Source organism: Vigna angularis, chromosome 3, assembly GCF_016808095.1.
Source record: "Vigna angularis cultivar LongXiaoDou No.4 chromosome 3, ASM1680809v1, whole genome shotgun sequence".
In the NCBI taxonomy this organism is placed as follows: domain Eukaryota; kingdom Viridiplantae; phylum Streptophyta; class Magnoliopsida; order Fabales; family Fabaceae; genus Vigna; species Vigna angularis.
This window is the reverse complement of record NC_068972.1, coordinates 6,391,087-6,512,982: the sequence shown is the minus strand read 5'-3', so window position 1 is coordinate 6,512,982 and position 121,896 is coordinate 6,391,087. Positions and strand designations below refer to the sequence as shown.

The following is a 121,896-nucleotide window of genomic DNA, read 5'->3' as shown; positions in this document are numbered from 1 at the left end:
CACTTATCCCAACGATATTCCATAGGCACTTATCCCAACGATATGTTGATGAGCGATACAACGGAAGGTTTTTCACTTGTGATGTCATTCTTAGTCCCCTCACTATGTCCAAAACCGGCACATAGACCAGGACATTCTGCCCTCCATACCATTCATAATGTTAGTCCCCTCACTATGTCCTAAACCGGCACATAGACCAGGACATTCTGCCCTCCATACCATTCACAAGGTTAGTCCCCTCACTATGTCCTAAACCGACACATAGACCAGGACCTCCTGCCCCTCTCACCACAAAATTCATCATTCTCTACTTGAGACTGATTGATTATTAGAGTATCAGGATAACCTCCAACTTCATGACCCTCAACATCAACATATACGCACATACCATGTCATTACAGAATCTCTCCACGAAACTCATACAATGCTCACATTCCTTAACTCATATTATACCATTACGAAATCTACCCATAATCCTCATACACATACCATGACATTACAGAATCTCTCCGCGAGACTCATACCATACTCACATTCCTCGACTCATATTATACCCTTACGACATTTCCCCATAATACTCATACATGTTCAGATGCATAAATTCAAATCAAATAAACTTCAATCATTTCAGAAATCATACAAACTGAATATATTCCAACAAGATATATTACATGATAATTTAACAGTACATAATCTGTACACAAGATTTAAGTTAAAAACTTGTCGAGGAGACTTCCAGGAAAGAGAGGTGCGTCACAATGGACAACTTAAGTACCAAGTCTTTCCTTAGCCAAAGTGTTCCTCAACTAGTTTTTAACAAATTTCTTATTAACAGATTCAAAACAACAGCATATAATATTTACACCGAATATCAATATAGATAAACATACAGTAAGCATTAACAATATTCATACATAATTTCAAGACATGAATAGTAATAAAACAGTACTAAATCATAATATAAAAGCTTAGAAAGATTAGCTCCCCTACCTCTATTCCAGATTCCTCTTGATCTGAATTTATTTCCCCGAAACCCTTCAGAACCTCTACTCTTCTTGCAACTAAAAATTTCTCCCTAGCTCTTTCTTCTCTATTTCTCAAGCTCTCACTTGATTCCTCTTTTCTTGGTGCAAAATACCCTTCCCTCCCATGGCTATTTATAGTTAAAAAAATTTACTATTCATTAATATTTTAATATTATTTATTATTTTAATATTATTTAAAAATAATATTTCAATCATTTTCTCACCAAATCTGATCCTAATTTCTACCTACTACTTTCTTCCATGCTAAGGAATCTTAATGCTGGAAATTTATTTTACTATTTACTTTTTACTATTTACTATTCACTTTTTACTATTTACTACTCACTTTTTACTATTCACTATTCATTTTTTACTATTCGATTTTCTTAAAAAAAAAAAATACTAAATAAGTTATCAAAAATTTTAACCTCTCCTTCTAAAATTACTATAATTTTATATTCAAAATATATATTTTTCTATCCATTAAAATTATTATTACTAATAAAATGCTAAAATTTACTATTATAAATATTTTTTTTTATGGGTCTTACAACTTGTACGACTCATTTAAAAGTATATTGAAAATAGAAGAATTAAGTATTTTGGTTTTTGGTTTTTGAAAGGAACATTTAACAACTCTATGAACAAATGGAGATAGTGTTAATGAATTGGAATGAAGTTGTGTGTGGTGTAGAAAAATATGAGTGGGGGAAGGAAAGCAACAAAAAGTGAACTATAGCTTGAAGACTCAATTACACCAAATACTAAACCCCACGGCAGCAACAAAAACAAACATAGTTTGGTTGCCATATTGGTTCATTTCTGTTATTGGTGGGTCCATATTGCGCACAATTTCAACCTCAAGCCTTCCGTCCATTCCCTTCCTTCTCATCCATTTTCCAATACTAATTCCCTTCATCTCCACCCCACCTTCTCCTTCTCTCTTTCCACCACTCAACAACAACACTCACCAAAACGACGCCGTTTCCCAAAGCGTCCAAAAACCGCAACTTCTAACTCCACAGACACACATTCTCCACCTTCTAATCTTTTCCTTTATGTTATCTTTTCTCCTCGCATGCGCCATGTTATTATTATTATTATTATTATTGTAACGCTTCGATGGCGACGCGAGTTTTAATCTATATCCGTTTCGTTTAAGCAATTAATGAGGCGTCAATTTCACTTACGTGGATTTCCAATCCCGCTTCGTTCCTCACACTGCATCGTGAAAACCCTATTAATCTCAACGAATGTTGATTATTGTTAATTTTCCTTCAATTCCAGACAAAGAGCAAAGGTACGCACTGTTTTTTAGATCCTGCTTTCTCACCTATCGTTTTCCCAGGTAAACAACGCCATTCCTTTCTACTCTATCTAGATGAATATCCTCGTGGCGCTCGCATTCTTGTGCCTGGCAACATTGGCGCCATGGCGCGTTCGCTCGCAACAACAGAGGCTTCTCGTGAACATGACGCTCGTTACCAAGGCCAAAGCTAGCGGCGCTCGTAAGTTCGTTTTAATTTTCATTTTCGTAGATTCACTATTAATTAATTTTGCATTGTTATTCGTTGAAATTTGGAGGGAAAAAAATGTTTGTAGTGTGTTTGGACGGAAGTTTACCGGCGTATCACTTGGACAGAGGATTCGGTGCTGGTGAAAACAACTGGCTTCTTCAATTTGAGGTACTGTGCACTCAACTTTCTCTAAATTATTTAAGACAAGCGCACTTGTATGGTAAAGATGTAGTGATATATACTGCTATGTTTTTTATGCTTACGAGTTGTTTGAGTCTCGCGAGTTTTATCTATTTTCTTGAAAAATGGGAAGAGTATGCTGGTTTTGTGGTTTGAAAAAGTGGCGATGGTGTCTTTGTTGTTTTGGGGAGGTGAAGGGGTCGATGATTGCGTGATTCATTGGTGGTTTCAAAATGCCACATGACGATGGCTTTTTTTTGTCGTGCACCTAGAATTTTGCGCGCGCAGCTTTAGGGAACTGGAATTCACTGTTTTACCACTCAAAGCAAATTCCAAAATGAGCCCATCCACGAGATTTTTTATCGAAACCATCCCCTCGCCGGAGTATTTACATTACGAGTTCAATTCAGCGGCTCAGCCGAATTCTAAATGTGATTCATGGTGACGGAGATGGGGATGGAGACGGTGGCTGGTCAAGAGATCAAAATTCGGCTCTGATATCTGACCTGTTTTTTGTTTTTTTTTTCAAACCGTTTTTTAGAAATATTAAAATATTTTAAAAAGTATAAATATAAATTACTACGTAAATTAATTAATATTATTTAAAAAACTGCATTTAATTTAAAATTATATTATTTTTATCAGCTGAAATAAAAAGTTAATTCAAATGACGTTACCAAAATTAATAAATTTATACATTAATATTAGTTTTTTATTTTAATAACTTATATGACTAATTAATGATTTACTGTTAATGTCGGATAATAAATAATAAATGAATGATTAATTGTATAAATATAAAATAAATAATAAATGAATGACTTAAAAGTATAAATATAAATTACTAACGTAAATTAATTAATGTTATTTTAAAAACTGCATTTAATTTAAAGTTAAATTATTTTTATCCACTTAAATAAACTTTAAAAGTTAATCCAAATGACCTTACACAAATTAATAAATTTATGCATTAATATTATTTTTTGATTTAATAACTTATATGACTAACATTAATGATTTACTGTTAATGTCAGATTATAAATAATAAATGAATGATTTAATTGATATTCATTGAAATAAGTGTGTTGACTATTATTATTAGTTTATATTTAATAAATTTAGTATTATTGAATGTCTTTATCTATTATATATAAATAAAATCAATATATAATACAAAAGTATAAATTTTTGTTATTAATTTAAATTAACTACTATTAATATTTCTGCAAAATAATTTATCTTACAGATTATATTTATGATTCTTAATTTGAACTTTTTTTATTAATAATGATTAATTATATTTTTTATAACCTTTTTAAAAGATTTTTTCATTTAAGTTATATTAAATTAATTGATTAAAAAATGACTATTTAATTTATAGGTAACTTTTTTCTCCTTACCTTTGATATTTTAAATTTATGCGCCAAAAAAGTTAGTATTCAATAAACTTTCAGATTCATTGATCTTTTAACACAATATGATAAGAAAAATAAATAATGGAGAAGGTAAAAAGGTTATAAAATTAGAACATTGTATTTATTCGAAATTTCAAACTCGTCTGAATATCTGTTAAAATAAAGATGGATGACGTTTTAATAAATTTGAAAATAAATATATTAATATATTTTCAAAATGGTTTATTTGAGTGTAAAGAATTCACTTTTCTCCAGCTTGAATGGGTGGCCTGACCACCCTTCAACCCGTTATAAAGAAAAAACATACAGGGCGAATTGAATATATAAATCAGTTAACCTGGATAGAGTTTGGATTGTACTACTTACATATATATTTTTTAAATTATATTGTCATATAGAATTATTTATATATTGAAAGTAATTAAATATTTTATTCATCATTTCCTTAATTACGTTCTATTTTATATTCTTCTGTAATGTATTTATTTATAAGAAATAACAATTTGAGATATTTAAATCTAAAATTAAAAAGATTTCTATAGTTGATTTTATTCTAATCTTTTGAAAGTTATATGAGATTCTCATTATCTCAAATCCGCTTATTTTATTAATGAGATCTTAGGTTAAAGTAATAATAACATAATTATTAATTTTATTTATTATAAAAGGTTATTTAAATATTTTATATTTTACTTTTTTTCAGTGATTTATTTTCATTGAAGTTTCTTAATTAATTGTCCTGAATATTTTCTATAACATTTAAAAATTTCTTATTATCTAGAATGGTATCTCCTTAATTACTAATACTCCAAATTACTAGTATTTCGTTTCAAATTATGATTTAAATTTCAGAGAAAAAAAAACATTAATTAATTTTCTCAATGAAATTTAAGTGCTCTATTTTATGCAGACACGTATTGCAATAACTCAAATTCACATATTTTTTATAGATGACAAAAAATTATAGGAAACAAAGTAGAAAAAAAATCATAATTATTCTGAAATCTGAAAATGATCAATAAAATAAAAAGGATTTTATTTTTAAATGTGATACTTATCTAATGACGGAGAGTTCTTATTTCTTAACATTTTTTTATTAATTCGTATAAAATATTTTACTAACTGTTGATTAAATATGATATCTTTTTTAATTTTTTTTTTCTTGTTAGCAACGTTTAAATCCAATTTTATCCTTACATTTAGTCCTACTTTAATTTGAAATATTAAATGAAGTCATAATAAAAACCATAACATAATTGTTTAATTAAATGATATATTTCATAATGACATATTTAGTGATATTTGTTTGTTAAATTTCTTTATCTATTTTTAAGCATAAATATAAAGATGGGAAATTAAGTTGTTTTAGTAGGTAGTATGTTGAATTTGTCTATGTTTATGACATAATTTCTTTAATGATTAAGTATGAATATGAATAAAATTTCTAGAATAATTAAGTTTAAATATGAGTAAAACTTGTATAATGATTAAATATAGGCATAAATAATATTTAAATTATTAATTGAATATGAATACAGAAATCAATATTTGTATGTTTATATATATTATTTTTGTAACTTTTTTTTCTTTTGCACTTTTTTTTTATTTGTATGTTTAATAATTTTTATAATTATTTTTTTTTCGAACCTGAAAGTTTATTATTTACTATAATATAAAAAAATTAATGTCATTATCATTAAATTATAAAATCAAAATATTATTTTTAAATTTAAATTATTATTAATTTATATTTGTATATGTAATTTAATTTAAATAACATGTTATAATATTTATTAATGTATAAAAAAAATCATTATAATATAGAAAAATAATAAAGGTAGGCATTTGAAATATTTATTTTTAAACTTTAATATCTGTTCTTTTCATAATTTTAAGTATACGTGCAAGTTAATAATATTTTATATAATTTATTTACTTTTATTTAATTATTATTTGATTTTTTATTTAAATTTTATAAAACTATCTTTTTTTAAAAATATTTGACATTAAATATCTTATTTTGATATTAAATATTTGATAATATTATATTTATTTTTTTATAAAATTAATTAATTAATATTAAAACAATAAAAGAAATAAATATAAAAAGGTATATCCATGATTCAGCTGTTGCCAACTTGTCATCCTTACATAAGTATTCGTTTATTTTATATACATGATTTGATCATTATCTAGTATTTATGTGGGTTTTAATAAATATTTAAATCATTGGTGATTTTTAATTTTATTTATATTAAAAAGTTCTTTTATATTTTAACCTTTTAGTTTTGGTATCAACATTAATTATTTTTAAAATTACTTTGTATTTCAAATCTTCAATTTTTGTATTTTCTTAAAATATTTTTCTGATTTAAAATTTACTATTTATTCTACTTATATTTTCAATTACGTTAACATGAGTTTAAAAATAGTTTCCAGTTCAAAGATATATCTTATCATGAAATATATAAAAAAAAACTATGTTTTTTATGTTATAAATTTGATTCATCAATTTGAAGATATATTTATACTTTTTCTTTATTAATGTGTATATATATATATATATATATATATATATATATATATATATATATATATATATATATATATATATATATATATGAATAAAATCTTAAAACATTTTTTAAAGTTAGTTAAATTATCTATAATAGTTTTATGTTTTTTGGTATTAAATTATGTTCAAATTGTAGTATTAAAAATTCTTATATTTTCATATAATATATTCTTTACTTAAACTTGTATTATTAATATTTTTCTTTAACTTCTGTACAATGTCTTTCGTGTGTATATAGGTTAGATGATGAAAGTTTCAAAATTAGATAAAAGTATATTAGAATAACAGTGTATTTTATTCATCTTAATAACTTATTTTACTTTTAATTCGTTATTCAATAATATAAAATATTGGGTAGCATTTTGAAAAAGAAAAAATAGAAAGAAAAAGACAATGGACATTCCCCGGTAACACTTTTATAACCAGTGTCGGAAGTGTGGAGTTATTGTCGGAATAAAGTTTTGTATATATAAACTTTGAATCTAAGCAAAAGCAATGAAAACATGAAATGATTGAATGAAATGACAAAGTATTAAGTTCAGTTAGTTTGGTGGAGCCTAAATTAAATTCCAGTTAAAGAAACCCCTTTTGATCTACCTTCATAAATCATCAATGATGATCATTATCTATTTATTAATTATGGTTCTTTCCAGGGAGGTGGATGGTGCAATGACTTAAAATCATGCTTGGAGAGAGCCAAAACTCGGAGGGGTTCATCAAGTTATATGGTCAAATTGGAGGTGTTTTCTGGTATTTTAAGCAACAATGCCACCCTTAATCCTGGTAACTTAACCAACTTTTTCTCTGTTTTATTTTACTTGAGAAATATCAAAATTTATCTCTGTTTTATTTTACTTGAGAAATATCAAAATTTAACTAAATATATTTTTAAGATACTCAATACAAATCAAATTTATTTTGATTATAATGTCTACTGTGAGAGAAAATTGTCCTTATCAAATTTCTAAATTTATTTGTGTTTGATGACATCTAAACAAATAAAGAAAAAACAAATATGAAAACAAATATTTCCTTTGATAGACACTGTTGATGGTAAATAATAATAATAGTTTGGGTCATAACTTTTGAATCCACATCTGGCTGGGTTCTGCTATACCAAGTAAGGGAGGTTCCGTGATGTGCAACTATTGGTGCATTAGAAGCCCGTAACAACTGCATTTATATGAAATAATGCAGAGCAATTAAGTCAGATTAGGTGAATATAACTGTGTTTGGTACGTCATACAGAAGTTGTTTTTTACATGTTAGGTTGGGTCTGGGAGCACAGTTTTAAGCTTTTCCACATTTTTACATAAATCTGACATCTAAATGAATATCCAAACACATAATATGACAAAATTCTTAAAAGTCAAGTACACAATGAACGCGGTGTGCCTCAAGGCAGTGTTGAGGGTACTTAAAACCAGCATTATCATGGATTTTAATTTATATATATATATATATATATATATATATATATATATATTTTGAAATATTTATTCTTTTGTCCTATTTTTGTTGTAATTTATTTTTAATTTCTATTCTCTCTCATTTTTAATCATTTCATATTTTACAAATTGCTGTGAAAAAAAATAATCATTGTCTCGATTTAATAGTTTATAAAAAATTTATAAAAAAAGTCATTATTTAATATAATTTTTTAATCTGTAAATTTTTCTTAGACTTGAATAAATACAACATATATTCGTAATATGAATTTTATCATTAATCGTATTGCTTTAACTGTTTTATAATTTACTTAATGCTAATAAAGATTTTGTGCATTGTAGAAATGTTTTTGGTATTGAATAAATTTTAGAAATATAATAAAAATAGTCTATGAAACCAAAATAAAAGCAAAAACGCGTAATGAAATTATCTAGAATATTGGAAATGTGTGGTAGAAGAGAAAAAATGTTTAGGATTATAAAATGCTTAATCAATAATGAATCATTTAGAAATATAGTATTCTTATGCAAGTCATTTTAAAATGCATTCAATACATTATAATTTAATATATAAACATAGATGGTTGTTGATGAGTATTCATATATTTTTATTTTTTAATCTATTTCAATTGTTTAACAGTACACAACACCTGATTGTTCTAGAGAAAAACACACCACATACTTCATTTAAAAAAATTGAAATCCACACAATGATAAACGATTAATTGTTATAATATCATCAAAGAAAGTTGTCACAAATGATTTTTTGCCAACATATTTTTGTGAGAAGTGTTCCTACTTTTTTCATCTCTTGCTTTTAAAATAAGAGTATATGAGAGCCAATTTAAATTTTGGTGACTGTTACACTGATGTCAGTTTTTTATACTCTAAAATTTCTATTTAGAAATTTAAAGTAAATATTTACTTTATAGCATACTAGCTTCAACTTTCCTTGAACTTTAAAAAACATTTTATTTATATATTATATTGCATCATATGTAACCTTCTTACTCTTATTCCTATGCTATATCCCTTTTTAATTACCTCCAGATCCATTATTTTTCTCGTAGTTCTTTTGGTTTATTACATAAAATAATATAATGATTGGTGATTAATATAAAGTAGTTACTATTATTATAATTGTCACTATCATATTTTTATGATCTCTTTTAATATACCAGTATTGACACTGTCGTGCAAGGACTACTAGCAGTTTTGTAATTGGTAACATCTTAATATAGGTATTGAATTTGGGAATATCAATTTAGTTCATCCTTCACTTTACAGTCGGAGTGGTCCTTAAAACACAGCTGTCATCTGAGTTTAAAAACGATAGTCATACAAATAGGCAATCCAGTTGTGTATACTGTAGACTGTAAACTATAGCTCCTGGGTCATGATTCCCTTTCACGGACTCCTGTCTCCTATCGATCCATTTTTACTTCGGAGTGTTTATTATGAAATATATTCACTATTTTTTTTAAAGAATTCTTTTAATAAATTATACATTAACTATATAAATATATCAAAGCCATTATAAAGAACATTCTAGAAGTCAAATAGGATTGGTGGAAAGAGCTTATGACAAAATAATAAATATGAAGTTTTATGTACATGCATTTTAATTTTAATACATGTTTTTTAAATATTAAAACTATTTTGTTTTATTTTATAATAATAAATAAAAATTCTCTATATGATTTTAATGTAAATATAATAAAAAGATTTTCATTTAAAATAACACAACCAACAATTATGTTACACCCTTTCCAGACAAATACCAAGACACTTTACCTTTCTCTCAGAACCGGTGAAGGTTGGCTTCATCCTTTGGTATTATAACTTAGAGTTGGTGTTGTTCCATCGGTCCGTTTCACATTACTTTAATTAACTCATTTTCTAGTAAGTTTCAATTCAATTTCCCCCTCGTATTTGCAACCATATATTACTAGACTACTTGGTTGGCCTTCGGAGGAGGAGGGTATAGTCTTCTCCAGAAGTTCCTTGATAGACTTAACCAACCGATGAAAGTGTTGGTACGCAAAGATGAAAATGCAGAATGTGTTCTGTCTCTTGTTAAAAATAAAATAAACTTGACTACTTTATAGCCTTACATACTAGAAACAAAAAAAAAACTGCTGCGCGCATAAAGCGCATAACTCCTATATTTACGTTTGACTTATTTAAAAGTAACTGAACTTTTTAAAACACTAACAAATCCTCTCTTAAACTGAATACTAGCAATCAGTTTATATCAGATTCAGCATATTCTCCTAGTGAATTTCGTAATGTACATAAAGTATAATTTGAGAGCTTCACAATGAATTACAATATACTAACTTTGCATTCCACACGGTTTTTCCAACACCCTATTCAGCCAAATGTCTTGACAAACACATGATATTGCACCTATAAATCTAATTGGTTATTTATTTGTATTAAAAAATGGGTTTAAGCCTAACTCAACCCCACAAAACCGGCTTGTAAGGTGAGGTTTGCACCTCACTTATATATTATATTTTGGCCTTATCTCTAGTTGATGTGTGACTTCCAACACTTCCATGACTAAGAAACAATATTTTACCAAGGTTTGTCATAGCAAATTCATGTTTCATGGAGTTTTTGAAATTTGCAAACATCAACTCATCATTGCTAGTAAAGATAAGGCCATCAACATACAAACTAACCATTAATATTGTATCCTTTTTTTCTTTCTTTACAAATAGAGTATACTCGTTGACACACTTCTTAAAACCATCCTTCAAGAAATATGCTTCTATGCGACTATACTAAGCACGTGGTGCTTGCTTAAGTCCATAAAGAACTTTCTTCAATTTGTACACCAACTTTCCTGGCACCATCAAGTAATTCCACCAATTCCCATGTGTCATTTCTGTTTATTGCTTCCATCTCCACATCCATGGCTTTCCTCCATTTTGGAATCTGTTCGGCAACAACAAAGTGTGTGGGATCATTGTCATCTGCTGCAGATAGAGCCATATTTGCTTCTGGACTATCTTCAAAAAATTCTGCACCAGTTTCGTAGCCTGTCATCTAGAGAGGTTGATAGGTTTCCGAAAGAGAAACTTAATCAAGAACCTCCAACACCACACGTAACAGGCACACAATAGAGACAAAGGAATTAAACTGAGTATTATTCATATAAAAGAATGGTCTGTGCAACTACAGATACAAAGGGCTTAACCCCCTCCACAGGACAAAGCCTGTCAACAATCTAACTGCTAAAAGTTTCCTCTCCACCAGACTTAGCCCCTATTTATACAATACTATCCTAACTATCTTGACAGCAGTTAGGCTAACTAACTTCTAACGTTTCCTCCTCCTTTCATATACAATTAGCCTCCTATCATTACCCCCTTCTCCTTCAACAACTTTGTCCCTAAGGTTGAATTCAGGATATTGCTCCTGCATAGTTGCCACATCTTCCCAAGTGGCCCCATCTCTACCACCCTCCTGCCACTCTACTAACACCTGTGGAACTCTCTCTTCCCCTGCTGCTTGTGCCTCCTTTCTAGAATTTGCATTGGCCAATATGTGGGCCCTTTGGCCTACAACTCAGCTGGCAGGTCTCCCTCAATTCTCTTCTCCCCCACCGCCTTCTTTAATTGGGATATGTGAAAAACTGGATGTATCCTGGATGTTTCTGGCAATTGTAATCTATAAGCAACCCTTCCCACCTGTTGTACCAGCTGAAATGGCCCGAAATAACGAGCCGATAATTTGGAATGCAGACGCACAAGCATTGAAGCTTGCCGATGGGGTCTAATATTCAAATATACCCATTCTCCCACCTTGATCTCCACTTCTCTCCTCTTTTTGTTAGCTTGTTGAACCATTAAGTCCTGGGCACGACTTAAATGGAATTTTAATTGCTTCAGCGCCTCATCCCTCGTCATCAGATCTTGTGCCACCGTTTCCACCGCAGTTTCCCCAGGTACAAATCTACTCAGTGAAGGTGGAGCTCGACCATAAATAATTTCGAAGGGAGAACACCTTGCCGCCCCTTGATAACTGGTATTGTACCAGTATTCGGCCCATGACAACATCATCTTCCAGCTGTTGGGTTGCTCAGAGCAGAAACATCTCAAGTACCCCTCCACTCGATTCAGAACTTCTGTCTGGCCATCGGTTTTAGGGTGGTAGGCCGTGCTCATCCTGAGCTGCGTTCCCTGCATCCTAAAGAGCTCTTTCCAAAAGAGACTAAGAAACAGAGGATCTCTATCGCTCACAATTGACATAAGAATACCATGCAACCGTACAATTTCCCTAGTGAAGACCTCCGCCACAGTTCTCGCTGAATAGGGGTGCTTTGACGCTATAAAGTGAGCGTATTTACTTGGTCTATCGACCACCACTAATATCGCGTCGTAGCCTTGGGACTTGGGTAATTTCACAATGAAATTCATGCTCACCTCCTCCCAAACAGCTTAGGGAATAGGCAGGGGCTGTAATAAACCTTGGGGCGACGCGGCCATATACTTATGCTGCTGACAGTTCACACACCCCACCACAAACTCCGTGATCGTTCTCTTCATGCCTATCCAGTAGAAGGATTGAACTATCCTTCTGTAAGTGCGGAACACCCCTGAATGCCCTCCTGTACTGGTCATATGAAATTTCGCTAATAACTTTGGAATCCAAATCGATTTTGCCGCTAGCACCATCCGCCCCTTGTAATGGAGTCTGTCGTTCTCCAGAGTGTATGCGGCATGGCTGTTTGGGTCCCTCTTGATATCATCAATGACCTTCCTCAGCGATTCATCCTCTTCCACCTCTTTCAGCACTTCCTGAAAATCGTGCTAGTAAGGCTGAGAAATTGCCTGTAGTTCCACGTCCTCCACGCCCATTTCTCTCTTTCTTGAAAGCGCGTCTGCCACCTTATTCGAGATTCCAATTTTGTACACAATATCGAAATCATAGCCCATGAGTTTGACTATCTAGTTTTGCTGGCTGTAAGTCGTGATCCTCTGTTCTAGCAGATACTTCAGACTGCGTTGATCTGTGTACACGACAAACCGTTTCTCCAACAAATATGGTCTCCAATGCTGGATGGCCATCACCAGAGCCATCATCTCCTTTTTGTAAATCGATTTGCTTAAGGAGCCCTTCGACAGGGCCTTGCTGTACAAGGCGATGGGCCTCCTGTTTTGCATCAGCACTGCTCCCACACCGCCTCCCGACGCATCACATTCCACGTGGAATTCCTGGTTGAAGTCGGGTAGGGCCAAGACTGGTGCGGACGTAATGGCTGTCTTGAGCGCTACCATAGCCTTTCCCGCTGCTTCCGTCCACACAAACCTCCCCTTTTTAAGGGGCTCAGTTAAAGGCTTAGCCAATTTCCCTTATCCCCTCACAAACCGCTTGTAGTATCCCCATAACCCCAAGAACCCCCTTAAAGCTTTCACACTCTTCGGTTCATCCCAGTCCAGCACTGCTTGGATTTTATCTGTATCCATCTCAACACCCCTTGCTGAAATTATGTGGCCTAGATAGCGGATCTGTTGCTTCCCAAACTCGCACTTGCTACGGTTGGCCACCCAGCTCTGTTGCTCCAATAACTGCAATACTATTTTTAGCTGTGCCATATGAGCGTCCTACGTAAAACGAGCACACACTTCCTGAGGTAGGGCTGCATCAAGTTATTCATAGCACTTTGAAAGGTGGCCGGCGCATTGGTGAGGCCAAAGGGCATCACAAAAAATTCAAAGTGACCCTGATGCGTTCTGAATGCCGTCTTAGGGACATCGTCTTCACCCATCCTTATCTGGTGATATCCCGCCTTTAAATCAATTTTTGAGAAGTATTTAGCTCCACTTAGTTCGTCCAATAGTTCCTCTATTACGGGTATGGGATACTTGTCCGGGATTGTTGCCTTGTTCAAAGCCCGATAGTCAACACAGAAGCGCCAGTTGCCATCCTTCTTCTTCACCAAAATCACCGGACTGGAGTAGGGGCTTTTACTTGGTCGGATGATCCCCGCTTTTAACATGTCTGATACTTGTTTTTCAATTTCTCCCTTCAAAAGATGGGGGTACTTATAAGGCCGAACGTTTATAGGATTTCACTCCTTCCTTCAGCACAATGTGATGCTCCATATCTCGAGGTGGAGGTAAGTTTTCTCTCTCCCGGAATACAAGATGGTGCGCCTGCAACACTGAACCCAGTTCAGATTTCTGCTCCGCTATCAAATCACCCATCCACTCATCGTTTCCCTCCTACTCCACTCGGCCCAAGTCCCAAACAAGCACCCATGACTCAGCGTCCACCAACTTCAGCAGCGCCTTGGGTTCCACCAACTGTTTGGACAATGCCGGGTCCCCTTGCACGCAGACCTTCTTACCCCCAACACGTAAGCCATGGACATTTCCCTCCAATTTATTACCACTTCGCCCAGTGTCGCCAGCCACGCAATCACCAATATAATATCCACTCCTCCCAGCTCGAAAACGTACAAATCTTCCTCCACCGTAGCTTCCCCCAAGCTTATTCGCACCTTCTCGCAACGTCCCCTCGACATTCTCCTGTGCCCATCGCCAAGGCTCACCGCGTACGGTGGTGTATCGGTTATCAGCAACTGCAATTCATCCGCCACCCTTCGACTGACAAAGTTATGGCTGACCCCACTATCTATAAGAACCACCACTCTTCGATCTCCAATCTGCCCAGTCAGTTTCATGGTTTTGGGAAGGGTCAACCCCTCCGCCGAACAAGCCAATAGCTCCATGGGCTTCTCCTCCTGGTTCATGCCTTCAGTCATTTCATCCTCCTCGTCTTCCGTCAGGAGCAACACCCTCAAACTATTCTCCGAACACTTGTGATCGGGAGCAAAAGGGCCTCCGCACCGAAAGCACCGCCCTTCTTCTCGCCTTTTAAGAAATTCGGGATAAGGCAAATTCCTTACCATTCTCCCTCGATTGTCGCCTCATCCGCCGACTTCTCCTCGTACGCTGTTCGCTGGCAATGGAACTTCTCTTCTGTTCGACCTGCTCGCCTCTGCCCTGCCTCCCAAACGGTTCGTGGGTTGTCGTTCCATCTCTCCCCGAACTACTATGGTCGAGGCTCGCGAACCCCCTGGAGTTCCACTTTACGCCATTCCAACCTCCTCCCCGCGCTCTGGATATAACATCTTCTACGTCCCGCGCTATCCTTATGGCAACCTCCAATTCTTTTGGGTCCTGAATGCGGACTTGCCCTTTGATTTCTTCCCTTAACCCAGCCAAGAAAAATCCCAGTGCCAGTTCTTTCGACAAGCCCTACGTTTGTCCCAATAACATCTCGAAGTTTCGGGTAAACTCCTCCACCGGCCCCTGTTGTCGCAGCATCGCTAACTGCTCGTACACCGTCCCCCGAAATCCCCCTCCAAAACGGTTTATCAGTGCTTCTTTTAATCTTGGCCAAGAACGGTTCTTGGTTTTATCTTTCCAAATCTTGAACCAATAGCTCGCACTACCTTCCATACTCATCTAAGTGAGCTCTATCTTATCTTCCTCCGCTACCTTCTGTATGTCGAAGAAGCGATCCGTCCTGTTAATCCAAATGTGTGGTTCTTGGCCTTCAAACCCGGGTAAGTCAACGCTTTTCCTCCAATTCTGTTGTATTCCCCCATTATCGCGCCTCTCATGGTTATCATTCACTAAGCTATTACCCCCTTCGGAGCCTCCCTCTTGATTATTCGTGCCTCCGCCCATCAACCTCATCATTTGCTGCAGGTCGCGTCTTATCGCTGGCGTCTCCCCCTTAATTCCCTCTACCGTGATCTCCAGATTATCTATTCTCCCCTCCGTGTTCCTCTCCATTGCCGATTATCTCCCCTCTTGATCCGGCAGGTCAGACCAATTGATAGGTTTCCGAAAGAGAAACCTAATCAAGAACCTCCAACACCACACGTAATAGGCACACAATAGAGACAAAGGAATTAAACTGAGTATTATTCATAAAAGAATGGTCTGTGCAACTACGGATACAAAGGGCTTAAGCCCCTCCACAGGACAAAGCCTGTCAACAATCTAACTGCCAAAAGTCCCCTCTCCACCAGACTCAACCCCTATTTATATAATACTATCCTAATTGTCTTGGCAACAATTAGGCTAACTAACTTCTAACGTTTCCTCCTCCTCTCATATACAATTAGCCTCTTATATGAGGTGGTCTTTGAGATCGTTGCAGAAAAGGACTATGTTCTGTTGTCAAAGGATCAGAGGAAATATTATGTTCATCTTCTCCTATATCAAGATCATGACATACCTATTGTTGCACTATATCTGTTGTTGTGTTTCATCTGGCGTTGTGTTTTCAACCTCATGTTCTTCATCTTTAATAGCATCTTCTTTATCTCCCCATTCTAAATCACATGCGATGGCTGCAACATGTTGCTTATCCCAATCCCAACTTTTATTTTCATCAAGGACAACATCTCTGCTGATGATAATTTTTTAAAATTGGATGATACAGTTTATAAGCTTTTGAGACTTTACTGACTCCCCAAAAAAACACAATTTTGACTTTTATCATCTAACTTGGTTCGCGTAGCATCTGACACATGAAAATGTGAAAGGCAACCAAAACTGCGAAAATACTTAACTGAAGGTTTGACTCCACTCCAGGCTTCTTCCGGAGTTTGATTTTTCACGACTAATGTGGGACTTCGATTTAAAATATGCACTGACCAAGTGGCAGCTTCAACCCAAAAGGTTTTGGGCATCTTCTTCTCTGAGAGCATGCTTCGAACATAATGGTCTGATTCTTGCGTTCTGCAATCCTATTTTGTTGTGGAATATATGCGGTTGTCAGTTGTCTACGAATACCATTGTCAGAACAAAATTTGGTGAAGTCTTGAGAGGTAAATTCTCCCCCACAATTAGTGTGCAGTCCTTTGATAGAGGACTCAACTTCTTTTTCAACATGAACTTTAAAATTCTTGAAGACAGAAAAAACTTCTGACTATTCAGTTAAGTAGATCCAAGTTTTCCTAGTAAAGTCATCAATAAAAGTGAGCAAATACGTCTTTTTACTATTGAAGTTAAGTGTAATTGGTTTGCAAATATCTATGTAAATTAGTTGTAGAATTTGTGTAGCCCGCCAAGAAGATGCTTTTGGAAATGAATCACGTGACTGCTTCCCAATTAAACAGTGCTTGCATAGTTTGGTAGAGGTCTTGATGAATGGTATATGTTGGGTGCAAAGAGTGGGTACAAACAAAGTCCCACATCAGATAAAATAATACATAATATATCTCCATTGGTAAGAGGTCTTTTGGAGTGGTACCAAAAGCAAATCCGTAAGAGCTTGACCCAAAGCGGACAATATTTTTGGCCCAAACCATGCCAAAGATGCATGTTGTCCTCTACAAGCAAGTGGGTTTGGTAGGTGAAGAAATGACATGCAATAGGAACATTCGATTGGAAGACATGTGGGTTTCCATGAGTAAACCATTTTGTGGATGATACACTTTGCACTTGCCATGTTGGAAGAGAATGCTAAGGCCCTTTTCTTGTATTTGCCCGATACTATGTAGGTTGTTTCTTAAGTCTGGCACGAAAAAGACGCCAATAACTATATAGGTGTTGCCATGCCTGTGAAGTCGAATGCTGCCTTTTCCTTGACAGCCATATTGGAGTTATTGCCCAGTTTTACTGTGTCTTTGTAATCTTCATCAAGATCTGAGAAGTACTCTTTCCTCTCGCACATGTGATTGCTACATCCAGAATCAAGGAACCACACAATATCTTCATTTGTCTTGGTTATCTCTGTGTGAGCCATCAACAACATTTCTTCATCATTCTCAACATAGTTAGCTTCTCTTTGCTCGGATGGACATTCCGAGCTGAAATGTCCAAGGTGATGACAGGTGTAACATTCCACATGAGATTTGTCAAAACTTTGTCGACCTCGTCCACGGCTGCGTCCTCTTCCGCGCCATCCAAAGCTTCCCCTACGCCTTCCATGTCCTCGGCCCTGGGCTGTGTTGTAACCTACATGGGAAACTTGCAGGGCTTGTTCTTGTTCCACATGAGATGACAATCGAAGCTCATGTTAAAGGAGACTACTTCGTAGTTTATCAACCGTCAGTGTCTCGATATCCTTAGACTCCTCAATGGAACACACAATATAATCAAATTTTGGAGTCATGGATCTTAGAATTTTTTCAACAACCGCAACATCACCTTTGTTTTCGCCATTAGCTTTCATCTTGTTGGTGATGGTGAGTGTCCGAGCAAAATAATCATTAACGGATTCCCCCTGCTTCATGTGGATAATTTCAAATTCTCTTCGGAGAGTTTGTAATTGTGCTCGCTTAACCTTTGAAGTGCCGTGGTACTTTTGCTTTAATGAGTCCTTTAACTTCTGGGATGCCATGTTGCACCAGTCCCAATACTCCTTGGATCTTAAGAAGTTCTCCATAAGCATAGCTCACTCATCATAATGACCATCAAATTTTGGTATAGTAGGCTGGACAAATGAATTTTCTGATCCCATTGCATATGATAATTAGAAGACTACTACTTCTATATTTGGATCAGGCCCCGGGATGATGTTGCTACGCAAAGATGAAAATGCAGAATGTGCTCTGTCTCTTATTAAAAATGAAATAAACTTGACTACTTTATAGCCTTACATACCAAAAACAATAAAACTGATGTGAGGCATAAGACGCATAACTCCTATATTTACGTTTGACTTATTCAAAAGTAACTGAAATTTTTAAAACACTAACCCGAAGAATGAACGAAATTCTTGTTTTTTTTTTTTGGAATTGAAAGGTCACTTCCGTACTCTTCAATTGGGGTTCTCATAGAACATATTTTTATTTACGATTTCATTTTCTTCATCCTGCATCACCATTTTCTAATCACCATCTCCAGCTGAGCTGTCGGTGGACATACTAATCTAAATTATTTGGGATGATGTGTATGAGCATCATGTGTTGCGCTTAGATCCGCTACACCCACCTGTTAATTTCTTTTCATTTCTTGCATGAAAAAGAAAAATGTATTTCCCTTTCTGTATGATGAAAAGGAACATCATTTTTGTTAAAAGTTGATTGTCTTAAATTGAAGAATAAAAATAAGGTCAATTATCCAACTCAAAGTTAATAACTTAAAGTAAAAATAGTTTTATCCTTTATTCATAAAAATTAATTTTTTTTTTATAAATGAAACAGTCAAAATCGTAACAATAAAAAAATATTTCACCTACAAAATATAATAATAATAAAATATTATTTTTTTCTTTACAATAATATTTTTAATAAAATCTTAACTGGTCACAATATCAATTTAGACTTAATTTCGGATTCATAAACGTTGACCGGTAAATAAACAAATAGGTTAATTATGTTTATACAAGTTATTTAATTTAATACTAGCATTTTAGTAGTATATAATTGGTTAAATTTTATTAAACTAATTTAGTTTCGAAATCGCTGTTGCGATAGTAAAATCTAACTAACTATAATAACTTTTTTGTCGAATTATGTATAAAGGAAGTATTTTTCTTTTAAATCTTTTTTTTACCTCTTAGACTTTGTCTATGAATGTTTACAAATTATTAAATCATTGCGTTTGTCCGTGAATGTACTGTATCAGATTTTTACAACTGGAACCGTGTAAAGCTGAGATACTGTGATGGAGCCTCGTTTACAGGAGACGCTGTGTTCTCTAACAAGGTAAGCGACTCCTCGTTTACGTGAGTCTTGCATTCATTCCTCTATCATAAATAATATCTTTCACATTGGCTAAACCATTTCTCTAACCCAAAATTACTGTAAAACAATGAAGGTAGTTCACCGGTTCAGGCTAAATCAGAAAGAAAGCCGAATATAAAAAGGGAAAACAAGAGCAATGTTTCTTTTGAATTTTTAATAACTGATATTACATTTAACACTGTACCTAATTATTATTTTTATTCATTTACTCTTTATTTTACACACTAAACTTGTATCTTGAAAATAGTCTTCTACTGTTAGAAGGTCTAACTTTTAAGTCATTTAAAAAACAGTTTCCAAGGAAAGTTACACTAGATCAGGAGGATATTGGGTCAATTAACTTTACGGGCATTAAGTTTCATCAGCATATGAAACATGTCTAAACCAATTTTGTTGCATTGAGTAACTCTTGGTGTTTGTGAGATGAATACCAGACAACAACTCTTCATTTCAAAGGGCAAAAGATTTGGGAAGCCATTATTGACGACCTTCTACCACAAGGTTTGGGAAAGGCACGGAAGGTATACTTCAATTCTGTAGAGTTCGCTTTTGTTCATTCTCGCAACTCTGAACTGAACATGAGTGTAAGTCAACAAATTTTGTTATAAGATGAACGGAATTTATAATACACACTATCTTGTGTGTAGGCTTTGCTTTCAGGTTGCTCAGCAGGAGGTTTAGCAACCTTTCACCATTGTGACGACTTCGCCAAGCGTTTGCCAACGGATGCTAGTGTTAAATGCTTGAGTGATGCCGGTTTTTTTCTTGACGAGTATGTTTAGTCTATCTTGAGCCATTCCAACATAATTTTCGCCTGTATTTCTTCAAAATCTAAGTATTGGAGTTACTTTCCCCCTTTACAGAAGAGACATCAGTTTGAACCACACCATGAGGTTTCTCGTTAAAAGTCTAGTTCGGTTACAGGTAACATTCCATAAATGCGACACATGTACGGTACTTGTCTTTTATAAATAATATCAAAAGAGAATTGAAGGCCCAAATGGTTTGTGGGTATGTGCAGTTGGTTTATATGTTATACGATTTTCATCTTCTTAGCTGAAAGAGATTTTTAGACAGTACAACTGCTATATTGCTTCACTTTTACAATTTCTCACATCTGATGACATTTCGTTCTCCATATGTTCATTTTTCATATATTGAAGTTGAAACTTAACAAACCGCTTTTAGGATTTCTACACATTGCTGAATGGTTCAATTTCGTAGTAGATATCACATGGCATAACACGCTTTGGTTACTTTTGTCATTAAAATTGAGCTTAGGTAGAGGGAATTGTTTATATCCCGTATTTTATAGGCAGGATAGCGGAGCAATCGGTCGTGTAAATAAGTCTTAATGAAAAGAAAATTTTAGTGCTCAAGCATACCAAAGAAGACGAAGATATTTCTTATTCATTGCTTGTAATCCATCACAGCAATATCTTACAAAATAGACAAAAGAGCCCGCATGTTTTTACTCTCTACATTCAGTTTTGAAATTGCATAACAGGAAGCATAGCATTCAACAGTTATAACATGCCAAAGTCTTGTGCAACAGGGGATAGAGCAGAACCTGAATAGAAATTGCACCAGAGAACAGTACTTTCCAGCCTTGGTATGATTTCCCATGAACTTGCATCGTTAGCTCAGGCAAATTATATACAATTTTGACGTTTTTCGTGTTTATATGCAGTGCTTCTTTCCACAATATGCGTTGAAATACATATCAACACCATATTTTATTTTGAACTCTGCCTATGATGTATTCCAAGTAATATTTTTTTATGACATATTTTGTTTTTTTAACATCCTATATGGCACAATTGTCCAATTATGAGATAATTACAACTTTAAATGTTAACAGTTCCATCATATATTGGCGCCACCCTCTGCGGATTTGCACGGACACTGGAACAAGTGCAGGCTGAACCCGGCTGCATGTACAGCAGACCAAATTGCTATATTGCAAGGTTCCTATTTCAAACTTTTATTGCTCAGCAGTTTATGAAATTCTATGTATTGAGAAGTCTCCAGTGTTTACAATACAAAAATGTTTTTATTTTGTGAATGATTATATATATAGTTCGCACTTGTTGAAAACTCTCCCATCATGATGTAAATAGAACTAATTTTCCTTAATCCACGTCTATTCAGGTTTTAGGCTCGACATGCTTGGAGCTTTGAAACCATTCTATATGAATTCAAGAAGAGGGGGGGTGTTCATAAATTCATGTTTTGCTCATTGCCAAAGTGAACAACAGGATACATGGTTTAGAGATGATTCTCCTAGAATAAACAACAAGGTATGGATCTTACTCATTGACAGTGATATGATGATAATAAACCTCTATATAGTGTGTGGAATTTCAAGTTTGTCCGGAGAAAATTTATATTGCATGAAAATAATTAACTGACTTTTAATCATCAATTATATCTAACGTATATGGAGAAGTTTGCTAAATAAAAGATAACAATATAAGATCTTTGAACTGTGTCACTATTGTAGTATTTCGTTATTTGATGTTTCCTCCTTTGAACTTTTGGCACTACGAATTTTAGTCTGCGATATGGTTAAGGTAAACTATCTTTTACAGACTATTGCAGAAGCGGTTGGTGATTGGTATTTTAGTAGAAACATAAGCAAGGAAATAGACTGTCCATATCCATGCGATGGAACTTGTCATAATACTATACCCGAACCTAAGCTCAGGTAAATGACTTGCATAAGATTATGTATTTGTTCTCTTGCGTATCTGGGTGGCTTTTAAGTTCCATTGTCTGACTCGATTTGAAATGTTGCAGGTGAGATGGAAGATCAAACTGAACATTTTTCCTCAAGATTCTCTATTTTTCACATACAAGTCCCGATGGTCCACTAAAACAGAATTAAAAGGCAGTTTTTGTAGAAGAGTAGAAAACCATACACATATAGTGAATGCTAGGCAGATAGAAAATTCCTTGATAGGAAGTGATAAAGAAACCAATAAAGAAAATGTCGTTTGAATGATTTCAGTTATTTTCCATTCATTATAAAATATTTTTACTCAATAAAATTAATTTGAATTTTTATTTTCATTTTTTTCTTACGTCTCATCATATCATATGCAGTTGAAACAGTGAATAATTTGTAACTATAAGAACATAATGTCCCGGTAAATGAATCAAACAGATAAAAGGCGACTATATATAACACCAGGAACTTCATGATTCTTCGGTAGCAACCGGTAGAACAAGAAGCTTCAGATCAGTAGCTAAGAGTTCCCGGGAGATAGCATAAGTCTATCTTTTCATTGTTCTTACTCCTTCAATTTGATGCTTCTCTCTCATATCGAACTTTTCAACATTTTTCGTGTCGCATTTTGATTTAATTCTTCTCCCTCTAAGGTTCTTTCTTTACAGCATGTTACAATACCCTTATATAAAAAAGTCACCTAGTCTTCTAGGTTGAAATGAGGGTAAGAGTTGGGAATATCCTCCTAGTCTTCCCAGATGGCTTCTTAATGACAATATGCCATTGCATGAGAACCTGTGGTACATTGCAGATAATAGTACAAGTTAAAGTATTAAATTGCTGAGCAATGGGAACCAACTCTTGTAGTAAGAGGCAATGGACCTTAAGGCTGAGAGGGAGTTCTTTTAACCTTCTTCAGCAAATAAATATGAAATACAGATGAATCCTGACATTATCAGGTAGCTGAAGCTTATGCTACTATCCCAACGCCTGCCAAGACTGGAATAGGACCACCAAAAATAGCTTACAAGTGTTGTAACAACTTATTTCTTGTATGCAAAATTTCTTGGACAACAAGATCCCTATATTGAACTTCACAGCGTACCAAAACTACACAAAGAAGAACTGTAGTAAAACTGAATCCAGGAAACACAGAATACCAAGCCTTCCAATTACCATAAACAAAACAATGAGGTTCATTTCAATTGTCTTATTCAATGCTTTAGTTCATCTATTCCATGCTTTTAAACTATGAAGCACTTGGGTTACGTATAATATTTTAGTTATTAATGAAGTATCAAATAGTGTTATTTTTATAATGATAATAATTTAACATTTTTTTATATTGACAACTTTAATATATATTATTTATTATATTATTATAATTTAAATTTACACGATAATAATCATATATTTATTATGTTTTTAAGAATTATTATATATATTTTAATATATATATATATATATATATATATATATATCATGTATAATATTTTTTTATTTTTAAAATAAATATATTGTTAGATAAAATAAATATATTGTATTCGTGCATCATAACTTTGAAGAGGTGTTGGAAAAAAAAATTAGAAAAATGTACTTTATTTGTAAAACTCATTGGTTAGATATTTTGCCATCTATTTTAGGAGTATTAAAATATGTTAAGATGTTGAAAGAGATAAAGAATAATATCATAATCTTATACAAAAATAAATAAATTTTAAAGATGTTTTTTAGAGAAATAAAGATTTTAATAAAATGAAACTTATTTTAATATAACTCTATAACTTAATTTTTTAATAATAAAATATTTGAGTATCATTTAAAAAATTTCTTTATATTCTTAAATATTTTCTAAATTTCAACTTAAGTTGTATGTCTGAATTTCCATTATGAGTTCAAGAATCCTTTGGTTGGAATGTTATATTTGTTTAATTTTAGAAGATTCAAGAACATGAATGCTTTATTGTGTACATGTTTGAAAAAACATTATTTTGTTGGAAAATTTGTGAAAGCTATAATTGGTATTTAATGAATGTGAGAAATCACATTTTAAATGCTCAGAGTAAAGACACTAACCAATCCACCTTAAAGCAACTGAGTAATGTTCACCTTAATACTATGTAATTTTAAAAGAGACTGATGTGAAAAAAAAATAAAATTAAAACACAATCTTGTTTGGAGTTGAAAAGCTCATTTCCCCTTTTTTAAAAGCAGTTTATTTTGCATAATTTTTTTTAAAAATATCATTTTTATAAATTATATTTAAAAAAAATATTTTAAAACCAATTTATTTTTTATAATTTTTAAAATATATTTTAATTATATTTTGAATAAAACAATAATAAGCAAGATGAGTCATAGAAATAAAAAATTTAAAAAAATTCAATTATATGGTTCATAATTTGTTTAATTTAAAATTTAGTAATAAATAGCCTTTATAGTTTAAATTATTTAGTTACTATAATTAATGTACTTTAAATGATCTAGTTAAATATACTCTTAATTCTGTTAAACGAGGAAAATGATAGTGTAAAATTAATGCTAAGATAATCTGTAACCGCCCTAGGAATGGATATAAATATAACACTCCACCCAAAGTTATTTCTCCATTCTCACAACACAAGTGATTATTTCTGTCCACATATTCTTCTACGAAGCACTGACTTTCTTGTCAAGAAAAATGGGCAATGGTTTCATTCAGTTAACTTTGTAATAACAGTATTTTTTATATTAGAATTTTAGAAAGTCTTAGTTTTTTGCGGATGTTTTCAAAGACACGTTCATTCTTTGATTGACTGTAGGCTTCTCTGATCATGCTTACCTCAATGTGCAAGTTAAATTTTTATTCTTTCTGGTGCCCTATAAGTTCTAAAGACAAGAAAGATTGTAGAAAGATCGAAGAAGGAGCAGGGGAGTGAAGAAAGAAAATCAAGAAGCAGTCAGGGTTTGTTAAAGTGGTTAATGCACTGTGGCGTTCTTGATTTAATGTGTGTTTTGACAGTTTTGGAAAGGTTAAAGCTTTCTACACAGTGCTTGTGGCTCTGTGTTCTTGACCTTGTCAGAAAGATGCTGAATTACATATATTGATGCTGATATCGAGTTATGTTTTTGTATTTGTAGTTAATTGCATTCTTTATAAGACTTTTCTGGTATCTGAACTCTAAGAAGTAAGAGATCTGTTTGAATATTTTCTTTCAGTCAAGGACTGTCTTTAATTGGAAAATTATTCATACCCAGCAAAAGATGACACAAATTTTTACAGTAAGAAAGAAAGGCAGATAGAGAGAAAAGAGGAGAAAGATAAATAAATTAATGACATGTTTGTCATACAAAGAAGACTATAATATTGTCGTTGGAATAACTCTGAGCAAGAACTGGGTGAAAAGAAATCAGGTAAAGGTTTTCTACACCCTAACTCTAACTAGTCTCCTTGAAAAATGTGGCGAAAAGCCTACTCATCATGATCCATTTGATTCAACCAATACGACTTATTGGAACTATAAGTAAATGTAAACCTAATTTAACACGTAAAGCACTAAAGAAGTGACTAGATAACAGAAGTCTTACCATTAACAGCAGTAGTAATAATTCAAAGAAAATTATGGAATGATAATATCATGTTCGATAACACTTGATAAAGAAACAGAAGTATAGGTAGAAAGATAAAATGAAGTATGATGAGTGTTAAAACTTAGGACAGTGTTTATCATATTTTGATATCATATATGAATACTTAAAACTTGAATATCATTTTCAAAAGAATTTAATATTATTCTCAAATTAAAATTGAAATTTTGCTACAATAATTATGATGATATCCAATGTAAATGTTGTGAAATTATAAATTTAATTGAAAATAATAGAAAAGTTATTGAAATCTTGTCCTAATTATACCATGTAGCCAAGTTATGCAAGGAGTTGATTGTTACTGTGACAAAGGTTTGGAATGTTATGCTTTTTTCACTGGTGGATTTGTCAAACAGAAGAGTCATGCAATGCCCCATGTAGCTGCTGCTGCGGTTTCATTGAGGATTTTTGCATCGAGTTGCACACTTAGTATGGATATAAAATGTGCTTGGCTCAACAAAAACATAGTACTCAGCGAAGGGAGTTAAGGTATTTCTTATGCCATTTGTGAATTGTAAAACAGTAGTTATAAACATTAATCAAGAGACAAAGCTGTGTAATTTTCCAAAAACATATAAAATGGTACCAATCAAACACATCTACCAATCCTATCTAAGATGAGTCCGTAAATACCACAGCCCCAACGTCATCACCATTCAATTCATTCACTGCCACCCTTTCTCCACTATCACGTTATGCATAACCAACGCACACTCTTACTCAGACTCCCCTCGTTGCCCTCTCACTCTCTCACCACCACTCATCACCCCACAACAAACACAAAGGTAAGCAGAACGATAAGGAAACGCAATCGCAGTTCCTCCTTCAGAAGAAGCAATTGGGTTGTCCCCAATGCATTGACAATGCATTGTACTTCTCGCTCTGGCAGCGATGATAACAACAACCACAACGGTGCCACTTTCCGCAACGCCAAGCTGAACGAGTCAACCTTCCTGGCTTCTCTCATGCCCAAGACGGAGATTGGCGCTGATCGTTTCCTTAATGCTCACCCACATTACGACGGGCGCGGTGCTCTCATTGCTATCTTCGGTGGGTACCCATTTTTCAAAAAGGTCCTCCTTTTTTGTTCATGTTGTGGGTTTTGGACATGAGTTGATGTTGGTGTTCTGATTTGAGTACTGGGTGTCTGTGTATTTGGTTGAAGAACGTTTTAGAACTTTGAGGGGACAGTTTTGTTGGGAGACAGAAATACGAGTTTTAGGCATTATTTTCAGGCTGAATTGAGAGGAGTCACAATGCGTCTGTTTGATGACTAAATTATTTATAAAATTTGGTGTGGTATATCGGGTCCGGAGGGGAAGTATTGCAGTTCTTTAGGGTCTTCAATAGAATCGACCTTGCATGATTATAATTTTTCATAGATGCAATTTTCACCACGTAGTACTGTCACTGGCATAGTGCTGATCTAATTTTTTTCTTTTATAAAATTTGATCGACTAATATCTATTATGTTTGTATTTTGATGATCAAATGATGTACTTGTTTATATGATAAATTAGTTTAATCATAATAACTGCTTGTTTGCAGATTCTGGTGTAGACCCGGCTGCAGCTGGATTACAGGTGACCTCAGATGGGAAACCAAAAATCGTCGATATTCTTGATTGGTAGGAATTAGCTAATAGATGTTGAAGTTTTATCTGCTTTGTATTACTTTACCATTAAGCAATGATATACTTATTTCCCCCTCCAGCACTGGGAGCGGAGACGTTGATACCTCAAAGGTGGTCAAGGCTGATGCGGATGGTTGTATTTTGGGGGCTTCTGGTTAGTGCTAGCTAAGGAAAAATATGGGAAAATTCTTCAATATATTGTTCTATTTCAACTGTCTAGTGCCTTCATTTTTACATGAATCGCTTGTGATAGCTGCTTATCAGTTTTAAATTCTATTGAATTTGAAGTGACAATCGTGGGTTTTTCACACTTCTCATTTTTAATGACTAATATAAAATTGAAGTAGTTGATTGAAGTCAAATCATAAATACATGTGCACAGTGAGCGACTACTTGATTTCTAATACTTAAATGAAGTGGCGAAGTTACGAGTTTAATCCTACTTCAACTATTCTATTTTATTTTTTAACTTTGTTTTGTGCTCCGTTACTAAGAAAGTATCTATAATATTTAATCATTCTTTTCTGTTTCTTTCTTCCTGGTCAACGAATATGAACCACATTAAGTTCTTGTCTGTGTTTAAACCTTCATGCAAAATCTGTACAGGGGCATCTTTGGTCATCAATACTGCCTGGAAAAATCCCTCTGGTGACTGGCATGTGGGTTATAAATTGGTTTATGAGCTTTTTACAGAAAATTTGACTTCTCGTTTGAAGGTAGCATTGGACATTTTCAGAATATTATTATAGTTGCAATTTGTACTTAATACCTATGTCTAATTGATTTGATTTTCCCATTTCTTCTCCTAATTTAATAATTGGCAGAAAGAAAGAAAGAAAAAATGGGATGAGAAAAACCAGGAGGAAATTGCAAAGGCTATAAAGCAGCTTACTGATTTTGATCAGGTTTTTGTAAAATTTGCTTCATTCGTCTTATATATGCCATTATTTTTGTTCTACATATGATCTACTCATAACAGTTGAACATTTTATTTAGTAGGCACTAGCCTTAAATATTTCAAGAAGCAAGCTGTTGCAAGCGCTGAGTTAATTTTTTAACGTGCATTTATTTTTTTCTTGTTTCTCTTTTATATGCATGCATATAACATGAATAAGGTTTCTGGAAAGACAAAAGGTACTCTCCTTCCTTTTAGTGACAGATGTACATTTTCTATTATATTTCAGTTTGTTACATTTTTTCTAGTTTCTTCTCTCTATGATTGATAGAGAAATTGCTTCATAGCCTTAAAAGGAGAAGTGAATAAAAGGTGGAAAGAAATTATTGCATTTATATTAGCATTGTAGGAAGCGTGATTATTTCTATGATTATCACTTTATATTTCTAATAACGTTGCGAATAGATAAAAGCATTCTCTTGTTATAATATTCCTCTTTGCATTCCATTATATATTTCTATTCCATGTAACTCAAAATCTGATGTATCTTTTTTTTCTAGGAAAACGTGAAGGTGGAGGAAGCTAATCTTAAAAGGGTTCGTGAAGACATTCAGAATAAACTTGATCTTCTGAGGAAGCAGTCTGAGGTCGGCTGAACTTGTTATTAACTTCTGTTGTTCTGTATATTGCTGCCTTTTAGACTCCTTGAAAGCAGTATTTTATTCCAATATCCATTTAATTATATGACATTCTGAATTTCTGTATTGCTGAACATACTTTTGATGTGGGAAATATGGTGTCATTTTCGTGGTGAATGATGTATTATTGTACCCTGAACTTTTGATTGGATGCAGTTGTTTTGTTTCCTTTACTTTGGGCATTGGTCTATATCTTCTTCATGAGGGCATCTATAATGGTTATGGAAAGGAATTGAGGAGTTGTGAAGAAGTTTATATGAGATTCTGTGTTATGCTGTGAACAGTGATATCTTTTTATAGTGAGATTATAACCAAGTAAATTATAAAGTAATACATTATTAACATGGACTCTAAATTTAACAGAACTAATGTTTTCTTTTTTTTCTCTTCGATTTGATGATTTTGGGTTGTTTAAGAGAAATATCATCTGCTCCTGCTATTTCTACATTTGATACTATTGTCACAATGATTTTGAAGTCTGTGTTGTCACACTGTCGGGTTTTGCAATGCTAGTCACGTAGTTGGGATGCAAATATCTGGGGGTTTTATTGTTAAATACTGCTTTAACAAAAAGAAAATGGGGTTTTTATAGTGGAATACTCTTTCCTTCATAGAATGAACTTGAATAACTCAATTCCAAAAACAACATAAATCAATACGAACACATAAAGGAACTAGAAACAACTAGAAATTGTAATAAGAACACATGACTGAATGTATTAGAAGAGATGGCGTGATAGGAATAAGAACTGGAGCTAGAACATGAATATAAGGTCAAAATAAAAAATATAAAGGTGGAGAAGACTTAGATGGTGGAAATAAGGTCTCTCCACTTGCAAATATGCCACATCTTTATCTCCAACATAAGTATTTGAGAAAGAATCACCACTTCTCCTAGGAAATCAAGGATAAGATTCAAAGAAGATCACTTTCACAAGTGCTTTAAACTGTCTAAAATTTTCATATATGTCAAAAGTGATTTATAATGAGAAGGAATGACTATATATAGCCATTCAAGTTTTCTTTGGTTGAACCATGTTGCAAAAAAAAAAGGAGGTAAATTCAAAAATCGAAAATAAATTTCCTAGTTCTAGATCAATGACCAAGATTTACCACATGCTTTCCATGTTTATGTCACACCTTCCATGCTTATGTCACACATGTCATGCTTTTCCTACTTGGTCAAACTTGAAGCTCTTCATTTGGGCTTCATTGAATTTCCAATAAATCCCAATTATTACCTAAATTACAATTACTACTTGTACCTAAAATTACTGAGAAATTAAAGGAAATAAATCCTACAATTTAGAAGTCCAAGAAATAGAAATTAAAGAACTATTTTTTTGAGCAAACATATTTTTACTTTATGTATTGCTCTTTTTCATTCACGCACTTGTCAATACTGCTTCCAATAAACCGAGGATGGAAATTGCTATGATGGTTGTGATAGTACTAATGGTCTTGCCTGTGATATTTGTAGTGTGAATTGGTGATTTTGTATAAACATTAGTGATTATGCCAGGGGGTAAGGTTGTTATGTGGTTACTTAGTAAGGACTATGGTTCATTTAGGTTTCGATATTGTATGCCAAATGTTGACCTCACCCACATATTTGTATTTACTGCAGTAGGTGAGCAAAGATACCCCTAATAAATGCAATTCTTAATCAAATTAGAAAGATATTAACATATGCTAAAACAAATATTCACATGAGCTGCATGTGCTATATTTAAAAGGCTCTTTCAAGTTTACATCCTCGGGGAACCATGAACCACTGTATCCTTTGTAAGAACCATAAATTTATGATGGTTTATAGGGTTGAAGGTTTCTAACACATGGTTTGTAAAGTGAGGACTGTCCAAGCCATATAAGAACTGGAGTACATTGTTCATACTTCTAGTTGTTTGTGAGACTAAAAGCGCTCCCCGAGTTGCAATTAAGGTAGCCCTCAAAGGTGTTGCATTAAAGATGGTTGGCGGAGATTGCAATTAAGGTGGTTTTCCAGCACACTCCCTTGTGTTTAGAGCTATGGGCCTAACACATGGCATCTTACATTTGGACTTTGGACTTGGCTTTACTCCACAAAATGGCTTGTAAGGTGAGGATTTCTCAAGCCTTATCAGGATTACATTGATCATATTTTAGTCAATGTGAGACTACTCTCCCACTCTCTCGAGGCTGCAACCATGGTGGATCAATGAGACCATAGTTAAGATGACTTTTCAATAGTAGCTCTACTGCTGTTAGTGATGCTCATAACTAGCTAGTAGCAATGATAATATTTTTATAAAGCATTTGTTCCTATGTTAGACAATGTTGAAAGAGCTGCATTCTTCACATATTTCTGCTTCTTCTCTATCTTTTGTAAAATAATTCTTCTATACTTGTGTTTTTTGTGCTTTTACTTACCTTCTGATCTCATTCATGTTTTAGTCAGTTTAGTTTTCTTACCAAAATGGCAATGCTGTTATGTGTTTTAGAGTTATGATGATAAAGGGCCTGCCATAGATGCTGTTGTCTGGTTTGATGGAGAGGTTTGGAGGGTTGCAATTGACACACAGAGTCTTGAGGAAGATCCAGACTGTGGGAAACTTGCTAATTTTGTACCCTTAACTAATTATAGGTACATTTGGTTGCTTATGTTATTTACCTAAAGTTTTAATCTCAGTTGATTGTTTTCGTGGAAATTGGTAGATACTCATTTTTGGCTGAATGAATTTATTGCTTAAGGCCCCATGCCCTATATAATTACACATTACAAGTTAATTAAATCTCGTTCTGTTTGTCACGAACTCATGATGTGACTCTTTGTTCCCCTGCCCCCTTTCTACTCTTTTTCTTTACATTGAAAATAAAGTGTGTTGTCCTTTGAATTATTTATGAATTTTGTTTTCTTGTCTTGTTGCTTTGGCTTCAAAACAACTTTTCAGGATTTAAAGGGTATATTTGTTGCATAATGATGTACATGTTTTAAAAGGAAAATGTAAGATGATTGTCATGTCATCCATTGATTTATAGTTTTTAAAGGACTAAAAGCATCTTCTGAAGCTCAATACATGTTGAGCACGACTTGCATGCTATACATGGAATTCTTATGTTATTTTCAAATCATATCTTGCTTTTAAGACAATTGAACCTTTTTTTTTTAATGTGAACATTACATAATATTTTGAACTGTTTTTAATGATATTCTGGCACATCAGCTCTGTTTATTTATTTATTTTTTAAATGGATTCTAAGGTGTCTTGCAAATTTATGTATCAGTGAAGAAAAATTTAACAAGAATAACAACCACGCCATGATATACTATACAACTACTTGAACAATGTGCTATTGGTTTCTATCAAAAATAATTTTTAACTTAGTTTTATTATTTTTTTGGTAACTTTTTCTAGAATGGTTTATTAATACTTTCTCCTAATGTTTTATGAGATCTTCCTTTAGTCTCATATATACTCTCAATTTTATTAATATTTCTGAGTTTTCTCACTGGAGCAGAGCTATTGGTCTTCTCACATTACTAAACCTATTCAATCCCGAATTTCTTATTTCCATCAATTGCCTCTTCAATAGGCGCTGTTCTAAAGCACCTCACACTTTCATCTCTACATCACAAATAATTCTGGGAAAATTTAAAGAAAGGAAATATTATTTTCCAGAAGTAAGTAACATGACAGTTAAAAAGGAAAAATGCAGTGGTTTCTCCCATCTTTAATGTTGTAGTTAATACTTGATAGATGTTTCTGAAGTAAGTAGTCAATTGTCACTGTACAAAGGAATGCAGTTTAGCTATTCGAGCAATCAACATTTTAGTTCTAATCAGCTTGGTGGGTATTAAAAGTTAAAATGATTTGAATAATAACTGTTACTGCCTACTTTTCAGGACTGAGAAGAAGTATGGTATCTTCAGCAAATTAGATGCTTGTACATATGTTGTGAATGTCTATAATGATGGAAATGTCTTAAGCATGGTAACAGATAGCTCCCCTCATGGCACCCATGTTGCTGGTATAGCTGCTGCATTCCACCCAGAGGTACGGATATAGTTTTATCCATATATTGCAATTCCTATGGAAAGTATTATACATTATGATATAAAGTATTGTTGGCAGGAACCTTTATTGAATGGAGTTGCACCTGGAGCACAATTAATATCTTGTAAAATTGGGGACTCTCGCTTAGGTTCAATGGAAACTGGAACTGGTCTGACTAGGGCTCTGATAGCTGCTGTTGAGGTGGTTCAATTATTTTTTTTCTTCATTGCATAACTAGCATTCAGATTTCAATAATTGAGTGTTTTATAAAACTAATTTTGTTTTATAATTTTTCAATGCTTGACATGGATTATTACGTTGTAGTGATGTGCCTTGTCTCATTTATGTTGTAGCATAAATGTGATCTTATCAATATGAGTTATGGTGAGCCTACTTCACTGCCAGACTATGGACGGTTCGTTGACCTTGTGAATGAAGTATCTTCTAAGACTTCCTTTTTAACTGGGCCAGTTATATCTTTCCTTTGTTATTTACTATTCTCTAAGCTATGGGTATCGTGTATCATTTATATCTAGGCAGTAAACAAGCATCGACTGATATTTGTGAGCAGTGCTGGTAATAGTGGGCCGGCATTGAGCACTGTTGGAGCACCTGGTGGTACATCTTCAAATATTATAGGTGTTGGAGCTTATGTTTCTCCTGCAATGGCAGCTGGTGCTCATTCTGTTGTTGCACCTCCTTCCGATGGGCTTGAATACACATGGTATATTTTATTCTATGTGAATTTAAAATTGGATTGCTTCTTATATCCTTTTAACTTTTACTTGGTTCTTCTGGATTTGCATGATTTTTCATTTCATGATTTATGGAAATATTTACAGGTCTAGCCGTGGACCAACAACTGATGGAGATCTTGGTGTCTCTGTAAGTGCTCCTGGTTGTGCAGTTGCACCTGTTCCTACATGGACTCTTCAAAGGCGTATGCTCATGAATGGGACATCAATGGCATCACCATCAGCCTGTGGTGGAATTGCATTGCTCATAAGTGCAATGAAGGTTCTTGGACATTATTCTTATTTAGACTGTATGTTTCAGTTGGTTTTATTATGCAGTTTTATCGGTAATCTGTGATGTGAATTTCCACATGCAGGCTGAGGGGATTCCTGTGAGTCCATATAGTGTGAGGAAGGCCCTTGAAAATACATCTCTTCCCATAGGTGGTTCACCTGAGGATAAGTTGTCCACTGGGCAAGGGCTTATGCAAGTTGACAAGTATGATATTTTTAGAAGTCTTTGCTTTCATGGAAGTTTTAGTAAATAGTATTTATTAAGATTTGTTTTTGACTTAAATCAAATAATCGATGACAGGTGTTATGAATATATAAAGCAGTCTCAAAATATTCCAAATGTTCGGTATCAAATAATGGTCAAGAATTCTGGAAAAACAAGTGAGTTTTACATTGTCGTGGACTTTCCATTATGCGTTTAGTCATGTACAACTATGATGGTTGCTAACATTCTGATATTTTTTATTGCTGTAACGTGTGTAAAATATGAAGCATGTGCAGTATTTGTAAGTTCTGAAACTTTTTTCGTTTCAATGGGGCACATGGGGAAAAATATTGGAAAGTATCTTACTGTGCTAAAAGGGCTGTTAATATAGTAGGAGATCATCTTCCTACACCTCTTACTATCGTCATCACACCCATAAAGTTTAAATTTGTTTGGGTGCAGTGGGGACATTGCTGTCCATATACTGGTGTGATTGGTGTCACTGCAAGCTTTATCTTAAGAATAATTTCTCATAATAAAAAGACCCAACTATTGTTTTAATTTATGGATATTTCATAAAACAATATAGATGTAAATATATTGATTATATGATGGCTCATATGTCTATTTCAGCTTTTGGGCATGTGTACATTATCCACTTGACTGTTTGGTTGATTAGTTTCTTTAATCCCCTACTTATTTGATGCATGATCAAAACTTTTTCTTAATCCATATATTACCTGCAGTTCTTTATAGATCACAGTAAGGTCTAGTTTGCTTCTATATTGCTAACAAATTAAAATTCATATTATAACTCAGGGGCAGAACTCATGTCAATCTAACTTATAATTCAGAGGAATAGAATAATAGGCCAAAAAGAAACTGGTGTAACCAAGCACCCTCAATAAATGCTACATGGCTACATATTTCTAGCAGTGACTTGTAAATAGAACAGGACGTCTTTCACCTTTTTGCAAGTGCTGTATTAATCATGCTTTAGTAATCCAATAAAACTGATAAGTTACAGTGTCAGTAGTGCTTAATTACTGTTGGAGTGAGAAAAGTAAAGTGAAGATGATTTACTCGGAAGAGCATATACTTTAAATGTCCAAATTATATCCCTTTATATGATTGCTGATGGCAGATGCTTGGTCACGGGGCATCTACTTGAGGGAGGCTAATGATTGCAGACAACCTATGGAGGTAAGATCATTCTTACATTTAGTGTGCATTGATAATTGTAGCATGTTTCAAGTCTTATAAAATGGAATAAAGATAGGATTGTGATAAAACAAATAATGAATGACTGATAGTTGGATGTACCTAATTTTTATGCTGCTGAAGAACTATAAGAATTTGTTGATTTGACAAACACTATTTACCTTGCTTTATATAGAGTACAATAAAAGTAAAAAAGTAGTGTTTGCTGATATTTTGTTAAGAAATTGTTGGAGGAGTGTTACAAAAGTGATGAGTCTTGAATTTTTTTCTTATGCTGGTAATTGTGCTTTGATATTTCTGCTTACATATTTCATGTTTATCAAATCTATGTGTATCTGAATCTCCTCATCAAGTGGGGTAAGACTTTTTCTGTTGTTGCATTTGTTATCAATTAACGGAAAAGTGATTTATAATATAGTTGTTTTGTGCTTTGAAGGGGTAGTTTTTTCTATAATGTGTTGCACTTATTGACAGTGGACGGTGCAAGTTGATCCAAAATTTCATGAAGATGCCAAGAAGCTTGAGGAATTGGCTATGTTTGAGGAGTTCATTGAATTGCGCTCATCAGATCAGACAGTTGTGAAAGCCCCCGAGTATCTTCTTCTCACTCATAATGGCCGTACCTTCAAGTTAGTAAGCTATCTTTTATCATATCCTTTCATTATATCCTTTCATTCTGAGTGTACGTTTAGTTTTTTAATTAGGTCATAATGTTATATTTATCGAACATTTCTGATTTATGGATAGAAATACATTAATGTTTGACTGATAGATATCTGAGAATGAATAAACAATTGAATTTTTAAGACACATCCATTATTAGGCCATTTCTTTCGTCACCTCCATACTTTTCATGTGCACCCCACCATCTGGGTGATTAAAAGACCAAACTGCCCCCGTACTGCAGTCACCCTTTGCCACCACCACCTCTTTGTCGTCGCTGTTGTGCCCCCTTGCCATTGCTGCCCTTGCCTCACTGTACCCTGGTCTATGTGTGGTGTCATAGATGGACTTAAGGAAGAAAGTGTTTTGGATTACATAATCTGGAAGTCATTTTTCATAAAAGCTTCCGGATTGTGTAATGGAAGCTTTTCTTATGAAAAAATGACTTTCGGATTGTGCAATTTGGAGGTTTTTCTTCATGCGAAAGGTGACTTTTGGATTGCACAATTCAAAAGTAAAAAAAAAAAAAGCTTCTAGATTACATAATCCAAAAGTAAAAAATGACTTATGAATTGTGCAATTTGGAAGTTGTTTTTCATTCAGAAAATGAATTCTGAATTGTGCAATCTAGAATTTGGATTGCACAATTGGAAAATAAAAAATAACTTAGATTACACAATCCGGAAGTTTTTTCTTATGAAAAAAATGATTTCTGGATTATACAATCTATAAGTCATTTTTTTAAGGACAGAGTGGGGATTTTTGTGCTGTGGAAGGACATTATGGCAGTACAAAATGAAATCCCCGTATTTGTATCTTCCCAGATAGCAAGGCTCAATGACCTAGTTATCAGGACCAATTAACACATGTGAACTAAGACTAATTAACTAACAACTGTAAACGAAATTTTAATTATGTATTTATAACTTAGTCATACTGTTTGTAGGAATTATCTTAGATCTCTAGAGTCAAATTAACCTAAGTTATGATAAAAAAGTAGAAAATTTGGGAATATAGTTGGATAATTTGGAATCAGTTACATATACATATTGTGTATGTGTAATATACACTCTTCTCTATGGAAGAGAGGAAGTAAACCAAAAGGAGAAGATAGGATAAAATACCAAATTTCCATTGTTTGTTTGAGAGGAGAAGTAAGGAGGGAATATTTTATGGGATCCACATGAAGAAACTCAACCCAAATGTGGACCTGAAAAGAAGAGGAAATGATCAGCAAAAATTAAATATTTTCTTATAACAAATTTTAAAATAATAAATAGTTTTATGTTAGCAAAAATAATGGGGTATTTTTAGCTGACATAAAAACATATTTCTCACAAGAAATTTCTCCACTTTCCTTATTTTGTATCCATCCAACCAAACACACCCCCGCACATCTTTTCTATTATAATCTCCACACTGGAGAGAGATATACCATTGGGTCAATCGAGGAGGAGGTTTCCTGTGGTTTACACAATCACCAATAACATCTGAGCCAACTATATAAGGGATCAACACCATTATTTACCCACCACCTTAAAGCAATGGGTTAATGGGTCTTTCATCTTTATATACTGCTCTACTTTCTCATTTCTATCGAATGTGGGACTTAGACTCACACTTGGATTCCCAACATTTGGATGGTCGAAATTTGTTTTTTACATTCTAATGCATATGTTTTAAGTAATTTAAAAGTGAATTCTTCCTTTGCTACCACATTTTTTAATAAACAAAGTTGTAGATAGGGTTAATATTCTTAATGTTTAGGGTTAAAGATGTTAAGTATATGGCATTGGCATTTTATTTTCCATAAAAGCATTGTTCATGAACATATCTCTTTGTCTGAAATATTTGTGTTTTGTTTATTACAAGCTATTGTAACTTTTGTTTTAAATGACTATTAGGGGTATGTTTAGTTGAGCTTTTTCGAAAGGGCTTTCAAAGGAGAAAAATATGAATCCGTAAGTTTAAATTAAATTAACATCAACTAATTTGTTAAAATTCTCTCATGTAGTTTCTCCAATGCTTTTTTTTTTTAACTTTGTATATGAGCTAATTTTAATTTATAGACAAGTCAGTTTCATTTTTTTCTTCATATATTTTTCTCTCCTAATAGTGCTTTTAAGGAAGCTCGTCCAAACAGGTTCTAGGTAACATGAACTTCCCGTGTACAGTAACAAAACTGGGTAGTTATGTGAGAAAAAAGTCTTCTACGGTTAATATACATAATCCCAACTTATTTTCCTTGAAATTGTTATACTGTAATCCCTAATCTTTTATATGCATTATTTTTAAGCTTTTATGCTAAAATATACTTTTCCTATTAAATAGTCTTCTTTCTTTTCTTCATTTATTTCAAGTAAGAGAAAGAAAACTGATAATGTGTTATGAGATTTGGAGGTTTCTGATTCTTATTTGTTAAGGATAAGCTTTTTCAGCTAGCTTCTAATTATCTTACAGCTGCAGCACTACTAACAGGTATTCTAGCAAAACCTAGGAACATTCTAAATTACAATGAAGTGAATGAACAACAACTTGTAACAGAAACATGAACATAAGCCGAGACATGTACTATATAGCAAAGTTGCTAATTTTTTTGGTTTTGTTTTCTTAGTGACAGATGAATTATACTCTTGTTTCAGCATAATTGTGGATCCTACCAATTTAAATGATGGTCTGCATTACTATGAGCTTTATGGTATTGACTACAAAGCACCATGGCGTGGTCCTATTTTCAGAATTCCAATTACTGTAACCAAGCCCATGGCTGTAACTGACAGAAATCCTCTAGTTTCATTTTCAAATATGTTATTCCTGCCAGGTGCCCTTTTAAAAATGTTTCCAGAAATCTCAGTGCATTTAAATAATTTTTCACAGTGCTTTTGCAATTTTTGTCTAGTTTACATTCTTTAGTCCTAAAACCAATTCTTCATGTCTTAATTTTCTGCTTCACTAGGCCATGTCGAGAGGAAGTATATAGAAGTGCCAAATGGTGCATCTTGGATTGAAGCAACTATGAATGCATCAAGTTTTGATACAGTTCGAAGATTTTTTGTGCACACAGTTCAGGTACAAGCTGCAGTTTGAAACTATTGTAGATTAAGTATGGAACTTCTTTTGACATGCTCTCTATGTGTAGATATGTCCATTGCGAAGACCTATTGCACGGAGGAATGTGATAACTTTTTCCTCTCCTGCTGCCAAAAGCTTTACCTTTAGCGTAGTAGGTGGTCAGACATTGGAACTAGTCATAGCTCAGTTTTGGTCAAGTGGCATTGGCAGTCATGAGACCACCAGGGTGGATCTTGAGGTAACAGGATTCATGTCTATATCTCATTCTTTTCGAATTGGTCAAACTAAGTTATGATTGTTTCCCATTCATTCGGTTGGTGGTCTTGAGAATTTATCTAAACTCCTTTGTTACGCCATCTTATTAATTTGATAACAGCTACCAAGAGCTTTTGGCTATGTGTGGCACTAATGTGGAGGAGATTTTATCTTTTTTTTTTCTGTTGTATAATAAGAAGAAATTTAATTCCACCATAAACAATAGAAGATGCTAAAAATAATGCTTCTAAAAACATTATTAGAAGAGAGCTCTTCAATCCCTTTGTGCATAATAACAAGGAGATTCTTGAAGTACCTGTGTGCTCAGAACACTGAAAGTTTGAAGAGATGCCAACAAAACAACCACCTTGCAAAGCATTCCTCTTCAATCAGGTAGTAACCAACTATTTGTAATCCACATTAATAACCCTGAAGAAATCTTTCATGGTAACAGATGGGATCAAGATGTCTGGGATTTGATTGGCATTGTCAACTGAAATTGAATCTCGATTGAAATCCAAGATTGTTAGTTATGTCCCTTAGATTAATAATTGAAGAAAATAACACGGCCCAGGACAGACAATAAATGCCTAAGTTAATTATAAATGTTTTCCTTTGTCCAAAGGGAGTTTTGATATGATGGTATGAAAAGAACCGATGACCTAATACATTAATTAATTTTCAAGCAGGGCATGATTTTCCATCATTTTGAACCCAATGATGTTTATGGTTTTCAAATTTTCCCCATTTTCTTTGGCTTGTGCAGTTTAAGTAGAATTTTATTAATTAGTGGAAAAATCAAGCATGTTTTTATACAGCATACAAATGAACTTTCTTTGTAATTCACATTTAAAGAAATTGTGTGTTGGAATTTAGATGGGCAAATATATGTGTTTATGTATGTATACAGTCATATCCTTCAAGTTCAGCACCTTTTGTAACTAGGCCTTGCATATTGTTGGATGCTTTGAAGAGAAAGGTGCCTTGTTTTCTTCTGTGACTGTAACTTTTCTCATAACTTCTGGTCAAAGAATTGAATGGGAAATTACATTGATTTTTCATTGAGATACAATGTTGTTTAGTTATATAAAATTCCAGGTTATGTTTCATGGTATAAAAGTCAATCAAGAGGAAATTGTACTTGATGGGAGTGAAGCACCAATCAGAATTGATGCTGAAGCGCTATTGGCAGCTGAGAAACTTGCACCAGTAGGAATTCTGAATAAGGTTATCTTGTAAAATTAAACTTCTTTTTGTGCTATTCCATTGTGCATCTGATGTGGGACAGTAATGAGCTTTAACTTATTGTCCTAATTTATGTTAAAAAATTGCAGATAAGGGTGCCCTATCGACCAATAGATGCTACAATTAGCTCACTTTCAAGTGATCGTGACAAACTCTCCTCTGGAAAGCAGATACTAGCATTGACGTTAACGTGTGTAGTTATAAATTTCTTTGTGTGCTTAATTTATCTTTGCAATGTTTAGCCGACCTGTTCTCATTATTCTGATTTCAGATACAAGATCAAATTGGAAGATGGAGCTGAAATAAAACCTCAAATACCGTTTCTAAATGATCGGATATATGATACTAAATTTGAATCTCAATTTTATATCATTTCCGATTCAAACAAGGTATATTCATTCTGATATTTAATTTCGTTTTTCTTTTGAAGATTGAAGTTTGAGGGATGGTGGAATGATTTATCATTTATGAAACTTTTCTGAAGCATGTGGATAGCAAGATTTGAAAAGAAGACTGAAATTGTATATTTTTTTCTTAAGATATACTAGTCTGGACCTAGTGATCACCGGGAATAATCTTGTTATCATAATTACTGGAAATAAAATTGGAAACAAAAATTGCTTTAAAATATCCTCTGTACACATGATACACAAATAACACTTTAGAACTTGCAATTTAATTTTAAACAATTGACTCATTTAAAGATGGGTCAAACTAATCCAAATCCAGGAAAAATAGTGGTTTGAACTAATGTTTATTCTTTTTACCTTTTAATTTTAGTCTAGAACATTTTAAAGATAAATTGGGTGGGAGCTGTAAACAAATTTGAAAATGGACTAAAAAACTTAGTTATTTTTTATCCGTTGTGTACAAAATTACATTATACTAGTTCTAAACTAGTATTTACCGGAAATGACCTTGCCATTATTAACAGGGAAATACAAATGACACATGTTGAATGTCCTATGCATATTTAGAATATGCTAAATATGTTCGAACAGAAACCTCCTCGTAATTTATTTTCATATTTATCAATTCTGATTGTAGAAAGTATATTCAATTGGAGATGCCTATCCGAACTCTACAAAACTTCCCAAGGGAGAATACAATTTACAACTGTATTTAAGGTACAACTCTTTCTTAGCCATGTACTGGGATAACCAATTATGTTTGTTTCTTATGGTGTTTGATCTTTAGTTGGCCATAAATAAACTTTGAATAGTCCAGTTGTGTTGTTTTCTAAGGACCTGAAGGTTTAGTTGTTAATGCTTACAAAAAAGAGATGGCGTATTTATTACAAGTGTAATAGCTTTAGGGTTTAAAAATTTGAGATACATCAAAAATGGTCCTTAGACTTGTTGCGAAATCGCCTTATCGAGGAAATCTCTATCCTGCTTTTGTTGTGTGGTCTCTTTGTGGGTTGTCTTAGTTACAGCCTCAAGGATAGTAGTTTAGTCTTACATTCACTAGAGACACTTAAAGAGAACTTCCGAAGTTTGGATTCACCTTATAATTTGGTTTTATGGGTTAGTTTACATTCTAAGTCCATATTTTAAGAATACTCAATATAATTTATTGTTTCAGGCATGACAATGTGCAGATTTTGGAAAAGATGAAGCAGCTGGTGTTATTCATCCAGCGGAATTTAGAAGAGAAGGTAGTACATGAAATTTTGAGCGACTTTGTGCATCCCATGTATCTTTTGCTTTAACAACAGTCTCATTTTCTTTACATGATTGTAAGTTTTTCCAATGGTTTTCCAAAAGCACCCCCTAAAAGCTGACCGAAAACAAGAAAAAGTATTTTCTCACCATAAGCTAATACAAACTTGCAGTAGAAGAATTACTATACAAATTCTATTCCGATGAGAGGTATCCATGAACCCCCCACTATAACTTTCGAGTATCACTCATTTCTTATAAAAATTCAAAGTATATTTATATTCTTCCTGCATGGTAAGATTGTTATTTCCTTGAACAAATCAACTTCCTCAAAACCTAAATTGTTCATTCAATTCTATAGATGAGTTTGCTATTTCCTTGAATAAATCAACCTCAACAAAACCTAAACATTTCATCAATTCTACTTTCTTCGCAACAACACATACACTCATACCCAGGAACCCCAAATTCACATCACCCGTTGTCCTCTTTGTTGAAGATCCCACATTTAGAATAAGAATAAGGCTGAACTCAACTAATCTTTCCAGGAGATCATTCGCTTATGCTTTTTCTCTGAACCTGATGGTCCAGTGATGGGAGATAGCTCCTTTAAGTCCTCAACGTTAGTTCCAGGGTATGTAACTGGTTTATAGTCCCTACCTTGCTCTTAAGGTTTAAATGTTAAATTGTGCTGTGGTACTGATGTTTGCTCATTGATAGTATAAAAGAAGGATTTTATCTTGGTCCTCCACCAAAAGACAAACTTCCGAAGGTATATTGTCCTCCTTGCTTTGTGTATCGCCGTTGGAGTATTGTTAAAATTTAGTAACTTTTGTTATATTATTTTGACAGAACTGTCTACAAGGATCTGTGTTGGTGGGATCAATATCATATGGTAAACTATCATTTGCTGGTCTACAGGATGGTAAAAGTCCAGAAAAGCATCCTGTGTCACATCGGGTTTCTTATATCATTCCCCCAAATAAGGTTATCATTTACCTATGCAGTTACCCACCTTAAGGTCTTCCTTTGTGCTCTGTAATTGTACATACCAACGCGTTCTGATTTGGACAAGCACGAAGCTTGCTGATGTATCAGTTGTTATAAGCGTATGCTATACATTAATGTCTAATCATATTTTCCTATTACCTTCTGCTGAAAGGTTGACGAAGACACGGGAAAAAGTTCTTCCTTATCTTCCAAAAAGACAGTTTCTGAACGCTTAGAACAAGAGGTATTCAAATATTTGGCAGAACAGCTTCCTTGTTTTATATCCCATCAGATATTTCACTTATACGAGTCTTAGCTTTTTTGGCCTGACTGAGAATGCGATCTTTTATATTTATTTTTGTTCAATAATGTTATATAAAAACATGGGTGAGCCTAAGCATTTGTATTGTTATAAAACAGTTAATGCCTTGTGAAACACAGAGCTCCTAGTATTTTCCTTCATTAAATTCTAGTAATTTTATAAAAATATATTTATAATTTAATTGAAGAGTGATAGACAAGCCTTGACTTTAGCTATATTAAGTAGAAGATGCGAACTTTTGTTTTTATCTGTAACAGTTTAAAAATATATGTAAACTAAATATAATAAGTTATTGTAAGAATATCTTGTGCGGGAAGGTCATAATTGTTTTTACTTTTCTATCTTTCCAAATCCAGAAAACATTCTTACAGTTCTGATTTATCACCAAGTAGATATGAAAGATTTCAGATCATATGTCTTTTGCCTTAATTGGTAAAACTCCAAGGGTAAGTTTGAGTCACATATTAAGTAAAAATAATAAAGCTGAGCAATATATGATGAAGAAAACTAAAACCCATATCTTAAGGTTTTGGGTGGAAGGTAGTGTTGTAGTCTCTTATATGGGTTGACTCATTGGTGTCAAATCTCCCTATTGAATTTCCCTTCATAAGACTCAGCAATGGTATTATTAAGTTGGCCTTGACTTGTCCTTCAGGTACGAGATGCAAAAATGAAAGTGTTTGGTGGTCTAAAACAAGGAAGCAATGAAGAGTGCCTTGAATGGAAGGAGTTGTCTGCCTCACTCAAAGTCAGTATACAATTCTTCCTCTCTCCCTTTATATATATATATATATATATATAGATATAGATATAGATATATATTGTTTTACTGTTATTTTCTAGGTTGAAATTAAATCATTGCAAAATTTATGTTTCCTTCAAGACTGAATATCCAAAGCACACACCGTTGCTTGCAAAGATTTTAGAAGGTTTAGTTTCCAGAAGTTATATCAAAGACAAAGTTCTTCATCATGAAGAGGTACATATTGTTCGAGTCAATGTTTTACTATTATTTCCCCCTTTCCCTCTCTCTCCGATTTTGATGAAATTTTGTGTTGATAAAAGTATTGTTCAATTTAGTAATGCGTGAACGATATGAAAAGGCTAGTTCTTTTACAATTTTGAGTACACTTTGCAGATAATTGATGCAGCAAATGAGGTTATTGACAGTGTTGATAAACAAGAGTTAGCAAAATTTTTAGCACTAAAACATGATCCAGGAGATGAGGAAGTAGAGGTGCTTATCCATGTTCCCTATCCTTTTAGTTATCCCTGCCACTGACATGGCATGCGAGTGTTATTTGTTCAGAGCATTTTTCAATATTACATGATTAGTTGTATTTTGGCACTTGGATTTTTATAATTATAGAAGTTGGCTGTGCGGTTGTTTGTCTGAAAATGATAGGAAATTGAAAACTAACATTTATACCCTGTAATGTATAAAATGTTAGAACAATCATTGTCAGCTAAAATTACTTCTTCGGAAGTTCCTTCCACTAGACAATGAATTTTGGCACTACATTAATATCACGATGGACTTTCACTTTTCGATTTGTTGGCACTCAATGATATTTAATCCCACTGTAGAAAACCAAGAAAGAGATGGACTTAGCCCGTGATCAGTTGGCAGAAGCACTTTACCAAAAGGGGCTTGCACTGGCAGAGATTGCGTCTTTAAAGGTTAGAGCTTTTATGTTCTTGAAAGCAATGAGCGTACACTATTAACAGTTACAGTATTCACATATGCAAAACGAGGAAATACCATGTAGATGACATTGAAAAAGGCCAAAAAACATAGATCAATTTCTTTATATCCTTACCATCACTGGTCTAATGAAGTAAGGACACGTGGATGTTGTTTTTAAAATCTCAAGCACATTTTAATGCAGGTTTTTTAATATTAGAAAGATCATCCACATATTATTTTTTTATTGGAGGACTTGATGAAAAGATGCAAGGAACTTGATCTAAGTTTTGTCCATTGACAAATATGTTCTGCCTGCTTCATTTTCCATGTTAGTTTATCTTGAAAACTTGTTTAACCTAGTAGCTGTTTAGGTCTGTTATAGTCTCTCATTGGCTAGGTATATAGCCAATAGTATCTCTTAATTATTGTTTATCAAATAAAAGTTGACTTACTTGTATATTGTCAAAGGAGGTAGATGAGCAATCAAAGGATGATGACGTTCATCCAGACTTGTTCAAAGAGAACTTCAATGAACTGAAGAAATTGGTTGATGTCAAGTGCAGAAAATATGGAATCCTGTTGGTCACAAACGAGAGGCGTAATCAAAGGCTTGGGACAGCATTAAAGGTATTTTCCTTTTCCTAAGATATTGTGTAAGTTTCTGCCATTTATCACCCTCTCTTTAAGTTCTAATGCCACAAAAGTCCTCTTGTTGGCACAAGTTGTCTCAACTTGTTTTTTTACGACTATTAATGGTCTGTTTGACGGGTTAGTTCGGACTAACTTGTTTTTTTACGAGCCATTAATGGTCTGATTAAAACGGGTCAGATTAGTCTGTTTTGTCACCCTTACAATAAACTTTACTAATCATGTATGTGAAACTTATTCAGGTAGTGAATGACATCATTGAAGATGATGCCGAGCCTGCTCCGAAGAAATTCTATGATCTAAAGCTCTCTTTGCTTGAGGAAATTGGATGGACTCATTTTTGTTCATATGAGAGGGAATGGATGCTTGTGCGTTTCCCCCCAAGCTTGCCCCTTTTCTAGGCTCTTCCCGTTTGAAGTTTTTAAAGGAAATATCCTTTTACTTAGTTATTTATTGCCATAGCAATCATTCATGCAACATAAGATTGACCATTTTACTCCAACCTACCTTTATCCCATCATTGTCCAGGTGTTTCTATGTCAAAATAAAAGAAAACAAAATATTACTATTTTTGTTTTATTCATCTTGTAATTCCATTCAAGTGCCTTACAATCCTTGGGTGTGGATCATCCCTTTTGACATTAGCAATGTTTATAGTTCTTTCTTGATACGTTTGTTTTGGTTGGATACCTCCGAATTCAAATATTACATTGAATAATCCTAGCCTAACTGCGTGGACATATATTTTAGTGTAAGCAACTATTGAGATCTTACTATTAAGCTCTTTATTGTTTGGAATATTTAATGTTGGATTTAGTGGTATCTATTGAGTGAAAAATGTTAAGGAAATAAAAGTAAAAAAATTTACTAAAACTGTGTTATTACTGAAAGTTATTAATGGCAAAAAGTTCACCCTTTCTTATTTTCTTGCTGCTTGGTCAAGAAAGTTTGGATTAAAATGACGAATTTTACATTTTCACAAGTGTAACACAAAAAGTGAACACAGATACTTGGGCACATGTATCTTTTATACCCTTGAGCTTATCAAAATGTCTACTCTACCCCTTTTTATTTCTATAATAGCAATAACCTTTGGTGATAGGATACTAGTAAAGAGTGTTAATAAAAAGGTGAAAGTTAGTTGTGTGGTAACTCTTAGAATATATTTTAAAAGGCATTAATAATGAAGATCTCTCTACATTAGTTTTCGTTTTTTTTTTTTTAAATTGGATCATTCAAGATACAAAGCCACGATTTAGTATTTTTTTTTAAATGAAAATCACATGCTAGACATTATTATGATTAAGATTTATTCTTAAGAATTCTATCATAAGCATCAAACATCAAAATTAAAGGTTGACCTTAATAAAAAAATCATATTTTCACAACTTGTGGGAATCGAATACCTCTCTATAAGGCCTTGTTCTTTTGAGTGGATTTGAGGAAGTGAATTTGAGAGAATTTGAAGATAAATTTTTTTGTCGTTTATTTGAGTGAATTTAGAGGTAAATGAGAGTGAATTTGGAAATAAATTTTTTTAATTTGTCACGTCAATACAATTCTATACTAATTCTCACAAATTTTATTTCCAAATTCACTCTCATTTGACTCCAAATTCACTCAAATAAACGACAAAAAAAATTTATTTTCAAATCCTCTCAAATCTTCTCAAATCCACTCCCTCAAATCCACTCAAAAGAACAAGGCCTAAAAGCCTACAAAAGAAAACCTAAAACTTAGTCATTGTTTGGTATGGGTTATTTACTATTTGTAAATATTTGTGATGATTGATTTGAGATAATTAGTAATCATTGTGTATATTTGTTTTATGTGATTTGTGATGATTTGTAGTGAAAGTTTAGAAAGAGGAAATAAAGTGTGAAATGAGAATAGAATAATTGATTCGTAGGAATGATTTGGTAAATTATCAATTTGCCCTTATATTTATTTATTTTTCTAAATAATTCTATTTGTTGGACTTTTCTTTTTTGTAATTATTATTGAAAATTAATGAATAATATTTTTAAATCATTTATATTTTAAAAAATATTTTATTTTCATTTTTTCAACCAATATTTTTTTTAACTAAAAATGTTTATATATGAAAATATGCATTTAGAAAAATGTTGACATTAGCTACTACAAAATATTTAACTGAATTTGTCACCACGAATTATATTGAAAGACATACATTGTCTTTTATATTTTGTTTTCTTTCTCTACTATCATCATATTTCTTAGTGGAAAAATGGAGACCCTTTCCAACTTAGAATTTTGTAAATATAAATATTTTCAATTTTTTTATCACATTAACATAAATTATATTTAGTCAATATGTATTTTATATATTTTTACCGTTTAATTAATGTTAATGCCAATTAATTTTAATCCTATCATTATAGGTTTGTTTTTGTTTGTTATCGTACAATATCTTTAAGCTAAATAATACAATTGTCTAGTTAATATAAACTTTTATTAATAAATTATATCAACTAATATAGACACCTTTTTTTTAAAAAAAATAAAAAATTTTAGGACTATTATTATTTTATATGTTCTTTCAAATAAAATTAATGTAATATCTTCATAAAACCATATTAGAAGTAATCATGAGTTAGTAAAAATCCTTTTGTTCTTCTTTTATATCTTTTCCTCCAACGACACAATCTCACCACTCATCCCAACGAGTCATAAACATTTTATATATAAAAAAATCAATATATTATATTCAATCAAAAATATGAAAATAATAAATATATAAGTTTTTTTTATATATTATTTTTTGAACTTATTCCCAGCAAACCTCAAGAAAATCTCATCCTAAAACCTAGAAGGAAGATTATATTCTGAAAGCATGCACTAAATTTTTCTTTATCTTATCTCTACGTGTTTGTTTTCACTCCTATAAACCTAAAGTAGGACTAAGTTTATTTTTTTTTTTCCATTCTACAACTCGACGTGAAGCGAATCTGATGACCCTTCTCTCAAAAACAACATCTGAGTGCTCCTTAGCCAAACTAGGTATCCAATATCCCTTTCTTTTCATTCATACGAAACAAAAAACTAGTGGACGTCCATTTTATTGAAAATGACATTTGTTTTTTTCAAAGGTTTTATCGAAGTCCAAGATACAATAAAATAAACCAAACCCTAAACGACGTAAGCGTATCAGAATGTACGAAATCACTTCACAACTATACAGTAACAATTATTGCACACTTTAACGTTAGCCTATCAAAACGTGGCTTCTAGTTCATTCCCATACTTTTGTCTTCATTTTTCACTCTCTATATCAATACTCGTTGACAAGGACTAAAACACACCCACACACACCACGCATATACACATTATTTTACACATTTCATTATTTGAATTTTTACAACATTTTATTTTTTGTGGATTGGATAACATTCCACTTAAGAATACATGTAGATGATCATCAACTTTCAACACGGATATCAGAACACTCTGTGTGACCTTTTTCACTAACATTATATTGCATGCGTGAATCTTGTTTTAAATTTTTCACGATTCCTTCTTTATTTTATGCGCACTCTTTTTTTCTTCTTTTTCTGTGTACGGGGGACAGAGTTTGTTCTTTAATAAAGTGTTTGCTATTTTTTAAATAAATCATTCATAGTTTCTCTTTAATATGATGAGTTCAATCTTTGCTGCTAATATTTCTTTCTTAATTCATAGTTTAATTAAATTAGTAAGACGTAAAACGACCTATCCTACTTCAAAGTCAAAAAACTTCAAAAGAAAAATAAAAAAGCTGTAATTAAATATAAAATAATTTTTAAACCTCCAATCAGAACGATAACAAAGCTAATTCTAAAAGTGACTGTGGGAAGATAGTCTCTGTTCAAACAGTTGAAATTAGGTCCACAAGGATGGGCTTTAGTCAACCACACGGTTTATTAGAAACTATGAAAATAACAAGTGTGAAGCATAAGGTGATAAGCTGCTGCGTAAACAATAACTCTACCTTTCACAGCAGATAATCTCTTACTTCTTTCATGTTCCAGCTCTCTAATCAAAATTGTTCAAAGGATCAAAGGGAATTAAAAAGAAACATAATTATTAATTGCTTATGCGATATTTGTTACTAATATAAGTATAAGTCGAAAATTTTATATTAAATGAAAATGAAAACGTTTAATGTTATATAATAAAACACAAATTAACTCTTATGAAAGTGAATTTTAAATCTAATTTAATTTCACAAAACTAACTTGTAAGGTGAAGTTTGCACCACTTATGTATTCTAAAGTGACATTATCTCTAATGGATGTAGGACTTCCAACATATATTTCATGTCAAGATATATATATCTCGAACGTGAGATTAGACATTAATGGATAATATACGGTCCATAGCGAGTGAAACAATAAGTTCAACCAACAATAAATATCGTTATGGATAGGTTGTAACTCATAATTCTTATATCATATATTAAGAGGTGACTTTTAAGTCTAACTCAACTCTACAAAACCAACTTGTAAGATGAAGTTTGTACACAAATTAGAAATAGTACTATATCTCATATATGGATAATCCATATCTCAAAAGTGATCAATCTCCTAACCTATACTACTAAAAAAATTCTAACAATTTTATATTTTGATTTTATTTTGCTTATTGTTAAATACTTTTTTTCTAATTCATTTTACAATATTTACATGTAACATATACATATAAATATTAAATATTATATATAATTTAGCTTTATATGTTCAATTATTTGAATTTTCAACCCTTTAAAAAAGTTTTTATGACTCCATTAGCACTAAATTAATTATTATTGGATTGAATGAATTTTAGGAGTCTAGGCACATTTCCGGGCCTAATTTAACTTGCACCAATATTTTTTTCAGATAATGTAGAGAAGGCAACTTATTTTTAGCATAAGGTTCTAAATTCAAATATTAAGAATATAAATATTTTTATTTTCTTATCAGCAGGAAAATATATATATATATATATATATATATATATATATATATATATATATATATATATATATATATATAAATAAGTGACGGGGTGATGGGTTCTTAGGGCATTATTTAGAGCCTCTACTTTTTTACAAAAAAACAAAAAAATGGGCACTGAACAGATATGTAACATCCCAAAATACAGTGTAAAACTATATAATAGAATAATCACGTCGATTAATATTACAAATCAGTTTTACAAAATAAAGAACGTACGCTTGTGGTCGAACGGCCTTACAGAAAGACAAGAAAGTTAAAACCGTACAAAATAAGCAAACCCCGACCGAACGGTTTATAAAAAGTCTATACCGGACGGTCAGACCAAAGAAAAGGGAAAAGATGATCGAACGATCATCTTACAACTAAACTAATACACTGACTGAACGGTTCTACTGTTCGGTCTTAACTTCTACCTCAACTAAATTTTCTTCTTCCAACACTTCTTCCAGCAGCTCGTCTCCTTCTGCTCACATCCGCATGGATGATTATTGCAACAGAAAGACAAACGAACTTACAAAACAGACAAGACAGGAAACATAGGTAAGCTTATGTAATTCAATTCAAGTATCAACATAGATTTCACACAATTCAAAATAAACCTCATTCACTTATACATGCAAAGCCTAAGACTAGACTCTGACTGTCCGGACTGTATGAACTCTGTGTAGCTACGACGTCCGTGCACCCGGGTGATGTAGTAACTGGGATACCCTCAACAGCTGCCACCTGAGGTTAGTCCTACCTGTCCAAATTAACCATAAGAACTAGGACCTCCTGCCATTCTCACGCATGATTTACCCTTCTCTAAGTGAGAACGAGTAATCATGGAATATCAGGATGAACCGCCAGCTTAGCATGCCCACATTCATACTTTAACAATTCCAATATTCATTCATGAGTTATTCCTCCACGGAACGCTCGTTCATAATCCAATTCATTTCGTTTATATCATATTTCATCATCTTTCATTAACAAGACCTCAATGAGATCAATTTGGAATAAACATCTCTCAAGATACCAAATGTCGAACGTTAACTTCGACTCTGAACAAGATCGAACGGATCAAAACCGAGAGATGGAATCATTGGTTTTAAGAAAGGGAGTAATTAACATAATAGTTCTCAAGAACGATTAGGAATCAAACGTTTATTTACTAGGTGAGCCAATTGAATGAACTAACTCCCGAGTTAGACCGAACGCTAATAGGCCTAGGCCGAATACTAAGACTCTAGGCTGAAACCAATTTAAGACAAACACCGTGAAAACCTCAAATACAGGTAAAGAATTGAATCAGGTGAATAAACCGAACGTCAATAAATATACTTAGCTTTTGAATGAGTTAAACATCAAGAACAATCAGAATGTCAGTCGAAGACCGAGCACCGAAAAGGACGAACTAAACCGAACGTCAATAAATATACATAGCTTTTGAATGAGTTAAACATCAAGAACAATCAGAATGTCAGTCGAAGACCGAGCACCGAAAATGGCGAACCCTATTGAGTTTGAACGAACGTTCTTATGTATATATATACATATATATATATATACATATACATATACATATATATATATATACATATATACATATATACATATATACATATATATATATATATATATATATATATATATATATATATTTTTCAGAAAGGAGAATGAGTACCTGGTGTAAGACCGAGCACTTACTCAGCACGAGCGCTTGGTGGAATACCGAGCACTACTCAGTACGAGCGTTTGGTGTAAGACCGAGCACTACTAAACTTATAAGAGAAAGGCTTGATAAATATAATAAGATACCATTTTGAGTAGTGTTTAAGAACAAACGAAAATATACAAATACTTGTATATACTTAAGTTTATAACTGAATACCAAGGAACAACTACGTTTGGCCGAACGCTCATGCACCGTATTACAAAACGAAGACGCTCGTCCTCAACTAGGATTCTTCCCAAATGAAAGAATCCAATTCCAACCAAGTTCACTAGAAAAATCGAACAGTGAAGGACCGTTCAGTGACGAACGTACACTTTCATAGGGAAATTTCATACTAGAATTCTTTATATCAATTCATCTTTCAACATCCATTTTCATAAAGTCAAACATCCATATCATAGTAAATAATCATATTTCATATAGTCAAAACATATCAACAATCATACTTCATATACATTCAGCCACTCAACAAACATGCATTCATTAGCAACGAACGTAAAAACAAACATACAATTAAATTATATAAGTTCCCCTTACCTCTAAGCGTGACCGAACGTTCATAGAGACAGAGTACAGTTTCACCACTACAAGTCCTTCTACCTCAACGCTCGACAATTTTTCCAACTAAACCAAGTAAAACCAAAACACTATCAGAACCTCTCATTTTAGAGGAGCGATCAACACATGAAACCAGAACTTGGTTTGCATGTAAAAGAAAACGCAGGACTAAGTGAAAAGAAGAACTTACTAGTCCAGAACCCAAAACCGATCGGCTCAAACTGAAGCTCTTGACACCGGAGGAGTAGAAACGGTGCCTGAATGGTGATCGGAGGAATAAAAGGTGAGAATTTCTTATAGAGAAGTAAGAGCTTTTTAGAGAGAAGGAGGAGAGAATGAAATTTTTCAGAATCTGGAGAAGAAGGGTGCATGCAGAGAGTGGCGTGAAACTTTAAAACTTAGAGTTTTTCTTCCAACGTCAAAATCGAACGTCCACTCAGCTACTCACACCTGTCTTCCACCCTCTGATTTGTCGGGCTTTCTTCTTGACACGTGAAATCCACCTTGAGTGGATTTTAATTGAGTGGATTTTAATGGCTTTCACAATATATAGCATTGGATGTTTGATACGAGGTTGGTATGAGTTTGTAATGATGATCGATCCTACTCATGCATTCATTGCTTTGCTGGTTAAGTTGTCCAATCACTTCATCAAATTTATTCCTTGATTTTCATTTTTTATATAAAATTATATAATTTAGATTTTGTTTATTCTTTATACAATTTATTTTACTTTATATATATATATATATATATATATATATATATATATATATATATTTCATATATGTATATTTATCTATTTATATTTTAATACATTTTCGATATATATCTTACTCAATTTTCTTAATTGAAATTCCCTGACAAGTTATATAATCAATATATTGAGATTATTTATTATAATTTTTATTAATATATTTTAAAGTAATGATAGAAATTTTTTTAGAAACACTTACTAGTAACATTTTTTAAAATTTCAGCATATTAAAAAGTTAGATTTTAAATAATTAAATAAATTTGTATTTTCATATCTAGCTAATAGTTTGTTTTATACATTATTAGTAATTTTTATTTTTATTTTCTTCTATGGTGTATCAATTATGTTCTTAAAAAATATTGATTAAGTAAATAGTCTTAGAACAAGGTTATAACTTAATGGTTTGGATAAAAATGTTATTTTTGTCAATATGATTATATTAAAAAATAATGATCATAATATTTGTTCTAATAATAAATTTGGTTCTTTTTAACTTATAAATTGCTTTTAAAATTTTACAAAACACAATTTACAAAATATCTACGTTTTATCACGAGAGTCGAGATCAATCTCTTTCGAAAGTTAGATGGTACCTTTCACAACTACATGGTGTTATTTATAGAATGAAAATTAAAAAATTGAAAACAATTATCTGGGATAAAAAGGAAAATGTAAACAATACTATACTTAGAAAAGTGTTGTAAATTTGTTTTTGAAAATCTTAAAAAAAAAAGAACCTATAACATTCAACATATATCAGGTGTATAATTCAACTTATATCAGGTGTAAATGTTATTCTACTTGTAAAATATTTATTTGTTATTTATCTCTTTCTCAAATCTAACTTTTTTATTGTTTATTGAATAAAATGTTATAATTGATAAATTTCATGAATATTTACAAACTATTCGTAAGCGCTTTCAATACCAATTATGCAATAATAAGTGTCAATAAAATAGTTTAATATTTAAACTTTACTACTCATTACATTTATTTTTATATTTATTTTTATTTGTTCCTATCGGTTGAATTTATTTAAAAATATTGAGTTATTTCATCACATTATGTTATGTGAAATCATTATGAAAAAATTCCAATATAATATTTTTAGTGATTTTTCATTATTTATTACTTTAATGATTGTCGTTATAATTATTATTATTCTAATTTAAAATATAATATAAAAAAACTAATCAATTTTTTGTATACCATAAAATTATAATATGAAACTTTTTTTTCTCAGAAGAACTAACAATAGCTGAATGGTGACTAATGCTTCTTAATTGTAATATTTTTGTAACATAAATAATGTTTATTTAGTTCATTTTTAAATTATTAATCATGATTAACAAATCATCAAACACAAATTCATAATTATGTATGAATTATTGACACGGGTACCCGAAAAAATATAAGTACAGTACATTAACAAATATATTAAAGAAATTGTTCTTTTTAATAGATTCATTAAACCTATTGCAAGATTAACCCTGTATGGAAAATTTTCTACAAATTGGACATTTGTCAGTTTATTATCCTATAATATACATTTACATTTTAAATAGTAATTACTTCAGTGTAATGAATCAACAACTAACCTTTTATTTTGGACGTTACAAGAACATTAAGTAATAGTTTATTTGATTAATTTTATACTTTATATAACTTTTGATGCCGTAAGCGTAAAAGTTTGGCATTTGGTATCAACTATAATATAGAAAGTGACGGACGGGAAATGATGAAATTACTCAAAAATTTCCTCAGTATTTCTTAATTTAATAGTTTTAAAATTATTTTAAGGTTAAATGCTTGACATTAAATTTTTTACACATTAATTTTTATATGCACATTTTAAAATTATTTTACAAACTATAATGCAAATATTCACTTTTGTAAGACAGGTCGCAGTTCTGAACCAATGCTACATGGATAATTATCAAAATATGAAATTTATTTTATGGTGAACGTGATTATTAATATAGGACCGAATCCACCGGTTCAATTGAGTACTATTACTCCAATCATTAGCTTGAAAGTGAAACATCATCCGTACCAATTAGGAACCAGAAATTCATATATTTAACTATTCATTATAATTTTTGTCGTGTGAGATATAAACTTTGATATTTTTAATCAAATCAAAAGTATATTTAAGCTTTTCATAATTTACATTAATTTATTATCAATATATAAATTAATATTAAAAACAGATTTATCATATATTACGGATTTATAAAAGGTTATAAAGTTTGGTTTATTGGTAAAGTTAGAAAGTGAGAGAGAGAGAGAGTGAGTTAAACTCATCATCTAGAAAGTTACTATAATGAATAAGTTAGAAATAAGATTAAAAGATATGAGAAGTTGAATTCTCCCACTAATACAAATATGATTCTTTTTAAAAACATTCATGTTACATCGGAAGTGCTTACAATGACTGGAAGAATTTAAAAACAAGTTTGAGCACGTGCTGGATAAACGTAGCTAGGGATGTATATCTAATGAGCTAGATTCCATGCATACAAATATATATTGATAGAGAAATGAGGAGTGCAAAGGAGCAACAGTATAGAGATCTTATGAGAGATATTTGAGGTTGTAAAATAAAAATCGTGAATACACTTAGATGGATGATAGGAAGCATAGCTGGGCGGTGGTGAGGGAATTAATCCAGATTCCTGGAAACAATGATGGTAGAATTGGGTTAAAATATGTAAAATGAGTTGAAATATTTAAAGTGGATGAACAATGAGTGGAAGACCATAGCTAGGCCTTAGGGAGAGCATAATAGATGGTGAGTGATTGTAAGCAGGTGAAGTCTTGAAAGTGAACCTAGAGAGAAGAAGGGTTAAAACGATCTTGTACTCCATAAAGGTAAGATTTCTACCAACACACATTCTCCCTCCAAACCCAAAAGGCAAATAACCCATCTTGTGCTTGCATCCACCATTCACATCATTCATGAACCTCTCTGGCCTGAACTCATTCGCATCCTCTCCCCATAGTTCAGGGTCATGGTGCATGGCCACCACATCTATCCACATGTTCGTTCCATCAGCCACCGTTACATCATCCACTTTTATGTCTTCTCTTGCTTGCCTCTGCACGTTTGGTGCTGGTGGGTACAGTCTTAGAACTTCATTCATAACCCATTTCATCTGCATGCAACATTTTTCAATTAATTCATCAGAAAAGTCATCCTTGTAAAATCAAAACACGTGTTGCGTCAACATAGATATTCTGTTCATTCTCTAATGACCACGTGCTGAATTTAATTAATTGCTTATATATTAAATATGAAAAGGAAAGAGACCCTACGTATATGTAAAGTCAATGTTGTAATCAAGTGCCAATTATAAAGACAAACCACGTCAGAATTGGAAAGGCTTCCACTTCACTCTATAAACCAAATAAAGTTATAAAGAAAGTGACACTTTGTTGTGTGTGTGAAGCTAAGTCGTGTTTTGTGGCATCTAAATTCTCACGAGTTAATAGTGCGATTATGACCCAGGGATGGATAAGGAGGTACACATGATACCTGCATCCCAATTATTCAAACAATAAATAATAAATGGAAACTATTTTTTTTTTTTATAATACAAGACAAAATTTATATGTATGTCAGCAATTAATTTACCTTTTTTAAACCAGAGAGCATAGAAATATCAAGTTCTTCAGAGTTCCCCACCACCTCTCGTATCTCATCTCTCAACTGGTTTTGCCAATCTGGGTGCATGGCTAGAAGCAGCAAGGTCCACGTGATGGCAAGTGCTGTGGTTTCATGCCCTCCGAAGAAGAAGGTCTTGCATTCGTCAACAACTTCTCGCGATGTTAACGTCTTACCCGACCTTCCATCCACCTCGTGATTTTCTTGCAGCAACAGACCTAACAGATCTTGCTGACCATTTTTCGTCCCCGACTTCTTCCGAGATTCTATGATCGACAACAAGAGTTCGTCGATTTCTTTCCCGAGTTTCTTCGCCTCTAATGTTTTCTTTACGTTGAAATACTTCCCAAAGGGAACACCTACGTATCGATTGGTCTTAAAAAGGGTCATTTGCAAGGCTCTTAGTTTGTCAAAAACATCTCTTGCATTGTCATCTTTCATGCCAAAACTTGTTCTTGCTATGATCTCTCCAGCCGTTGCTATAATCTCTCTCTCCACGTCGATTTCGGGGTTCCCAGAGTTTATTCGGGTAAACCATCTGTCTATCATTTGATTCGTGGAATCAACCATCATGTTCGCCATGTCCTGTGGATAAAATGCAACAACGAGTCAGAATATATGCTTTTTTTCCAAAGCAGACATCAAACGTTTGACGTCAAAGGAACAATAGAATATTGATTGAACAACAGTCATTGATTTCGGAGTAGTTTCCTGTAGGATAATGTATCCCTACATGGTTATATTTTATGTTTCAAACGTGAAAAACATATTAACTGTATCTAGCAAAAGAGAAAAACTGAACATTGAGTAGAATTGAATGAGTAGTCTCGAAATTTTACGGTACCTTCAAGTTAATGGGATTGAAGGCAGGGGCAACAATGTGCCTGTGACGAACCCATTCGTTGCCCTCAACCATGACCAAACCACTCCCAAACATGGGGTCTCTGTCAGTTCTAAACACACTTGGTTTTCCCCATCGCTTGGCCACCACCACTGTCGACATTTTCTTCAAGAACTCTGGCTCTGCAACGTACAGGAATGGCTCCGTGCCCAACCAGTACACAAAAACTTTACCTACACAAACAAAACCTAAGAGGGGTGTTTGCGGGAAAACAAAAGAATTAAACAAAAAAAATTGCAATGATATTGACACAGTAGGCTTACCATGTGATTTCTGCCAGCTAGAAAAGTAGGGGAAAACGTTAGAGTGTATATCATGAGTGAGATTTGAGGATGCAACTGAAGATTGAATGTTATTCTTTGTTTTCATCTCTTTAATGTTTCCAAGAGGAAAACTTGGGATTGGACCTCCCAACCCACATTTCTTAAGCTTCTTAAGTGTTTGGTTAGGGAAAACCCACCAAGAAAAAGTTAGTATGAAGAGCAAGAAGAGGCAAAGTGCAGCCGAGAAGGCAACAAGAACCCCAGCTAGCCCTAGAGACTCCATCTCTTCCTATCTCTCTCTTGTATGTATTTCTGTATTTTGTAGCACTATATCTCTTATTTCTGTGTATCAGATCTATCTGGTTCAATGTAGTGTTTGGTTGTGTTGTTCGTATTTATAGGAGGCTCATTGAGTAGTAGAATTCGTGGGTTGACTTCTTAAACGAGTAGAGTAGGACATTTGTGATTACTATCCTTTGAGACACTTTGAACATTTTGACCCTTTCATTATATTTGAATATTTTGTTCCCGTTTCGGTCCAACTTTCGTTTTCGTGTCAAACGCATATGTATTGGTCGCATTTTTTGTTTTTGAACATTTTTCGGCTGGACCTCTAAGACTGGACCACATTGGAATTGAGATAAAAACTGAAAAACAAAGTTCTTGCCACAGCTTTTTTTTTTCTTTTTTTCTTCAAACATGAAATATGTTAGCTCATCAATCCTTCGAATTATAAAAAATGTCATTTTAATATTTAAAGTCAGTCCTTTTGAGTCTTTATTTTATCATGAATAATAATTTTCATACCAGTCCGTTGAACAGTAATATGTGAACATTTTTCATTACAGCATTTCATAACACGGTATTCTTTTAAAAAAATATTAATAACCAAAAAGGTTTACAACACCTAATATGCACTGAGAGGGAAAATAAATATAATAACTTTATATGATATATGATATAAAAAAAGAAAAAAAAAACGTGTAATGCATGTAAAATCAAAGCTTAAACATCACTTTTGTTCAGTTTTTAATATGGTCTTGATTTTTTTTAATCAAGTCTTAATCTTTTTTAATGTTGTTCAATTAAGTAATTTTTTATAATGAATAGTTAACAAAGTGACAATAATATATGTCACTTATCCATTCCTATTTTTTGTTACTTTTATAGTTTTTTATATTTTTATTATTTTAAAAAAATTGTTTACGTGGTAAGGTAATATCATGTGATAATGTAATTGTCGATATCATACTTTATACACAATTCAGTTTCTATATTTATTATTTTTATTCAATTTCATTTTAATTTTTTTAAACAATTTTACTCTTCTTTTTGAATTAATACTAAGTTTGATTTTTATATAAATGTTATATTGATATTATTGTTAAAATTCACATTTTTATTAACTAATATTTATGGAATTATTTTTAAATCAATTCTAAAAATTATATTATAAGAATATAGTTAGAATTAATTTAAAAATAATTTAATAAATATTTAAAATCAAGTGAGAATATTAAATTTATCTTTTATTTTTAAATGTTCATCCAACTTATGTGTGAAGTTTGGAAGAAAAAAAAAGTGAAGCATTGTGTTTCACTTATTACAGTTTTGTTTTTAAGTTGAATTTGTTCTATTTCTTAAATTTGAATGTGTATATTAAAAAAAGTTTAACCGCGATTTATTTTTTAAAATTTAGTTATATTATCACTCCATTATTTTTGTCATTTTAAATTTTCTATTATTTTAGTTTATTTTTATCATATTTTAAATTAATTCTAACTATATTTTGGAATATACTAATGAAAATGTTAATTTTAATAAAAAATTTAATATAAAATTTTCATAAAAATTAAATTTGATCTTGAGACAAAATTACTTAATTTAAAAAGAAAAAATGAATAAAATAAAAATAACAAATATAGAAATTAAATAGAATATAAAATATGACATGGCACTGAAATACATAAAATCAAAAAATTATTTTTAAATAAAAATTAAAAATAATTTAAAAAATTAAAATAATTATAAAAAATAAAAAAATAGAAAAACAATTACAAAATGAGATGTAGTTATTATTAACTATTTAACAATATTACCAGAAATAAAATAATTGAGAAAAATTAATAAAAATTAAAACTGAATTTAAAAAGACTGTGGTGAAATTGAAAATACTGAAATAAATATATAGCCTAAAATTAAAATACATTAATCACTACTATATTTTATTTATATATTTTTAACACATATGGACGTGTACAGTGCACACCCACAGACACATACGCGTACCCCACACACACGTGTTATATACTATTTTAGTCTAGCCTCTTTCTCAATCCAATTTCTTTTAAATATGGATTGAATTATTTAGAATTCTTTCTTTTAATAAAGCTAAGAAACATACACCACGAACTTGAAAATTATAAGTGAGTTTAATTTAAGCTTTTTAGATACAATTTAGTTTAAAATTCTGCTAATAAAAAATATATAACGCCTATTTTATATATTAAAATTTTTATTTTTTTTATTTCAACTTTTACTACGAGAAAATTAAATAAAAACTAAATTTAAAAATTAAAAATAATTAATAATGATATTAATTAAATTAAAGAATATTTTATAAACTAAAAGATATTGGTATCTAAATTAGTTTATAATTAATTTATAAATTAGAGTCTAAATTAATCATTATTATTATTAATAAAAATTTTAACTACTTATAATTATTATATTATATTAGTTTTATTTGAACTAATTAGAGTATCTCTTCTTTTCCTTATGTCTTTATCTCCGTGTTCATCAAAACTAATGATGTAGTCTTGGTATATCATATGAGAAATTAATATACTTCAGAAGATTCAGACAATATTGAAAAAATAATATTTAAATAAAAGTACATAATATGCATGTTATTAGTGATAAATATTTATTTTTGTAACTTTAGGAATTAAAGTAAGATTTATAGTTTCAGGACTTATATTACTTTAAAAAAAGTTGATTACATATTTCCTAAAATGGAAAAAATGTTTACATATACGCGGTATGTTTTTGTACGGAAGTTGAGGAAACAAAAAGAATATAGAAAAGTTAGATGAGGTGTGAAGTATGGGCGGTGGAGGAGCCACCACCTTTTGCATCACTGTCATACACTTTATGTATAAATTAAAGATATGTATGAAAAAATAAACAAGTTAGTTATATTATTCTACAAAAATATCGAAGTTGAATTATGTTGTGTAGGATGAAATTATTGTTTTGGAGTGGTCCTGCTAATAATGTGTATGTGGTTCTTTAAGGTTAAGTTTACAATAGAAACAACATTAAACTGTCTTTTAAGTTTTCCTCACATGTGAATAAAATTTCATTGTGGATAAAATATATTTAAGTAAATTATATGTATAATTGATAAATAAAAATGAATGTTTTTAGTAGGTATGGTGATAGAATAGTAACTTAAGGTCATAATGTGGTCGGCCAAATCACCTATTTTACCGGAGTGGAGTGGAAACGTTTTAATTTGGGAACTACTTCTCATCTTTTACAAAACATTACAAACGTGATTCTTCTTCCTCTTCACACGCTTTATATATATATATATATATATCTTAGACAAAATCAAAAGCTGCATCCTCAATAATATATATTCTTTTTTAATATTATTTTTCTCCCTCACCACCATATTTCAAATATTATATTCGCATCATTCGGTTTTCTAATTGGTATATTTCAAAACATAAATCAATTTGTATTTTCTATTTACCAAATAAGACATAAACTAATTTAGCTGATAATAATTAAGTTCCTTTACTTTGTTGTTATTATCATTTAGAGAGCACTTTTATATTTGGCAACAGATAAATTTGTTGAAGCAAAAACTTACGTACTACAATAAACTTTTTGCCGAGTTTTCTTAGGAGCAATTATTCGAAAATCTGATACCAATGAATCATAGTATAAGAAAGTTAAAACATTGCTTTCAATTTCAAATTTTAAAATAAAAAATATGTAAATTTTCTTTCTTATATACGAGTCTTAGGACTCATATTCTTACTTCTAATAAAGTAAACTCACATTTAAAATCATAACATTTTCGTTCTTCATCAAGCTAATTATATTTCTTCATACACTCACTCTAATTGAATCTTCTAGTGAAAAACATCAAACCAAAATTAAAATCAATCATAATGAAAACATGATAATTTAATATTAAATATAAGGGTGTCTATGATTTATGAATTCCAACATTTAAGTGAAATTTAATTTAATTTTGAAATAAAGTTTTAAATTCAAATTTTGTGAATGGAAAAATATAAGGAAGAAAAATTTAACAGATAATCCGTCAAATTTTTAGAAACATTAATTGTATTGAAAAACTAATTAATAGATATTTCACACTAATAATCCAATGATAAAAAAAAGTCTATTTATGAATCAATATTTGATTAAACAGATCAAACCGCGACTAAAACGTGTGCGTATATAGTTTTCTAAAAACTTGCTGCCAAAACTACAGTTAATTTGGTTGGTTTTTTTCCATTTTAGGTGACTTTGATTTATATTTTTTAACTAGAGAGAAATTTTGGTTAATTAGTTCCGATCACTTTCTATTTTGTTGAAATAAATGTGTGGTACATATTAAAAAAATTAAATTAATTCAAAAACCAGTAGATACTATTACCATTTTTAGTAATACTTTCTTATCAGAATCTAAATAGGATGGATGACACTACAAATTATTGTTATTCTGTATTAATCTATACAATTAGTTTTTAACCACCCACCAATTTAAAAAATAGGTTTAAAAAATAATTATTCTTCATAAATTTGAAGATTTTATGTGATGATCGATTTGCAAGATGTAAGATTCATGAAAAAAAAAAAAAAAAGATATATATATATATATATATATATATATATATATATATATATATATATATATATATATATATATATATATTAGTAAATTTTAGTATTTTATTATTAATAATAATTTTAATGGATAGAAAATTGTAAATTTTGGATATAAAATTATAGTAATTTTAGAAGGAGAGGTTCAAATTTTTGGTAACTTATTTAGTAAATTTTTTTAAATTGAATAGTAAAAAGTAAATAGTAAATAGTAAAAAGTAAATAGTAAAAATAAATTTTCAGCATTAAGATTTCTTAGCATGGAAGAAAGTAGTAGGTAGAAATTAGGATCAGATTTGGTGAGAAAATGATTGAAATATTATTTTTAAATAATATTAAAATAATAAATAATATTAAAATATTAATGAATAGTAAATTTTTTTTACTATAAATAGCCATGGGAGGGAAGGGTATTCTGCACCAAGAGAAGAGAAATCAAGTGAGAGAAAGTTAGAGAGAAATTTTTAGTTGCAAGAAGGGTAGAGGTTCTAAAAGGTTTCGGAGAAATAAATTCAGAGCAAGAGACGCCTGGAATAGAGGTAGGGGAGCTAACCTTTCTATGTTTTTTTTTTATGATTTAATAGTTCTATGCTTTTATATTATGATTTAGTATTATTTTATTACTATTCATATATTGAAATTCTGTGTGAATATTGTTAATGTTTACTGTATGTTTATCTATGTTGAAATTCGGTATAAATATTATATGCTGTTGTTTTGAATCTGTAAATAAGAAATTTGTTAAAAACTAGTTGAGGAACACTTTGGCTAAGGAAAGACTTGGTACTTAAGTTGTCCATTGTGACGCACCTCTCTTTCCTGGAAGTCTACTCGATAAGTTTTTAACTTAAATCCTATTGAACAGATTGAGTACTGTTAAATTATTATGCAATATATTGAGTTTGTGTGATTATGTGATGATTGTATTTTATTATATTGCATTTGAATTTATGCATCTGAACATGTTATGAGTATTATGGGGAGATTTTGTAGGGGTATAATGTGAGTTGAGGAATATGAGTATGGCATGAGTCTCGTGGAGAGATTCAGTAATATTATGGTATTTGTGTATATGTTGATGTTGAGGGTCCCGTAGTTGGAGGTTATCCTGATACTCTAATAATCATCTAGTCTCAAGTAGAGAGGGATGAATTATGTGGTGAGAGGAGCAGGAGGTCCTGGTCTATGTGCCGGTTTTGGACATAGTGAGGGGACTAACCTTGTGAATGGTATGAAGTATTTTGGAAGTGTATTTGTAAGAAGAAGTAGAAGTCATTCCAAGTGCATAACCTCCCGTGACCGCTCATCAACGTATCATCCGGATGAGTGTCTATTGGGTATTGTGGCGTCTATTGGGTATTGTGAGACGAGTGTCTAATAGGAATTGTGGTATGAGGGTGTCGAACATAATTATTATATGATGTTTATATCAAGGTAATTATGCATGTTTTAAATGATTTGTTGCATGTTAACTCACCCTACTTGTTTGTGGTTGTTTTGTGTTTGGGTATGTGCGATGATCGTATAATTCGTTATACGGGAGCAGATGAAGGATTGTCGTCTGATCCAATGCCAATGAAGAGAGAGACAGAAGAATAAGTTAGAAGAATTCGAATTATATTTATGAGTTTATAGTTGAAATCTGAGTTTAAAACATGTGTAGATATATATTAACTATGAATTTATAAGTGTGAGATTACGGGATATTACCGTAAATGTAATGTTACAATATATAAATTATGAATTATCCAGCGTGAGATATTGGGATGTTACATTAATGGTATCAGAACCTAGCCTCTCCCAGTACGGTGTGGTTCGAGGACGAACCAGACGGAAGCTGGTGGGCATGTGACACCCGGGCACGGAGACGAGGGCGGGGAGTGACGCCGGTGCAAGAAGCATGGTGCAGGGGCACAGACAAGGAGCGGCTCCTGGCAGCTTCGGGTGGAAGGGGTACATGGACGAATCGAACATACACCGGAATGAGAGGGATCTGGAGACTGTGTAGGTATGGGACTATACAGTTGAAGGATAGCTTAAAGGAATTGATTTGACTACTCATATCACCAAAATGCATTTGCTTTTCGGTAGCCTGACTCATAAGAACTCCATAGTTAAGCGTGCTTAGCTTGGAGTAATTCTGGGATGGGTGACCTTCTGGGAAGTTTTCCCGGAAAGTGTGCGAGTGAGGACAAAGCACACTGGAAAGCCTGGTGGTGATCTGTGGGGGCAGTCGATGGTCCCTGTGAGTTGCCGGGGCGTTACAAATGGTATCAGAGCGGTTCGTCCTTAAGACGACCTAAGAGTTGTGGATTAATCCTACAAACTCATATTATAAATTATAATAACAATAATTCTCTGTATGAACAGAGAGAAATGGCTCGTAGACAACCCAATCGTGAAACCCCTGAGGTACCTAGCCTTGCAAGGGCTTTAGAATCTATCGCATCCGCTCTTCAACAACAGGGAGCTGCTTTAATGCAACAGCACACAACGGCCCTACAACAGTTAGAAGCGGCCAGACTAAATTCTGAAGCGAGCCAAAGACAACATGCGGAAACCTTAAGACAACTAGCCGAGAATGGCACCCATGTGGAAGCTCAACCTCAGAGAGTTCAGGAATGGACCTTAGAAAATTTTCTGCAACATCGTCCAGCTATTTTTAATGGGAAAACGAGTCCGGATGAAGCTGATCTCTGGATAAGGAACTTGGAAAAGATTTTTGAAGCAAAGAGGTGTCCACCCGAAACTAGGTTGGCATACTCTGAGTATCAGCTATCTGGGGAAGCAGCACACTGGTGGAACAACACAAAGCTGGTATTAGAGGAAAGTGGTGAGATTATAACTTGGGAAATTTTTAAGAGTAAATTTTATGCTGAGTACTTTCCGGACAGTGTGAGACATTTGAAAGAGGTGGAGTTCTTGCAGTTGGTGCAAGGCAACAAATCCGTAGCTGAATATGCAGACAGGTTCAAACACTTGGTTCGTTTCTACACCCAACCGTCAAATGAAGAATGGAGGTGCAGGAAATTCAAAAATGGATTGAGAGCAAACATTCAACTAGCTGTGAATCCTTTAGCTATTAAGGAGTTTGCTGCTTTAGTAGAACATGCCAAAGCTGTAGAAAGGTTAATAAGTGAGATTGAAGTTCAGAAGTTACCAAGGGTAGGAGGACCATCTGGATCACGAGTTGAACGACATGTAAAGAATCGACCTTATGACAGACCACAACCTCAGAGGAATCCTCATCAGCAACAACACCAACAGAGAATAATCCAATGTTTCGTCTGCGGAGGACCTCATCTGAAAAGCGTCTGTCCACAAGTTAATCTGCGCAACAAGTGTTTTCTTTGCGGAGCTGAAGGACATTTTGCTAGAGATTGTCTCTCTAACAGAAGAGGAACAACTCAACCTCAACAACCGCCTCAACAGGGAAGGACTGACAATAAACCACAAGCGACTGGGAGAGTCTATGCCTTAACGGGAGCAGAAGCTGCCAAATCAGGTACTCTCATCATTGGATGTTGTAATATAGCTGGTAGAGACTTGAATGTATTGTTTGATTCTGGAGCGACACACTCCTTTTTGTCTGAAACTCTTATTCAAGAGTTGAACCTACCTGTAAAAGAGCTGCAGTATGATCTTATAGTATCTACACCGGCCTCTAAATTGATAAAAACATCAAGGATGTGTCCTCAATGTCCAATCATTGTAGAAGGACGTAGGTTCAAAGTACATCTTATATCTTTACCTCTACAAGGTTTAGATGTAATCCTAGGAATGGATTGGTTATCTACCAATCGTATCCTTATAGACTGTAACAAGAAGGAGTTAATTTTCCCTGATCCTGAAGAAGCGGAGTTGTTGTCATTACAACAAGTGTTGAAGGAAGTAAAAGATGGATCTCTGTGTTTCATTATCTTGACTCATGTGGAAATTGAGAAAGATAAGCAAAATCTTGATATTCCCATAGTTAATGAGTTTAGTGATGTATTCCCAGAAGAAATACCAGGATTGCCACCTCAACGAGAAGTAGAATTTTCCATCGATTTAATACCTGGAGCTGCACCCGTATCGATATCTCCATATCGAATGGCCCCAGCAGAGTTGGCAGAGCTGAAGAAGTAAATTGAAGAGCTATTGGAAAAACAATTCATCCGACCAAGCGTATCACCATGGGGAGCACCGGTACTGCTAGTGAAGAAGAAAGATGGTAGCTTTAGATTGTGTGTTGACTACAGGCAGTTGAACAAGCTAACCATTAAGAACAAGTATCCTTTGCCTAGGATTGACGATTTGATGGATCAGTTGCATGAAGCTCAAGTATTTTCAAAGATAGATCTAAGGTCTGGATATCATCAAATTTTGGTTAAAGCTGAAGATGTACAAAAGACTGCTTTTAGATCAAGATACGGGCATTACGAGTATGTAGTTATGCCATTCAGGGTAACTAATGCTCCAGCTTTGTTCATGGATTACATGAACAGAATCTTTCAACCCTTTTTAGATAAGTTTGTCGTAGTCTTTATAGATGACATACTTATTTATTCCAAAAGTCGAGAAGAACATGAGAGGCACCTAAGAATTGTGCTTGAGATCTTGAGAGAAAAGAAACTATATGCAAAGTTGTCAAAGTGTGAATTCTGGATACACGAGGTACAATTCTTGGGACATGTTATATCAGCTCAAGGCATAGCAGTGGATCCAACCAAGGTGGAAGCAGTGCTACGGTGGGAGAAACCAAAGACTACGACGGAAATACGAAGCTTTGTGGGTTTAGCTGGATACTATAGAAAATTTATAGAAGGTTTTTCTAAAATAGTAGCGCCTTTAACACAGCTAACTCGCAAAGATCAACCGTTTGTTTGGACGGATAAGTGTGAGAAAAGCTTCCTGGAATTAAAGCATAGGTTGACAAGTGCACCAATATTGATTATCCCAAATCCAAGTAAGTCTTTTGAGATTTATTGTGATGCTTCATGTGACACCCGGGCACGGAGACGAGGGCGGGGAGTGACGCCGGTGCAAGAAGCATGGTGCAGGGGGCACAGACAAGGAGCGGCTCCTGGCAGCTTCGTGTGGAAGGGGTACATGGACGAATCGAACATACACCGGAATGAGAAGGATCTGGAGACTGTGTAGGTATGGGACTATACAGTTGAAGGATAGCTTAAAGGAATTGATTTGACTACTCATATCACCAAAATGCATTTGCTTTTCGGTAGCCTGACTCATAAGAACTCCATAGTTAAGCGTGCTTAGCTTGGAGTAATTCTGGGATGGGTGACCTTCTGGGAAGTTTTCCCAGAAAGTGTGCGAGTGAGGACAAAGCATACTGGAAAGCCTGGTGGTGATCTGTGGGGGCAGTCGATGGTCCCTATGAGTTGCTGAGGCGTTACAGATGGTATCAGAGCCTAGCCTCTCCTACTACGGTGTGGTTCGAGGACGAACCAGAGCAAAAGCTGGTGGACATGTGACACCCGGGCACGGAGACGAGGGCGGGGAGTGACGCCGGTGCAAGAAGCATGGTGCAGGGGGCACAGACAAGGAGCGGCTCCTGGCAGCTTCGTGTGGAAGGGGTACATGGACGAATCGAACATACACCGGAATGAGAGGGATCTGGAGACTGTGTAGGTATGGGACTATACAGTTGAAGGATAGCTTAAAGGAATTGATTTGACTACTCATATCACCAAAATGCATTTGCTTTTCGGTAGCCTGACTCATAAGAACTCCATAGTTAAGCGTGCTTAGCTTGGAGTAATTCTGGGATGGGTGACCTTCTGGGAAGTTTTCCCAGAAAGTGTGCGAGTGAGGACAAAGCATACTGGAAAGCCTAGTGGTGATCTGTGGGGGCAGTCGATGGTCCCTATGAGTTGCTGGGGCGTTACACTTCACACCAGGGGTTAGGATGTGTGCTTATGCAAGAAAGGAAGGTGGTGGCTTATGCTTCAAGACAATTAAAGGTTCATGAGAAGAATTATCCTACTCATGATCTAGAATTGGCAGCAGTGGTATTTTCTCTGAAGATTTGGCGACACTATCTTTATGGTGTCCAATTTCAAGTATTTAGCGATCACAAAAGTTTGAAGTACCTATTTGACCAAAAAGAGCTAAATATGAGGCAAAGGCGGTGGATGGAGTTTTTAAAGGATTATGACTTCGAACTTTTGTACCATCCCGGAAAGGCGAATGTAGTAGCTGATGCTTTGAGTAGGAAGATGGTACATGTTTCTCATATGATGATCAAAGAATTGGAATTGGTGGAGAAATTCAGAGATCTGAAGCTACATATGGAATATGAAGTAGATTTCATTAGATGTAGTAATTTGACTATATCTAGCGACTTTCTAACTTTAATCAAAGAGAAACAATTGGTGGATCCTAACCTGAAAGAGATAGCAGAAATGATCAAAACAGAATCAATTAAAGAGTTTAGGTTAGGACCTGATGGAGTATTAAAATTTAGAAGTAGAATATGTGTACCAGACAATGCAGAAATAAAAAGATTAATCCTTGAAGAAGGACACAAGAGTCGTTTTAGCATACATCCCGGCATGACTAAAATGTATCAAGATCTTAAGGAGTCCTTTTGGTGGCCAGGAATGAAGAAGGAAGTAGCACAGTTTGTAGCAGCTTGTTTGACTTGCCAAAAGGCAAAAGTGGAACACCAAAGGCCTGGAGGAATGCTACAACAATTAGACATACCAGAGTGGAAATGGGATAGCATTGCTATGGATTTTGTTACCCATTTACCACGAACAATAAAGGGTAATGATGCCATCTGGGTCATCATTGATCGATTGACAAAAAGTGCTCACTTCTTGGCAATAAATCTGAGAATGTCAATGACTAAGCTGGCACAATTGTACATAAAGGAAATAGTGAGATTGCACGGTATACCTTCTAGCATTGTGTCAGACAGAGACCCAAGATTTACTTCTAGATTCTGGCAAACCTTACAGGAAGCTATGGGCAGTAAATTACGAATGAGTTCCGCATATCATCCCCAAACTGATGGACAATCTGAAAGGACTATCCAGTCATTAGAAGATCTGTTGAGAACTTGTGTATTAGATCATCTTGGTAGTTGGGATGAAATACTTCCTCTTGTGGAATTTACCTATAACAACAGTTTCCAAGCAAGTATAGGTATGGCACCTTATGAGGCTCTGTATGGCAGACGATGTCAAACTCCGTTATGCTGGTATCAAGATGGTGAATCAGTTTTAATAGGACCTGAGCTACTACAACAAACCACCAACAAAGTAAAATTGATACGGGAAAGAATGAAGGCTTCTCAGAGTAGACATAAATCGTATGCAGATCAAAGGAGGAGACCATTAGAGTTTGCGGCTGGGGACCATGTTTTTCTGCGAGTAACTTCAACCACGGGTGTTGGAAGAGCACTTCGCTCCAGGAAACTTTCTCCTAAGTTCATTGGTCCATACCAAATTTTGAGACGAATTGGGCTAGTCGCTTACGAGATTGCGCTACCCCCTCAATTGGCCAATCTTCATTCAGTTTTTCATGTCTCCCAACTAAGAAAGTATGTACCTGACCCTTCTCACATTATAGAAATAGAGGAGATTCAAATCCGAGAGGACCTCTCAGTAGAAGTACAACCTGTTTGTATAGAAGATACTAAAACAAAGGAACTTAGAGGAAAAACTATTAATTTAGTCAGGGTAGTTTGGGATAAGAGGACAGGTGACTCTACATGGGAACTAGAAGAAGAGATGAAGCAATTATATCCTCAACTATTTTCTTGAAGTATAGAATTTTCGGGGACGAAAATTTTTGTTGTTGGGGAGAATGTAAGATTCATGAAAAAAAAAAAAAAAGATATATACATATATATATATATATAGTAGTAAATTTTAGTATTTTATTATTAATAATAATTTTAATGGATAGAAAATTGTAAATTTTGGATATAAAATTATAGTAATTTTAGAAGGAAAGGTTCAAATTTTTGGTAACTTATTTAGTAAATTTTTTTAAATTGAATAGTAAAAAGTAAATAGTAAATAGTAAAAAGTAAATAGTAAAAATAAATTTTCAGCATTAAGATTTCTTAGCATGGAAGAAAGTAGTAGGTAGAAATTAGGATCAGATTTGGTGAGAAAATGATTGAAATATTATTTTTAAATAATATTAAAATAATAAATAATATTAAAATATTAATGAATAGTAAATTTTTTTTTACTATAAATAGCCATGGGAGGGAAGGGTATTCTGCACCAAGAGAAGAGAAATCAAGTGAGAGAAAGTTAGAGAGAAATTTTTAGTTGCAAGAAGGGTAGAGGTTCTAAAAGGTTTCGGAGAAATAAATTCAGAGCAAGAGACGCCTGGAATAGAGGTAGGGGAGCTAACCTTTCTATGTTTTTTTTTTATGATTTAATAGTTCTATGCTTTTATATTATGATTTAGTATTATTTTATTACTATTCATATATTGAAATTCTGTGTGAATATTGTTAATGTTTACTGTATGTTTATCTATGTTGAAATTCGGTATAAATATTATATGCTGTTGTTTTGAATCTGTAAATAAGAAATTTGTTAAAAACTAGTTGAGGAACACTTTGGCTAAGGAAAGACTTGGTACTTAAGTTGTCCATTGTGACGCACCTCTCTTTCCTGGAAGTCTACTCGACAAGTTTTTAACTTAAATCCTATTGAACAGATTGAGTACTGTTAAATTATTATGCAATATATTGAGTTTGTGTGATTATGTGATGATTGTATTTTATTATATTGCATTTGAATTTATGCATCTGAACATGTTATGAGTATTATGGGGAGATTTTGTAGGGGTATAATGTGAGTTGAGGAATATGAGTATGGCATGAGTCTCGTGGAGAGATTCAGTAATATTATGGTATTTGTGTATATGTTGATGTCGAGGGTCCCGTAGTTGGAGGTTATCCTGATACTCTAATAATCATCTAGTCTCAAGTAGAAAGGGATGAATTATGTGGTGAGAGGAGCAGGAGGTCCTGGTCTATGTGCCGGTTTTGGACATAGTGAGGGGACTAACCTTGTGAATGGTATGAAGTATTTTGGAAGTGTATTTGTAAGAAGAAGTAGAAGTCATTCCAAGTGCATAACCTCCCGTGACCGCTCATCAACGTATCATCCGGATGAGTGTCTATTGGGTATTGTGGCATCTATTGGGTATTGTGAGACGAGTGTCTAATAGGAATTGTGGTATGAGGGTGTCGAACATAATTATTATATGATGTTTATATCAAGGTAATTATACATGTTTTAAATGATTTGTTGCATGTTAACTCACCCTACTTGTTTGTGGTTGTTTTGTGTTTGGGTATGTGCGATGATCGTATAATTCGTTATATGGGAGCAGATGAAGGATTGTCGTCTGATCCAATGCCAATGAAGAGAGAGACAGAAGAATAAGTTAGAAGAATTCGAATTATATTTATGAGTTTATAGTTGAAATCTGAGTTTAAAACATGTGTAGATATATATTAACTATGAATTTATAAGTGTGAGATTACGGGATATTACCGTAAATGTAATGTTACAATATATAAATTATGAATTATCCAGCGTGAGATATTGGGATGTTACACAAGACACCTTTTTGTTCTTAATAAAAATTTTATTTCTATTTAGATTCATGGATATGATAAGATGATCGTGTTGAATGTTAAGTAGGATTGCCACATATTCTTTTGTTTTTTTATTTCTAATGAATTTTTACATTTTAATTTTGACCCTCTATAAAAAGATTTTATTGTTGTTTCTTATATATATATATATATATATATATATATATATATATATATATATATATATATATATATATATATATATATATATATATATAAAAGAAACTATTTCTATTTTGGTTATTATCTATTATTTACATCTTTACGAATTAACCATGTCAATATCTGAGTTAATCAATGTGATACAAATTATATTATTTTTAAAAGTTAGTTCATTTGAAGGAAATTGATTAAATATGTGTCTTCTGTTAAGATTTCTATCTCTTATTCTTTTTAACATTCCCTTTTTGAGGGTTAAACATAAAAAAGTTATTTGAGAAAAAAAAAACATCCTCTACAAATCAGATTCTTCAATAAGGAAGATTGAAAGATACTCTAAAAAAACAACATTGTTTTCCTCGTATTGAATACTTTTTTTCCTTTAAAAATTACAACGCCATCCTATTTATACGACACAAAAATGCCAATAAATGGTAAAACTGGGTGTCACAGGAAAAGTAGAAGAGAAAGAGGAAAAAAATGTTTTATTTACGACATTAGTTGGTGTTATTTTAATGGATAGCACTTCGTTTATACAATTTCAACAAACAATTTTAAGATTTAATGTCTACATATTACTTACTAAATAAAAATTCATGAACGAAGTAAACATTTAAACTAATTATTATTTAAGAGATGTTAATAAACGGAATAAATAAAACTAATTTTTTTTTTAAAGAATCATAACTTTTTTTATTGGAATCATATTAAAATTCTGAAGTAGCATAAAGTTATTTAAACCTGAAAAATAGTTTCATAACGTGATATTTAACAACAATATAAATATAATTTATATAATTAGAATATTTCTTTATAATAAATTTAACTATACTGAATTTTATAAAATTTAAAAATATTTATTATTAAGAATAATATTCATAATTATTTAAAAATAAATATTTATTTATATCATACACAAATTAAAATTCTAGTATATATTATCAAAAGTTAGACCATAAAAGCAAATACTTAATAAATAACTAATATTAATTTGATTCAATTTAAAATCGACGTATAAATTGAACAGAATTAATTTAATTTATAAAATCAAATTATTCTACATCGATAGTTTCCCTGTTCAAACGTTACACCCTCCCTCAATCTCTCTCTTTTTCTTGTAACGAGAACCTAAATTAAAAAGTATACAATTATTTATAAAACGACTCACTTAATAATTACTTTATTTTATTGCTTTGAAAATAAAATACTATATTAAATCTCTAAGAAGCCTGTTTTAAAATAAGAAGGGCAATTAACTCTTTTTTTTATTAAATATAATTTTATTATTTAAGTTTGGAGATAAAATTAAATTTCGTTTTTACCTTATATTTAATACATTCTCATCCTAAACTTTAAAAATAAATTAATAATATTTTTTAATTTAATAACATTAATTTTTTTAAAACTTATTTAATGTCAATCACAAATAAATTTAAAATGTTAAAACATTTAATATAATTAAATAAAAAATAATACATTTTCATTCATTTTTAAAGGTTGAAAACACAAATATATTAAAATTTAAAATATTAACCAATAAAGATTCAGGAATTGAAATTATATTTAATATATTTTTTTAATTATTAATATTATTTAAATAAAATATTACTGTTTTTTATTTTATTTTTGGAGATATTCATATAAAAAAACTAAAGCAATATGTTGGCATTTCTGTGTAATTTTTTCAAAATAAAATGAACAATACGCGAAATTTTGTTAATAAAAAATAAAAATTGAAACTAATAATGAAGCATGGTCTAAAACTCTCATGTATATTTGTTAATTTGTAATCGATCACGTTGATCATGTTTAATGACATAATTATTTATTACGCAATAAACCCTTTAAATAAACAAAAAGCTTTCATTACCAACACAAGTGCTCCAACTTTATCCAATGGATCTTTATTTTACGAACTCTGAATAGAATAAGTCGTGTTTGTCATCATTAAAATTCCATAATCAACTTTGAGCAGACCAAAAAATCATAAACTTAAATTATCATATTCAAACAATTATTTTAATTATAAATAATGATATTAATAACCCACCATTTGATGGTTGGCCAATATGCTATTTGAAGGGACAATATTTTTGGCTCCAAATTTTAATTTTGACTTTGACCTCCAATATAAGTCTTTTTAATGATTACATTTAGTAAAATCATTTAAATATTTTCATCTTTCATAAACCTTCTTTTGTATAAGGTGCTCCTTCATCAATGTAATTATGTGTATGCAAGCATTTATTTTAATGTCTTTCTAAATAAAAATGTAAAATTTTAGTATTTTGAAGACTTTGTATATGAATATTTCACACTATTACATTTTTTTCTTTTTTAAATAAAGGTTGCTAAGTCTTATTATATATCTTAAGTTTGGGAAGCAGTCTTATATATTTATTGAACAAGTTGAATTAAAGTGAAATTTAATATGATACGAGGAATTATTATTGATGTTAACAAACAAGTGTCTCGTTCCCCAAAGAATATGCAAGTTAGCCATTAATCACACATATATTAATTGAGTAATTCCGTGGTCAATATTGTTGACCAGACTCCAAAATATTGCCTTTGAGAAGGGAAAATGTGAAAACTTTCTCAACAATGGACAAATCGTATTTATGATTAATAAATAATTCAATGGTCAAAACTGATGACCAGTAAAAATGTAAATGTTTTAGGAATTTTTATATATTACATATAAGGTATGCGTGAATTCTATATTTAGAGTATTTTTAATAAATTATAACCAAAATATATGTTTTCATTTATTTTGGTTTAATATATGCTGCATACGTATAAAATCTATATTAATTGAGTTTGAATTATTTAAAAAAAGTAAAGTTCAAAATATTTTCTAAATTTAGTAAATTTGGAAGGGCTTTGCAATTTCCATTTCCACGCGTATCTCCACGTGTGTCGCGACGTACACCATGAACTCTTTGGTTATAGTATCCGTACGACTATTCGTGATTGTAAAAGTATTTAAACCTTAATATATATAATAAGACTGGTATAATGTCCTATCGTATTATTTAGCATACTAAAAATATATAATTTTTTCACTTTCTATTATATGGCTTTAATGCAATACGTTCTTTTTTATTAATTATAACAAGATGTTATGTTAAAAGGTGATATAATAAAATAATCAAATTTTGTTTACGGTGGATATTTTTTTATTACAACTATTTTCATAAGTTAATTTTGTTTTTACATGAAAAGATAAAAAAATGAATTTGTCATATAATTTCTACTTATATAAATGACATAAACATCAATCAAATTCTTAATGAGCTCACAAATATAATTGATTTCTTAAAGAAATGATTTGAGACGAAGGATTTTGAAAGGACAAAGTTTTGTTTAGATTACAAATTATGCATTTAAATAAATGTGTTTTTTACATCAAAAGGCTTATATAATAATACTTTGTTACCTTAAAGGTAATAAGAATATGCATTTATGAAAACATATCTTACAGTGTTTTCCAACATTGACAAACCCAGACAGATAACTAAGAATGTCTACACATCTCATCTCTGTAAAATTGAGCTGATCTACAATCCCCTAATCCTGAACTTAATATCTACGAGGCTGAATAAGTAAAGAACTGTGACTGGGAGAGAGTCAATAAAAATTGGGTTAAATTGTCTAAAGGGGCTCAACTATGAGTGGAAGTCCACGACTAGGCCTCAGGGAGAGCATAATAGATGGTGAATGTTTGTAATCAGGGGAAACCTTAAAACTAAACCTAGAGAGAACAAGAGTTAAAACAATCTTGTACTCCATAAAGGTCAAATTTCTACCAACACACATTCTCCCTCCAAACCCAAAAGGCAAATAACCCATCTTGTGCTTGCATCCACCATTCACATCATCCATGAACCTCTCTGGCCTGAACTCATTCACATCCTTTCCCCATAACTCAGCCTCATGGTGCATGCCCACCACATCTATCCACATGTTCGTTCCATTTGGCACTGTTACATCATCAACTTTTATGTCTTCTCTTGCTTGCCTTTGCACATTCGGTGATGGAGGGTACAGTCTTAGAACTTCATTCATTACGCACTTCATCTGCATGTTCGTCAAACAGATCTTTACTTTACTAATCTACGAAGACCGTATGTAGGATCATACAACAACAAATATCAATGGACAAATCTTATAAAAACATCAAAGAACGTACCTTCTTTAAACCAGAGAGCATAGAAATATCAAGTTCTTCAGAGTTCCCCACCACCTCTCGTATCTCATCTCTCAACTGGGTTTGCCAATCTGGGTGCATGGCTAGAAGCAGCAAGGTCCACGTGATGGCTAGTGCTGTGGTTTCATGCCCTCCGAAGAAGAAGGTCTTGCATTCGTCAACAACTTCTCGCGATGTTAACGTCTTACCCGACCTTCCATCCACCTCGTGATTTTCTTGCAGCAACAGACCTAACAGATCTTGCTGACCATTTTTCGTCCCCGACTTCTTCCGAGATTCTATGATCGACAACAAGAGTTCGTCGATTTCTTTCCCGAGTTTCTTCGCCTCTAATGTTTTCTTTACGTTGAAATACTTCCCAAAGGGAACACCTACGTATCGATTGGTCTTAAAAAGGGTCATTTGCAAGGCTCTTAATTTGTCGAAAACATCTCTTGCATTGTCATCTTTCATTCCAAAACTTGTTCTTGCTATGATCTCCCCAGCCGTTGCTATAATCTCACTTTCCACGTCGATTTCGGGGTTCCCAGAGTTTATTCTCGTAAACCATCTGTCTATCATTTGATTCGTGGATTCAACCATCATGTTCGCCATTCCCTAGATATCACATAACACAAGATAATACAAAACTAATCAGACGTATGCTTATGATCAGTAACTATTGACATCAAAAGAATAGTAGAATCATCAAAACCACTCCAATGTGAACGGGATTCAATGTAATTGTTTTTTTCATACATGCACCACGTTTGTCATGGTTGATGCAGATCGAAGAACATCCAAAATCAAATAAAATGTAATGTAATTAATGGAGAGATACCTTCAAGTTAATGGGATTGAATGCGGGAGCAACAATGTGCCTGTGACGAACCCATTCGTTGCCCTCAACCATGACCAAACCACTCCCAAACATGGAGTCTCTGTCATTTCTAAACACACTTGGCTTGCCCCATCTTTTGGCCAACACCACTGTTGACATTTTCTTCAAAAACTCTGGCTCTGCAATGTACAAAAACGGCTCCGTGCCCAACCAATACAAGAACACCTTGCCTACACAAACACAAAGTAAAATTGCATACTTAACAACACCTCCATGTACATCATGACTTATGTCCTGTACAATAATATGAACATGAATATACATGAGATGGGAAACCTACCATGTGACTTCTGCCAGGTAGAGAAGTAAGGGAAAACGTAAGAGTGTATATCGTGTGGGAGATTCGAGGAAACAACTGAAGATTTAATGATACTCTTTCTTTTCATCTCTTCAATGTTCCCAAGTGGAAAACTTGGGGTTGGCCCTTCTAACCCACATTTCTTAAGCATCTTAAGTTTTTGGTTAGGGAAAACCCACCAAGAAAAAGTTAGTACGAAGAACAAGAAGAGACAAAGTATGACATAGAAGGCAACAAGAACTCCATATAGCCCTAAAAACTCCATCTCTCTCTTTGTATCGTTTTAATACTTGAACTTCTAATATTATGGTTCTGTTGTGGGTATAAGATAGTAATATAAGTCTGTATTTATATAAGAAGGTTTTGAATGGGAGAACTAATTGGTGGCTTTTGACTACGATAAGGAACGAGTTGTTGTTATGCTTTTGCTTTTATTTTTATTATCTTTGTCCACGGATTGACTTTTTGACCCTCGCGACATGTTTGAATATTTTCCCTTTTTGGGTCCATCTGTGTGTCAAAGTTTTTGGTCGGTTTTTTTTTTTTTTTTTTGCAGTTTTGTCCACACAGCTTAATTATGTTTAGAAGTGGAAATTTGTGACTAAGAAAAAAACAAAAAAGGTGTGAGAAAAACAGAATCTTTGTCGTTCTTGTTTGTAGTCAACGCGATATGCAAAAGCAACAAAGATCAGGTCTACACCGTCACCGTGTTTGGCCATAAAGAAGCCAAACGTAGTTCATGTTTTGCGAATCCGCGGTTAACATAATAAGTTAAAATATATACAGTACAGCCATCAAGAGCATCGCACTTTATTTTTTTTCAGTTCATTTTTTTTCTCGCTACTACAACAGACACAAGAACTAGAAAAATAATGCCAACTTATTATTTATTTATTTTAAAGTAATTTTAAATTTGTTAATAATTTATTTTACTTGTAATATATTTATTAACATTATTAAATTTTAATAGTAAAATTAATATTCTTTAATTTTCCAATAGTTTACACTACTACATTTAAGGTAATGGTTTAAAAAAAATACTTTTATAAGACTCTTTTGAAGCAATTTTTAATATATTTATTTTAAAACAATTTTTTAATTTGTTAATAATTTATTTTACTTGTAATATATTTATTAACACGATTAAATTTTAATAGTAAAATTAATATTCTTTAATTTTTCAATAATTTACACTACCACAGGTAATTGTTTTAAAAGAAATATTTTAAGAGTCTTTTTGAAGCTTTTACTTCATGTAAAGTTATTTTACACAAAAAAAAAAGAAGAGGGACTTTCTAAATTTTCATAGAAAAATAAAATATAAAAGAAATAATGGTTAGTGATTTGGAATAAATTGATGAACATTTTACCTTGAAAGTAAAAGTCTCTAATGAAATTGAAACAAACCTATACATATATAAACTATTTAAGCTTAATTAAATTTTGTTCACCTAAAATAAGAAAATTAAAATCTTGTGAATAAAGAAAATGAATATGAAATTAAGTGAAAAATACTAATAGTATTTATAAAATTGTCATGGATTACGTACCGATATTAGAATATCAAATAATATTATTAAAATAATATTTATCTCAAATAAATAAGTTATATCTTATCATACATAATAACTATAATATTGACAATGGTAATTAAAATGTAAATATTTGAATATTTCTTTAATAAATGAATTTGGACAGTTACAATATAAAAAACTTAATGAATTTTATTAAACCGCGTTCTTAATATAATATTTTTATTATGTCGAGTAATTATAAATTTTAATTATTTTATAAATTTTGAATACTTTTAAGTGAAATTTTTGTTTTGTTGAATGTAAATAATAAAAATTATTTAAATACTTATTATTTGATTTTATTATAAATGGGATAACGTTTTTCCATCTTGAATGACTATTATTGAAAAATAAAATAATGAATTGGCTGATCAATTAAAAGAAAATAGGAAAATAACTAATCAACGAGTTAAAATTAAAAATGAAAAAGAAAGTAATAATTATATATTATTTCATTAACAACAAAAATTAAATAAAAAGAACTTGAGTAAAAGAAATATTTTAAATAATAAATTAAAAATACTTTAAAATATGTAAATGTATAAAGTAATTAAATTTTAATTAATCGGTTTATTTAAATAAAATTAGATTAAAAAAATACATTTCTTTAATAGACGACAAAAGAGGGATAACGGCAAAGTACAAAAAGATAATCCAAAAGATATGGATGAGATTTAAAACACGTTAGGTAAGATGGACGGAGGAGAAAGTCGTAGTTTATTTTAAATTAAAGAAAATATTATTATTGCAAATAATGAACACTTATATATAGTGTTGTGTGATAATTTTGTAATAATAAATTTCTTATGTATGTATTATTGGACAACTAAATGACTTTGTTCTTTTCCAAAAACAAAAGTATTTTTTAATTGATGAACTAGACAAAACATTGTGGATGTTCTTAATAATTTGTTGCAAAAGGAAGCGAAAATTAATTCAATGAAATTGCAAATAAAAAATATAAACGAACAAGATATAATTAAATTAAAATATATATACCACTTTATTTTTGGCTCTCTTGTATCAGATCAACTAAATATTATTATAATAAATTTAGAATATTTGGGTTTAATAATTGCTCCAAGTTTAAGTTATGCATGTATTAAATATTTTGCTGAAAATAAAGGTATTGTTTTTTTTTCACAATAATTTGGTTTAGGTGAATTAAAATTATCTAAATCAAAAAAGAAATAGACGCGAGGCCTGTTAGGTATGAACGTTTTCAACGGAAATTATAATCAGTGCCTATTTCAAAACATTTTAAACGTGCATCATCCCATCCTTCATATCTTTTTCTTTAAAAAAAACAACCTATCGAAGTACACGAATTAATCCATCTGTTAAAATTATAAATTTATTATGATATTCTATTTTAAAAAAATTAAAAACTTCAATTATGGAATAAATTATAATGTAATAGAGAAATAAAAATTAATTTAAAGTATTAAAAAAATGTCTGAATTAGATAAGACGGTATATTACATAATGTGATAGAATAGTGGTTTGTTAACAGATCACTATATCTTCTTGTTTGTTTGACTATCAATTTATCATTGATTTTGTGTGTCTGTTTGTGAAGTGATAGAGGAAGTAATTGCATTAAATGAATTATTTTATAATATAATTATCTTTTAGTTTTGACATTTTCATTTTAAAATTTATCATTAAATCTATATAAAAATTATTTTGATTAAATATTTAATGAATAATTTATTTTAACTTCAGCATATAATTTGTTTTGAAAATTCTTTGATGGGTATATTTAATAAAATAAATAAGTACAATTTTCTTTAAAATGATATACGTAAACAGGTAAAAGAAACATAAATTTAAAATATTTTGAAAGATTGCATGATACTTCTCATAACAATACATGCTATAATTCAAAACTAACATGCTTTGGTTTTAATTGGGAAACAAAAAATCAACGTAGTAGGAAATATCCGTATGTATGTATCTCTCTATCTGTTACAAGGGCCACAAAAAATTATTCATACTTCTGTACATATTATCAAAAGAAGTGTCATGCAGATTGTTTTGGATTGTCAAAAAAAAATTCAAATGAACCGTAAATTTGAATACTTGTATACTTAATTTGTACGATGTTACCGTCTAATACGTGTTGATTAAAATAACAAAGTTGATTAAATTCCCAAAGGAATTCCTATAAGAAAAAGTTTGTTTTCCTTTCAATTAAGTGTGACATCCCATAATATACGACATGCATATATAATAAAGACGTCATTCAGTTATAATATTGGAAAGTAATTAGAGACATATAACAGACTATATTGGTTACAGTCATCCAAAATAAAATCAGAGTTGGTCTCTTAAACATAAAGGACCACTGTGAATTATCATCAGAATAATACTACTAATCAATATCCTAGACATACTAAGCTGCAGCATCACCTTCTTCCAGCGCTTGCTCCACAGACACCTCCTCTTCATCTGCTCACATCCAATTTAGGATGATCATTGCAACAGGAAACATACCCAAACAAAGCACGAACACACAAGCAAGGGTGAGCTAGTTTCACAAGCAAGCATACTATATTTAAAGTAAACAATTCATCAAATAAATACTTTAAGCCAAGCAAGTTAAACCATACAAAGGAACATGTCATAAACTAGACTTGACTCGTCCGGACTTAGAATGATAGTCGAGCTATGGCGAGTCCTGCACTCGTGGTGACTTATGAAACTTGGGTTCCCCACCCTGCCACACTCACGAGGTTAGCCTGTTCCGGGCCTTGAGGCATACTGGAAGCCCCAAGACTAAGACCTCCTGCTACTCCTCACCACATGGATTAATCTCTCTACTTGAGTATGATTAGCCATTGGAGTTTCAGAATGACCCCCAAGACTGAGCTCCTACTTTCATTCTAAAACACTAAGGATCTCACCAAGAGATCCTACACAGATGGAACTTGATTTACAACTTGGATCATACTTTCATCACTTTGTAATCATATACTTTCTGCCACAATCAACATATACACAATCTCAACAATATACATTACTCACCACTCACAAATTATAAAAATAACATCTCCACAATTGAATCTAAGTTAATCAATACCAAGAACCAAACAACTCCAACTAACCCATAACAGCTCATAAAATACATTAATTTATACATACCTACAAGTAATATAATTATTGATTAACACTCACGTTTCAATATAAGAAACAACTATCTTACTTTATTTTATATATATATATATATATATATATATATATATATATATATATATATATATATATATATATATATATATATATATATATATATTTACATTATATTATTATACATATATATATTTATATATAATATGTAACCTTACGAATATATATTTTTATATTATATTAAACTAATATATATATATATATATATATATATATATATTATATTAAACTAGTATATATTATATTAAATATATATATATATATATATATATATATATATATATATATTTATATATGGATCTTTACTTTAAATTCCAAACACACAGTGACTGATTTCCTAAAATTATAATTGACTAGAAATTAACACATGATAACTTTATGCATCTACAATCAACTTATTTTATTTTATTTTCATGATCTTTCTTTACCCTAATTAGTCACTGGAGAGGACCCAGATGTCTGAACGCATCAAACTCACCTTCGACGACGCCAGCACATATGACTAGTCACAACTGACTGGACCAGGCCAGGGCTGCTCATGGCCGCTCTATAATCAGGGATGTGCCAACTCAGGTTTTTAAGGTTCCTCTATCCTACCAACAAAGAAAGGCTCTCAACAATTAACAATTAATTTATTTAAATTATCTACCATGTTCTCTTATGCTCTAAATCTGAAATGCCTAATTTTAATATTTTCACTTCCTCTCACAACAACATCAAACAGTACATCTATTTAATACCCATATACATGCTATTACAGAACCTTTACTCCACACCTTCCAACAAGATCAATTTCAGCCAACAAACTCATTCAAAACAGATTAAATTCATCACATCACAACATGCACAATTTCACAGTTTCAGTTATAACACCCAATACAATAAAAGTCATAAAACAGTTTCACAAGAGAATCTAGAGGGGAAATTCATTGATCATGCAACTAGAAAATTGCATGCCCTAGGTTCAAAGGAAAGGGAGGAACAGAGAAAGATAACTTACCCGTCCAAAGCAGAATTTTAATCGGATGAATGGGAAGCTCTCAACTCCGTGAACGAAAGCACACTACCTATTTGAAATTTCAACAGTGGGAAGTGGTGGAAAAGTAGAGAAAAGTCAGAGCAAGAAGAAGAAAAATGGAATTGAGTTTAGAGAGAGAAAAAGTAACTGAAAAATGAACTCAGAGCTGGAAGGTGAGGCCTCTTCTGAGATCCTAGTGCCCTTAGCTTCTTGGGCCAGGCTGCATGGCCCAATGGTATTTCATTTTTCAGGCTCTTACATTAAGTGTCTCATCTTTAGCAAATAATAAAGATTTATTCAATTCAATGTACATTTTTATGTATAAAATTAGATGGTTATTATTTTCCCCTTCATTATAAAAGTGATTTAAAATATAAAATAGTTAACATAAATTATGTTAAAATATTTATTTTTATTGTTATTTAATTGATAATTAATATTATTATTATTATTATAATAATTGTTATCCATTTTATTATAAAGTTGAGTTATAATTGTATGTTAGGTCTCTAACAGGGCAAGTTTATGAAGAGCCACAGTTAAAATTCTAAAAGAAATACGTAATTTGACCACGGTGACCTGTCTTTCACAGCAATTCTTCTCTCCACTGGACATCATCAGAAACAAACAGCATTAGAATTGGTTACGTTTTCCTCCCAACTTTTTCTTCTATGTAACATTTCTCATTTGTAGCTTGCCAAGTAGTTTTGTATTAAAATATATACTGTGGTTTGAGAAAAGATTACCAACATGGTAAGTGGCATTTTAATTAGCGTGACTTCGTTTTGTTTTCTATATGCAAGTATCTGCCAGTTTGTTAACGGCAGTGAAAGTGAAGTTTCTGGCTGTCAGGAACAGTTAAAATTTGCCATTCTTTTGATAAAAAAATAAAATATTATAATCATCCCAAAATTTTGTATTCAGAAATCATGGAAAAGCATGAGAGCTTCATCGAGCTTCGTCAATGATGACCCCAGGAGTAACCAGACATTTAGTAGCCGTTTGTATTTCTTCTGCAGTGGCCCTGGCTCCTTAAGCTTGTCTTTAGGAACATTCAAAAGCTGAAACAAGTAGCAAGAACACTTCAGTGCAAACCAAGCAACATATATATATATATATATATATATATATATATATATATATATATATATATATATATATATTAAACTTAACGCAGTAAATGTAGTAAAAATGCAAAGCATTGCTTGTTGTACAACAACATGCCATTAACACCAAAAAGTACCAACTACATTATATATTTTGTTTCCGAGTATCAGACGAGGTCAAAATTGAGGGAACCCTATTCTCAGTTGACAACTGTCATTATGCCAAGAAGTCCATGGAAATTGGCAACAGCTCAGATAATGAATTATAGCACCTAGAACTACTTACTGAAAACTGCCCTTTTCTAATAGTAATAGAAGGTAGACTCCCACAACTATTACTTCAGACTGGAATATTTGATAATCGGTAAAAACAATGTACAATGCAAACTTTATAGCCATTTGCACCTAAAAGATTTACAAAGACATGATTATTAGTTAAGTTGTAATATATGTATGCTTTAAAATAGACGACAAATCCGTATAGTCTACATATCAGAAACTTGCTGGGAATAATTTAAATTGTTGATTTTTTAGCTGGTGTTGGAGGAAAGAAATTGTTTTTGGAGAGTTATTGATGGTTTTGGGGGACATTTGTTTAAATTTAAAAAAGAAAATTAAAAAGCTGATTTTATCTATCTAACAATTTAACTTATGATAATTTTTCAATGTTTATTATATGTTAATTTTCACAGCTATCTCACACGTCCTTAATGTATCCCTTTTAGCAGATAATAGGATCATTATCGTTACTTGAATATAACATTTTATTAATTCAGCTATGATTTTTTTTTTTCAATAATTTTGCAAGACATTGATGACCGAAAAAAATACAGTGATGATGGTAAATCAATACAAATATCAACAATATTTAGGAATAAAAATAAAGAGATGAAAGACTCCTTAAAAAAATCTATGGAGGATGGGAAACTACAACAACCACATTCGTCTCACAACAAGGTTTACACAAAAACAACACTTGCTTAAGATATTATAACCTAATCTTATAAACATTTTTATTTAATGGAGGTCAATCAATTTATGAACAACTTTAGATGTACTAACCTCTTCATCCTTTTCCTGCTCAAAAGCCATTCTTAGGCTCAAATTTAAGGCAGCGTGGTACATCTCATCCAGTACATGTTCCCAAAGCAGAGGTTTACTGACTTTCCACATCAAAATAGTTGTTTGCTTCACTCCCGTCGCAACTACTTTCTGTAAGAACGATTAAGTTGTGAAAAGATGAAATATCCAGACACAAAGGTAAACTGATTTCTAAAATGTTTATAAATATTGAATAGATAGACCACCTCCATATACAAGTAATTGTCCTTCCATAACCTATATAGCAACTTTGGAGCCTCCTTTTTCTCAACCAGAGTAGATGCTGCTATCTACAAATTAAACAGAAGCACTTAAAGGTCACAACAACACTACAGAATGAGTCCATTGAATTTCTTTATAATTAGAATTGAAAAAAAGAAGGATTATGCAATTGCTGGCAGAAAACATCAGTTTATAAATATTTCATTGGATTTCCGTATATGCGAAGCATCAAGGAAGACTGTCAACGTGGATGAAGTTATTACAGATCCTAATCTAACAGCTTTGGCATTAGATAATTGGTTATTTGTGTCAATAATGGAATCTCTTTTATTTTAATGAATATTTGCTTATTCATTGTAGAATTTTAGCTTTCCCGATTTTGATTAAATAAATTAGGAAATAGAATTAGAGTCTTAATTAATGTCAATGGGTATGTAATATATATAGACATAGAATGAAGGAAATCATCAAAGAGAAAAATTTTGACATGGAATCATCCCCGGTTTCCTTCAGCAAGATAGTCACTCTTGTCTTCTTGGTGGCTCCTAGTTCCTGTGGGTTTCATGCTCGATGATTCTAGTTCATGGAGTTTCTCTCTTTTTTCTCGGTTATTGTCTTGTGGCTACTGAAAATTTTATGGTTCGCTTTAACAGGAAAAATGATCCCGCCTGGTCATTTTAAATCCAAATGTTTGTGAAAGGGAAAAGATTCTTGGGTCATCTTGATGAATCTTCTACTTTACCCGAGGCCCAACCTGAGCTGATTACATAACTTATATAGCAACTTTTTATGGTGACTTGGACGAAGATATTTACATGACTTCTCCTTTGGGTTTGTTCTCAATTTCATCTTTATTACTATCAATGGGTATGTATTATTTAAAGAAATGAGCGGAATAAATGAAATAACCAAAGGGAGAAATTCTGACACTAGGTGCAAAATGTTGACGTAGGAAGTTTAATCCTCCATCCATATTGCATTAATATGGGTACAGTACCATAATCCATTACATAATACAGCAATTTTTAAAACTAAAGGTATGTGTGTACACTAATATAATTTTTAAATAACACAAATGAAGATATAAAATATTTAGAGATTGCTGGGAGAACATTTATAATATTTCAAACAGCCCTAAATGTCATTACTCAGTTCAAACTTTAAAACCTCACATGGGGTTACTGCAGTGAACTATAATCCAAAGCATCAAGTTAATTGGACTAAAATCTCAAACTGTCAACATCAATGAAAGAAGACTGACAGAATCACTACATTTATTAGCAAATTTAATTTTAACTTCATTAATGAGTAAATCACCTGATCTGTGTCATGAAAACAACCATCCTTTGACAGTAGCCTGAACATTCTGTACGCATCCCTTCCATACCTTTTCAACACAATTGACTCAACCTACAACACGGAACATAAAATTAGACAGTTTAACAAAATCAAAATATGTATGTGTCTGCATGTGTGTGTAGTGCAATTACTAAACAACACAAAGATTAAAACCTCTTCATTTTGAGCCCGTTCAATAATTTTCTTCAAATCTGAAAAGTGAAGAATTCTGAATTACAAACCACTGAAGGAATCATAAACCAGGACATTGAAAGAGTTCTTCAACATTACCAATTAAGAAAATAAAATGATAAATGTTTTATATCAGAAGTAGTCCTCCATGAGGAAAATATCAACTTTACCAATACTATATGCATCATCTACAATCATCCTCTGTGAACAGCCCAACTGGCTAAGAGAAGCTCTGATACGATCTATAGTCATCGTTCGTCCTGTATCAGTCTTCATGACCTCTGCGGTAATTGTATCCAGTGACAGGGGAACTGAAACATAGGATGACACAGCATAAATCAATACATAACCATGAGATAACAGTGGTCCCATGGACGTCTTTCTTTTCTCTATATGGTGAAACAAAAATCCGTTATAACAGAAAAGTTACAAAAGAGAAGCGAAGTATGGAATCCTTCTTAACAAAAGAATAAAACAGAGAACAAGGGAGAGAGAATCAACGGAACAAGCTACTTGATCCAACATATCTACTAGGGAAACCCATTTAAAGAGGCCGTATGCCTCCACCTATCTACAACAGAACAATTAAAAAAGATAAGGAAGGATAGGGAATCCTTAATAAAAGAACAAAATAGAGGACTAGAGGGAGGGAGCAAGCAGAACAAGATGCACCATACAACAAAACTACTACAGAAACCCCTTTAAAGAGGCTAGGCCATATGCCTCTATCCATCAGTTCATCCATCCATCTATCTATGGCCTCGTTACTTCCACCAAAATCCTAGAAACACGAATTAGTTGTTGAGAGACAGGTCACGCAGAACAGCAACCTTGTCACACTGGGCCAGCTACATAGATTCGGTTAAGTTAAAAAATTAAATTATCAAGTATATTTCACCATGAGATCCCTTTTAATAATTTCCTCAAAGATCTTTTGTGTTTTCCCTCTATTCTTTCTCAACAGTGAAAAAAAAAACAATCATAAAGCAAGGAATTTGGTATACCTGAATTCTCCATTTTCACTTTTTTCTCAACAGTTTTTGTTGCCTCCAATACTGCACTTAAGACAGTAGCAGTTCCATCATCATGCTGAGTTCTTATATTCTCAATCAATGCCTACAATATGCATGACAAAAGATTAAAAAAACTATCTCAATCAATTCAACACAATAGCTTATAAATATGATATCCATGAAACCTTTACAATCATTAATTGGAACAATTAAAAAGAAAACAAAGAGCACATAAAAAATATAACAAAACCTCTGTTGTCACATTTATCACAAAGGAAACAGTAAATATAGTAGCATCAACAAGGAAAAATAAGTAAATGTCAAACTGCTTTACAGGAAACAATACGTAATGATTCATTCATGTAAATATAGCCCCCACCCAAAACAATGAGTTTCTTCCTTTAGCTGAATCCATAAATTCATTAGTACAAAAGGTAACGTGATACAGATTGAAGCCAACTTATGGCAAAGATGACCATTGAACATAGCTTCAAAAATATTGTCAACTTAAATTTGACCAAGCCAAATGTTAAAGAGCAGTGTCAATAACAAGCAATCTGTGTGGTTTCATGCTTTGTTTATCCAGATTGACATTTATTATTACTAGTTTTCATTTGACTAATTTTAAACAGAAGTTTTGCTCTTTGAAAGACAAAGGAATTTCAAATTTAACTTTGATCACTTATATACTCTAGAAAATAGCTTTTCTGCAAATAAAATATCTGTGATTCTTATTCAAAACGTTTGACTATCACTGACCATCTAGTATGCTTTTATAACTCCGAAGCTCAATACCCTTTCACAGTAAGTTAAATAAAATAAATGCACAAAAAAGGTCAAAATTCAAGGAAAAAAAGGTAGACTGGGTAGTGATAGCACCATGTTAGATAAGAAATATATTGTAATATCTACCTTATGTCTAAGATGACGAATAAACTCCTCAAAATTGGCACGCCAAAGAATTTCCTCCTCTTTTTCTGCACCAAATTTTGTATGATTTAAAAAAATTATACTTGTATGCAAAAATTTTGTTAACTGAAAACTACTAAGTTGATCTGACCACAAAAGATGACAGTAGTCCTACCATCATTCTGTTGAACGCTACCAATTTCATCATCATCTGAATTTGTTTCCCTGTCAACATTAGATTTCATATCCGCAGTGAATGAAAATCTGATTGCATCCCCAGGCACTGCTGCTTCTACAACACGTTGCTGTAATGTCTCAGGTGCTTCAAATATCTGAAAGGCATAAATTACAAAGTTTAAAGTGATTTTAGAAAACTCTATTATCCAGCTTCCGAAAGTGACCACATTGCTGTTGCAACTTCAATAAAATGGTAACAAAGAATATTTGAGAATTTTCAACTTAATAGCACTTATTTGACTAAGCATCTTAAACAACAAGCAATAAATGAAGGATCATCGTGCATACAAAAATCAACAATTAATTGGTAAATTGATCTCACTATATGTTAGAGATCTCATATCAACTAGGATATAACTAAATCAAACGGAAAAAAGCTTTACTATTCCTCAACAAAGCTGTTAGTGGAACCCCATTAGAAATCTCACCTGCTCACACCCAATAGACAGCAAATGCCTCTCACCCCAAACCATTAACCAAAGATCACCCAACTTCCTAAGGAAATTGACCTGAGTGAGCAGTTATTTACCTTGGCAGACTTAGCACCCCGCTTCCTAGTAGTAGTTTCTTTAAATGAGGTAGAAACAACTGGCTCAGGGACAGGGCAGCGTTCGACAAGTCGAGCTGTTAAAAGCTTATTCAGTATCTCTCGTACAACTTTTGTATCCACGGCATTTTCTGCAAGTATATCATTTAAAATAAAATAATTTGAAAGGATTCATGATTTTGCGAGATACAGGTGAGCTCAACCATGTTTTAAATACAGTAATTTCAACATATTATTCAGAGTCAATTGTATGTTTGATTAAAATGAATATCCTGCTCAATTATAGGCCTAGTAATATATCACCCTTTAACATAATTTAGAAAGACTCGTATAGTTCTTTATGTATCATTACCTCTTCATGGACAACAAATTTAGTAAGTTGTGTAAGATGTACCACACTTATAACCCAACCCAAATCAGACCATAATGCTAGTACATGTACCTTGATCCACTCCAAACATACCTTTTGTTTTCATAGTTTTAAAAAGGAATTATGACTAAACCAAATATGATTTAGTCGTTAGATTACACAAATCTTAAAAGAAAATATGTGCGGATTTGTGTAAAAAATACCTTTTGTTATAATAAAATCAACAAATATAAGCAAAACAGCACTCGACCTATCAACTGCATCATAAAACACTTGCCTTTCCCTTGACTTGCTCTGTCAACCATTTGTTTCAGGGTAAGCCTACCATCGCGAAGCAAACCATCAAGAAGTTCCACACACTGCAAAACAAGTGGACAATACTGAGCATTTTAAGTCATAAAAGGAAAAGCTTCAAAGAAACCAATAAGGATCAAACCGACTTCTTCATCAAGCTTCCGCGACACAGTCTCCAAGAATTTGGAAAATCTCAATCGGTGGATTATGTTATCAAACAACACCAAGTACTGAGTCCTAACTCTCAATCTGTCTACATCATCATCTGCATTCATAATAATTCAGAACATCATAATTAGCCAATCACGCCCTAATGAAGAAGTATTCGTTGCAAACATTACCACTAAAGCTAGGAAGTCCGTTTTTTAAAAACTATTTTACTCCAACATGTTTATTGCAAGTAGACAATGATAATTAAAAAGAAAAAGAAAAGCAAAAAAAAAAAAAGAATACAACAAAGGAATTAAACAAAAAAAAATAGTGTTACGATACCGTCATCTTCAGGAGCAGAAACAAATGCTTGGCAACAATTGTGTTGAACTAAGACGAGTAGGGAGTTCTTAACTTGGTCCTTAGTAAGCTCCGAGTAGCGAACCAATTGATCCAAAGTGAGGGCTCCATGACTAAATAGATTTTCGCATACTTTCTGCACACACAAAACTTCAATATCAATGCCGATGCAAAATAAATCAGAGAGACGCGAAAGTGAGAGAATTACAGCGACGAGATTGCCGAAGTGGTTGGTGATGAGGTGGACGGCCAATTTGATGCCGAACTGTGTAGCCATTTTCTTGAGAGAGAAAACGGCGAAGAACCAAGAAATTTGAGGATAATACGGAAGAGAAAGGCGCGGGAAGAAGGGGGTTTAGGGATTTTTAGAGTTCAGTATTCTACAATGCATCAATTCTTTTCAGGGTAGACAATGTTCTATCAATTTTAGGTAGTTATGTGGTTAAAATCTCCGGCATTTGATTAAAGAGATCACGCCTTCGAATCTTCTCCAAAGAGGTGTTTTATTAGAAAGTTAATTGAAAGTTTTTTAATTTATTAATTAAAAAATTAATGAAGTTTATTTTAATTACATTTTTATTTATTATTATTTTAAAGAAATAAATAAACACTAGTATTAATTATAATAATTACTAATTAATGCATTTTTATACACTAACGAAAATTTTGGTAATAAATATTGTAATCTAATTTACTTTTTTCCTTTTTCCACTTATTTTTTATCTTTTCATTTTTCTTCTTCCAATACTTCTTCCCTCTCTAAACATTGTTATAAAATGATAGTTGCGTATTAAATGCATAATTTGGTAAATAAGTAAAGTAAACATCCAAATTCAAACATTACTTAACAACATCAACATCCTTATTTTAAAAAAGATTAAATGGTTAACTTAGGTAATTACAAGCTGTAAATAATTATAAAGAATGATACCCAAACTATAAAGAGGCAATAGTGGTTGAATTTTGATTACATAAAGCAATAATACCCAATTAAAGAATTAAAGAAATACCAATGAGAAGAGGGAAAACAATATATTATGTATCAGCTGACAAAGAGGCCATAGCCTATATACATCAACCGAAGGGAAAGGTGTATATCGTTGTTTGGTTGGTTGTAACTTTGAATCGAGATGCTTGGATTTCTTGTAGAATGCCATGTTAGCAATATTTTAAATATTTATTGCATTTTCAGTTCTATTTTTAAGGATCGTGATTTATTAATTGATTAAGTTTTTATTTTTTTCAACTATAGAATTATGAAACAATTACTAATTTTTTTTTAAACATCAGTAACAAACCCATTCATTTTGAACTCCAGACTTTAAAAAAGAAAAGAATGTTTCCTCTACACCTTCTCATTTTCATCTTGCATCTCTAAATTCTCAAAAATAACCTTATCCGTGTTTGAAAACTGATTAAATTTTTTTAATTGTTTACTTTTTTATTTTTAAATAATAACAATAAATAATTAATTAATTTAATATTTTTCATATAAATAAATGTATATTAATATTTTAATTTATAAAATATTAATTAAAATAAATAAATAATATTATAAAACTAAAAAAAATTAAAAAGTATATGCTAACCGTATTTAAAAATACGATTAACAAATTTGTTTGAATTATTTTATAAGAACCATATTTCCAATTAGTTTTTTTAGTTTACTTTTTCGTTTTTAATTAATATTAATAAAAGTTAATTAATTTAATATTTTTCATAAAATTAAATATAAACTAATATTTTAAATAATAAAATATTAATTATTAAAAAATGTAAATAATGTTATAAAATTATAAAAAAATGAAAATACATAAAAACTTGAACCCGCTTTCGAATGCGCGTTAAGAATTTTTATTTTTTTAATGTTTTTTAGTTAATTTTAATTTAAAATATTATTTTATTTATAATTTTTTAATATATTTTATTATTATTATTATTAAATAAAAAATAAACTAAAAAATTAAAATTCTTGACCGGAAAGCCATTAAGGTTTTTATGAATTTTTCAATTTCATAATATTATTTACATTTTTAATAACTAATATTTTATAAATAAAAATATTAGTATATATTTAATTATATAAAAAATTATTAAATTTATTTATTTTTTATTATTATTAATTGGAAACGAAAAAGTAAACTTAAAAAGAAAAAAAAATACGTAACCATAATTGAAAACACTATTTTTATAAAATATTTCAAACAAATTTGTTAACCGTATTTCTAAATACGGTTCACGTATATTTTTCATTTTTTTTATTTTATAATATTATTTAATTTTTTATAGTTAATATTTTATAAATTAAAATATTAGTATATATTTAATTATATGAAAAATATTAAATAAATTAATTATTTATTATTATTATTTAAAGTTGAAAAGAAAAAGAAAACCTAATCAGTTTTTTAATATTGGTAAGGTTATTTTTTTAGAGAAACGCTCAAAGAGGAATGAGATACTTTTAATCATTAAGTCTATTTATTTGTTAAGAGAACACATCGTCAAATTTTGAAGTTTTAGAAAAATAAAGTTGTGTTTGAATTTCAAAACTGCAATGGCAGGAGATAGTATATATATATATATATTTTGTCTTTTGGCTGTGTTGATATGTATATATGTCATTATAATGTTTATATAGAGGTCAATTTTTACAATGCCATACTATTTTCTGTGGGGTTTTGAATGTATTTAGAAAGTTAGTTTGCATTGAGACAATAAATATTTGGAGTTTGTTTTGATGGCTATTCCTTTGCCGAGTTTGTAGTCTCAAAGTGTAAGATGTTGAGGTGTGATTCCATTTGAAGCAGTGTAAATGTTGTAGAAAAGGTGTAGACTGAAGAGGGAAAAGACAAGTCACATGACCTTAATTATATTTCTTTAACGAGAAGGGTGAAGTTGTAATTGTAACGAAGAATTTGTGACATGTTCAAAGAGTTTCAACAACCAATCTTACTAATATTTTAAGGCCTAATTATACAGCCTTGCTCCGTGCAGTGCTTTTTCTTTGTTTGTCTTTGGATTGGTAAAAAGCTGCAACAGTTTTCCCTTCATTAAATAAAAACTCCTGATAAGACCAATTAAGGTTTGAGCAACAACGGTGCAAAGGCTGTGCTCGTTAATTGTGTGCCTAAGTTATTGATTTTTTGAAGGTAGAAAGGCAACATTAAGTTAGTGAATAGAGTTTGAAAGTGGTGGTTCATAATTTCTTTGTATCTGCATAGTTTGGAAGAGAAGAAATAGTAAGGGATTGAGAGATGGTGTTGGTAGCCATTAGTAGTGTCTAATTAGTAGCAGACAGTACTTTTTTAGAGGGAGACTTTAAAGGGTAAGTTGTAAGGGAAATCTCCGGAATTGCGCCAAGGGTAGGTTAAGTGGGTCATGGCAAAAATAGACCTCAGAAAATAGTTATTTTAATTTTCATTCACAGACCCTAAACTTTGTTATAACTTGTCTTATTCAGTTTTCTTTTCTCTTAACACGAATCAAATGACTAATAGTGTATAAACTGACAGAAAATATGGATGAGAGAAACGATGTGTTATATATGGTGGAACCAAATCTTGTGTAGTACTAGTATCTGAAGCTATTTGTGTAGGGTCCTGATCCCTAGGATTCCCGATTTTGACCAAACGTCCTATGTACTTTGAAAAAGGTACCTACCTGCTATGTGATGCAGTTCTTTATTTTGAGGCAATATCAGTGCAGTGCTCCCTTTGGTCACTCTAGCACTATCCACTTCGTAAACATTTACACCTCTCTGTTTTGTTCACTTTGCCAGGCTTCAACTTTCAAGTCATGTGATTCACCTTTGATCACAACAAATCATCGACTTTCTTACGTCTGCCATTCAAATTATCTAGGAAAAACACCTTCTTTTGTTGCACTGAGGATTTTTTTTTATCCTAAGTCAAAAACCAATCACCGTATCTGTCTCTTCTTTTATCCGAAGACTTTGTTTGTATCCCAAAACAATCACCATATCTAAGTGGTTGTTAAAACTAGTCTATGTTATTAATTTAGCGTCAACTTGATATGATTTAATAATATAAACAACTACAGGTTTATAGAAAGAAACGATCAAACTTTGCGTGGACATGATCACTTGATTGCGTTGTAGGACGAAGAATTGTTGATGATTTTGGTTCGATGATCGGTAAGTTGTTTGAGTATTCATCACAAAAATTGAAGAAAAAGTCATTAAAACAATGAATAAATAATTTTAATAGTTGACCCAAAAGAAAAAGTAATGACATGTGCATGAGTAATAATCATGCATGCATCAAACATAAAAAAATAATAATAAAATAATTACATACAACAGGTAATATATTGAATTCCAATTATTTCAACACAGTGGGAACTGAACTTGATAAAAATAATTTTTACCTTATGTTTTCATTGACTCAAATTATTTTTTGACGAAACCTTAAAACACTTACGATGATGTTGATAAAAAAAATAATATCAAAGAATGAAAAATAAAGAAAGATAATATTATTATAATTTGGAAATAGGTAAAATGAATAGAGAAATCGTAAAATAGTAGCTACCATTTTCCTTTCTTCCTACCTTATTAATAATAATGATAAATAAATGCCTTTGCTTTTTCTTGTCCTCCATTCCCACTCATCTAATAATTTATTGTTTTTCAACTCTTATGGTTTTGGGAAATACAAACCTCTTTTTCATGTCCATGACCATGATCATTAGTCTGACTTTTCAAAAAAGAAAAATATATATATATTGGCAAACAGTTCTTAAGTATAGGGTGATGTATATATAGGTTAATTCAGAAACATTGAGTCCATTTAATGAGCAGTGAATTGTGTTAATAATTACAGGACCGACAATATAATGCAAGATTATTTGGCTTTTAAGGATGGTGAAGGTTGCTATCAAACAGCTAATGCTGTTGGGAAGAAGCTAGGCATAGTCTTTTTTGATAATGACACACATTAGAATTTTCCTTCATTATGTGTGCTTTTGCTTTATGTCCCCAATGTTTCATCCAAAACCTAATGCAATATTTAATCAATGACATACACGCATTGGAAACTCAGTCATATTGTCTTCACTTCATTCACCTAAGATAGGTTAAGAGATATTAATGTTTACTTACTGTAATTATTAAAAAGGTGGTTGAGTAATTCGATTGTTTGAAGCATTGATTTGAGGTGAGTCGAAGTGCATGTGAGAATTGAAACAAGTAGAGAATGCATGGAAGGCATGAAAAGCCCCACACCATCATTTTACTTTCCATTTACCGTCATGAATCATGAAGGAGCCCACAGTTTCAGCATATATAGAGATATGGTGTGAGCCTCTTTGGATGAACGACGACAGCAAAAACCTTATTGTTGGTGGACACTTCCAAAGGGATCGCATTGATCTAAGTCTTGCATTCCCATGCAGTTCTGGTTTTTCACTGATTTCGATCATGCGATCCCTTCGGAATTTTCCATCGCCCTTAAATCATTTTTTCCCCATCCAATCTCTGCATGCATGTTTCAGGTAATTTCTTCATCTCACTTCGGTTTTTACTTCCTTATCTTCAGACCTACTTTTTAAGGTTGCTGTGCTTCAAAGATACACTTTCATCTTATCTTTGTCATTTAATTTCAAACACTTTTCACTTTGTTTCATAAGATTATAGTTTTCTGGTCAGTGAAAGGAGCACTGAACTCGAATTAGTTTACATTAACTATCAATATTTTTTAGCTGTAAAACAAGTCAATTAACATCTCGTTTTCGTTGTGACCGGTTAATTTGATTTATGAAAATTAAATAGAAGAACAGTGTTGGCTTTGTTGATTTGAAGAAATGTAAAGATTTGCAAAGAAAGCATTGAAAGTAAAGTTTGCAGAAACGTAATGAGCTGAATGTTGTGGGGAATGTAAATGGGAAACTTGTAAATATGCAGTAAAGTCAAAAGCAATTGTAAAGTAAAATACAAAAAGTGAATGCTTAGATCGTAAATCAAAAGTAAGTAAATGGGAGTCAATGTATGTGGAACTAGTAATTAAAGTGTGTAAAATGTAGATTGTTGAATCAAAATTAAAGAAAAGATGTAGAAAGATAATTGTTGGAATTTAAGAGAAAAAAGGAGCAATAAAATCTGAAACATTTGAAGGAAAGTAATTCAAAAGAAATCTGTAAATTAATCACTAGAATTTAGTATTATTTTTTATAAAGTTGAGTGACTATGCATCACAATATTATAAGATATGCAAGATTTATTCTTAGATTGAACCTATAAAGAATGAAGAATTATTGGGTATAAGAGAGTAAAGAAATTACATGTTCAGTGTGCAGAGGAAATACAACAGTAGCTCTACAAAGTATGGCTAATAAGACAGGTTGATAAAGTGAAAAAAAAAAAAAAGTTGTTCTCCTCTCCAAACCAAAATCACAAGCTTAAATTATCTATTTTGTCTTTTCCATTCACATTTTGGTTTTGGTGGTTTCAGATTAGGATTTATTTATCAATCTCTTCAATTTCATTAATATGTATGTTCTTCATTATTTTAGTTAAGGTTTGAGATTTGAGATAGACTCGAATAAACTTTCATAAAACGCATTCAGATGTTTCTCAATACGTTTTGGTAGGTCACTGTTTTGATTATTTCAAAATGTTATATCATCATTTTAATGTGTCAGAGACTATTGTATTTGGATAGAAAATTTTATAATTTTTAAGATGTTTAAATATATTAAATTTCAATTTATTCAATTTTAAATTATTTTTTTAATATTCTGTTTAATAAAACGACTCAAATCTAATAAATTTTATTTTATTTATTTAGATAAACTATTTTAATTTATTATTACTAAATGCAAAAAAAAAAGTAAATATTTTGTTAAAAAATATAAATTATCAAATGTTATTTTCTTATTGAAGTTTGTCAAGATTTTTTTAATTGATATTTGTAAAAAAACTTCAATTAACATTAACTAATATTTTTTTTAATTGATGTTAAACATGATTATTTAGATTGATTTCAATCAAAGCTATTTTACATTGATAGCTACGAGTGTTTTCCAACTTTGTTTTATCGATTTTGACCAAAAAAATTTCCTGATTGACATTGGTAAAATAATTCCAAATTAATCTTGACTAAAAAATCAAAATTATTGCAAAAAATCCAACATAAAAAACAAAAATATATATTGATTGTAAAAAATTATTGCAAAATATCACAAGATAATCATGGCAGACATCAATTAAAAAAAATGTAATGCAAAACAGTAAGAAAACTCTAACTAATGTTGAGCAAGAAATGGTATTGGTTTACAAAAAATATTCTATCAACTTAAATTACAAAATACTCCTATTGATATTAATATAAATATTGAGTCATTAATTAAAAAATAATTATTGCGACAATATCTCCATTTTAATCCCATTATAATGTCCTCCAAAATCAAAATACAAAGGGAAAAAAATATGAACTTTGATAATATGTAGTAACTTATCCGCGTTTTGAAAGGTGATGGTTTTGCCTTTTGAAAGAGTTTTAAGTAGGGAATCGATTTTGGCATTTTTGCTTTTGCTTCGCTTGGTCCTCTCTTGGAGTTGTTTACAATAATATTGTTTGAATTACTAATCAATTTAATAATGACAAAATTAATTAATTGATGATATTAATAATTTCTTAAATTTAATATTTAAAAAGAAAATTATTTTAAACCAATAATGTATTGTTTTAAATTAATTAAGCATACTAAAATGTTTATTTTAAAAAATAATTCATATTTTCTATTAACTAAAAATTAATTTCAACTAAATTTAATTTATTTTCACTTTATTTTTAATACAGAAACAAATGAGTAATTTTTTTGAATTTATTAATACAATTTTTTTAAGTGTTCATATCTCAAATCTGTAAGGACCTCATTTTTTTAAGTGGTGGGGACACCCACTTCTTGCATTATTAGAGTGCAATTATTGGGGGAGGGAGAAAAGGAGAGGGTCGCATTTTTGGCACCAGGGAGAGCAACCCACAAGTAAGGAACCCATTCTTTCTCGCTCTAAAACTTCATCTTCAAAAATTCTCTCGCTTCTCTCTAGAATTCCAGCAACTTGAATCATAGGAATTCAATTCTGATGCTACCTTGGCCTCCGCGGAGTAGAGGACTTCATTTCAACCGAACGTTTTCGTCGTTCCGATCGGGGCAGAGTTCTTGGCTGTAGGATGGTTGTGCTTGGAGAAAACCAGGTAAGGGGAGCTAGATCTGTTTATATAGATTGTAGGAATAATATGTTTGAGATCATATTATGATTGTTTGATGAATAATTTTTGTGTTCAGAGTATCCTTCTTTGCTATGAAACCGTATGATTGATTGTAGAACTATACTGTTGCAAATCTGGGAAAAAAAAAGGTGAAACAATGGGGTTTCTGGGTTTCTGGAAAAATCTGGTGCGATTCTGCAGAACGCGCGTACGTCCAATTTTGGTGAGTCAAAATTGGACGTTCGTCCAATTTGCTCGATCAATTAGTGGTCGACCAAAATAGTACGAGCGTTCGGTTTTAGCGTTCTAAGGTAGCGAGCGTTCGAGTTCGTCCTCAGTTAGAAATATATTAGACGTTCGTTCAAACTGCATAGAATTAGTAATTTTAAACGTTCGTCCTTAGTCAAGTATTCTCAGCAATCTCGAGCGTTCGGTCTTGGTAGATTAATGATTGTGAGCGTTCGTTCAATTTGGTATTTTAGGTTTCAATCTTGAGTGTTCGTTCATAAATTGATATTATGAGGTTCAATCCTGAGCGTTCGGTCTTCAAGTGGTAGTCTTAAGTTTCAATCAGGAGCGTTCGGTATTCTTACGTTTGGATCTTACACGGTCGGTTTCGATGTATTAGTGACTATAGCGTTCGGTTTTAATCAGGTAGTCTCTAATGGTGATCTAGAGCGTTCGTCTGGGTGTATTATTGATTTGAGCGTTCGTGGTTAAATTGATATAATTAGGTTTCAATCTTTAGCATTCGATCTTGTGAAATAGTGACCGTAGGTGTTCGTCTTTAAATTGGTATTCTCATCTTTAGCGTTAGGTATTGATTTTGTATTAGTAACTGTAGCGTTCGACTTAATTTAGTATTATCGGACTTGAATCTTGAACGTCCGCTTTGATGAATTAGTGATTGTAGCGTTCGACCTTCTTCTGACATTTTTAGGTTTGAATCTTGAACGTTCGGTTTTGATGTTTTAGTGTGCGTTCGGTCTTAAATTGATATTCTTAAATTTAGATCTTGAGCGTTCGGTTGTAAATTGATATTCTTAAGGTTGGATCATGAACGTTCGGTTTTAGTGTATTAGAAATTGTAGCGTTCGGATAAAATTAGTACTCTCAGGATTTGATTTAGTACCGAACGGTCAGAATGGATTTAGTACCGTTCGGTCAGATTTTGATTTAATACTGTTTGGTTAAATCGTGATCATTCGGCGAAGGTTCTAGACGTTCGGCCAGTACTCTAAGTGTTCGGTAAAGTGATCGAGGTATTCGACGCAGACTATAAACGTTCGTCCTAACAGATTGCGCAATAGGAAGCGTTCGGTATCGAAGATTATTTATCTTTGAGCGTTCGTCCAAGTAGTTTCGAATTAATAGTATTCGGTTTAATAATGTTTGGTGTTTTAGCACTGAGCCTCAGAGATTGATCTTAACGTTCGTTCAGCCAGTATCCGATTTTAGTAAGGTGTTCGGTTTTAACGTTCGACCGAATAATGTTTAATCCAATGTGGTCTTCGGTTTTTAGCGTTCGGCCTGATTGTGTTGGATCTCATAGCGTCCGTCCAAATAGTGTTCGGTCTTATAGTGTTTGGTGAATAGCGTTGTCCAGTAGCGTTCGTTCAGTAGCGTTCGTCCTGTAGCGTTCGTTCAATAGAGTTCGGTGAATAGTGCTCGTTCAAATAGTATTCTACAAATAGTGTTGGATTCTGAGTTTGAATTGAATTATGTGTATAAATGTTTGGAGTATATGCTGTAATGTGATATATGTGAATGCATGAGATATGATAAATTACTGTAATGAATGTATTTTATGATGTCGATATGGGATTTTGCATTTGCTCATGATATGAGTATTATGGGGAGATTTTGTAATGGTATAATATGAGTTAAGGAATATGAGCATGTTATGAGTCTCCTGGAGAAATTTTGTAATGATATGGTATTTGTGTATATATTGATGTTGAGGGTCCTGTAGTTGGATGTCCTGGTCTATGTGCCGGTTTTGGACATAGTGAGGGGACTAACCTTGTGAATGATATGGAGGGTCGGATGTCCTGGTCTATGTGCCGGTTTTAGACATAGTGAGGGGACTAAGACTAGCATCACAAGTGGTAAATCTTCCGTTGAATTGCTCATCAACGTAACATCCGGATGAGTGTCTATTGGGTATTGTGGTGTTTATTGGGGATTGTGGGACGAGTGTCTAATAAGAATTGTAGTATGATGGTATATGAGGATGTCTGACATAAATTTATATGATGTTTATATCAAAGTAATTATGCATGTTTTATAAATGTTGTGTTGTATGTTAGCTCACACTTACTTGTTTGTTTGTGCCGGAAAATCTTATCTGTGCGATGATCGTATAATTCGTTATACGGGAGCAGATGAAGGATTGTCGCGTGATCTCGTGCAAATGAAGAAAGAGATGGAAGAACAAATTAGAAGAATTCAATGTTATATTTATAGTTAAATCTGAGCTTAAACATATGTATAGATTTAAGTGTGAGAGTTTGGGGTGTTACCGTAAATGTATTATTACAATATTTAAATTTTGAATTTTTAAAGTGTGAATTTTTGGGATGTTACATAATCATTCCCAAACTCTTATAAATTTTTTCTTAAAAAATTTCATTCATCTCCTCAAATTTATTAATTCAAATAATATTACAATCCTCTTTTCATTCCTTCATATCCTTTCATTCTTATGTCATGTTAAGTCCTAAAAGAATTTACTATTTGAGACTATGGAAAGGAAAATGGCCTTTATGTTCATTTCAGTGAACTTGAGAGTGTTTTTGAAGAATTATTAAAGAGACAAAGGGAAATGAGAATTTTCTGTACAGAGAAAAGATCGAAAGGGATTTACTGTATATAATAACCACAATTATATAATATATGCGTTAACATCCAAATAAAGAGAACAGTTAGAGTATGACTTGCAATTAAGTACGAAATTACAGTCATCCAAAATATAATATAGAGTTTTAAACAACTCTATATAATAACCACAATTATATAATATAATATATATATATATATATATATATATTATGATAACAATTTATATCATACGTTTCATATGTTAATATAATATATATCATGCTTTCCTAACTTATATTTCCATAACATTTAATAATATACATACATATATACATATATATATATATATATATATATTATGATAACAATTTATATCATACGTTTCATATGTTAATATAATATATATATATATATATATATATATATATATATATATATATATATATATATATCATGCTTCATGGTTCTTATTTGGTAAACTACTTGTCTAATTTTTTATCATAGTTGAGATCTTATTTTCCCCCAATTGGTCACCGGAGAGGGTTCAGATGTCTGAACGCATCAACTCACCTTTGGCGCTAGCACATATGACTAGTCACAACGTACTGGACCAGGCCAGGACTGCTCAGGGATGTGCCAACTCAGGTTTTTAAGTCTCCTCTATCCTACCAACAAAGAAAGGCTTTTAACAAGTTATGATTTAATTATCTATGTTATTAAAATTGTCCACAATGTTCTAGACATCAAATACCTAATTATATATATCTCTCTTCCCCTCACAGTAACCTTAAACAGTACCTGCCCATATACATGCTATCACAGAGCCCTTACTCCAAACCCTCCACCCAGAACAATTTCAACCAAAACAGATTAATTTCAACAGAGACACTTACAAACATAGTTGCCACATGTATCAGTTCAACACCAAAGCATAAATTATTTAAGCACAATTTCACAGTTATAATTATCCAATAAAAATTAACATCGCAGAACAACTTCACAAGAACACACCAGTTCAACATTCAACCTGCATATATTTGTATAAAATAAATTCATACAAAAATAATTAGCTCCCCTTACCTTAGAGTCGAATTACCAAGCTCACAGGAACTCTCCTTTACGGTGTCTCCAAATGAGAACTCAACCAAACCCTATAAACCGTCAAGGGGTGACAGTAACAGCTCTTAGAAATTGATTTAACAAACAAAAAAAAAATAAAAAAACAAAACCCCCTAGTAACATACAACCAGTAGCATTGCATGTTCTAGGTTTGAGATTGGAGACAGAGAAGGGAAAAGTTGACTCACCGGTCCAATCGAAAATGCGATCGGTTCAAAAGGAAGCCTTCGGTGAGATGAACGTCTGAGCACCCTCCAACTCAAGATTGAAAGGTTCAAAGAACTGAAAATTTAGAGAAAAGACAGAGAGAGTTAGGGCTCGAAATTTTTAGAGAGAGAAGCTCGGAAAATTAGAATCTATTGAGCTCTTTCCTAAGGTCAGATTGACTTAGAGAGATGGGCCAACTGCCCCACATAGGGCCCAATAACCTTTTTTACCTTAATTAAATTTTTATCTCCATTTACTTTTTAATGTAAAAAAAAATATAATACTATTTTATTTGGGTCTTCACAAATTCCATGAAATTAATTTTCTTATAATTTTATCAATTAATACATTCACATTAGCTAAAATTTCATCAATAATATTTAATATTTAGTTTAATAATAATATTAACTATAGCGCTGGTAAAAAAAATAATCTTACATCTGAATTTATTAGAAAAAAAATTATTCTATCATACTTATCAAAACTTTCATAAATATTTACAAACTTCACCTTCAAATACATCAATTTTCACTTCAAAATTCCTTAAAATAAACACAAATATTTTATTATCAAATACATTCAAATTTATCTATTTGTTTTCTCTCAAACTCACATGCACAGGTGAACATATCTTTAATCAGATTTTGATATGAAAAGTTAAGTATGATAAACTTATCCTATTTGAGCAAAATAGATTAAAAAAATGAACAAACATAAAGAAAAAGTTTACACATACACAAATATACAAATATCTATTTTGAAGTTTGTCATAGTCACTTGGAAAATTGGATAAAATCAAATAAATTGACAAAAAAATAAGCACTAAAACTTAATGTATATTTGTTATAATGTTACACATAATTATACCTTAGAATAAAAACAAATAAAGGAAGTTCAACCTAAACAAAATAAATAAAATACACAAGATAGAGAAATGATGAATACATCTACATATATTATAAACATTTATATACCAAGTATATGTTTAATCACATACTAACTCAATTGACTTAAATGTAGTAATGTTATTATATCTCTTAATTTGTAACATATATAATCAACAAAATAGTTCGAAAGACATTATAATAACATAACATATCATTCATCGTCGCATCTTGATATATTTTTTTTCATACACACAATGTTTCATCGTCGCACATCTTAATATATATTTTTTCATACACACAATGTTTACGTGGTATTATCTTATACTTTTTTATTATCATTTAAATAGGTATTTAAACATATACTATTCATATAAATTTGATTTTTATTTTGTTTGAAAATTAATATAGTTATTTATAATTTTTATGTTTACATCAATATTTCGTTGACTTATTTAATATACTTAAAGAGGGAAGAATGTAAATGTTTCCTTTCATGATGAAAATTGGACATTTACTCACTAATATAATCACAACTTAAAGTTCTAATCACTGCTTTTTTAAAATAAAATTAAGTCATCAGTAATATAACATCAAGCATAACTTGGTATAAAACTTGTTATAAAATCAATCTAACTAACTTGGTATAAAATCATGCATATATAAATTGATTATAATCTCTACAGATAAAATATACTTTTTAACGTGTTTATCGCATACTTATTTCTTATATCAAACTCTTATACTCTTGATGGCCCGCTTCAAATATATTCATGCATATAATAAAATTATTATTATTATTAAAATATAATTTAATCTTGAATTTAATATAATTTTACAAATATCTCAATGATAATTTTCACACTCTAAAATTCTAAACCAACAGAGTTTATATAAAATGATTCTTGCACTAAATTACATGTTTATAAACTAATAAAAAATTATATAAAAAACAAAAATAATATTTGGACACGCATGAATGATATGATCGGTTTCATTTTTTTAATATTTATTAAATTGAAAGAATAATTTTGAAAAAAAAAATTGTAAAATAGCATATTTTTTCGCCACATAAACGTGTTGATGCATCAGTGCCTTATTAAAAATAACAAGACAGTGGAATACTCATAATAATCCTAAAAACATATAAAACATAATTTTAGCTTAACATCCATCTAATAATAACTATTATATAAAAAACTTAATTAATAGTGTGATATATTATAAATTAAGATGGTATAAATTCATTATTTTAACAATTTATACGGAAAAAAATTCATTGATAATGATTTGGATGGGTTTAAAAGAGAAAGAGTGGAAGAGAGAAAAAAACATTGATATATTGTGATAAAGATGAAAAAGATATTTTTTTTATATTTTACATTATCTTTTATCTATTCATACGTAGGAAGTGTGTATGTCATATCAGTTTTGAACATGGGTGCCCCATATGACAATGGTAAACCCATCAATCAAACATGTCGGTTAATCAGATTTTTGTTCGCACGGTTCTGTTCTGTTCATAGTTCATTATTATCCTGTCTCCACTCTGTAGTTCACACTTGTAACTTTCAACCACAGAGACCATGCACGTGTGGTGCTGCCACTTAATTACATGCCCCATAATTTTCACAACAAAAAAATTGGAGAGAACAAATATAAAAAACCAGCTCAACAATGCATGTCAATAATATAGGTTCTCCTGTTTATTTCCTTATTATGGTTAGCCAAATATCCTAAATATAAAATAAATTAGATAATTTTAAATATTAAAGTGATTTAATTAATTATTTTAATGATTAAGATAATATATTTATGAAATGTTAATTGTGTGAATATCATATATAATATTCTAATTTAATGAAGGGTTAAATTAAGAATATTAATTTTTTAAGAAAATAATATATGTTACATAAAATTATATAAAATAAATACATATTATTGTTGTTTTTTTCTTTGTATTTTTATAAAAAAATTAAAATTTAAGAAAAAACCTAAGATATTTTATGATTGAAATATCAAATATTTTTTCATTTATATTATTTTTAATGAGTAATAAGATAATTTTTGTTGTTTTATTAATATTAAACATTACTTTATCAATTGTATGATTTATTGTTTTTTTACTCGTTTAATTTAATTGTATGATTTATAGTTTTTGTTACTCGTTTGTTTTTTTTATTATCTTACAGTTATTATATTTATTTAGATTTAGATGGAAATCACCTTTCAGACCCATTAAAGAGATGGATTTGCGAGTTTATTTACGTTGGTATGAGCAATTTCAAAAGAAACTTTGAGCAATGATTTATAGATGCAATGTTTTCTCTATCTCCGCATGAGATTTGAGGTAATTTTGGGTGAAAAACTATTTTTACTGAATTAAAATTAGATGCAATCTGTTAGAATCCTTACAACCTTCATGGTGGTCGGAATGACGTTCATGTTGAATTAAAGAGTGTTTGGTGTTGTCAAAATAAGGTGTAGTCTTAAACCATAGCGTTAATGGTTGGAAATTCACTATGAACATGGAAGTTCGCGATAAAGATGAAAGAATTTGGTTGAAGCGTAACCAATTTTAGAGTGAGGTGAAATCGATTTTACCTAATGTTAAAAGACTTTGTAATTGATTACGTGGTTATTGTAACTTATTTCATCATCGACAATAATCTATTCCAAATATTTTTAATTAATTATATTATTAAGAGAACTTAAATTTTAAACAACATTATTAGATTTTACTTAAATGTAGATTTATTTTATTTTTTAAATTAATTTTGATTTTTTTTACTTATAAATATATTTTTAATAAATATAATTTTATATTAATTTTATTATTAAATATCTATCAATTAAAACATTTTTGTATTTATTACATTAATTAAATCCTATTCAAACTTTCAAAAACTATATTCTTAAACCCACTCTTAATCTCTTCAAAATCCTTTTAAAAAAAACACTTTACTTTAAAATTTCTTTAAATTCATTTATTTTCTCTTTCTCATATCCATTTTCTGGATAAACATACCCTAGATTTTTCTTTAGTTGATTTTTTTCGTGAATACACCTGATACATTATCGTATTCTGATCTCAGTGATGGGTAGGTGTTAAAAGTTACGTGCATGATGTGTTGGAACAGACATTGCATAGTCACAAGAAAAAAAGCGGAGTACAGGGCTCTGTGTGTGTGCAGTAACTTGAAAATCTACTTCATCTTTTCCTCCGTTGTCATCTCTCTTTTGTTTTCTTCAGTCTTGTCAGGTTAAATTCAACCCTAGCTAAATTTACCTTTCAACTTTTTTTCAGTTGTATGTTTAGTTAACTTTTGCAAATGTATGTATGGATTGAGGTTTTAAAAAATAAAAATTGATTTTACAAAATTACTTTTTCAAGTAAAATTTTCTATGTGTAAAGATAAAGTATTCTTCAAATCAAGTTTACAACACATCAGTAGAAAAATATGGTCAAAATTTATAGCGACTTAACTAAAACATTCTATGGTATATGGCAGGTAGTTCAAGGTTTATGATTGAGTATTCATACTTTTATGACGTGTTGGATTTGTAATTTTCAAATAACTAGATATATTTGTTCTAACGGTTAGTCAGTTATTAAATAAGGAATGATAGCATGATTTTTCAAAGAAATGGTTAATAGATATGTTTTAGAAATCTGTCACAAATGTCAAACATAATTAGTTACCATAGACTTGCTTTTAAAAGCCCAAAGTTGAAAGTCTTTATTGTGTGGTATGTGAATGGTAAGGATTCGTTTGCTCAGGTCAGCCCACAAGTACATCTGTCGGTGTTTAAAATATATATAATTTAGTATATTTTAAAATATATTTTTATGGGTATTTGACCCTTAGTAAATTATTAGAGGGACAAATTTGTTTGCTCCTTCCGATTGTCATTCTTACTAATATTTATCTATTAAAAAAACGAAATAACATAATAATTAACTAAAATTGAAAACAAAATAAAAACATAAATAAAAATGTGAATAGTACGATTCCGAAATAAGTAAACCAGATTATATATACAAAATTATTTCAATTAGTTAGTAAGAATGTATTTAAGTTTTTGAAGTATGACTCTTAAACATCCATAGACAAATTTATCATGTTACTATAAATATAAAGAAGACTGTTTCCACCAAAGAAATAGTAAAATCATCTAAAAAAAGTGAATAGGTGTTGAGATTTGAGAGCATGAAGAAAGAGGAAGTTTGAATAAGGTAGAACCTTCCACCCACCCTGCCGAAGTTAGGTTTCGCCATCATCATCTCCCTAATCGTGGGAAAAATGCACACTAATTTTCCTCTTAGTCCCCTCCCATGTCTTCCAAATTCTTCCGGACATCGCTGCCAAATTCAAATTTTAATTTTCAACTTTTTTTCATAATAGCATATAAACTCATATGTATATTATTTGTTTAAATATTATATATATATAAACAAAATGTTGAAACGAGTTATCTAATTCTATTCACATTCAATTTAACACTTAGGAAATCAATTCAATTTGATTCTTTTGTTAATAAATCTAAAAAATTTGAATCTAATTTAATCTATTATGGATTGATGGACTAAATAAATTAACTTAATTAAGCAGATTGTCAGAGTTTTAGAGTAACAATCGAAAAGAGAATTATGGTTGGAGGAGTATGCAAAGAGACATAATTTACTTCAAATATGTAAAGAAACACAATAAGAGAACACGATATGCATAATTTCAAATCAACTCAGTGAGAGCATTTAGTTTTAGGGTTTTTATTTTTTTAATATAATTTAATATTTTGGTTTATAGGTGGGTTGATAAATCGATTCATTACAAATTCATCCTAAAAAAAATCAAATTCATAATAAACTAAATTTATTTTTAACTAATGTTAAAATTTGTAATTTTTTAAAATTCAATCCAGTTCGTACCCATAATTAATCATATTAACTTACATATATATTTTAATGTATTTTGACATTCTAAACAAAATAAATGTATTAAAACATGAACAATATTCACATCTTCATTTCAAAATTACATTGTGTTTCAACATAGACACAAATGAATTATCACCTTCGCAAAGCATTAAAGTTAAACCGGTTGGATGAGTTGTGATCCACTCTAACAACTTTAATTAGGCCTCCCTAATTACAGATAAAAAAAAATGTAACATATCTTGTGATTTTAGGTTTGTACCATAACTTTTGAGACACGCATAATAAGATGCTAAGGATTATATTGTCAGTATAATTAGTTTTTCTTCGTGATGGAAAAACACTTGTACCAGGCAAATTTAAAAGAAGAAAAATGAATAACAACCATGAAAATGTTTATGAGAAATTTGAAATTTAATTACTAAGATAGAGAAGATTGAAGAAGTCAAGCACAAACCAATTGATAGAATGATTTTTATTTTTTTTATTTTGCTTCGAAAAAATTCTTTGGTTTTTAAATGTATAAATAATTTTTTTAATGTTTAAAATTTCAATTAAACCATTTATATTTTTTGTATGGAATATGTCAAAGTGTTACTCCACCTAACCACATTTATGTAACTTAGACTAGTACCACCACTTGTACATAAGACAAAGTAGCATACATAAGTAGGTTTCACACTATTCCAAATAGTCAATACAAATAAAATTCTACTACAAGTACTATAAAATATGCATTGATTATTAATGGTGTATTTATTGAATCATATGTCATGTTGATATAGAAAATTAATAAGACTATATTTTTATGGACAATCCGATAATAGATAATTCGGTATAGCAAAACATTTAGCTAGAATTTGTTACCATATTAAATAATTCATTAACTCATTCTTATTAACTGACACTATTATATATAACTGACACTAAAGATGTCAAAACGGGTAATTCGGCTATTAACTTGTAAATTATTCCTACCAGTATTAACTTGTAATGTTATATAACTTGTAAATTATTCCTACCAGTATTATATATAACTGACACTAAAGCTGTCAAAACGGGTAATCCGACTCGACCCGGTCCGGCTTACCACGGGTTGTTCACTTAGTGAGTCAACTCAACCCGACTCACTTATTAGCGAGCTGAAAAAATTTGAACCCAATCCGACCTACCATGGGTTGGTGGGTTAAACGGGTTGGCTCATTTAATTATAAGTTTTTTTAAAATAAAAAGATTACAATTTTTTTAATTTAAAATTTAAATCGTCGTTAAAATAATGTTAAACTCCAAAGACAATTAAAAAAAGTATCATACAATCCAAGCGTAATCCAAAAACATGTACAAAAGTTGAACAAATAAGTTTTTAATATTGATAACTTTTGTATCACTTATCCATTTATAATATCTTGAATAAAGAAATTTATAATATTTTTCTATCTTGAAACATCTACACTATAATAATAAAAATGTTAGCTAGTAATATTGAAACACAAAATAATAAATAATTAAATTAAATTAAATTAGGTAGGTTGGTGAGTCAACCTGGCTCATCACAGGTTCAACCCAATAAGCCGGATTGACTCGCGGGTTACAATCTATTTTGACAGCACTACGTGACAAGTAATTTCGAACATATGAGGTTTTTACACATTCTCAAATATATGTTTATATTAGAAGTTACTAAAAAGGAAAAATAAGTACATAATGTGAGTTTAAATTTATGTGTTTTTTTAATTTAGTATATATAATTAAAGCTTTCTTAATTTATTGTATTTTTTATAATTATATTAATATTATAAATTATATCAATGATATACTTTTATAATACCTAAATTAAAAATATAATGGAGAGGCAGTGAACTAAAAGTTAATTATCTACACAGTCATTAAATATATAATATCAATAACAAAATGTTAACAAAATATTTTAAATTTTAATTTCTGTAAAATTAAATTAAGAAAACAATAGCAATATTCAACATTTTTCAATTAAGAAATAATACTTCTTTTAGTGATGTGACCATGAATTCTTTATTTTTGGCATCAGTATTTCATATGCATCCACACGATTTTTTTTTTTAATTTTAAAAATAATCTTTTGATACAAAAACCATTACTTAATACATATGGTAGTTAAATTTTTTTTTGTAATTATAAAGAGAACTAAAAGAAGAATAAAAGTGGGTATATTATCTGGTTGTATGAATTTATTGAAGTTTCAATTCAACTTATTTACTACTCTTCTAATTTTGGGGAATTTGGTTATGAAGTTACCAAACAAAAATACGTAAAGTGATTAATTTTTTTTATGTTGCTTGACATTTAGGTTACGGTTGGTCACTTTCATTCTAATTATAAATTAAGTTAACAAATTACAGATGATATTATTTACTTCGTTTTAATATGATTTTTTAAAATTATTTTTCCAACACGTCTAATAATCTCAGTCGAATCGAGATTAAGAACAATTTAAGTTTATTTTTAACTCTCTGAAACATTTTTTAAAAACATAATCGAGCTCCTAAATTTAAAACAAATAATATGTAGTTATTATAAAAAACCTTATTCCTTTATCCTTCAACCCAAAGTGAAAAATAATTTCAAAGAAAAATGTACCAGAACAATTATATTTTTAATATAAATTATTTTTCAATTTTATTTGTTAATCTTTTCAAAAGTGATATATTATAATATATTAGTAGTTAAACAATATGAACTATTTTAAAATCATATATATAGTGTCCGAATCAACATTCTAGTAATATTTTTTTTTAATCAAGTGATATTGAAAGAATAATTCGGTTAAAAAGTAGTTAAAAAATAGTGTGTGAATATAAGTAGTTGAAAATTGTAATTTTGAGGATGATAGCGTTGGTAGTTGGAAGGAAGTTGCAGGTTAGCGGTGATGTGACAGATGATGGTGGAAGAGTAAAATGTGAAAGCTCCGCCACTGATGGCGCTATTACTTGACTCTTCATCAAACTTATTTCCTTCACAATGAATCATCAATCAAACAATATTATTGATTTTTCATCGATAAACACTTGAAAACAAACTACTTTTCAAATAACAGACATATTGCTTAAATTGATATACATCTATTTTGATAGATTTTAATTTTAATTAATATAAAAGAAGAATGAAAGAAAAAGTATAGAAAACATATAGATGCATTAGTGGTTGAAAAGTTTGAAAACAGTTAAAGTAGTCTTCTTTTGATGATCCCCCAACTCGTAATTCACGTTGAGAATTCCACATACTACTTTCCGTCAAAACCCACGATTCCTATTAAAAAAATCCGATAATTCCGGCACAAAACCCACTATAAAATGCACCACCCATAAACCCTCACAATAACATTCCTCCAATCCGACCACATAGATATTTTCAATTTTCCCGACACAGTTTTCGCCACGCTTCTGCCTTAACCCATAATGGCCTCTAACTTCACCTTCTCGACTTTCATGATATTTGCCCTTGCATTTTCTCTCACCCTGCAAGCCACTCTTGGTAAGACAAACTTTAAAAACCGATAATTATATTATATTGTTCTTGAGCTGAGAATCCATGATGTTGTAATTGAAAAATGCAGGTGAGATAGAATGCGAGAATCTGAGCCACGAGACGTGCTCGTTCGCTGTGTCATCTGCTGGGAAACGGTGTGTGCTGGAGAAGCGCGTGAAGAGGAGTGGTGAGGAGGCATACACGTGCAAGACATCAGAGATTGAAGCTGAGAATGTGAAGGATCACATCGAAACAGAGCAATGCGTAAAGGCTTGTGGATTGGACAGAAAATCCCTTGGAATCTCATCAGATTCTCTTCTCGAGTCTACCTTCACACACAAGCTCTGTTCCCCTCACTGCTACCAAAGCTGCCCCAACGTTGTTGACTTATACTTCAATCTTGCAGCCGGTGAAGGTACACAAACACTTATGCATTATGTAACATTGTTTTATAAGTTCCATTGTTATGGTCAGAAAATTAATGTCTGAGGTTGAGGAAATTCATGTTGCAGGTGTGTTTCTTCCCAAGTTGTGCGAGGTACAAGGTCTGAATGCTCGTCGAGGAATGGCTGAACTCAGAAGCTCTGGCATTGTGGCACCAGGACCTGTGCACTCTCTGCAGTTCGGTAGTATTGAACCTGCGGTTTCCCCATCATCAAACTAAAAACTGTAATTTCTTGGAACACGCAGAGAAATTGAGAGTAGCAATTAAGCATCTCAGCATACTGTTGTAGCATATGAATTGAGAATGTCACACTATGTTTTGGTTGTAATAAGGAATTTGCACCTAAATATGTACTCTAATGTAAGACGCTCCCTACATGGTTAGTTCCTGGTAACCACGTGTGGTTGGAAGCGGACATGGATCTCTGTATTAATAAGGTGTAACTTTCACTATATTATTCACATAAATTATAACGATTTCTAAATAAGAATTAGATAGAAAGGGGTTTTTGAAACGATTATAAATAGAAAAAGGATGTGATTATGTCATGTTGTGTTTTTGCAATTTTCAAACTCAATGACTGTTACTTTTTCAATACCCTATTATTTTTTAAATTTAATTTTCGGAATACAATAAACAATTTTGGAAATTCTTTTTCGAAAAACAATCACCTCTTCTATTACAGAAAAAAAAATCTTTTTTATGAGGTGGAGAAAGAAATTTGATTGGGTGCAAGAAGTAACAACCTTAAAGAATTGAAGGTTACAGCTTATAATTTTTGAAGGAGTTTTTTAAAAGGTCACACATAAATCTCCCTGCATCCAATTGGGCATTTCATTTGTTTCAGGCCCGTCAGTAAAAGCCCTAATTAATCGAACTCATATATACATGACTAGTTCATTATCATTATCGCATTTTCTTATGTTGACCGTAGTATATCTTTTAATATTCTTTTAAAAAAAAATTCTTATAATTACTTGTTTAAAAATGCTACTAGTACGAATTTTTCTGCTACGACGACTATTTTTTTTTTATTTCAAGTCATTAAAAAAATTAAGAAGCATTTTTAACAAATTTTAAAAGATATTGAGTTGATGCGTTTGATTGAAATGAAAAAGGTGATAAAACTAATATAACTTGTTTATTTGATGAAAAAATAAAGAATGTGTAGTTTCCTTTTCAAATGGTAAAAGTTGCATCTCAGATGTTTTTTATTTCTTTATTTTTTTAAACTTATTTTCAGCCAACTAATTATTCATCGTTTATACTGAAAAGAGTAGGCAAACGAATTTCTTCGTATTTTTAGTTTTATTTAGGGAGGAATTTCGTACGTGTGGATTCTTTTTAAATTTTAAAAAAATTGTTTCTCTTTTCTTTGAAACAAATGGTAAAAATAAGGTAATTCCTCTCTCTTTCCTTGTTCCTGGTTCTGTTCTTTTCCTTTATATTCATTCCAACCATGTCTAGATTCCTTCCTAGCCGAACCAATCATATTAGAGCCCAAAAGCTAATATTCATATTCATTTATATCTTCTACTTCTTTATTTTCTTTATTTTCTTTATCCTTCAATAATTACAGAGAAGAAGGAAAAAAATTAATATTCCCTTTCGATATATCACATTATCAAACAGAAAGATGTAATAGATACTACTCCAAAGAGACGTTTTAGGATGAAACACAGTTTTCTATGTAATTAGTATTTGTTATTGTGTAATGTTAGGTATTTTTTAATTATATTTAATGTTTAATAATAAAAGTAAATTTTAAAGAATTGATTAATTTTATATGTGTTATATATATATATATATATATATATATATATATATATATATATATATATATATATATTAAGTGGGATTGAGAGATATCTTTCTGTCGTAGTCTTCTTATCCTGATCTCCTGTTTCAAGGAGATCAAGTTCGGAGGAGAATACTTGTAAAAGTCACTCTGACACTTAAGTCAGACACCGATCAATGATATTTTTTTTACTATAAATTATCAAAACTCAATCAGACTTACTTACTTGGCTTAATCTTCTGTTTATAAGTTATTTCATGGATCTTAAAGAAGCATGGGTCCAATAAAACGAACTTACCTTTGAATTTACTCATATCCTTGCAAATCAGTTATCAGTATCTTTAATCAATATCTTTAATCAATATATTTAATTATTCTGTTAATAATTTATTAACCGTTTATTGCTCAAACCATTGGCCCAATAAAAATATCTTGAATGTTGGCCAAATTACGGCTCAACAACAATAACTTAAGCGCTGACCTAACATTTGAATATGCTTGACCATTTACAAAAGAAATAGATAGAACGACGGTTGACCGTTCGGCCTATGGATGACAAAAACATCTGCAGGCACGGGTATACGTAGGTAAAATCTGCCACAGATAGTTACTATTCGCGGATATTTACTATCCGCGGGTAACGGGTAACGGGTATTTTAATATCCACTTCTAAACGAGCTGGGTACGGATAGTATACTACCCGACCCGCGGTACCCGTTATCCGCAAAAAAAATAATTTATATATTTTTTCATTAAATTTAATTAAAAATAAAATAAAAGTATATTGTATTAGGTTAAATCTAATTAAAATTAAAATTTAATTTATATTTAATTTAATTTATATTATATTATATTTTTTTATAATTTTATTTAAATTTTATTTTAGAAATGTATAACATATTTTTTTTTTTGCAAATATCCGTAGGTATGTGTGGATTTTAAAATACGTGCGATTATTTTCTAAATAGGTACCCGTACAGGTAGTAGGTCAGATAACAAATACAATTTTATCTGGCGGGTCGAGTTGATAATAGACACTGTATGTGTCCGACCTGTTGCCACCCCTAGATCGGCCCATATTTCATATCATACAATATGTTATGTTTTAAATTAGAATAATAGTAATAATAATTAAAGTAATAAAAAATAATAAATCGTCAAAATAATGTGTATATATTAATTTAAATTATTATTAAATATTTTTTTATAATGATTAGATATGATAAATCTATTAAGTTTGAAATAGATTAAATAAATAACTAATTTTGTGTAAAAAGAATTATAATAAATAATTAAACTTTTATTCTTATAAATGATTTAATTTCTTAAATCAATAGTAAGAAATAACGATTAAAAACTAATATAATAAATGATAATTTTAAATGTTTTATTTGAATTGTATAACTGAGATTTAAATCAATTGTGGATAACTTGTAAATATTTATAAAGTTTAAGAATTTATACATTCATAAATCATTGCAGATTTAGATTTTAAAAAAGAGGAACGATAAATAAATAAATATTTCATAACTACAACAACAGTTATACTGAATATGTGTTACCATATGTTACATATTTTTGTTTTTAAATATTTTTTTTAAAATAACTTATGTCTATAATTTTAGATTAATGATGAAATAAATATTAATATATAAATGGAATTTGTTATAGATCCGTTAACTAATATACTTTAATTCATTCAAACCATAAAAAGAACTTGTACGATTCAGTAAACATTATTACTCCAATTATTTTTTTTCAATTCTTGCATAAATTTAGCATTTCTTTTAAAAACATTATACTTACACATTTTTTTTATATTACACATAAAAATCTCACAAATCTTATGTGTTGTAAAAATAATAATTACACAGCATTCCAATAGTAAAATAAAATACAAATAGTGTATTTACTCCATTTCACATTTACCAATTATTTTAATAACTAATTCAATCAAACATTTTAAATTTAACATGTTTAAATACATCTATTTATAAGTAATAAAATAGTATTACTTCAAACAGAATATTTCATGACAAATAGAAAGGATTTATTATAACATGATATTCGTGTAATAGTTGTGAGTATTATGAAAAATGCACTTTTCTATGATGTCAGACAAAATCAAAATATTGTACTCTTTCAATCTTAAACTTTAATCAAATTTTCATATATAGATCTAGGGTTAGGAGAGTAGTGACCTCTTCGAGATACAATAAGAGAGGAAGACAATCAATAGATTGTGAACTGTTGTTGAGAGAATGAAGAACGAATGAAGGCACACAAACGAATGACTAAATAATGATTCCTCCAATAACCATGCTATCTTTGATATTTTTATTGGTTATGATTGTTATGTATCATTAATACTATGCATGCATAGTATCATATAATAATTACAATAAACATAATTAAAATATATAATAATATATTATTTTATAATAATACAATAATATCAATTTACGAAGATAATGAGCAATAAAAGAGCATTATGTAAAAATTACTTTTTTTGTGTAACAGAATAAAAGAGTTATTTTCTAGAATAGAATATTTGTCCTATAATAAACTAAGTATGGAATAAGAACACTTCATGTTTACGAAACAGTAACCTCTTCCCACCACATGGCACCATCAGTTATATACACACGTATCACACTCTCACATTTCCAATGCTTATCTGTCCTATCATAACCACACCACAATGCAGGCTCCAACAACACTCACGGGATTGCTCCACCGCGTCGCCGGAATATTCCCTTCCCACCATGCCGTCTCTGTCTCAGGCAAATTCCAACTCACACACTCCCGCCTCCACCACCTTGTCGAACGCGCTGCCGTACGCCTCCTCTCCGCCGGCATCAAACCCGGCGATGTCATCGCACTCACCTTCCCCAACACCGTCGAGGTCCTCTCCTCCCTCACTGTTTCATTGCGAACACAAAGAAAACAACAACTATTTGATCTTTCATTTATTTACTATTATTATTTCGATATCCTTTTTTAATATTTTCAGTTCATTATAACGTTTCTGGCCGTTATTCGAGCGCGAGCCACGGCGGCGCCGTTGAACGCGGCTTACACGGCGGAAGAGTTCGAGTTTTATTTATCCGACTCGGAGTCAAAGCTGTTAATAACATCAAAAGAAGGGAACGAGCCGGCTCAAGCCGCGGCTTCCAAGCTTAGCATTCCGGTATCAACAGCCTCACTCGACGAAGCAGAAGCCGAAGAGCTCAGTCTCTCTCTGAGTTACACCGAGTCATCGACCGCCTCGATTTCCGAACTCGTTAACGACGAGGCCGACGTGGCATTGTTCCTCCACACTTCCGGCACCACGAGCCGCCCCAAGGGCGTGCCGTTGACGCAGAACAACTTGGCCTCGTCGGTGGAGAACATCAAGTCCGTGTACAAACTCACTGAGTCTGACTCGACCGTCATCGTTCTCCCATTGTTCCACGTCCACGGGTTAATCGCCGCGTTGCTGAGTTCACTAGCCGCCGGAGCCTCCGTGACGCTCCCGGCGGCGGGGAGGTTCTCCGCCTCCTCGTTTTGGAGCGACATGTTGACGTACAACGCCACGTGGTACACCGCGGTTCCTACGGTACACCAAATATTGTTGGAGCGTCATTTGAAAACCCCGGAACCGGTTTACCCGAAGCTCCGGTTTATTCGGAGCTGTAGTGCCTCGCTTGCACCGGTTATATTGGAGCGGTTGGAGGAGGCGTTTGAGGCACCGGTTTTGGAGGCTTATGCTATGACGGAAGCGTCGCATTTAATGTCGACGAATCCATTACCCGAAGATGGGCCTCATCGGGCCGGGTCCGTTGGAAAGCCCGTGGGCCAGGAAATGGCAATATTAGGCGAGAAGGGTGAGATTCTAAAGAATGATGTGAACGGTGAGGTTTGTATTAGGGGACCCAATGTTACCAAAGGGTATAAAAATAACCCTGATGCGAATATTTCTGCCTTTGAATACGGGTGGTTCCACACTGGTGATATCGGGTTTTTTGATTCGGATGGGTATTTGCATCTGGTGGGTCGGATCAAGGAGCTTATTAACCGTGGAGGTATATATTTATACTTTTATCAACTGCTCACTTATCAAGCCACCCACACATTTATGCATCTTAAACAGCATTACATACTTGCAATGAGGGTTTGAAATTTTAACCCAAAAATTACAAGTTTATATGATGATGGTGAGATTAAAAAAGTTACATGGTCATAAGAAAGATCGATATGATATTTGATGTTTTTTTGAAAAAGAAAGAATACATTTGTGGTGTTTAATTTGTATTGGAACGTAAAAGGGTTGCAAATTAATGTTTATGAGTCATAAGGCAACAACTTTCGGAGTGGCCGTGGAATATTTCCTCGTGGCATTACTCCGTGGGTTTCGTATTTAAGTGTAATTTGTCAGGTAATAAATAAAATTGGAGCATAAGTTAAATACAACAAATGAATATGGAAATGTATGAGTAATATTAGAGTTTTATGCATTTTTTACATGGAAATGATTTGTTTTGAAGGGGAGAAAATATCACCAATAGAGGTGGATGCTGTCCTTCTATCTCATCCAGAAATCGCCCAAGCAGTTGCATTCGGAGTTCCAGATGATAAATATGGCGAAGAGGTATGTGTTTTTAGAAAGATAGAAAGAAAAAACTTTTATAAAAAGAGTATTTTTGTTTTAATGAGGTTATGATATATTTTAAACTAAACCAAAGTTGATATACCTAAACTGTTTATTTTTTTGTTCCCTTTATCCCTTTCAGTTTTTCTTGTTTCTCCCTCTCTTTTTTTTTAATCAAAGATTGGTATTAATAAGCATAAATCCAGCTGGATCTACCGAAAAAAGCTGGCACTTCATTCACAAAATACACCTT

At 31.6% G+C, this 121,896-nt stretch overlaps 7 protein-coding genes and 1 long non-coding RNA gene across 10 annotated transcripts in view; 4 read left to right on the top strand and 4 right to left on the bottom strand.

Moving 5' to 3' along the window:
* Nucleotides 1–1,938: 1,938 nt before the first annotated feature.
* LOC108326361 (pectin acetylesterase 9) lies at nucleotides 1,939–22,957 on the top strand. The gene is made up of 14 exons (XM_017559829.2): nucleotides 1,939–2,325; nucleotides 2,407–2,533; nucleotides 2,628–2,710; nucleotides 7,366–7,495; nucleotides 19,767–19,846; nucleotides 20,320–20,406; nucleotides 20,533–20,657; nucleotides 20,749–20,809; nucleotides 21,441–21,497; nucleotides 21,576–21,653; nucleotides 21,747–21,852; nucleotides 22,037–22,185; nucleotides 22,477–22,592; nucleotides 22,685–22,957. The coding sequence occupies exons 2-14, from the start codon at nucleotides 2,407–2,409 to the stop codon at nucleotides 22,686–22,688; spliced, it is 1,203 nt and encodes a 400-aa protein (XP_017415318.1). The 5' UTR covers nucleotides 1,939–2,325; the 3' UTR covers nucleotides 22,689–22,957.
* A 3,749-nt stretch (nucleotides 22,958–26,706) lies between these two features.
* On the top strand, nucleotides 26,707–47,165 carry LOC108326206 (tripeptidyl-peptidase 2). 3 transcript variants are annotated; one of them, XM_017559559.2, is made up of 34 exons: nucleotides 26,750–27,290; nucleotides 27,789–27,867; nucleotides 27,954–28,027; nucleotides 28,480–28,589; nucleotides 28,698–28,778; nucleotides 29,329–29,415; nucleotides 31,947–32,089; nucleotides 33,350–33,500; nucleotides 33,579–33,701; nucleotides 33,854–33,937; nucleotides 34,037–34,224; nucleotides 34,343–34,517; nucleotides 34,612–34,733; nucleotides 34,830–34,909; nucleotides 35,878–35,936; nucleotides 36,429–36,583; nucleotides 39,260–39,438; nucleotides 39,574–39,686; nucleotides 39,757–39,927; nucleotides 41,043–41,171; nucleotides 41,279–41,379; nucleotides 41,461–41,578; nucleotides 42,237–42,316; nucleotides 42,774–42,846; nucleotides 43,399–43,484; nucleotides 43,571–43,622; nucleotides 43,703–43,837; nucleotides 44,013–44,084; nucleotides 44,818–44,910; nucleotides 45,046–45,141; nucleotides 45,301–45,399; nucleotides 45,750–45,842; nucleotides 46,321–46,476; nucleotides 46,740–47,165. In XM_017559559.2, the coding sequence occupies exons 1-34, from the start codon at nucleotides 26,936–26,938 to the stop codon at nucleotides 46,896–46,898; spliced, it is 4,071 nt and encodes a 1,356-aa protein (XP_017415048.1). In that variant the 5' UTR covers nucleotides 26,750–26,935; the 3' UTR covers nucleotides 46,899–47,165. The 3 variants fall into 3 exon arrangements, with proteins under 3 accessions (XP_017415049.1, XP_017415048.1, XP_017415047.1); XM_017559558.2 differs by having other exon boundaries at nucleotides 26,753–27,290; nucleotides 46,318–46,476; nucleotides 46,740–47,076; XM_017559560.2 differs by lacking the exons at nucleotides 45,301–45,399; nucleotides 45,750–45,842; nucleotides 46,321–46,476; nucleotides 46,740–47,165 and having other exon boundaries at nucleotides 26,707–27,290; nucleotides 45,006–45,139.
* Nucleotides 47,166–56,923: 9,758 nt separating this feature from the next.
* Nucleotides 56,924–59,637, bottom strand: LOC108325758 (cytokinin hydroxylase). The gene is made up of 4 exons (XM_017558847.2): nucleotides 59,355–59,637; nucleotides 59,035–59,264; nucleotides 58,161–58,775; nucleotides 56,924–57,681 (listed from the first exon to the last, which is right to left on the bottom strand). Exons 1-4 carry the CDS (start codon nucleotides 59,635–59,637, stop codon nucleotides 57,256–57,258), a joined length of 1,554 nt encoding a protein of 517 aa, XP_017414336.1. The 3' UTR covers nucleotides 56,924–57,255.
* Nucleotides 59,638–77,530: 17,893 nt separating this feature from the next.
* Nucleotides 77,531–79,711, bottom strand: LOC108325789 (cytokinin hydroxylase). The gene is made up of 4 exons (XM_017558870.2): nucleotides 79,429–79,711; nucleotides 79,089–79,318; nucleotides 78,251–78,865; nucleotides 77,531–78,138 (listed from the first exon to the last, which is right to left on the bottom strand). The coding sequence occupies exons 1-4, from the start codon at nucleotides 79,709–79,711 to the stop codon at nucleotides 77,713–77,715; spliced, it is 1,554 nt and encodes a 517-aa protein (XP_017414359.1). The 3' UTR covers nucleotides 77,531–77,712.
* A 3,539-nt stretch (nucleotides 79,712–83,250) lies between these two features.
* LOC108325788 (uncharacterized) lies at nucleotides 83,251–85,380 on the bottom strand. The gene is made up of 2 exons (XR_001831868.2): nucleotides 85,210–85,380; nucleotides 83,251–83,471 (listed from the first exon to the last, which is right to left on the bottom strand). It is a non-coding gene; the product is annotated as an uncharacterized LOC108325788 (long non-coding RNA).
* Nucleotides 85,381–86,073: 693 nt separating this feature from the next.
* On the bottom strand, nucleotides 86,074–93,507 carry LOC108325180 (uncharacterized). Its single transcript, XM_017558202.2, has 14 exons — nucleotides 93,275–93,507; nucleotides 93,049–93,202; nucleotides 92,703–92,821; nucleotides 92,540–92,621; nucleotides 91,875–92,023; nucleotides 91,284–91,440; nucleotides 91,112–91,176; nucleotides 90,191–90,302; nucleotides 89,357–89,497; nucleotides 89,169–89,206; nucleotides 88,974–89,066; nucleotides 87,641–87,724; nucleotides 87,396–87,545; nucleotides 86,074–86,288 (listed from the first exon to the last, which is right to left on the bottom strand). Exons 1-14 carry the CDS (start codon nucleotides 93,341–93,343, stop codon nucleotides 86,148–86,150), a joined length of 1,554 nt encoding a protein of 517 aa, XP_017413691.1. The 5' UTR covers nucleotides 93,344–93,507; the 3' UTR covers nucleotides 86,074–86,147.
* Nucleotides 93,508–114,611: 21,104 nt separating this feature from the next.
* LOC108325608 (uncharacterized) lies at nucleotides 114,612–115,747 on the top strand. The gene is made up of 3 exons (XM_017558701.2): nucleotides 114,612–114,776; nucleotides 114,859–115,185; nucleotides 115,283–115,747. Exons 1-3 carry the CDS (start codon nucleotides 114,701–114,703, stop codon nucleotides 115,432–115,434), a joined length of 555 nt encoding a protein of 184 aa, XP_017414190.1. The 5' UTR covers nucleotides 114,612–114,700; the 3' UTR covers nucleotides 115,435–115,747.
* Nucleotides 115,748–119,623: 3,876 nt separating this feature from the next.
* LOC108324220 (oxalate--CoA ligase) overlaps nucleotides 119,624–121,896 on the top strand; it is a 2,906-nt gene continuing 633 nt past the window's right edge. The window contains exons 1-3 of the mRNA XM_017557089.2: nucleotides 119,624–119,918; nucleotides 120,027–121,077; nucleotides 121,540–121,643. Coding sequence (XP_017412578.1) covers nucleotides 119,715–119,918; nucleotides 120,027–121,077; nucleotides 121,540–121,643 — 1,359 coding nt within the window. The 5' untranslated portion in view covers nucleotides 119,624–119,714. The remainder of the gene's footprint in view (nucleotides 119,919–120,026; nucleotides 121,078–121,539; nucleotides 121,644–121,896) is intronic.

Coding starts and splice junctions, on each gene's coding strand:
- LOC108326361 (XM_017559829.2), top strand. CDS start 2,407: ATGAATATCCTCGTGGCGCTCGCATTCTTGTGCCTGGCAACATTGGCG. Junction 2,711..7,365: donor ACTGGCTTCTTCAATTTGAG/GTACTGTGCACT, acceptor GGTTCTTTCCAG/GGAGGTGGATGGTGCAATGA. Junction 20,407..20,532: donor GTTTGGGAAAGGCACGGAAG/GTATACTTCAAT, acceptor TCTTGTGTGTAG/GCTTTGCTTTCAGGTTGCTC.
- LOC108326206 (XM_017559558.2), top strand. CDS start 26,936: ATGCATAACCAACGCACACTCTTACTCAGACTCCCCTCGTTGCCCTCT. Junction 39,687..39,756: donor TTTTTGTGCACACAGTTCAG/GTACAAGCTGCA, acceptor CTCTATGTGTAG/ATATGTCCATTGCGAAGACC. Junction 46,477..46,739: donor GGCTTGGGACAGCATTAAAG/GTATTTTCCTTT, acceptor AAACTTATTCAG/GTAGTGAATGACATCATTGA.
- LOC108325758 (XM_017558847.2), bottom strand. CDS start 59,637: ATGGAGTCTCTAGGGCTAGCTGGGGTTCTTGTTGCCTTCTCGGCTGCA. Junction 59,265..59,354: donor TAGCTGGCAGAAATCACATG/GTAAGCCTACTG, acceptor TTGTTTGTGTAG/GTAAAGTTTTTGTGTACTGG. Junction 58,776..59,034: donor TCAATCCCATTAACTTGAAG/GTACCGTAAAAT, acceptor TTTTATCCACAG/GACATGGCGAACATGATGGT.
- LOC108325789 (XM_017558870.2), bottom strand. CDS start 79,711: ATGGAGTTTTTAGGGCTATATGGAGTTCTTGTTGCCTTCTATGTCATA. Junction 78,866..79,088: donor TCAATCCCATTAACTTGAAG/GTATCTCTCCAT, acceptor TGTGATATCTAG/GGAATGGCGAACATGATGGT. Junction 78,139..78,250: donor TGCTCTCTGGTTTAAAGAAG/GTACGTTCTTTG, acceptor ACGAACATGCAG/ATGAAGTGCGTAATGAATGA.
- LOC108325180 (XM_017558202.2), bottom strand. CDS start 93,343: ATGGCTACACAGTTCGGCATCAAATTGGCCGTCCACCTCATCACCAAC. Junction 91,441..91,874: donor GGGGTGCTAAGTCTGCCAAG/GTAAATAACTGC, acceptor TATGCCTTTCAG/ATATTTGAAGCACCTGAGAC. Junction 87,725..88,973: donor GTTTTCATGACACAGATCAG/GTGATTTACTCA, acceptor TTTAATTTGTAG/ATAGCAGCATCTACTCTGGT.
- LOC108325608 (XM_017558701.2), top strand. CDS start 114,701: ATGGCCTCTAACTTCACCTTCTCGACTTTCATGATATTTGCCCTTGCA. Junction 114,777..114,858: donor CACCCTGCAAGCCACTCTTG/GTAAGACAAACT, acceptor TGAAAAATGCAG/GTGAGATAGAATGCGAGAAT. Junction 115,186..115,282: donor CAATCTTGCAGCCGGTGAAG/GTACACAAACAC, acceptor TTCATGTTGCAG/GTGTGTTTCTTCCCAAGTTG.